The sequence below is a fragment of the Taurulus bubalis genome, assembly GCF_910589615.1.
Source record: "Taurulus bubalis genome assembly, chromosome: 11".
In the NCBI taxonomy this organism is placed as follows: Eukaryota; Metazoa; Chordata; class Actinopteri; order Perciformes; family Cottidae; genus Taurulus; species Taurulus bubalis.
Window position 1 is genome coordinate 17,376,879 of NC_136599.1, and position 110,327 is coordinate 17,487,205.

At 40.1% G+C, this 110,327-nt stretch overlaps 7 protein-coding genes across 8 annotated transcripts; 4 read left to right on the forward strand and 3 right to left on the reverse strand.

Annotated features, from left to right (window-relative positions):
- Positions 1-9,974: 9,974 nt before the first annotated feature.
- On the reverse strand, positions 9,975-18,573 carry edn3b (endothelin 3b). Of its 2 annotated transcripts, none has more exons than XM_079226352.1 (4): positions 18,267-18,573; positions 17,958-18,171; positions 13,366-13,524; positions 9,975-10,874 (listed from the first exon to the last, which is right to left on the reverse strand). In XM_079226352.1, exons 1-4 carry the CDS (start codon positions 18,334-18,336, stop codon positions 10,868-10,870), a joined length of 450 nt encoding a protein of 149 aa, XP_079082478.1. In that variant the 5' UTR covers positions 18,337-18,573; the 3' UTR covers positions 9,975-10,867. The 2 variants fall into 2 exon arrangements, with proteins under 2 accessions (XP_079082478.1, XP_079082477.1); XM_079226351.1 differs by lacking the exon at positions 9,975-10,874 and adding an exon at positions 11,664-12,865.
- A 6,932-nt stretch (positions 18,574-25,505) lies between these two features.
- Positions 25,506-28,806, forward strand: ttll9 (tubulin tyrosine ligase-like family, member 9; the record flags this gene model as incomplete). Its single annotated transcript, XM_079225824.1, has 14 exons — positions 25,506-25,520; positions 25,754-25,800; positions 25,885-25,977; positions 26,066-26,177; positions 26,301-26,486; positions 26,632-26,700; positions 26,775-26,865; positions 27,161-27,201; positions 27,298-27,385; positions 27,484-27,542; positions 27,685-27,881; positions 28,107-28,220; positions 28,359-28,483; positions 28,685-28,806. The coding sequence occupies 14 exons, from the start codon at positions 25,506-25,508 to the stop codon at positions 28,753-28,755; spliced, it is 1,308 nt and encodes a 435-aa protein (XP_079081950.1). The 3' UTR covers positions 28,756-28,806.
- Positions 28,807-33,374: 4,568 nt separating this feature from the next.
- On the forward strand, positions 33,375-35,388 carry ppp1r3da (protein phosphatase 1, regulatory subunit 3Da). Its single transcript, XM_079226006.1, has 2 exons — positions 33,375-33,490; positions 33,840-35,388. Exon 2 carries the CDS (start codon positions 33,868-33,870, stop codon positions 34,780-34,782), a length of 915 nt encoding a protein of 304 aa, XP_079082132.1. The 5' UTR covers positions 33,375-33,490; positions 33,840-33,867; the 3' UTR covers positions 34,783-35,388.
- A 2,253-nt stretch (positions 35,389-37,641) lies between these two features.
- On the forward strand, positions 37,642-58,970 carry sycp2 (synaptonemal complex protein 2; the record flags this gene model as incomplete). The annotated part of the gene is made up of 40 exons (XM_079225825.1): positions 37,642-37,665; positions 37,803-37,943; positions 38,028-38,171; positions 38,257-38,352; positions 38,456-38,480; positions 38,710-38,795; positions 38,894-38,988; positions 39,084-39,118; positions 39,189-39,331; positions 39,480-39,532; positions 40,317-40,362; positions 40,551-40,655; positions 40,767-40,827; positions 41,197-41,345; positions 41,512-41,583; positions 41,875-41,961; positions 42,670-42,778; positions 45,710-45,855; positions 45,937-46,005; positions 46,314-46,377; positions 46,841-47,280; positions 47,708-47,835; positions 48,525-48,579; positions 48,861-49,020; positions 49,149-49,213; positions 49,309-49,494; positions 50,006-50,155; positions 51,247-51,400; positions 51,940-52,247; positions 53,186-53,365; positions 53,629-53,680; positions 53,973-54,101; positions 54,556-54,720; positions 55,031-55,212; positions 55,420-55,514; positions 56,333-56,432; positions 56,923-56,981; positions 58,265-58,343; positions 58,674-58,730; positions 58,914-58,970. The coding sequence occupies 40 exons, from the start codon at positions 37,642-37,644 to the stop codon at positions 58,968-58,970; spliced, it is 4,551 nt and encodes a 1,516-aa protein (XP_079081951.1).
- A 998-nt stretch (positions 58,971-59,968) lies between these two features.
- On the reverse strand, positions 59,969-87,919 carry phactr3a (phosphatase and actin regulator 3a; the record flags this gene model as incomplete). Its single annotated transcript, XM_079226740.1, has 12 exons — positions 59,969-60,089; positions 60,543-60,619; positions 60,999-61,139; positions 61,278-61,339; positions 61,563-61,618; positions 65,773-65,926; positions 67,053-67,306; positions 67,677-67,905; positions 69,107-69,322; positions 69,804-69,971; positions 70,559-70,723; positions 87,817-87,919. The coding sequence occupies 12 exons, from the start codon at positions 87,917-87,919 to the stop codon at positions 60,074-60,076; spliced, it is 1,641 nt and encodes a 546-aa protein (XP_079082866.1). The 3' UTR covers positions 59,969-60,073.
- Positions 87,920-89,035: 1,116 nt separating this feature from the next.
- On the forward strand, positions 89,036-96,512 carry pigt (phosphatidylinositol glycan anchor biosynthesis, class T; the record flags this gene model as incomplete). Its single annotated transcript, XM_079226142.1, has 11 exons — positions 89,036-89,444; positions 89,827-90,004; positions 90,194-90,321; positions 90,727-90,827; positions 91,016-91,190; positions 91,334-91,431; positions 92,678-92,834; positions 93,455-93,655; positions 94,542-94,707; positions 94,854-94,937; positions 95,065-96,512. 11 exons carry the CDS (start codon positions 89,036-89,038, stop codon positions 95,312-95,314), a joined length of 1,947 nt encoding a protein of 648 aa, XP_079082268.1. The 3' UTR covers positions 95,315-96,512.
- Positions 96,513-96,627: 115 nt separating this feature from the next.
- On the reverse strand, positions 96,628-98,663 carry wfdc2 (WAP four-disulfide core domain 2). Its single transcript, XM_079226778.1, has 3 exons — positions 98,522-98,663; positions 97,855-97,992; positions 96,628-97,774 (listed from the first exon to the last, which is right to left on the reverse strand). The coding sequence occupies exons 1-3, from the start codon at positions 98,622-98,624 to the stop codon at positions 97,641-97,643; spliced, it is 375 nt and encodes a 124-aa protein (XP_079082904.1). The 5' UTR covers positions 98,625-98,663; the 3' UTR covers positions 96,628-97,640.
- Positions 98,664-110,327: the final 11,664 nt, after the last annotated feature.

The window sequence follows — 110,327 nt, forward strand, 5'->3', positions numbered from 1 at the left end:
TCATTAAAGCAAATCACTCTGTTAGAAATGTTTGATGTAATTCCATTATTGTATTACCTGGAACTCCCTGAACCACCTTTACCACAGCCTAGAAAACAGGTATTCAATAATTATTCCTGAAGGTGTTTAACACAACATGCATCCACAGAAAGAGGCTGTGCTCTTTGATGTGAGCAAGCAAAGAGGTGTAACAAAGCAGCACACACTATGGTTGCACCATTGTAACGCACATCAGGGAGGCTGGAAGTGGAGCAGGTGAAATAAAGGAAAATGAGACAGGAAGATGCATGGAGGGGCTGAGGTACGTATGGACAGATGGATGCATTTTAGATTTAATTTGCTCCCTCCCTGACTCTGCCTCCATAAGTTCAGAGTCTTGGAGTCACTGTGGCGTGGCTACAAAGGAGCCAGATACACAAGTACTGACAGTCTGTGTGAGTAGGATGAGGGTAAACAGAAGGATGCATTACTTCTAATTGCAACTTTTACAGTTAGACTTGTCTGGAGATGACAAAATAAAACTTGCTGAATGGTGCAGTTATCAACTTTTTTGATTGCTACTGTAGTGGGCGAGTTATTTGCTTCTGTTCCCAAAATGTGGGAGTATGCTTCAAAGTTTTGTCTTGCAGACTACTGTATCTGCTATAACTGCAAATTCTAATATGAAATACATTTTTTGTTTATAGTTTACACAATATATATTATTAACTCAAAGTGTGTATAATTTCGGGAAGAAATTGTCCAATATGTCGGACAGTGGCCATGTGGCACTTAGAGAAAATAATTCATAGAGATATACATCCTGCAATTACCCCATGTGACTGGAAGTTTTGAATTACATCTATTAATGTTGCGGATATTTCAAACCCATTGCAGAAAAGTGAATGTGATTTTTGTATTAACAGACATGTACCTACACCTGTTTCCTAATGACACCATTCATTATAAGAATATAAAGAAATATGATATTCTAGATAGGTCCGTTTGTCCCCCTTTCTTTTAATAATTCAGATAAATATGAAGTATACTTTCTAAGTACACTCCTCTAATTCTAGTTTCAGACCAATTCCAGTGTAATGGCACACTTTCTCGTACTGCAATGCAAAAGCTCAGCAGACCTTCGGGTTGCCGATGCGCCCACGCCTGCCCCCTCTGCCACACCCGCGACAACACACTCCGTCTTCAATTAGCTCATTATCTTGAGCATCAGCTGTTAGCCTATAGCTCCACATAGAGAAATCACAAGCCTTACACACACATGGCATGTCCAAGAATAGCGCTTCATAATACGTATAGTGGGCTTGATGTGGAAAGAAACAGGGCAGAGCCGGCGCTATGTGATCCGGTAGCCGATAAGAAAAGGTGCACCTGCTGACTCTTTCTGCCTTACTGGGCCTTGATATGCATGAAAAAAAAGGGATGCCCTGATTCAATGCAGCCTTTTAAACCAGCCTGCCGACCATATTGCTCAGATTAAAGCTCTGTGGCAACACTCCCCATCCATCCACGGCACTTGAGGCACAAAGCGGTGTCTTAGCAGAGCATGCGGAGCCCGGTTTGAGTCAAATCTTGTCACCGGCGCGAAGATGCTCCCTGTTCCTTTGCCCACAATGTCATTTCCTAACCGGCAAAATGCAGCATGCACCTGTTCCGCTGTCACAGTAGCAGGCGAACGCATAGAAGGCATGTTACCTGTCCTGTCAGGTCCGGCTGTCAAGCTGCAGTCCAGAATCGTGTCATTGAGATCGCAGGAAACTGAAAGACGGACGCCGCCACCGCCCCGGAGCGCCTTTCCTCTGCCACGGGAGCTGCACCCTTGCGAGGCTGGGACAGCAGACAGGCTCCAGCCGGCAGGGATGCTCACGGTCGGGAAGGGCTAGCAGGAGAATAGAGGGGCGTTTTCACCGTAAAGCGAGGGAACTCCTAACGTCGTGCGTGATATGTGAGGACCGCTCCGCTGGTGCCACGCAGTGCCTCTTGCCCCTTGCCTTACTGAGACTCGGGTCATCTTTTCCCACCGTAAAGCACCATGTTGAGGGCTTTTGTCATACCGCGTGCAAAAAAAAGAAGAAAAAGATGCTCTAATGCACAGAGAGGTATAGCCTTGTTTCACTGGCAGTTGAATAAGACATTGGGATGTATTTCAAACACAATTTGAGAACTTGAATAGGGTTTATTTAATACATAGTATGCCTTGAATTACTTTTCTGCATCAGTAGAAGCATATTGCATGTACATTTCATGTCTAGTTGTATATTAAATTGAAGTAGGCCTACCCCACCTCTTTAAAATGAAGGGGGTGGGGGTGGAAAGGCACCTGCTGAGTTCCTGCTCCAGAGCTTTTAGCAAAGCTAAATCTGCTGCCTATCTGTGTTAGAGCGCCCTCGGATGCCATTTATGCACCTGTCAGTTTCTAAAAGTCCAAATTTGATGTGCATTAGTCATTATTAATTGAAAACCAATGCTCTTGGCTAGCCATAAAAAAAACTCATGGAAAGTGTCTTTCGTCATAACTGAAAAAAATACATAATGTTAAAGGAATGTACTTGTTAGATCAGTATTTTTTTTTTAATAATAAATGTCTTTTATCTGGTTCCATTGTGTTGGGAAAGCTAGAAGCCATTCAGAAGCATGTATCTTTAACTCACAGCATTAAGTAAAAAAAAAACATTCATACTATTAACTGCATCATGAGCAGCATATTGGATGAAGGTTAAGTGATGTATTGCATCGTTGACTCATCTTTCTGCGCTGAACGCCCTTTTTGGCTTTCACGCACAAGTGTTCTGTTCAAATGCAAGTATGCATATACAGGAAAATCCATTCCAGTCACGCTCCAGTGAGTCTCCTTCAGTAGGAGATGCAAAAATGAGCAGCCAAATGACTTTATTGCCATGTGGGGAAGATTTTTGGAACTTAAACTAAACTAATAGGATATATCTATTGTCCCTGTAATAATTTAGGTTCATATTGAATAAACTGAATATATAGCCAGACACCCTTATTCAAATAAATTAGGATATCGATATTACATATTCTTGTTAACATAAGAAGCCAACGTCCAGTAGTTGTAAAGAGATTTCTCCACATGGTGGCGGTCAGACACCACCATCACAGGCATGAGGACAGTGCCTAATGTACCAGAGCCTGCACATGCTTCACCCTCACATTAGCTGCGGTCAGCAGGTGGTTACAGCACTTTTACTGTACCACCAGACATACATGGATCATGTTGGGATTTCATCACACTGAGTGCAGTATTTCTGCACACTGAGACCGAGCAATGCATGAATCTCTTTACTGCTTACATTATTTACACTGTCACACTGTTTGGTTGCACTTCCTTCAGGCAGACACAGAGATGAAATATTTATTTGAGAAAGATGCAAGTGGGACGAAGGGTAAAATCATGTCATTGACACGTCCCTGTACAGATGATTTATGTTTGCATTCTACACCGCTTGTTTGTTGCCACAAGAAAAACATCACATAGCCTCCAACAAAATGTTCCTTTCAAAAGAAGTATCAGACTTTTTGAGTAATTGAGAACATCTGTAAATTATTATATTTTTAGATTGATTGATAGATAGATTGTGGATGCAATCTTTCAATTAGTCATAGATCATGATTTACAGAGATGAGGCAACTTACACTTGCACCCCAATCATGCTGTCTATTATTTAGCCCTGAGATTTATAACTGCAGACATAGCTATGGTACTCATCATCATCGTATTCCTTTGACATCAGCTATTGGCTGAGGAGTTGGGACATATAGTTCCTACAATTTACTCTGATCTAGGATAGGCTGACCTTAGATTGCACCATTTGAAATGAATTGCAGTGTACTTTGAATCTTGATACGGGTCAATTCAGAAATCTAGTCAAAAGTCTTATTGATTTGATCTGGAATAATTTTGTATACTTTATTATTAATTTTGTTAAGTTTTCATCTTATTGTAATATATCTATATATGTTATCATTACAATTGCTATTGTATTGATCTACTGATAGTGGCTGGATATTAACGAGTGAAAAGGGGAATCTTCTAGGTTGTAATCAGCAGCTGTTTTGGTCTCACTACTCAAACCACTTTGACAGGCTCTGCTTAACAATGTCCTTGTTTGTGTTTGTGTAGTGTTTGTCTTCCTCAACAATATATTAATCTTATTATAAGAGGAAGCATATGCATCATGTGAAGTGTGTTTTTTTCCCAGAGGCCAATGTAGCTAAGAAGTGTGAATTCCACATTTCAGAGGTGACAAGCCTGGAGCTCAGTTAACGTCAGTTTTATTTATATTGCTCATTTTCAGAAATTACAAATTTGCCTCAAGTCGGTTTACTCTGTACAGTTGATCACACCCTGTCCTCAGACCTCAGATGAGGAAAACCTCTCAAAAAAAAAAAAAGAAGGGAAAAATGCAAGCTTCCCCAGGAAGATCAACTGGAGATGGATTTTATTGATACTACTACTCCTGTTGGTACTCCTTATCGGTTCAGTTCTTTATCAATACTCTTACTAAATAATAGTTTTAAACAAAACATATTATCAAAAAAAGATTTGAATATATTTATATTAATATATTATATTTATATTAATATAACTAAATATAGTTTCCAGAGCAGAAAAAAAGACATGTTTAAAACAGCAAACTCACTATACAAACTAAATAATATCTCGCTCTTACATCTTCATACTTAAATTGCCAAGGAAGGCCTTCCAACCTCCTACAAGCTGAGTAACACACACACACACACACACACACACACACACGCACACACACACACACACACACACACACACACACACACAGTCTTACATAACACAGGCCAAGACATGGTTGGTATAAAATACTTAATAGTTTATCTTTTGAAGTAACATTATATTAAATTGAAAGGATGTACATGTTTTTGTATTTGTTTGCCTGCCTCATGGAATCAAAGTACGTTGTCAAAGCTTTTCTTTTCCATCAACAGATTCATCAAGCTGGCAGTGTGCACAATGCTAAGATAAATATACACTGTTTGATCTTGCTAAGAGTGACAACCTGTTTTACTGGCGAGGCACAATCTTACAATGCTCTACAGATGGCCTGCTCATTTGTTTTTACTTGCATTAATTGCAGTGACTGACTGTTTTTTTGCTTTTTTTTCATTTTGAACATACAAGAAATAGTAGTTTTACAGACGTCCATCATGCTCCTGGGAGACCCTGCAAACCCTTTCTTGAGCTGGCTAATGAAGGGATACCCTAACAGTCGACATCTTACTAAAGAGCAAACGCATTTATATTACAGGCTGAGTTGTGTGTGCATGCCTGTGCTCTTGGAAGGCTTAAATGGAGATTGCAGTGTGTATTTAAGAAGATGGATGTCAGCATCTCAAGGGTCCCAGATGCAAAAATACAGACATTGTATGTATGCCCTTTTAGACAGGTACTGTGAACTGTGCACCAGCAGTTTCCATATGAAGAAAAGACCAAACAAAGTTCAGGCTTTCTCTCAATTTATCTTCACCTTAAGTGTGACGTCTAATTCACCCACAACAGACTTGGCTCTTTTGTTATTAGGTTGGAATTTAAATATTAATACTTATTGTTTTATGGTTGCTATAGCGTAATATGCTCCCCCATTAAGCACCAGAAATATATGTTGTTTGTCATAACATAGTAAAAAAAAAAAAGTAAGATGTATAAGACTTTTTGAGTAATTGAGAACATTTGTAAATTATAATATGTTTAGATTGATTAATAGATAGATTGTGGAGGCAATCTTTCAATTAGTCTTAGATTTACAGACATGGGGCAACTTCCACTCTCACGCCCCAATCATGCTGTCTATTATTTAGCCCTGAGATTTATAACTGGAGACATAGCACTCATCATCATCTTATTCCTTTGACATCAGCTATTGGCTGAGGAGTTGGAACATATTGTTCCGACAATTAACTCTGATCTAGGAAAGGCTGGCAGTGTATTTTGAAGCTTTATACTCTGGTTTTATGGATCAATTCAGAAATCTAAATCAAAAGTGTTATTGATTTGATCTGGAATTGTTTAATTTCAATTATTATTGCGTTATTACTTTATTATTTTTTTTTAATTTTGTGTACGTTTTTATCTTATTGTATTATATCTAGTTAATATAATTATAATCACATTTGCTATTGTATTGATCTATTGATAGCGGCTAGATATTAAAAAGTAAAAAAGTTATTGTTGAAGATTAAAAAATGTCTCAAACATTTTAAAGTGCCGGTAAACTCAAAATTACCAGCATGACATAAAGTATATCAGGAATTATTTCATCAACAGTTGCAAAACTTTACAGTATTACAGTTTCTAATTTTACAGTTAAAACACTATTTTTCGTAACTAAAAACACAGTACTTGGAAATTACTGTTGTTTATTTTACAGTTAGAATAGGTGTATTGTAAATAAATTGTCAATTGCCAGTTAATTACTGTGAATTTCACAGAGAGTTTTTTACTCTCAAGTTTGCTTGAATGCCAGATGGCCTTTGAGCACCCGTTTCTGAATGCATTCCTGAGGTGTTTGATTTTACGTGGGCATTGCTATGATTGACTGTAACTCCATTTTTCGGGAAATCACCCAGTTGCGATATATATCAGTTTTCGTTGTGCTGACTCTTCGGCAGAAATGAAAATCAGACACCATGTCACTGTGTGTGCTCTCCATCCACGAGAATCCTTTTTCGTTCTTATTCTTGTCGTTCTTCTTGTTGCCTGTTGCCTGTGGTCATATGTGGCCCAGACCACCTCCAAATGGGGTCTGAATTCATCCGGTCAGATGTGTCCTCAATGCATTTGCACCTGTACTTAGAGCTGTCCAGTTGTGAACTAATCATCCGAGATTTATGGTAATGTCAGGTATAAACAGGGTCTCTGATTCTGCCTGACCCATGGTTTGATGATCCTCTGCCTCGTCCTTCATTGGATTTATTTGCCTGATCTGACTGTCTACCTGGTTTTGACCATTGTCTGCTGTTTCTGCCTGAACTTTTATCGTATCTGCCTGTCCGTAATACATGCTTTTGGGTTTAAGATGATCTATTTTCTGTTGTTCTGAGCATGTAATTTCTTCAAAATTGTGAATTGTCCTGCTAAAGTGAAATGGAAAAAAGACACTTGTTTTCAGTACTGTCGGTGTTGGGCAGACAGCGCAAGACATGTGCTGGAGAAGTAGAGCTCTTAGAGGCAAACATTAATCAATCTCGAAGGCCAACAAATCAGTAATTCGTGGTATTAAATTCTTCACACATAATTGTGTGTGCTTGCAGCAGGTGTGGTGCTACAACATGCACTGATACACTTCTCAACTCCCTGTGGGCATCAACAAAGGCTGTGACAGACAAGCTTAAGAATGTAATCATCATCCAGAACAGCCTTATTTATACAAGTACAAACCTATTTACTGCAGCTAATAAATGTATTTTCACGTTAAGTTTTATTGATGCTCCTACTTCTGTCATGTTAAATTCAACACTTTACCATACTTCCACATACCACACATTATATTGTCCCCATTATATATGGAAACCAACATTCAAAATATATACGATAAATTCATGGTTTAACACGAAAGAAAACAGCTAATCTGATTGGTCATGGCTGCTTGGATGTGGTTTGATCAGAGTTGTTTGACAGTGACAGAAACAACCCTCCACAATCCTCAGGTTCATATTTAAATTAGCTAAATCCTGGTCCTGCCTGGAAGTATATGACATCACCTAACCATCCTAACCAAACCTCACCAGTGAGAAAAAAACTGAAAAAAAACATAAATCTTTCCCGTGAAATAGCCAAAACGGTTTAAACTGTTGCAGAACATTGTGTGATCATGTCGAATCCCATTGTTCATGGTAAGAAGATGTGTAATAAAGTAAGCTTGAGTTCACTGAGTGGGAACAACTCAAACATGAACACTCCTTACATTCCACACCTGAATGAACCAGTGTTCGCATGTTACTCCTTTCCTTGAGGTGAGATTGTCAGCTGCTTCACAATTCAAATGTTTTGGAAGACTTGGCACTGTATGATCTACCTTTGTGATGAGTCCTACAGCTCCATGCCTTGGGCCAGCAATCTCAAATATTCTGACACAAACCTCATCCTTAATGCAGCCAGGAAGTTTGTGCTTGAGCATGTACCTTGTTCTACAGATACTAAATTGCAAATGCCAGCTGCAGTGTGTGGTCAATTTGTTTCCAATTACAGGCCTTTAACTAGAAAGGTGCACTCAGTAGGGAGCAGATCTGCAACAACGACTGCTGCACAGTGTGATTGAAAGAATACAACCCACAATGTCTAACACCCTGTCGAGACCGAAGTGTTTCAGGCGTCTTTTTTACTTGCACAGCTCACACAACAGATGCGCTTTCATCTGCACTAAGCTGTGTTATCACTTGTGACCCGACAAGCCAAGGGCCGGTTAAGAGTAGTGAGTGAGGAGTCAGCAAGCAGTTAATGGGAGAATAAAACAGGCAACCAAGGGTATTTTGAGAAAGTGTGAGTCTCAGCAACCATGCAAAGTCCTTTAGCGTGCAGCCAATGCAGTGTGCTGCAGCAGAATGCAAGAGTAGCCATGGACAACACAGAGGTGCACACTCACTCCCTCACACATTGACAGGCAGACGGACAGACGGACAGACGGATACGAGCGACTGAGCGATTGCGTGAGCGACAGTGTGACTCTTCTGGCGGAGGTAATAATAATAACCTTTCCTCAATCATGCCTCTAATCTGCACCAGACCCCTAACCTTCATGGTGAGATCAAAATTAGTCCAGGTAGACACAGTACCCGGGGAGCCACGAGGAGAAAACAACATCTGTTGTGAAGTCTTCAAAACAAGCCTGCATTGCAGACTTCAGAACAGCTCTGAGGGTTGAGGGGGAATGTTCTTCAAATGCTGCATTAACAAAAAAAACTTTGTGATTTAAAAAGAGGCGCTCTGAATTTACATGAATCACAATTACAAAATATTTCATTAAATTGAATTAACATGAACAATCTTAAATTGATAGGAGGATTTTTGTTATGCTATAAATATGTTATTGTTGTTTAGAACATCTTAACATCTTAACAACACAGGTGTCAGTGTGTAGCACATAACGGCAGGAACATTCAAAATGTCATGCACAAAAATTACCTGTATGGTCCATGAGACCCCCAAAATGACTAAAAGGATGATACATTTCCTTGTTCTTTTGTTTCTGCTAAATTTAAGGAGTAAGGACCCTCGTCAGAGCTGCCCGATGCTGCGCTATGATTGGCCAGACCGCATTCAAGGTTGGTGCGTAGCTAAGGGTCATTAAATTATAAAATTTCAGGTTACAATTACAGGACCTGATTGGATGAAAGGTGTGATTGGATGTAGGTGTTTACATAATAGCTTACGTTTAATAGTAAGAGTTTAGTTTAAGTCACACAATGAACAATGTCATCTGTGGAGCTCCAGTGGTACCCACACCAGAACATTTTGATAGTTGAAAAGCAGGCTATATTTTGTTCAATGTATTAGGCCTCAACCTTGAAGTAGTTTACCATTGTGATTGCCAATACTTTTACAAAAAGATTGTCAGTCTTTCAAGGTCAGTCTAACTAGGAATTAATTAGTCTACTCCCTGAAGAGTGATACAATACAAGGTATCACTCAAATCATATCTTAAAATCCTTGACTCAAACGTGTTTTAATCATTCATATTGGCCCCAATCCAGTGGCCCAGTTAATCACAAATCACAGGGTGTAGGCCACTTGGGTTGTTTCGAGTTGTTTCGAGTTGTTTTCGAGACTTTTTAACATTACGTGAGTGTAATTTAATTTAGTAGTTTCAATGGATAACTTATGTATTCAGCCCAAAATGAGAAAGATACAAATATTGAAGGAAAATAGTGCATCATTTTGAATTTATAGCAAACGGTAATAACACCACAATATTGTTTCACATGCACATTATTTGAAAACGAAGCTCAAACGCACAAAACATACGAGACTTTAATGCATCTTTACATCCTAGAGACACAATGAGACAATGCCTTAGAGAATGGACAATTATAAATGCTACATATTTATACACCACCTCAAAAACAGAATACACACTGTTTTCCAAATATCAACATGATATTATTGCGTCTGGAAATGCTTATGTGCAAAGGTTGTCTTTTAATTGTCAGAAACCAACAAGGTTCACTGGAAGGCACAACATGTACTTTCTCTGCCTTCTCATTTAATGAACCAGAATACAAACAACAAACTGTAAGCCATGGTTGGGGCCCTGAACTATTGGAAATACTGAAATATTTCCCATGGTGAGCTTGGGAATGAGGGCTTCCTGTCTGAGCGATATTATTGGTGCCCACTGCAGAAGGTTCATGCTGAGGCTCCAGGGTAAGCTTATTTAGGCCAGACTCAGCGTGACATTCCAGGATGATAGGTGGTATTAGGGCCTCGAAGGGTCCGGTTGGTCTCACGTTCTATCTTATGAGGGAAACAGTGTTCGTATGGCAGAAATGCAGCTATTTAATGGGAAATATTTTCTCTAACTTACAACAAAATAATGAATGTATAAAAAACAACAACAATGACAAAAAAGTTAATTAGCATTACTATTATTTTGCAAATCCTGCTGTATCAAGTTCAATTATCAGTAATAACAAGATCATTTTTATAATTGTCTTGAGCAAACAAAATGCAAGTTTCTTAGTAACTATTTTTCTTTCTCCATATAACAAGAAAATGATGCTGTTACCTATCCTCTCGTTTCAGAAAACATAACTTCCTGCCTTTGTGTGTTTTCCCACCTGATTGAATCCGCCTGTGTTTATTCATCCACACCTACCCGGTGTATTAAACCCTGTGGGAAACAAAAGAACAATCTTAAATCAACAGCTGGGGAGGCACAGTAGTTTCTGTGCAATAACAATGCATTAACGTTAAATAACCTTCAAGGTTAAATAATGTTATTGAACCTTTGTATAGTTGCATGTACCTTAATTAAAATCAATGATTGAACGCACCACCTACCTACCTACGGTCAACACAGCCACAGGTGCATTCTGGATCTGACCAACATGATAAATACTAACATGTCCATAGTGAATCCCTTTAGCGGTAACTTCTGCGTACACTGAGGACATTGCACCATCAGTGAGGTGTGTGTGGACTTCTTTTTTGTTTGTCAATAATAACTGATGAGACTACAGAAGTTGATTAAGAAAAAAAATCTGACTGGCTGAGGCTGAGTGCTGGTTATGCTTTAGGAATGAACATTCTGGTTAATTCTAGTGCACTCACAGCGACAAAGGAAGGTGATTGAATGTTTATAATTGATAATCAGTGGTATGCTGAGGCTGCAAAGTGCCGTCTATAGTAATTCAATGTATTGTTGGTTTATTTATTGTTATTACTGAGGACATTTTTCCAGTGATGTATATTTTGGCATTACATTGCAATCTATTTTGTAGCTGAAAGATTATATTTAATTAAACAGTAGTAATCATAACCCCCATTTTGCATACAAGATTTAGAAAGAAAATATGTACATTTTATGTTTTGTTATAAATTAAACCACCCAACAGTATACACAAGTACATTTGAAACAATTAGTTGATTAATCCAAAACAATTATTAAAAAAAAGTAGGCTTTTACATTAATGCATGAGTAAAATGATTGAATGATATAATATATAATGATACAGACACTGAGACATTTTTCTGCATTGAGTACTTTTAGGTTTAATACTTTAAGTATATTTTCCTGATTATACTTACAGTTTTATACACCACTTTTTAGGGTTGGGCACAGCGTAATCAGATACACATACTTGCTAATAGAAACAATTCATCGCTGCTTTTGGTCTTTTCATTGGATTTGTTGACAATGAAAAAAGTGTATCGTCAGGTTACTCTTTAACATATAAGTAATCCACAGCTCCATGCAACGGTTTTAAGGATATGATGTCTGCATGTATTGTCATTACATTAGAACATGGAAGTTGTTGGACTAATGTGGGCAAGACACAACAATGGATGGCTCATTATAAAGTTCACTCCAGCTAAAGCTGTGATACAGAGTACCAGTGGTGAGGTAAAACAAAAACAAATACAGTATGACTTATAGTTTACTTCCAAAGAGCAGACATTTGATATTATTGCTGAAAGAGTGTTAAGACAAAATATGCCAACTGTCAGGGTGTGAATGCTTTCAGACTGTAATTAGTCTCATAAATCAAAGCTCAATAATATGCCCCACAGCACAAGTAAGCTTTCTCCTGTTCACATGTTTCGATATATGGCAAGATTTCGCAATATCATTCCTTGCTCCTACTTTACATGTCTCCTTGTGGCACCTTTTGTTTTCCAACATTATCATATAAATGCCTTTGTTGTCGCTTATAGGTTGATACAAGCTTACAACAAGCGTCGTCCTCAACACTGTCAGGTGTGAATACACAGGATTTGTCTGATCAAGTTTGACAGAAGAAAAGTCATTGGCTATTATTTCAGGATGGAAGTAATCCTCTTGCTGCTCTCGGGAGGAAAAAAAAGGGGATAGCCTCCAGGGATCTGTATTGAATTTGCTGAGGAGTGCTTGAAACCACACAGCCAGATGAAACTTGCTCCAAGAGTTGTGATACTGAGGAATGTCTACAGTGTTTAAACTCCAAAGTGTTTTCCATGAATGTGTACATGTGGAGGCAAGAGTTGCAATTGGAGAGGGAAGAGGGTGAAGAGGAGGGAAGGGTCCATTCCCAGAGAAGAAGAGCAGACGATGGAGAGTTATCAAACTGTCATCCAGGACCAGGGACTCTGTGGAGACTCCTGATTGGCACTGCCTGCAGGGGGCTTTAGAGAGAATATTTTACATTAAATCTGTAATATCCTAATAAAGGGCAAATTCTGTGCAGCTTCTTTTTTTTTTACTTTCCACATAATTAGCACAGCTAGCTCTGTCACTGCGACCAAAACACTCAACAAAGTCATGAGTGTTTGCTGTCCTGGCTCCTCAATGGTGGAATGAGCTCCCCATTGACTTCAGGACAGCAGAAAGTCTCTACATCTCTACATCTTCCGCCGCAAACTAAAAACACATATTTTCCAACTATACCTTGAATAAAGAAAGCACCACTTTAGTAGCACTTGAATGGTACTTGTAGCACTTTGTAGTCATGCTTTCTTGAAGAAATTGTATTTTTCTTGTTGTTCTCATGGTTAAATGCGCTTGTAAATCTAAAGCTGAATGAAATGTAATGTAATGCATGATATGATCATCTAAAAATAATGAGACTCAGAAGAATCCGATAAATGTGATGAATGTGATTTTTCACAGAAAGAATCAGACTGACCTTAGCAGGCAAAAGTTATGGCACTCAGGGTCGACATCAAGCACAGCACAGATGCAGCGCTGAGCCTTTGCCTCTTCACGGTCCGTTGCTTGTGCACTGACAGCACGTCTGATCCGCTGAGTTCCTCTGTAGCTTGACATTCCATAGGGCACCGTGCGTCTGAGAAGGTAAAACAGACAGAAGACGTGTTTTATGTCAAAGTCAAATGTGAGATAAATCACATTCTTGGGGACAAAGAAAAACAACCAATATTTAATATTGTTGGTTTTGGAGTGTGCCTAACATATCTTCTAGTTGCCCTCAAGCCAGCAGTCATATCGAGGCCTTCACAATATCGAGAGCGAGATCTAAACAGATCATGGTATGGCAGTTTCGGTTTCAATAAAAAAACATGCACATGATACATGCTTCTCAATCTCTTTTTTTAAAACATTAGCAAAAGATATTTCCCTGAACACCTTGCGCTTTGTATTAATTTATTGATGAAACCTTTTGCCAGTGAACTTTTTTTTTAGTTCAGTGATAATTTAAGTGAATATAACTTCTGTGTATCAAATACAAATTACTATGGTAAGTAATTACCATTAGCTGTATTCTGTTAATGCTGTTCAGTGTCTCTTAATCTCAATCACTGTTATTCCCAATCATCTGTTTTTTATAATCTGTGATGGATTTTGTGAACAAAAAAATACAAAGGAACAAAGAGGATGGAGAGTCTGCTACATCTGTGCATAGCTGAGAAAGGTCTGGCCCTGATCCATCAAGTCTGTTTTCAAGACATTTGAAATGAACTGCTTTCTCCCGTAGATATGCCAGATTATATCAGATTGCCTGCTGCCCCTATCTGATACCTGCCAATATAGCAAGTTAAAAGAAAACACTTTACATTGTAATGTAGAGTTTGGGTGACAGGAAGAGTCAGACAGGATATGTGCACACTGAGACTTGGAAGTTAAACCACAGTTGATACTCTGGAACTTTTGGGAGGCTTCCCTATTCATGCTGAGCTTTTTTATCTATACCTTGAAAGAGTCAGAGTCATTTTTTTAAGTATCTATTCCAGTGCCGCGCTGCGCAAAATGTAAGCAGACATATAGGAAAACACACCTATCGTCAGTCATTAAACAATGTCAATTTGTCCAAACTTGCTTAGCAGTAAAGTTTGCTGCCAACAACAGCTTCGGCACAAGAAGAAAGAGGAAGCAAGAATGCTTTCTTACTGTCTTGCCAAGGAGTGTGATATGCAGTTAGGCGGTAGCAAAACAAATTCCTTGAAACATGAATGCGTTGAAAATTATATTTTAAAGTATTGCTAATAATCTGTGTTGTGCTAGGCCACATGTTGAACACACTTTGTGTAAGCACATGTGTGAAAAATAATAATATAATATTTCCATGGTTCCTCATTAATTCACATGGTGAGAGGCAAGATGTAGTGGCATCTAGTGGTGAGGATGTAGATTGCCTACCAACTAAATACCCTCCACTCACCAGGATACAGTGGCCTTCAGGGATATTTTTAGGATTTTATTAATAATAGGATCTTCTCTTATTGATACTCAGCCCTTTTTTTGACCAAATATTAGCTTTTGACATTATATAAAATATAAAGCATATCATTATAATATATAATTTCTTCTCTTATTGATACTCGGCCCTTTTTATGACCAAATATTTGCTTTTGACATTGTATAAAATATAAAGCACATCATTATAATATATAATTTTAAACAATTTTAAAAGCAAATCATCTCAGAACAGGATTATATTTTATTTTTGTTTCTAGAGCAGCAACAGTAATTTTTACAATGAAGTAATTCATAAAATAAATCATAAATGTCAATAAGAGAAAAAAATTCCTGAGTGAAGTTGATAAAGAACGAAAAACATCATATCAGTCATTCCACCTGTCCTCTGTCCTCCTCCCTCTGATGTAAAACATGGCCTGCAGGTATACCGCTCACAGAGAAAGAGAGAGGGGTGGGGGGGTTTACAAGAACAAATAAGCTAAAAAGTTAGATTACAGACAAACAGCTTTTGCCTTAGCTTGTTTGTGAAAATTAGCTATTAGTCGAGCTAGCATACTGTGCTTGTGTAAACATACCAGCGGTGGACGAGAGATTCCAGACAGAGCAGATTAAAATAGGATTTCCTTCTGTTTATGTTAATGCTTGTTTAGCAGACATATTGATAACGTATTGGCTTTTTACTTGCAAATGTATTACACTTTAAGTAATGTGCGTAGTTGTCGTCAACTCTAGTAATCTTCACTTCACCTTCACTTCAGTGTTTCCCCCGACACCTCCGCGCTGACTTTGCATTGTCTGTGTGTGTGTGTGTGTGTGTGTGTGTGTGTGTGTGTGTGTGTGTGTGTGTGTGTGTGCATGTGTGTGTTTGTGTGTGTGTGTGTGTGTGTGCATGTGTGTGTTTGTGTGTGTGTGTGTGTGTGTGTGTGCATGTGTGTGTGTGTGTGCTTGGAGAAGCTCAGCCCCAACAAAGAGAGCAGAGGAGATGCATGTTACAATGTGACAGTAAATTACACAGAAACATCCAACAGTACTGATAAAAAGCTCCTGTTACGCCGAGGCTAATCAATACTTCGGTCTTTAAGAATTTAGTACCAGGGCTCGTTTAATTATGAGTTTCGGTACCCATCCCTATCCTTAACAGGAGCCGGTCCATGTAGATATAAATGGCTTTTCCAAAACCAACGAAAACACTACGATTCTTAGTTTTCAGGTCGTTATAAACTATGATAACAAAATTACAAGAAATAAAATCCCCCTTAATGTTGCACACTGTTCTTTTAAAACATGCAAATATTACCTAATAAAACCAACGAATGCATATGAACACTAAAAGATTAAAAGAAAGGAAGAGTGACAGTTATCGGCTCACTTTTCAATTGTTGGTTCAATTCTTCACAGAGATTGCAATTTGTATAGCCTTGGGGAGGGAATTCCACAGTTTTGGAGAACGATTTAAAGAAACGCTGAGGTGTCTCCTTTCTTTTTTCATTTAGGTTATTTAAGTTCAATGTTCCAGGATACAAGGTGAGAGCGATTATGATTTAGGGGAGATTATCACGTTTAAAAAGCTTGGGACTGTTCAAAATCTTTTTTTTATTATCCACAAAGGGGATCCCTGCTGCTACACTATCTTTCTGCCAGATGTGTAGCAAGCGAACATGGCTAAATTATACATCTCCAAAACAAGTGGCTGATTAAGGGCCTTGCAATCTTCACCAAGGCCCACGGTTCATAGTCACCAGGAGTGGAAAAGACCCGGGATTTCCAACTTCCACTCAGGTGGGGCTACTCCTCCTCCTTCCATCCCAGGGGACATATGGATGAAATCCGATCACCGCCAGCAGTGATGAAACTGGATAATTATCCAGAGCTGAGCATTAAGGAGAGGAGGGAAGCTGGGACCATGATGTCCATAAACAGAAGTTCCCAGGAGACCGATAGGTGTAGTGCTGTGACTGCACATTTGAAAACTCCATAATTAACTGCCCACATCTTTTTAGGGGCTGTTTCAAGGCTATGATATTGGTCTTCAGCTTGGAGTGAGCAGGTAGGTATAGTTCCTGCGCACATCGCCCCTCATAGATAACCATCCACCAACAGGCAATCTGAAGACTCACGGCTGCAGCTACACTTTTATATACCAATATTAAGTCATAGATATTCAGATTTGCCCTCCCAGAGGCTTACGGCCAGACATGGAGAAGGAGAGAGCTGATCAGTGCTCCATTTATTTGTAATGGTAAAAAGTTTGGACAGTATGGTGTCTTTCCACTGACTGTGTCTGTATGTCCCCCACGCTTATTGACACCATTGCTCCGTTCGGGACTCTCTACTCAAAGATGCTTCCCAGTGAAAAGCTTGGGGAAGTGGCTGGGAGCTGAGAGCTGCACTTTATCATAAGTGGTGAAGTTACAATTGCGTAGACAATAAGCCACACAATAGTGTGATTTATGCCTGATCAGAAGTGATATTAGTTACTCTAAGTTTTCCACATCCAATGAAGAACAGCACACAGCCGCTAGTCGAAACGTATTCTCACCCAGAGATCTGAGTCCCAAACTGGGACATGTGTGTCTGTCAGGCGGTCTGAATAAGGTAATGCACAGCAGATTATAGGGTGCCGCATTTTGTTTTGATCTATTGTTACTTCATTCTCATTCAGGAAAGATGCCTAAATGGAACTAATAAATATCACCATGAAACTACCCCAGTTTATTATTTCCCCTTAGTCACGTATTATTTGTATTACATGCTTTCTGAAATGTTATTTTTAAATATGAAAATGATGTATTACCAAATTAAATATGTGCTTTTCCAGAACAGAAATCTGAACAGTTGATATACAAATACATTTCCAACACGGCATACAGAAAAGCAAGAAATGGTGCAGAAAAATTCACCAAAATTGAAAAAATTAAATGTTTACCTCTTTTTGGCAGGCCCCTAATAGTGTCTAGTGTTCAAACGAAGCCTCCGCCCTTACTTCCGTAATAATAGCAAGGCCAGGTGGATTATTGGAGAAATAGGCAATAGATATATGTTATAGTATAAAGCATGTCTTACTCGGGAGTGTTGATCCAGATGATATCCAAGTGGCAGTAGTAGACGCACTCTTTATCCTTGTAAGAGTAGCAGGTACAGCGCTTCTGTCTGGACTTTGCCTCCGTTGCATCAGACAGTAAACCTGCGGACCTCCCGGAGACAAACGCCGCGCTGGAGTCTGGGAGACTCGCGGGGTTGACCTCGGATGTCACCGAGGCGTCGGAAGTCAAAACACCTTGTTTAAAGAAACACGTTAGAAATAAAGTTATAATCAAGTAAATAAATAAATAGCGGGGGAAGGTTACCTTGCCGACATAAAACGTAACCTACCTTGTAAGAGAATTAATGCAAGCATTTTGAAAAGCATGGTTCTCGCGAGGATGGATAGTGTCCTTGTCATGTCAGATATTCCCAAAATGAATCATAGCCCGATGAGCACTTGTCAAATTAATCTCCCACCAGCACCGAGGAGAACTCCATTTACTTTTGTGGAGATGTCCATGTGCAGCTAATCCCTCACGGTCCAGATGTTAAATAACGGATCAGAGGATGCTGGACGCAGTTCCTTTTATATGCATAGCTTCGTGTCATAAGTCACACCTGTAGCATGCACATTATAAAGTGAGAGCAAACTGCGGTTTTCTAAAAACGTCACCCAGCAAAAACAATGTTGTTATGGCGATATGTGGAGCAAAGAGAGCAACGATGCTCCTAAAAGTCACTTCGCAAACTAAAGCCCAAATCAAAGGTAAAAGGCTTAGGAGAGGCTTGGGTACACGCCCACGCCTGCATGCTGTTAGAGCAACTCTGCCAAATAAAGCAACTCTGCAGTGTGCGTGTGTGTGTGTGTGCGTGTGTGCGTGTGTGCGTGTGTGTGTGTGTGTGTGTGTGTGTGTGTGTGTGTGTGTGTGTGTGTGTGTGTGTGTGTGTGTGCACTGAGATGAACTATTCGCCACTTGAGTTTATGTTGATGCATAACATGTAAAATGATCCACTTATCTTTTTGACAGCTAATGGAGGCGATCATCCAGCAACACTTTAAGTAAGTAGTAAAGTAATCTGTCCTGTTTATGATGATGAATTTCCCGTATTGGTTGTTGTAGTTAATTTATAAAACAGAACCACACAAGTAAAAGCAGAGATGCAGTATAGTAATACTACTACTAAGAATGTTATTTACAGACAAAAGAGGTCACAAAGTGCTGCACAGTTAAAAAACACAGTAAAAGCACATTCAAAAATGGAGGAGTAAAAAAAGACAAAACAAATAGTGAAAATAAATAAATAAAAACAGATAACACAGATAAAAGGCAGGTCATATCAAGTATTTAAAACAAATGCCAGCGTAAACAGGTAGGTCTTGAGTTGTTTTTTAAAAGACATTACTGAATAAGCAAACCTTATTCACACACCTCACCAAATAATTACTCTTGACACTCAATTACAAGCCTAATAAATAAAAAACAACATGGTGTGAACATGATCCAATGGAGAGTAAAGGGTAAGTGTATGTCGCAGAACGTTTTTAAAACAATGCTGACATCCCTATTTATGATCAATATGCTACTGTTTCCAGGCCGAGAGGACTGATAGGGAGAGCTATAGGTTCATGTCAAGTGTTATAGTTTGAGGTGGTATACACTGTAGTGTGAGGGTCTAAAAGTTTTCTCTGTGACAAATAATACAATTAGACTGTACAGACATCTGTGTTTGCATGTATGTAACTGGAGTATGCGCTAATCTACATTTGCATTTTCAGACATTTTGGGCAGGGGGCCAGATCAGGGACAGACTCATGGGAGGGAATACACCTCTCTCTCTCTCTCTCTCTCTCTCTCTCTCTCTCTCTCTCTCTCTCTCTCTCTCTCTCTCTCTCTTCTCATAGGATCCCCACATGTAGTTATGATGTATGTGCGACATAGACGTCAAGCAGCCAGTGACTGAGGCATTTACAGTGTCATGAAAGGTAAGAGGGCAGCGATGAAATATTCGTCAAATACATTTGTATGTGAAACATACCTTAACTGGCTCAATCATGGAACTGGGAACTTTAGGGAATTTGAAGGAGATATTGTGTGCCTGTGTAACTGGAAAAAGGCCATCAGATAGTATGAGGGTGTACCCTAACCTCTCAGATCGCTCTTATGAAAACAAACTGTGAGCCTCTGACTCCGATTTCTTTTCTTGAGGCGATCATTACCATCAAACACCAGACTGCCATAAACAACTGGATCAGAGGATAAGAGAGGAAACCTGTTTTACTCTCATGCAACTGTACGATCCATAAAACTTTTAAATAATAATCTAAAGATGAACTAAGAGATGTAGAATTTCAAAGATAAAGTTTTCCTGCTGAGCTTGAGATTACGTACTCACACATGCACAGACACATACATTTAAACATAGAAAACACAAATGCATTTACATGAAGCAAATAGGTACACCTTTATGGGAAGATTGGGGCATTAGATGCTATGGCATGATGATCCAAAGCCCCCATACTGTTAACCCTCTCCCCCTCTGGGTATAAATGTCTTGGATTTGTACTTTGCTACTAAGGCTTAAACCTAAATCTGTCTGACTCATGATTGCCCTCTAGTTCTTTCCAGATTCCCTTAGGCTAGGGTTTGTGCCATACCCCAATTCTCTGGCTCCTTCCCCACACTGGGAATTCCAGATAAATGAAGACCACATTTTGTTTTATTTCCCCTGACCAGAGTTTGTGGAAACAGAATTATGTCAGAAAACATTTGACTGTATGTGGTTTAGCAGTTAATTGATGCTTGCATACTTTCAAGTTATCATTCTGGGGTATTTCTGTGAAGGATCTGGTCTGATGAATCTGAATTTGCTGTGTTTGTCACTTTATATATTGCATTATGCAACACTTTCAGCTACTTAAATTGTTTACCTCTTGTTCATCAGCAATGCCATTGTGGAAATCAATTCTGGACCCACCAAGTTTTCCCAACAGGAAACTCCTGGTATTTCCAAGATGGCTGTAATAGTTCTACAGAATCTTTGTTTTTGTTTTTTTACATCATATACCAACATATGTACTGTATGTCCACTTTCTGCCTGCCAACATCTGCTTATATAGAGTTGATTATAGGGCAGCAGGAAACCCATCACAATGGCTTATTTGGGAGAATGTAATACATCTCAGACAGATTCCAGCTGCCACTCTACTCACTCCTGTTTTTCTTGGCTTCCTCGTATGTTTTAGAAGAAAGCATTACCCCACGGAGTGCTGTGTAGCTACTGAAACAATATACAGGTGGCATTAACATCTCAGAGGCTGCAGATATGTGAGACTGTTGAAGTGAACACGAGGATCTGTGATGTAAAACGGTTCTTTACATCTGCTAAAGGTATGAAGATCAAACACAGAAAGAAAGTGGATTCAACTGTGATACAGAGTCACTGATACATGGAAACCTTTTTCAATATAGACAAAAGCCACACTGCTCTTTATTTCTGTCATAAGGATCAGACCGACATGTGTTACTCACCGTATCAGACAGATGAATCTCATCGGAGATAGTAATAAATAAGAGGACACCAGTGCACACAGACACCTAAATAAGCCCACCATAAGGGCAATCATGTCCTGACAGTTTGTCAATTACATTTGCACTCTAGCAGCATTGGTCAGGTATTATTTTAGCAATGATATGCAGGTCAGAGACAATTTTCCATGTCACAACAGTAGGTTTGACCTCATCTATGCTGCTTATCACCTCTTTCACCCTTTAACCTTAGTTGTCTTTGCTTACTTGACCTGAATCTATGACATACCAGATGTGTGTCCTCTGCACAAGAAGAGGGGCTGGAACAGAGGAGAGTCATGGGTAAAAACACCTCAGGTCGAGCTCAACTTTCCACCAAACAGAACATCTTAGGATTCTAGCTCTAACGTTGGCAAGATGCATCTCTTACGAGAACCAGCTGATGACCCTGGATACCAACGATTTGCTTTGTGGTCACTGTTGAGGAGCAAATGGTTTACCAGGACTGATGATTATCACTCCCTGGGAATCAAAATGATGATGATGATGATGATGATGATGATGATGATGATGATGATGATTATGATGATGATGATGATGATGATGATGATGATGATGATGATGATGATGATGATGATGAAAAAGTCCCACTGGCATTTGTATTATCAGTATTTTCAAACTCTGCCAGTCAAGGAGGGCTTTCCAAAGAAAATTACACTTTAACTAACAATATAAATTGGACAATTAAGTTGGAATTGAATTTAAATCCATAAGAAAATACAGGCTACATTGAAAGAGACAAACCCAAGGATTGCTCCTCTAAAACAATTTCCATTCCAAGATACAGGAGATGGAATTGTTTTTTCATGTTGCAAAAGGTCAAGAGTATATGTGGTTACCCCAAAATGATAAGCACATTAGGTTCAGCTACTGATATAAGTGATCTGAACTGATGACTGCCAAACCAAACCCCCATTGCACCGAAATGTAGCAAATCTGCCTCAAAATAAATGCTTGTTGAGAGGTTGATCCCTGATTGTCATCTATGGTTTAACTGATTGTTAAACCGAGTTTTGCTGTGGTTGAGTTGTGAAAGGCGTGGAGTGAATGCAATTCTCCAAGGACTTAACTTCTGTCTGACATAAAAAACACAAAGTACTCAACTTGGAATGGATATTGCTCTGCAGTATTGAAGTAAAGGGAAACTCCTGACATTGGAAGCAACATCAATTTTTGCAAGGATAATACACTAGTTCTACTATTTTGTGTTTGAAAACACGGGTATGATGTGGTTTGCTGAAATATATTTTTTTTTCAGGACAATTAAAAATATCTCTGAAAATAACTGTGAGCAGCTGAGAAATTCAAACTTTTGGTTTAGATTCTCAGACAGACTTTAAACACATGTCTTATGCCAAAGTTGATAATTTGATTGATTGGAACAATGATATTCTTGTTTATTACAACCAGCCGTCAATACATATGACATATATAGCTGATCTGGAGGAAATGGAAATATGTATTGTCACTTTTTTAGAGACTAAATTAACCCACAAATGCAACATTTCCTCTGCAGAAAGCACGATCAAAGGAAAGATGCCAGAGAATGATTTGTTTCTGAGGCCCAAGCAGATGATGTTGATGCAGTTTGAAAGAAACTGATGTCATCTTATCAAACTGCATAGCTGGGTATTAGCACTACCACATTTCACTTTTCTTGTCTGCTCTTTATCTTTGCCATCATTAGAAATATTAAACAAATTCCTATATGACAGCACTAGGAAAACAAAATCTGTTCTTCCAACCATATGTTATGTTTAGTACAAGCAAGCCGAGTTGTTCCAGGATCAACTAACTTCACAATAGTAATGTACATCACTTTCTACCCTCGCTCTGTCCCAGGTTCAGTAACGTATCTGTCCCTAAAGACCCCCAGGTTCCTGTCTCCCTGCTTCTAGACTGCTAAATATACATTCTCATGTTCCTAACGGTTCCCTTGGTTGCCATACATCTATATCCGTCATTAGTAAACCCTCCACTAATTGTTCTTTGACAGCTTCCTTTCTTTTACCACCTGGGTGGGATATTCTGTTTCCAATGCGCACAATTGAGATGGTGTCTCTACAAACAGGGAACTTTTCTTTGCCTGTGCTTTAAGGTTAGAAGGTTAGGGCTACCAAAAGGGCACATTTTGCGTTGGTGATTTGAAGAACAGATGACAACAGTAAAAACCTATATCAGATTATGGGTATGTCTATATGTTGATACATTTTAAGACACACTTACATTTTCCTTCCACAGTTGATTATTTGATTAGCGGTGGATGAATGAGAAAGAAAAAAGCCACAGCAACAGGATATGAAACAATAATTTTCCCATTTATTTAGCTTTGCATGGAATCTGACTCAAGGAAAAGACCCTTTGACGGAATGGACATCAAGGCATTTGAAGCAATAAATGTAAATGTTTTTATGAATTGGGTATATATTCAGCTGTTATGCTTCATGACGAAGAAAAAGGGAAGAATCCCTTACCCTGTACCCCAACCCTCCATGGCTTTATCCCATAAACAACAACCAAAGGACCCATGAGATATGTTTAAGCCAATTTGTTCGATGAAAGTATAATGCACGCAGAAAAAAAAACAGGAAGCATAAACAAATTAGATGCAATCCATTAGCCAATGGATGATAAGTGAGGAGCTGAGTATGCAGGGCAGTGTACTTTCGCAATGTCCTATGGAGGGTCCTTCTTAACCTTTAGAGATCAAAGGTCAAAACTCTCTTTCACTCCAGACTATTTTCTTTTATAATCTTCCTGTCGTGGTAAATTGCTGGATGCAGTGACAGGCCATTTGTCCTTCAGCCATGTTTTGTTATCTTAAATCATCAATCTTTCAATATTTTCAACATGAATCTATAAATGTTGATGTTCTCTCTTTATATTCATGTATTTTATTAAAATGAAATAGTTTAAGGGACAAATCCTAAACAATGTTACTATTTGTGTTGATTTGTCATGTAATACTTTTGGCTGGATGGATGGAGTTGGTAATCCACTGCATCTATGCATTTGCAAAGTTAAAACAAGTTTGGCTAATTTTGACCTGAACTCTATTTTGTAATCCATTCACATAACCCAACTAAACAATATATAGATGTGTCAATTGCTTTGCTTAAACACAGATTATCTTTTGCAGAAAGTAAAACATGTTAATAGAAAATAATTACACGTCAAGTGTACTGACAAAGGCTCTCAGTTAGACGAGGTTTTGGCGCCGCTAAGTGGTGATTTTAGAGTAGGGTTCAGATAAGATAAAATAAGATATTCCTTTATTAGTGCCCCAGTGGGGATATTGCAGGATTACAGCAGCAGACGGGTAAAGTGCACATAAGAGACACATCGTAAAACATTAAAAACAAGTAATATAAATAAACAGTAATAAAAACAGTAAAAAAATCCACAAATAGTATATATACTGACAGAATAATATGTATTTATATTGTACAGTTGGGGTGATTAAAGTGACCAAAATGATTGAAGTGTTGTTATTTTTGGTTGGGTTGAGTGATTTAACGGTTTTTATTGGTAGACTTGTGAATACAATGAAATCATCGTTTATAAATCATATTAACGAGAACCACATTAGACAAGCAAAAGAGAAATCAACCATATAGGCACGCACAATGCAAACTTCTGCTCTTGAAATGTATGTTTTTCTTTTCTTTTTTATATTACAGATTAATTTAATACTGTGAATACTGTGTATTACAAATAACCCGACAACGTGCCTCATCTTCAAGGGGGTTTAATAATGACTGTAATACGTCAAGGGACAGAATTGACAGAATCAACAATACTACGGAAAGAGCAACAGGACATCCCCGTTGTCGTTTGGTACGACGTGTTTCCATAGCATCAGTTATCAAACACTACGTTGACTCGGTAGCTAGCTATCTTAGCTTAATTGATAACTAGATTATATCTTATTACTTACGCATATTTTAATACTACGTTAGTTAATTATCATAGTTTCAAACATTTCATAGCGTGCGCTTTCATGTCAAAATACAAGGTAAAGAGAAAGCAGTGTGTGTCACGGTACGTTTTGTGGTCTTGTTGGCTTGGCCACGTTACCTACCCATAAGTTAACCTAATGAAGAGTAGTGGTTACATAAGACTAACCTATACATATATTTACCCGTTTGAATGAATTTGCAAGTAATTGGATACAGTTAAGGTAGTTGGGCTTTGGCCCTAAGCCAATTAAATAGGCTAAATCTTGGTTTGCTTCCTTCACTACTGCAGACTTATGGATACAAAGGTTCCTATGACTTTGGCAAAAGTGAGGAGCGGTAAGTGTTGTTCTCTAGAAGGTTTCAAATGATCAGCTATTGTCTAATACTGGTAACAGTTACTAAATCCTAATGTCTCCTCAGGGAGGGAAGGTGTTGTGTCCGTTACAAATGCGGCCAACTCAACACCATACAGGGCGTCCTACGCCAAAGACCAGGTTGGGTTGAAGTCAAAGAGTGAGTCCTGCTGTCTGTTCATCGTCAAATCAGCTTTTTTTTGGTCATATTTGTGGCTTGAATCTGGTATGTACTCTTTTCCTCACAGTGAAGGAGAATGGGACTTCCACTGGTGTGATGTGGGCTGGCTCAGGGAGAATTTTGATCATTCATATATGGAGGAACATGTCAGGATAAACCACTTTCGCAACCATTATGAGGTGAGGCAGCATTCATTTAGCATGCTTACAACTACACTGGAGATTGAACAGTAGTACACATAAATCATTCATGTCATCTGAAGTCACGTCGTCTTTTTCTGTGTTTCTGTTTTTATGTTACAGTTGACTCGCAAAAACCTCATGGTGAAAAACCTCAAAAGATACCGAAAATATCTCGAAAGGGATGTTGGCCGCATGGAGGCCTCGAAATGTGATTTCTTCCCCTGCACCTTTGCACTGCCCAGCGAATATCATCTCTTTGTTGAGGAATTCAAAAGAAGTCCTGGTAGCACCTGGATCATGAAGCCGGTAAGCTCAAGTAGACCATACATGTGATCCAATGCAATAAAAGGATATTTAATGTAGTGTTTGGATGACGTTAGAAGTTAAAATGAAGTTAGCACCACATAACATTTAAATTATGAAAATGAACCGGTCCGGTATGTTTATTTAGGTCGCAAAATCTCAAGGGAAAGGCATTTTCCTATTCAGGAAACTGAAAGACATCATGGATTGGAAAAAGGTAATGTGTATTTATTTCATCAAGAAATTAGGTGTCAATTAAATGACTCATCCAATAATATTGTGTTTACACAGGATGGCACCCGCTCGGAGGAACAGAAGGATGCAGCTCAAGTGGAAAGCTATGTGGCTCAACGCTACATCGAGAACCCCTACCTAATTAATGGTTGGCAAAATTTGCAATGTACACAGGAATTTGATTTAGTAATATAGCGTTGTAAAACCAAGGTTTAAAGAAAAAAGTTAAAGAAAGATAAATACAATAATTATATCTAGTTGATAATGAAACACTGCTATGTTAAACACACTATACTGAATGGAATTTAATTTAATAACCATCAAATGTTCTTACAGATGAGTAACAAAAACATAACATTGACAAATTGGAACAGGAGGATGACTGAGCAAATGTAATTAGATCTATAGCCATGCTTACTTTTTTTAACTTTTTGTCCCCACAGGCAAGAAATTTGATCTGAGGGTCTATGTACTGGTCACATCCGTATGTATTTGACCTTGTAAATTACAATGTTTACACACATTGTAAATATTGCGGCATTTGTGAATCAATCTGTGTGCATGTGTGTTTTTCTTTCAGTATGTTCCCTTGAAGGCCTGGCTATATCGAGATGGGTTTGGCCGCTTCTCAAGCACCCGCTTCTCCCTGAGCAGTATTGATGACAAGTGTATTCTTTTTTCCCCATCATAATTTTTTGTCTCATAAAATATTCATTCAAAGTTAGTTTTAAATAACCCGGTTATACTACTTAGCGCCTCTCATCAGATATGCACCTCACCAATGTGGCCGTTCAGAAAACAGCACCGGACTATGACCCTGAAAAGGTGTGTAATTCAACAACCACAGAATAAGTATAAGATCATTTTGCTGCATATTTTTGTCAGTTTATTTTGCTGAATCTTCTCTCCTTTAACCAGTTATTTCTCCACTTAATTTCTGCATCGTTTTTTATTAATCTCTAAATAGGGATGTAAGTGGCAGATGCAACAGCTTCGAAGATACCTGACTGCAAAGCATGGCAGAGAGACTGTAGAATCCCTTTTTGAAGAGATGGATAACATCTTTGTCCGCAGTCTACAGAGTGTACAAAAGGTCATCATCAATGACAAGCACTGCTTTGAGCTCTATGGGTATGACATTCTACTGGATCAGAACCTCAAACCGTAAGTCCTCACAAAATTCATCATCACCGACACAAATCCACTTGCAAACATGCACTAAGACAAGCATGCTCACAAAGAGGCACAGACCAGCAAATTTTTTTAAAACAATTTTGTAACAATCATTTGCTTGCTAACAATCTTTCTGTGCTCATGGATTGGCCTAATGCCGGCTCAAAAGACTAAGTAAATATCTGGTGAATGTCATCCCCCTCTGTCTTTTTGCAGGTGGTTAATTGAGGTGAACGCGTCCCCGTCACATACACCCAGTAGTCAAGAGGATTACGAGATGAAGTGCCGGCTGCTGGAAGACACTTTGAATGTTGTTGATATGGAGGGAAGGTAAAGATCGCTTTGTCATTGCGTGTTTGCCTTTTGTCATCAGGAGACCAGACATTTTATTATAGTCATCAGAATCTTTATTTGATAATCACCAATCAATACAAATTTTAATTAACTGTTTTTTATTCTTCTCATTAGGCTGGCTGGCAAGGAGAAAAGGGTGGGTGGCTATGATCTCATGTGGAACGATGGGCCTGTCTTTAGAGAGGACGTCAACCTCGAAACATTTGGCAGTTCGTGTTTCACTGCCAACACACACTTGGGTAACTTAACTGTGCTGCTAGTACAAACTTTTTGAGGCAACAATAATCAAAGTTTTTGGAGATTATTAAAAAAAATCTGATAAATGTGCATAAGTATATACAATTAAGACCATGGCATTTGATTGTGTGGAAAAACTGTTATTATGCTATTATTACATTAAAATAATAAAGCTGCAAACACACATCTGCTCTTTGTTGCAGGGTGCGTGAATGACAGGGAGAAACAGCTTCGTCGGCTTCTAAAACCATTTCCAGCACAGAAGAGGATGTAACACATGTATCATTTTTATGTCCCACCAAAATAGTACTTTGTATGTTTCTGGGAGAAGAGAGCTAAACACAAATAACTGAAAAAATATTAGTAATATTTCACACAAAATGAGCTTTCTGTGATGATCAAGCACTTGGGTTGAAATTTGAACATGCAAATGAATGAAAACTCAATTTTCTTAAAACTACAGCCTACTACCAAACCGTGTCATTCTTTCTGTCGCAGAGTTACGTTTGGGATCTTAGCAAAGCCTCAGAAACAAGAACAGTTCAACTGTTTATCACTGCTTCACATGTTACAAAGAATGGCCAGTGAATAAATATCCCTTGAGTGCAAAACATTTATTTTTATGCCTTACAAATACTTGCATTCAACATTGAGAAAATACATACCACAATCTTTCTGCGTGCATTGTCAACATAATGTACACATTTCTTAATATCGCCCCTCCTGTATGGCTTTAATACTTTACATGAGTTTAAGTAAAGCGGTGCAATCTCAATATATATCACATGTTTTACATTGATGTAGTGTTTCCATGAATCCGGTGCACATGGTAAATCACAACAAACAGATAAGACACTCTAATGTAAACACAGTGTTCTACAGACTTCAAGTACGCAGTGTGATATGGATGTGATATGTATAACATTACCATGTTACAGCATTACAGCGATGATGTGTTGAAATTCCATTGAATCACAGGGATGACCGATGCCGTAGACACAAAGTTACATCCAGCTTTTTGACTAAATATTTTTCTTTTTATGCATGACAATGTAAACAAAATAATGACAATGATGAATATAAGTCAACTACAACACTTTTCATAAATATAACTATGGTATATAAAATTTGGAAAAATATGCATTTACATTCGTAGCAAACATTACACCGTCTTCAATGATAGAAAGAGCTCAGCTCAATGCAAAATACAATATAATATAGACTTCAATTCAAGCTGTTCAAACATGAAAAGCCCTTGGAACCAAAAATGTTAAACTATTGCACAAATATGACCGAGACAAATTACATTACTGCAGTACACCACCACTCGTTGTGCCGCCTTTTCAGCCAAATATGCTTAAATTTAACATATACCTTAAAACATGAGGGGCCAAAGAAAATATAAAATGCAACATCAAGTAAAGAAAAAGCATTGAAAACAAATACAATCCAACATCACAAACTCCACTAGTAACGGCTCTGGTCGTAGTTGATGTCTTAAATGTAATGATCCGTGGTAAACGTCACTATGTGCTGAAAGCTGTCCAATGGGAGAGTAGATGCTTATTTATGCCTATTTTCTACATTAGTAGTATACTGAGAGTTGATTATGTGCAGTGCAGCAGAATTCAATTTACATAAAAGCTGTGTTTTTTCCTAGTAGTGCTTTGGATCATAATGAGCCTTCTGTCAAAACACAATCTAACATTATGATTGTATACTTACTGTGCATTTTGAATGAAATACAGTTTGTATAATTCTGTTCGATACATGTGTCATATTATGCTTTGCAATCATTGCTGTCTTATCTCTATTCTAGCTGCACAACTTCTTGTTAGTTTTGACCGATAGAAGGCTGTACATCACTGACTCATTCAGACTGTTGTACAACAGTTACAACATGTTAGTATTACAGATTACACAGAAAGCAAGCATAGCTTCAAGTTCCTGCTCCAAGTAACCACTAAGTATTTTTATAGGCGTTACTTTGCAACAAAGTGCACATTTTTTGTTTTGCCATTCTGCCTACTTATAGGCGACGCTTTGAAGAGAGACTGTGGCTCTTTAGCAGCTCTTTTCGTGGTCGTTTTGGAGGCCTGGCCTACGGCTTCTATCCTCTGCCAGTCCTTCTCTACTTTCTTGGAGGTGACGACTTCTCTCTTACTTGCAGCAAAAACACGTTTCTCTGCACCGGCCATTTTACTGCCACAAGGCTCTATTTTAATATTGGTCTCAGAGTTAGCTCGAACGCGACTTTTCCTGACCTGACCTCTACTGTTTGGGTTAGTTCCAGATTCCTGGGTTTGCTTACGGGCATTCCCTGAAGCCTGCATGTGTCTGAGATGACTTTTTCCAGCTGGGGGGCTAACTGGGGTCTGGGCTCCTGCTCCTCCGCCTCCTCCGCCTCCTCCTCCTCCGCCCTGTCCTCCACTTTGTCCTCCGCCTTGTCCTCCGGAGCTCCTACCTTCTGTTGAGGTTGCTCGGGTCTCGCTGCTGCTCCTCTTCGCTGGTGTTCCAGGCCTGGCTCTGCGCTCAAGCAGTGGGCTGAGCCTTGAGTGGCGCTGGTAGGCATAGGCGGAGCAGCTTCCATTGCACAATGGGTAGCGAATGTGACAGTGAGGGCAAACTGGAAAGCGGGAATGCGGTTGCTGGACTGCAGCAGGTGATGGGGGGTTATTGACAGGTGAAAATGGGAAGGCTCGCTGGCTGTGCCGCTGCCCTTTAGGGGAGTTGAGTCGGGATGGCGGAGCTGTGTGAGGCCTCGGTTGGTGAGCAGTGGTGGCAGCGGGGAAGCCCTGAGGCCTCGAACGGCTCCCGGGCAGACGGCTGCTCTCTGCTTGCACTGTTTGGATCTGGAGCCACTCCAGCTGCAGCAGCCTCTCCAGGTACTTCTCTAAGTTCCCTACAGGCTTGGGCCGGGGGGCACCACGGCCCTCCGTATGGAGAAACACTGCCAGCTGTCTCAGGCTCCAAGTGTTAAAGGGAGGGGGCAGAAAGTCTGGGTAACTGTAGCTCGGTTCACTCTCATCTTCGTCACCCTCAGCCCCATGAGGTCCAGGGAAGTCCGGGGGAAAGTCATTAGAGTTGATGACCTCGGCCCTGAGGTTGAGGTGAGGAGGGGTGCAAGGGGTACAGGGAGAGGGCAGTACAGGCAGCCTCTCAGAATCTGACAGATCACTGGCACTGTCAGTATCTTCATCCTTCTGGTTGTAGTGCCGCTGTAGTGCCTCTGGGGTGAGGACTGGGGAGTGTGTTAGAGGGTATGCTGGCAAGTGTCGTAGCCCTAATATTGGGGAGAGAGGCAGGGAGAGAGCTCGACGATTTTTTCCCATCCCCCCAGGTTTCTGGTGTAGCTCGTTGCTGCACTGTGATAGACGTTGATTTTCCAGTTGCTCCTCTTTCCTGTGCACGGATAAATGTTTGCGTACTTGAGGTCTCAAATCTCCTTCTTTAGGGCTGTAAAGAGACATACAAGTGTAAGGAAAAGCTATTAGTGATTTACTGTACTTGAAGCTAAGCATTCAGTAAGAATACAAACCCCCTCACCCACACATACCTGGAGAGTTTGCTTGTATTGCGTGTCGTGCCAGATTTGATCCTGCCACCTTTTGACTGTGCACCCTGCAAAACAATCATTTTTAGAAATTGTGTGATAATTTCAGTCTTGAATTGTATGATATGCATAGCCCACTCACTGCACATGGTGCAACACTGTTGTATCCTGTAAACAGACTATGATTGTTGACATGATCCATCTTTAATTTACCAGGATGCCATTCACTCACCTTTTGCACTGTTGTGACTGTGTCCTTATCCTGACCTGGTCCTGGGAGGCCATTTTTCATCTGGCCCACTGCTTTCTTCATCTTGTTACTTTTCTTTGAACTGTGAAAACATTATAGTGGTTTGTCAGACTCCCCTCTAAGCGATGGCTGAGTCATAACATAACATAACATAATGTATTTTGTCACATTCGCATCACTGTAAATGTAGGGCCCACCTGGTTACAGGTCCGTTGTTTTCAGTACATTTGACCCGAATCTTCTCTTTGGAGACGACGCGTTTCAGTGTCGTGGATGCTGTGCGCTCCTGCATGATGGGCCCCATGTTGCAGATCGCCAGACGGGATGTCGTTCTGTAGTCCAGCACAATAAAATGACACGGCAGCTAAAGGACCCGACCGACATCTCGGATCATGTGCTCCGTTCTGAGAACAAGGCTAAAAACACCCATTTTCTCAAAAGTGGTGCAATGCATCATGCGCAGATGTCCCGGTAGCGACAGTCGTTGTAGGATAAACTCGTCCCTCCGCTTGCCGTCGACTCGACTCGTGTAATTACAAGTCAGCGATTATTTTCCAATGAATTGCTGACAGCAGATGTGTCTCTTCTTCATCCTCCTCGCCATTAAAAATGCAAGACGGTAAAACAAGCGCATACGCTTTGTTTGGCTCTCCTTCCCAGTGAGATGGGTTTGTTTACCTGCTGCTTACTGGCTCGCCGTTAGTGTCGAAGTGGGCACCCCAGGTGCATCATGGGACTTGGAGTGAAGTCATACAAGTCGCTCTTCCAAACGAAATACGCAGTCGCTCTTTTGGTGATACTACTCACTGTAAATATTGGAGACGTTACGTGAATAAACGGCCGACACTGTGTTTGAGGAAACAGTTTAACACAATGCACACAAACGCAAACCCTAATCTTAAATTACTCAATCTCCCACTCGACGTCTGTGATGTTCTGGACTGTTTGAAGCTTCCGGTTAACTGACCGTAGGTTGGCCGATCTCCAGCGAGGGCATGCTACACGCACGTATGTGTGTTCGAGACTTATGAAGATGGTTTAACTTTGGGTAGCCAGTGGCAGATCAGGTTATGTGGTGGTGGCCAAAGCGGAGACTGCATGACGCACGGAAGCGCGGCACTCGAATGCATACTACTTTAAATGAAGGATTTAGTGTCGGCTACATCCTGCAGCTCAGATGCAACTAACGCCTTATATCTTTATATGGTGAGGTGACATCAACATCTAATTATATTGAAAGATATTAAACGTAGGTTGAGTAATGCATAACTGTACGCAGAGGGGAAAAGGGTCGTATGCATTTAGGCACGTACTCCCAGAGTACACGCCTACTCTCTTTCCTGCTGGGACGGTTTCTGTCTTGTCATATTTACAACAACAACATTGTTCTTGTTAGATGTGCAGCAGAGCATCATGCATTTTAGGTGAAAAAATAAGGGCACATTAATGTTACAACTGGGTCATTATGCTTTAGATAAAAATGACATTGTGTTTTGGGGATGAATGTGACATAAGAGGCCTGATACTAAACAATGCGTCACAACTTTCTTTACAGGTAAGCAGGACATCAGTTCTCACAGAACATGGACAAAGGGTGGTTTATTGGACGTGAGAGGATTCCCCCTCCAGAGGAGGAGCCGTCCAGCTCTTGCAGCAGTGTCTCGAGGTCTTGCATTACTATTAACCTGACTGAAATGCTTCAAGCTGACAAACCTGCAGTAAAGAAACCGATTCCAATCCGGCCCCCAAGCCCCCGAGTCTCTCTGCAGAGGGAACAAGAGCTCCATTGCAGTGTCTCATGTGAACCCAGGCCTAAACCCATCATCCGACAACGATCCCACTCTCTGCCTTCCACGACAGAGAAGAAGAAGCAATGCAGAAATGTTGGCGTACGCTTTATTGATTCTTTGGGGCTTGACCTGGAAGACATCAAGCTTTTCAAATCTGGAGACGATCCATTTGTACCACATCATGTTGCCTGCAGATTGTTGATGGGTGCAGAGTTGGCAGATGGAAGGCATCTGGAGATATCCTTGCCATACTTGAAGCCGGTTTTTGACCAACAACCTGGCGACCAGCACGGATTCCTGCATCGCCTTTATGAGCAGAAAGTGTGTCTTGAGAGAGTCTTGTGTTTTGAACTAGGTGTCATCGGAATCACCCAAGTCCTCAATATGGATTTTGAGAAAGAAGTCATAGCCCGCTATTCATTTACAGAGTGGAAGAGCTGCACAGAAACTAAGGCCTCTTGGGTGTCCACCATCACCAAGACCTGGGAAGGAGGAGAGGGCCAACTCAATTGTGATACATTTCGTTTCCACTTGCCTGTTCCTCCGTTCCTGCAGCCAGGAGCAGTGTTACAGTTTGCCATTCAATACAAAGTCGGTCGGGCTGAATACTGGGACAACAATTATGGAGAGAATTATAAGTTAGTTTGCCATAACTACAAGCTCACTGTGCCCAAAGAATGCGAGGATAGTATGGTGCACTTTATTTAGAATGCTGACTTAAGGTAGATGAAATATAGTTAGAGCACTTTATGATGGCTATCAGCAATACCTAAATATACATAACTGTATTGTGACATGTAATGTTCTTTGAATCAAGTTAGATTCAAGATAAACTGTCAACTCTGCACAGACTTAGTCAGAGTGAACAATAACACAAACCCTAATGCACTTCTACCGTACGCCAACTTTAAAGGCAGTGTTTGACTTTAATTATTATTATTTTTAAATGCACTTTCTAATTATATTTTCCTGGCACTTTAATGTGGGCGTTTTGAATGAATGTGACACCCAATGAGCGTTATATAAATATTCAGTCCAATTTAAATGAACACACATAAAATAAATAAAAATAAAATAGTTTTTGTACGATGCAAGATTTTGTCTGCAGAACCATTTTGCTCCTGGCTTTTATCAGACAGAATGATCAACTCGTCATACTTGGTGGAGTGGGCCGATTCAAAGGTCTGGACCTAGGCAAAAAAACTAACCCTATATTCAGAGTTTATTTTTGAGTCAAATGTTGTCAAACCAAATGCCATAACCATGCAATAGATACAATTTGAATGAATCAGAGATGTGTGTTTTGTTTAACAATAAAGCACAGTTCCAAATAATGTTACACTTGTTATTATTTGTTGTAGTGTAATTTATATTCCTGAATGCTGAAAAGATCCGCTGCTGGCTAGTTTTTTTTATTATCCTTTCTGAAAAACTGTTCAGAACACACTCTTTGTGACATAATTAATCAATTAATCAAATGTGTATTTCAGACTCAGGGTCCAGATAAGACGGAACATTACATTCAATAAAATTACATACAAAAGCACAATACAAGTACATAGGCCAAGCAATGCCTTACAAAGAGACAGATGTGGTACTAAACCTTGTGTTAATTAAAGCCAAGATGATTTCATTTTCATAATCATTAAGCCAGCAAATACATTTATAAATAATATCTCTTAAGACAGTTGGGAAAGTATTGGCTCCACAAACATTTCACTGGCATAAAATCTCGGTCTCTTTAGTAATTCACAGTAATATCTTATCTTATTATAAGCTACTTTAAGTATCTGTAAGCTGGCTTTTTTTTGTAGTTTGACCACAAGTATGTAGTGTAGTGTGGTGTACAATATGCTCTCATATCTTCACTCCATCTGTACACATACTAAACTTGCATGAGAGAGTGTTTGCTTGCGCATACATCCTACGACATTGTTTAGAAATATCATCATCATCAGTCATCTGATAAAATGACCAAAATATTTGAATTCATCACAGACACCACGATTATCAGACTATTTTGAAGCCAGGGAAGATGAGACATTTGTCCTCTTTGGTTCCACAGATCAAGATATAACTATTACTGGCATTGCATTTGATATCATGTTCCACGGCATAATCAGTACTGAACAGTGGACCTTTGGCCCATTTTACTTGAATAATCTGGTGGGCATACCACTAAAGCAGAATTCTTACAATGCATTTGGGGACACCTATTTGACTCAATTTAACAAACACATTTCTATGATTAACACGATCAAAAGCTTTGGAAGCATCAATAAAACACATAACAACTGATGAGTTTTGACCTCTATATTTGTTGACAATTTCCTTTAAGGCAAGTACAATTCAGAAGATCAGAACAGAATCAGCTTTATTGGCCATGTGTGTGTTCACATACATGGTATTTGACTTTGGTTAAACATTGCTCTCGTCGTACATATGTACATATTATATACAAATAAAGAAGAGAAATATAAAAAAGGCATTACAGACAACAGAGTAGAACACATAAACTAAGCATCAACATTAACACTTAACTAGTATGTACAATATACATATATATTGAATAATAGATATATATTTTTATATATAGATAGATATTTTGTATATGAGCTTTTAGCCTTAAGTCTTCAGCTAAATGGGATTAAACTGCTGCAATCAGTTGCTAAGAACACGCCCCAGGAGCTGTCAAAACTCATGGGAAATGTAGTTGTTAAGTACTCAATAAATAATATTATATATTTGTTAAAGTGAGGACTTGCTCTAACACTATCCCAAACGGGAGTAGATGTAGTAGCTTTGCCCTTTCTGCTGGTCATCAACTACTTGGTTAGGACTGGGTTCAAATAATAAACCCTTTCTGGCAGAAAGCACTGAAGGCAAACGTTTTTCCATGTCGTGCGCATGCGCAATGAAATAAAATACTTCGCGCGTTTCGAGCTGAGCCGTGTAAAATAGTTATCAAGTCATGTTTCTAGGCGACATTTGACATCGCGGTAAGTTATTTTCGAAGAATAAGAAAATCAACGATTTTAGTTATCTAGTGCCTGCTAAAGTTAGCTTTAAAAGAAGGACAGTTATCGTTACTTTTCCCGGAGCAAACCGTTAAGTGGTGAACCTGTCAGTTAGCCAGAGCTAACATTAGCTTATTTGAAACGTTGTGTCCACTGATACCGTAGTTAACATATAGCAACGTTAGCTAATGTAAGTTCACGTGACTTAACTAAATGGTTATGACAGATAAATGTGATACGGTTAGCTTGTCAACGGTTAGCTAAACATACAAAGTCATCTGTAACTAACTATCTGTCAGGCTGTCGGTCGGACTGTCTGTCGTACATTTCAACCCGCACATGGCCTTTGATACACTGCATAAATAACGTTAACGTTAGGTCAGCAAATAACTTTATTTAACCTTATAGTAGTATTGAGTTAATTCACGCGCAAGTGACGTTAGATGGCATGTTGTTTGACGTTACCTTTATAGTTTGTAATTTACCTTTTACAGCCTTGTTGAAGACGGCAGGAGCCAAGCGGCAGTAAAGCTGTTTCTCGAAAGGAGAAATGGCACCGAGGCACGACACTCAGGTGGGAATGCAAACCTGTAAAAAACTAAACAAAGAACAAGTTACCATTCCTGTCCCGTAACGTAGCGTTACTTAACTTACATATTGTATGTTGTAAAAGTGGTGAAAAGTTAACTGATGAACCCTTTTCATATGCAGTTGGAGAAAGTCATCGATGACGTGCTAAAGAGTGGGGATGTCCAAGCACTAGATGTATTCTTGCAAAGGAACATCTATGAAGGGACCCCCATAACATGTTCCGCAAAGTTTCTCCCCAAATTGGATACACTTGTTAGCAGGGTAAGATGTATACCAGTACACTCAATATGCCACATTGCTCTGTTGTGTGGGTTTAATTAAACCATATCTTTATTGTTTATTTAGAGTTTGGATAAAAAAGATTCCAAGTCAGCCAGTTTGGGTTTTGCTATCCTTTACAAGTATGGGAAACACCTGAAACTACCTGGTGGTGGTCAAGGGCTGTCAAGATTAATAGCTCAAGGCCTGCTGAAAAAGATAAGTATACATGTAATACACACGTGTGAGTACTGCGGAACATGTAAAATGGCTTAGTCAGTTGTTTATTAAACCTGGTTTTGTGCACATGGTACAGTGGTTTGGGAAATGCAAGCAACTGTGGATCGAGTTTGGCCCGCAATGGGATGAGACCTTGCTCAATCTGTCTGAGGAATTCTTTGATGCCTTAATGGTGAGCTGATGTCAAACAGTAAAACGCACCTTGTATAATATACCTATGGACCATTCACCTTAGTGTCCATATTATAAACATATTTCTTACCTCCTTCTTACAGGTGGTTCATGAAGCATGCAAAGAGGGTATGCTTGTACATTATCTTTTCCTTATTTGTCCTCAGTATGTGTTTCATCTTCAGTTAGCCCTTTTTAGGACCCAAGTATAGAGTATATGGAAACTTAAATTGCTGAATGTTTAAGAACTTCTTTAGTTATCCAACACAGTTATTGTGTGTGTGGAAATATATTCTAATAAGCATTTCATCATATTGAATGAGCCTCTTAGGACCACCTTATGTTTTTCTCTCTGCAGGAACATGCAAAACCACAGAGTCCTTCCTGTACCCCGTTGGTCAATTGGCAGTAGACCCCAGGATCTACATCCTGATCCAAAAAGAGGTTTGAAATGGTTTTGATAAATCCTTTTTTGGAATAGCTATACAAACTGTCAATCATGTCTTTGTTCATAAATTAATTTGCAAACCATGTCCGAACAGGCAATTCGTAAATTTAACTTAATTCTGGACAAGATCCCAATGGAGCTTAAGAAAGAGAGGAAGATTCTCACATCAAAGGAGGCTTCAGATATCATGTATGTCATGGTAGTTTCCTCATAGTAAGGATAATTATTATTCACTTTTGAACCACACACTCTTGAACTTTTGCTTGTTCACTACATTTCTTCAGGATGAAGTTGGCTGGTCAGATATTGAAGGGTGGTGGTAAGTATCTTTTTTGAATAGTTCCACCATACATGGACACAAAATGTACAACACACTTTTTCTGCGTCAGATTACGACTTGCAGACAGCCCTGATGGAGGCATTGTGCAGAATGGCCACTCCTGACCAGAGGAAGAAACTGGCAGATCGATGGTTCAGCATGGAGCATGTGGCCAGTGCCCTAGTCAAGATCAAAGATTCTGAGTTTGAGACGGTAAAGCATGCAATTTTATCAAAGTGCATCACTTTTGCCTTTCATTTGCATTTATATTATTTTGTACTACAATGGTATTGTATTGTAATAACACCACAACAGGAGCTTAACTACATATAATTTAATATAATATTTCAATATATTTCAGGATTGTCGCAAGTTTCTGAACTTGGTGAATGGGATGCAGGGAGACGGGAGAAGGTAAACAATAACCATAACACAGTGCCACCCAAGACATGGGCTGCAGTCGAATAGTCAAAAAAATTATGTACTAATGTCTTTTCCTAACCACTTTTCCTTGGTTTTGATTTTGATGGAACATGCCATGAGGTAACGGAAAGATGTGCAAGACAATTCATAAGGACAAAAACAACCGCAATGCTAACAGAATCCAACAGCACTTACACGATGCAATGGCAGATCTATTTTCTTTTTAAGCAACTTTATAACAATTAGAAAATGAGTAGATCAATACTATACCATTCAATTAAGGATAGTCCAAAATTAAATCACACACCCTAAGAAGGATGTTTTCAATTTACAATTGAAAGAGCGACTGCAGATGTTCTTGACAGCCAAATGGTGCGACCATTTAAATGTTGCTGCTGCAATGAAATGCATTATCGTCCTTTTGTAAAGGATGGCGCCGTGTTGCCTAGGAGATAAGAAGGCATCGAAGCACCTTTCCTTAGCATGAAGAGAATTAGTCTAGCTCTTATCATGGCTGCCACTTCGATCCTTCCAGGTCATTTTACTCAGTTAGGAACCTTGCTAAACAAAAAAGATGATTGCGACTGCAGCCATGGTCTGGGGAACGTGAGAGGCCTTTAGGGTTAGGACTATTTGAACTGTTGTCTCACACCCTTACATCTAGCTGTGCTTTGGTCATAGTGCTGCCTTTTTACCTGGTGATGTATCATGCTTTCATACTAAAACCTTTGTGTAATTCTGTGCACATAATCACTATGTCCTCTCTGCACTATAGAGTGTACTCCTATCCTTGTTTGGAGGTTTTTCTGGACAAGCATGAGGTCAGTATCAACAGGATTTATATGGTTAATTTAAAAAAGGTAACAAAAATAGATGTCTCAGTATGACAGCACATTCAAGGCAATGCTATAGCATTTATCAAGAACCCATTGTCTGTGTGGTACAATTAACTGTTTGTTAATAGTTTATAAGTGTATTTTCAGATGTTGGATTGTGGTTTTGTTGTTAGCTGCTGATGCCTGCTGATGAGAAGCTGGAAGAATTTTGGATTGACTTCAACCTTGGCAGCCACAGCATCTCCTTTTACTTCTCTTTCTCTGGTGGAGAAGCACAGGTACCTCACAATCATTTATTATAATTTAAGTCAAAGTGCAACATTTACATAATACACATAAAATGTAAATCTGTCAGATTTTTAACATGGAGTCCTTTCCTTTTCGTGTAGGAGGGCCAATGGGAAACAATATGTATCAATGAGAATGAAGTCCAAAGCTACACTGTTACAGGTAGTCAAAACAGAGACCACTGTATTTGTTGTTCTTCCTCTAGCTGCTAATGTTAACCTGTAGTAGTTGTAGTAATTAGTGGTAATCTTTTTTTTTTGGTCCTCAACAACAACATTCCAAAAGGAATTCACGTAATAAGGAATACATAAGTTAAATGAATGGAATACATACAGTATATTAGTGTGTTTGTGTATATATATATATATATATATATATATATATATATATGTGTGTGTATATGTAGTAAGTAAGCATGCATACAAAATTAACCAAGAGCACTAAACTTCAAGAAGATATCATCCTCTTTTTGATTCACGTCATGTGACTGGCCATGTCTTTTCAATATTTGTGTGTTTTTTTTATTTCCAGAGGAGGGCAAGAGGAAAGTCTTGCAGTTACTGTTGTCAGAGGTGATAGTTGTGGGTGAGATAGAAGGATCGAGTCTTTCCATCCACTTCAGCTCCTCCCTGGACATCCTGCAGGCTGCTTGTACTGTCTATGGACACTGCAAAAACAAAGTACGTCATGGCTTATTTACTCTATCCATAATGACCACAACATTTTCAAAAAAATACTTGTTTTTCCTGTAGCACCAAAATACACAACTATTACATGTTCTAGATACAATAATGATATTGAAAAGAACTTGGAACTTTTAATTTAACAAGCGTCTCTTCCTGTCAGGGCTTTGTGGGGAAGATGGGCAAATCGGTAGTAAAGACTACAGTTAGAATTATGACAGACAACATCTCCCAGGTAAAGAATTCTCTGTTCACACAATGTTCTCAATATTCAGCTATGATGTGATCAATGAATGTCATGACAAATGTCCAAATGTATTAAACGGAGAACGGTTGGGGCGGGTGCCTATTTGTGGATGGGACTGGCTAATTTTGAGATCAGCTTGGATCACATTGTCAGGATACAAGGTGTAAGTTATGTTCAGTAAATGGGATATTGCTACAGACAAAATCATTGTTTTGCTGGTAGAAACACATCAGCATGACAGCATTTGTGTGTTCATATTGCATACCGCTCTCCACGCAGGTTGTTCCAGAGAGTCAGATGTCCCTTGGTGAAAATGAGAAAGATACTGCACCCTACCAGCAACCTGCCCAGTCTGCAATTGTGCAGGTGAAACAGTTTTGTATCCTATATTTAATCTAGCTCATTTGTGGTTACAGTAGTAATGGATGCCAATTCATTAGTTAAAATATAAAAATGTTCTTCTTACTCAGAGTACAATAAATGGAAGACAAGACAGACCAATAGTTTAGTCCAGGTATTACTCTATTTAGTTTTAAGTTCTAAGTGATTTAATGTAACAATACATTATATAGCACCGCTATGTTTTATGCCTACAAATGATGGGATTGTTTCAGATAAAAGAAAATTAAGTAATTGTAAAGAAGGCTTTACATTAGTCATTAGTGGTGAATTGATGAATGTACTTTGCAACAACTCTTCCATTCTGTGTTATGGCTACATACAAAATAAGTTAGGATTTTAATATATCACTAAAAAAGTGCAATTTTGGTTGCAGTTGCAGCCTTTCAGACAATACAACGCCTTAACAACAAACAGTCAAGGCCACTAGGTGGCGCAAAGGACAAAGGAACCAGCAGTATCAGGTTTAAGCCTTTTGCTGGCCAATATTTTCCCAACCGAGGAATTGTTGACACTCGAGACATTGGACCCTATTCAATGTAGAATTTCAATATTTCCATTCTGCTGGTGATCTTCTGCTATTATTTTTGTTTAAAACCTTTTAGTTTGAGTTATTCTTTTAGTATTACATTTAAATTGACCATTGACACAGACACATTCTGATTTTCCATCCAGATGGAGACCTCAGCCAAGATGAGGTTGTCAGAGTCTACCACATTCATCAGCAACAGTGCAGGAGGAAGTATGCATGGCGCGAGTTCCCTCTCCGCTGTTATGTCCTCAGGTGGGTGTCCCCAGAAATTGTCCAGAATTGCTGTCACACCAATTGAAATTAGTGAAATAATATAAATTTCACTAAAAACAATTATAACAATTAAGCTTGTTTACGATGGAATCAATCATTTAATTAATCAATCAGTTTGTTTGTGCTGCATTTTATATTGTTTATTTACTTGTTCATACATATATATTTATATCTGCTGTTCTGCTTTATACTTGTATATACATGTACATTCCATATACGGTGGAACATCAAACTCCATCGTGTCTGGGTTCATAATATTATCCTCAGCGCCACGCGATTTCTTCGCCAGAGTTGGAAAACGCGGCAAAACGTGGCACCGCCCGGCGGAAAATTCGCTTTTTCGCAACCTACTGTGTCTGTGCATTGACTTTGCATGTAATCTACTTGTGCGTCAAATTCGCAACGCGTTTGGTGTGAACGCAGCATAAGGATACATCCTAATACAGGGGTCGGCAACCCGCGGCTCCGGAGCCGCATGCGGCTCTTTAGCCCGTCTGTTGCGGCTCCCAGAGGCTTTTAAAAAAGAAAAAAAAAAAGACGTTTTTATTTTATTCTTTTTTTTTTGCCCAGTGGAAACACTTTCAAAGGGAATTCCTCTTATCTTGGAGTTTTAGGTAATATTGGGTCACTAAAAATCTAAATAAATGTTTAAATATTTCTTTAACTAAAATGTGCGTCACATCCTGTCAGGTAGCTGTCAAGCCTCTTTCCCTGCAGGTGGCTACTCGTGATTCAGAGCCCCGCCCTCGCTAAACTATCAACGGATAAATAAATAAAAAAGAAAAGTCACGGAGGAAAGTGGAGCGTTTAATTCTGCGTGGACGTATTAATTTGCTTTCACTGCCAACGATGCTGCTGACCTGTCTGCTTGATATGTGGCGAGAAATTAGCAAACAACAAAACATTTAATGTTGAAAGACTCTTCCAGAACAATCATCTGCTGAAAGGTGTCAAGCTGCAGAAGAGCGATTCCTCAACTGCTGCAGTAAACTGAGCAAAGTAACTATACTTTCAGGAAGCTGATCAAGTCTCCAGACTCAACTACTGCTGCTGGTTCTGTGGCAGCTCATGAGACACTGAGGCGTCCGCTAGTAAAGACGAATCCGTCCTCTTCCGTTTGCGGAGCTCACGTAGCAAAAGATGCGTTTAAAATGTAAAACTCACGTGAAGACAGGGATCAAACCTGCTACCTTGTGATTACAGGGCGAACACTCTACCACAGGGGTGCCCACACTTTTTTGGCTCACGAGCTACTTTTAAAATGACCAAGTCAAAAAGATCTACCTACATTAATAATGCTTATATCTATATAAAGCATTATTAATGTATAAATATACAGAGTATACTTTATATTTACAATATTGGTGTACCTTGCATAACTGCATGAACCCTTATGACACAATACAATTTTGTAAATTTTTGGTCATTACATTTTGCTCTGATGACTTCACTGCATGGAACCAGGAGGGTTGCATAGTCCGGACAGTAGCTGCTGGTAGTCAGCGTCAGGCAGACCAAATGGTCATCAGTCATGGTGGAACGGTGTTTGGACTTAATCTTTTTCATGTGGGAAAAGGCTGACTCTAGGGCTGCAACTAACGATTATTTTCATAAATCTATCGACTATTTTTTCGATTAATCGACTAATCTAATGACTATTTCCCATAGCAAATTAAGAATAGTAACTCAAAATGTTGGAATTTGCAAACTGCAAGTGCCATTCAAAGTCCAAAAGTTTAAAAAAATTGTCCATCCTACCCGATAATTAAAGCGCAAGGGTTTAAAAGTAAATCAAAATGACTCATTACAGGCCCACGTCTTGCTGCTCCCTCCTTTAGGGGAACACACAATTTACACACATTTTAAATTGTAATTCAGAAACGTGAGCATATTGACATGCTCTTAGTTGGTTGTATTCTCCATGTTTAACAACATGGAGAAACTCCTGTATCTCCGGACAGAGCTCTATAAGCCATCTCACATCAGTGTTTCAGCAGGAAGTCAGAGTGGCTGCAGTCCTTCTCCAGATGCGCACAGAACATCCGTCTTTGAAGAGCTCTCGCTCGATTAGACGATCTTTGTTGCCACATCCGTGATCTCTTTCATGTTTAGCGTTGCAGCGCATAATGCTTGTTGGTGTATTATGCAGTGGTAATTAAGGAAGTTGGGGAAAACATCTCCCTGTACTTGGCAATACATCCATTCAAGCGGCCAACCATTGCGGGCGCAGCGTCCGTAGTGATTGACATTAATTTGCACACTGGGAGCTGGGTTTTGTCGCTAAAGTTTTTTTAAATTTTTTTTAATTATTATTATTTTTTAAATGGCATGCGATCTACCCGCACTACCTCCGCGATCGACTGGTAGATCGCGATCGACGTATTGGGCACCCCTGCTCTACCACATGAACCACATTTATAGACAGTATTCAAGGTTTGCATAGTTGTGCTTTTAATGGGCCTTAATGTAGCTGACACATGACTATTTTTTATCTCCTCTTCATAAGAGTTTTGATCGTTATAAAAAAAATAGCAATAGTAAAATAGCAATACAATGTCAAAAAATGTCCTTATTCTTGTTCTATAATTTCATAAATACGACAAACTATAGTTTTTTGTATATATATTATGACTATATATAAAACTCCAGAAGCTGTGATATCAAATAGCTTTTGCGGCTCCAGACACATTTTTTTGTGTGGAAAAAAGGGCAAAATGGCTCTTTGGATAGGAAAGGTTGCTGACCCCTGTCCTAATAAAATGGTTAGTTTACAATAAATCAAACTAAGATAATGTATTTATTCTCTCTTTCTTTGTCTTGTCCATGAAGATGAATTTAAGAAAGGTTTGCCAACTCTGATCTTATTATGCCTTTGTTCTTTTCTTCTTCTTTCTCTTTTTGACACTTCAGCCAAAGGCAAAGGGAAGCCATCTCTGGAGATGGTTCGTTCATGTGATGGGCAGGGGAAAGTTTACCTGGGAGCGCTAAGTACATCTGCTAAGACCTGCAGTAATAGCACACCTAACAGCACAATAGCACGTGGCACGACAGAGCAGGTTTGAAATATACTGAATACTGTATTTAAGCTCAGCAAGTCCAAAATGTGATTTTGATTATTTTCATGTTGTGTGTCTCAGAGTGCTACATCTGTACAGAGCATGGCTTCCAAACAGCCCAATAGGAATAAGGTTGGCAAATACAAAAAGGTATAATCACCGAATTGATATGTTTATGAATAAAGTTGAGCTAGTATCCGTTGTCTGATTTATCACAATCGCTCTGAACTGTATCCAGTGTACATGTATGCTGGGATTGAACTATAAACACAACAATATTGTGTTTAATCTTTTTAGTAATTACTATTAGTATTAACTATTAGGATTAAATCTGATGACTCCAGTCCCAGATAATGTTTGAGGCTGTTGGTCCCAACTTGCCCTCCAAATGTAATTTCTCTTCTATCCTTCTGGAGCAAAATATATCGTTGCATTTGTGTTCTCTACTTTTTCTACAGAACATACCATTGGCAGAAGCGGTAGATATGGTTCTATCTGGACACGGAGAAGAACAGTCTCTGGGTATTGTTATTGCTGTAGTGATTTTAGCTCAGCCAGTAACTATAGCTGCATTATTATTCTTCAGATAATCTTGATCTTTTTACTGACAGAGTCTAGTGCTGTGCCTGACACCCAACCCAGAACTGAGAGGAACATGTAAGCACTGTGAACAACCTCCATGCTGTGTGTAAATCTACTGCCATCGGAGTAGTTGTGTTTATACAGTATGTGTATGAGTGTATATCTTAACAATTCTTTTGTTCAAATTGCAGAACTTTGAACTGGAACAAAATGTCAGTTTCTGAAATGATAATGATGCCGACCCAGAAAATCAGTTCTCTGCCAAGACCTGGTAGGCAAAGAAGTCATGAAATAATTTAACTATCTCTAAGACGTCACCAAATGTTTTGCATATTATAAGCTCGGAACAAAAACTAGTGTCATCAAACTTTTATTTAGTTTTTAAACTATTCATTCTCTTTAGAGCCTCGTTCAAGTTTGGCACAACAGCAGGAGTGCCCGTCACCAGCAGAGAGATTGTCACTTCCAGGCTCAAGCTCAACCAACCAAAAGAAACTCCATACCGAACTCTTCCAGCGCCTGCAGAAGGTCCTTAGTGAGAAGAACCAATATCCTGCACCACAGGAGCCATTTGCCCCCCAGAGAAAAATGGCTGATCTCAGAGAGGACTCTAAAGACAGAAGCTCTGCGGTTCCGTGTGCTTCAGTGCTGTGTACTTCCAAAGAGCAGCAGACCCAGAGAAAGGCCCTTGCCAAAGGGAAGAGCAAACGCCTGATGTCACGAGAGGCAGATGCTGCTGTAATCAAGGATCAAGCCAAGACCTCCACAGCCAAGGCTGTGCAGAAGAGAATTCCACCTAATGTTGAGGTTGAAACCAATAATGGCCTATCAAACAAAGAGACGGTATGAATTCTGTAAGCTTTAAGCATCTTAAGGCCCAAACACACTGAGCAATAACGTACAAGTCTGATTTGACAGGCATCATTTTAAGCTTCTACGGTGCACTTTACAGCATCAGATTTACAATGTCAACACCACAGAAACAGCAGTGTTTAGGAAAAGGTCACTATTGAGGCAACGTTTTTGTATATTACAGATACCTGTAATCTTTTCACGTGAGCTAAATAATGACATGATAGGTACTGAGGCTGCTGGGTCCTCATTTGATGCTCTGAAATCAAAACAAGGTGTGATGCATATACGGTCCTCTAAAACAATACGTTTACTTCAAAAACGCACGTCAGACGCTTTCAGTGCTTTTGGGCCTTTGCAGTTGATTGTATGGCTTTATTGTTGTATATTGTGACTCATACCTACTGTCTCAATTCAGAGAGATGCAGAAGTTGCAGGCAGCATGGTGAAGCTCATCTCTAGTCATTATGAGATTAACACCCAATCCAAAGAAAAAAATACTGCAAAAAGTATCCCCAAGATCTGGATTCCTCCTCTTGTCAACAGGTACACATATTGATGATTGTAGGGCTACATTATGTTGTAGGAAATGAACAAATGTCCTTACTAACATGGTTGTCGGTTATTAACTGTGTTTTTGTAATAGGCCTATCTTTAATATGAGCTGGTTATCAACTGCTAAAGTAAGTGATCGTTACTTCATATATGGAGGGGTAATTTTGAGTTACTTTTCTCCTGCTTGATTAACTAAATATGAAACCTAATCTGCTATAGAAAGAATTACCAGAAGCTGTAAGCCTAATGAAATCAAACAGCAAAACCACAACTAACTCTACGAGGCAGAGGTACAATAATTCAGTTAAAACATTGGATATTTCAGCGTATTTTTGTTTGTCATTAATGCTTACATTTTTGTGTACAGAAATGATGTTTTTGAATTCAACATTGATGCACCATTGAGTGTTACGGTAAATATTATTAATGTTATTTATTGGATATTTTGACACCTGGTTATATTATACCTGAGTACTTGATATGTCACTGTAGTATTTTAAGTCTGTTTTATTGCTCTTTAGGGAAAGAACAAAACATTAGCTCACACTTCTGCCATATCAAGCAGGTAGGTCTGACAGTTGACAATGGCCTGTGGATGCAAGAAATGCAGCCTCTGAAACAGTAACCTTTTGTAAGAATCTTTAAAAAAAATGTTTTTATATTCCCTTTATTGTTTGCAGCCATGACTCACCAGCACTTCCCAGCACAACCAAGAAAGGACAACCTGTGGCAAAAGTATACATTCATTGCACTGTAGTGTATTATTATAGGTATTCAAACTTGAAACTAGTAGAAACACTGTGTGCGTATCTTTCTCTTGATTTTTGTAGTCATGCTTACTGCATGTGTGCTCGTGTAGTCTAGGAATACCCACTTTCCAAATGTTATCATATCTTACAGTCACTTTCGGGGAAATTATTATGCTGCAATGACAAATACATTGAAATACATAATCTGTTGGCCAATAAACCATCTTCCTCTATGTGTCTTCCACTACCTTGCCTTCTGTGTTACAGGCGAAGCGGTATGTGAAAAAGCATCTGTTTAGTGACACAGACTACAGTACGACAGATGTCAGCTGGCTGAAAGAATCAAGCAGGAAACCCAAACCTAAAGTTGCCAAATACTCCAGACAGGCGCCTGTCAAGCCACGAGCAATGTCACCCCATACTTCATGTAGGTCATTAAAGCCACACATTCATACTGCTCACAATCTGGAATTAATCTCATTAAGAATGAATGTGCATACAATTATTTAAAGACATCAATATTTTCATTAAAAAAGGGTATTTCTTTCAATATAGATGATTTCCCAGATCTTACCCCGGCCTCTCAAAAACCTGGAAAGGACAGTACCAAACTCAACAAGGTATGACCGTATTGTTTCTTTTTTCTTTTTTGGATGCTATTCTTAAAGTCTGATGCAATATTCCAGTCAGCCACAGTGTGTCATTGTTTAATCAGAAGAGGCCTGACGTGAAGGGGAGAGTGGAGCAGCCAAACAAGGCAGTGAAGCCAGCACCAGCACCCAATAGACCGCATGTTGCAAGAAGGAGGTCCAAGAGAACTACAGCCATCTCTACCAAGAGCTACAGGGAGCTAGAAACTGATGACAGCCTATCGGAGTCAGAGATACCTGCCATTCCCAAGGCAAAATATTTTAACTCTCGTTACTTTCTTATTTTTTAAGTATGATAATTGTTTATCCTCTTTTGAAAGACAAATAACATAACCATTTTTCTAATTGTGTAAGCAGATGCCTAAGAGTAGGTTTGTCTTGATCCAACAGACTTATCCTGATCACTTTCTTACACTGCTGAAAGTGGGAAAATGTCAAGCAAATTGATGTACTACTTCAGCAAGGATAATACTTTTTTACTAAATGTTCTCTTAAACAAGTGCATGGAAGGTATCACAGATACTCCCTCCCCCTCCTCTTTCTGCTGTTATTTATTTCCAGGCTGTTAAATCATTCAAAGTATCTGGGGGCACCTGTGCAAAATACTTTGCGCACTTTGTGCATAAGCAACAGTACTGCTGGGATTCACTGCATGTCATTGGGAGCACATGTCTTGCGCACATGTTCTATAGTGCTGTTGCAAATAGACTAAAATTATACTGTCTCTTGTCTGCATAATAATAGTACTCCTCCGCTAATCAGTTGGAGAATGCTGAGAGAACTCACGAGGCTGCTCGTGAGACAAAGAAAAAAACTGCCAGCAAACGACAACCCAAAAGCGCTATGATACCAGAGAGCAACCATCATAGCAACCAGTCAGAGTCCATGTTTGGGCAGCCGCCCACTTCCAAGGTAGAGCTCATTAAGGTTATACTGTATCTCATGTTTTTGTGATCAGGTGATTGTATTTTCTGCATGTCACAAAGCATCTGTACGCCTGAATATATGAAGGAATATATCCATACCGCCATGTGCTCACAATTTATTTGCTGTGACTTTGGTATTGATATTTATAATGTTACATCATTTTAATGAGAAACAAATCTAGTTTGTGGGCATGTTTAAGGTAGCATCTATCAAAAGATAACAAAAACTACTACAGCAGAGCTTACTTTGAACTCCCCAGGTTGATGCAGTTGTTCCCCAAGCTTCGGTGTTATTAGAGCTTCTGTTTTCAAAAATAGATCACACTAGCTGGAAAATAACAAGGGGTCGAAATCAAATTGTCTTTTGTCACAATGATGAAGAAAAGTTCAGCCACGGGCAACTTTTCTCAGCTGTAAAGCTTGTTGACAGTCTACTCATCAGTCTACCCTTACTGAGCTCTGTAGAATATGTAACTCATTTTGACGGCATGGCTGAATTGAAAACAATTCCTTATTGGTTTTGCCAAAAGTCATATTTTGTAGGCGAGCACGGGAAGACTGAGAAGTCCTGTTTAGAGGTTCTAGAGGTAAGGAGAAGAAAAAAACACATCCAGAGCAATCCGCAAATGCATGCAAAAGATCGGACAGCAACGAGTCAGATCTGAAAAAGCCAAGGTCGTTGGGTCTTTCCGCCTTACCTTTTCAAAAGTACTAAGTTGTGTGTCTAAGTTACTCAAACTCAAATAGAAAATAAAATAAAAATCCTCATTGTATTGGACAACTGATATACAATATGTAGTTTTAAAATAATGCATAACAAACCTGCTGGTCAGTGCAAATGTATTAATAGCTGGTAGAAATATTATAAACACCCCAAAAGCTCAGTAAAAAAGTATACATATTTAGATACAGAACACTGAATATTGTCAACACCAAAAAGTTAAACATTTCGAGAAACTTTTAGCAACGTTTTTGCTATAAAGCTGGGAAGGAGTCATGGTCTTGAATTTGAGCTTTTACATTAGGGTCCAAATTTGTCCTCATGCTTGTTGATAACAAAAACACTTTGCTTTTCAGAAGCAGAGGCCTGAGAATGTTCTTCCAGAAACTAGGAAGTTAAATAAGAAAAACGTCGTCCCTGCCCAAGAACAAGTGAACAGATTGAAGGATCCCCGGGCTGCCCGCCAGACCTTCTTCTCTCCGTCCCCTCCTTTGATCGAGAATATGAGATGTAAGACTGTGGAAAGCCAATCACCAACAATTACATAACAGTCGTTTCTTTTGACATCAGTCACTATCAGTGTCATAGTGGTTCATATTGTTTGAAACAATTGTGTAGCACGATTATGTTTGGTTTTCACTTAGTGTACTGATACTGCATGTTTATTTAATTAGCTCAAGATTAAATAAAAGCAAAGATAGATACATCAGATAGATACATATACAACATATTTTTCTTCACCTAATTGTTACACCTATTGTATGTAAAGCATTTACTTGGTATGTTAACTTTTTGCCTTGAGATATTTTTTTCTCGTCCAGTAAAAATGTAAAACATTTTGTATTTATCTACGTTTCTTTTACTTGATGCAATTTCACTCACTTTAAGGCAGAGAGTTTTGAAACTGTTACATAAATGACCCTATTGCTCTCTAAACTCTTAACTGTGAATTGATATTTAGAAAAGCATGTATATATTGACCTTCTATTCCCTGTCCAACTTCTGAGGGCAGCTGCCTGAACATCTGTGCTTATTTTGGACCCTCACAGCTGCTGAGAGGTCAGCCCCAACCTTGGGTTTGACCTGCTCCCCTCTCATCACCCCGCGGGGATCCCCACTCCCTGCCTCCCCCGACCCACTCTACGAGGACACCCCCTCACCTATCCTGCTGCTACCCAAACCTCGCTCAACAGTCAGCAGTAAAGGACGCTTTAGGTCCTCCTCTTTCTACAGTGCAGAAAAAAAGCGCAGCTCATCCAAGACTCGATCCAACCAGTCTGTACCCTCTCTCCCTTCACTGACCCCGATCAGTCAAAGCCCTGCACCTGCTGCTCTCTCTGGACCTCGTGCAGCAGAGGTAAAACAACACTTACTGTATCTGACACCTTATGTAGGTGCCATTGTCATATGTGGATTCTTTGTTAAAGGTTCCAATAACATTTTTAATGTAGCATAATACGACATGCTACCTTTTACCTCAAAAACATATACAGCAGTGTAGCCGAGAATATGTTGTAGTAGTCCGTGGTATTCATTATAATTCTTTTAGAGATAGTTATATATAGACCTCAGAATCTTCATCAGTTCTAATGACTGGTGTGGAGTTCACTGGTATTTTACATCTTCAAGTGATTCACACACCTTTACATTACATGGCAGTCATCGACGTCACGCAACAATCACATGAGAATAACTAGAGTGACGTGAATGGAGGTGTGAATTATTATGTGACTGTAGGCCTTAATAAATGGTTACGAAGAATTTAAGCAAGTAGATCCGTAACCGAAGCGTTGCTGGCTTAAATTCCCAGGCCAGTTGACAAAATGTGTGCAGAGAAAGTAAAGGAGTAACACTTCCTTCTGAAAACATTTTTGAAGTTTGAGATTCTCTCTTTCAACAGTTTGTTTACATTGAATTTCAAATTGCCAAACCCTTATTGCAAACGGTAAGAGGACTGGATATTGTAACCATGAAGTGGCCATTTGAGAGATTCAAATTTTCCAAGATAAATATGCAACGTAATTAAGTAGTAAACTTTGGAATTGCGCATGATGATCTGAATGATTAAAGTGGAATGATTGAATTGACCTATTTAACTCAAGGCAGAGCAGATAATAGTACTGCAGCACTTCATCTGTGCCCCTTAATGCATTGTTGGAAATGTTCTTCTCATTTAACTGGTTAATCTATTACTTACATGGTGATTAGTTAACCATTAAATGAGTGGCCATATTTATTTTGTCCATCATTTCCTCATCACTTTCTGTTCCTCTCCATTCCTTTATTTGTTTCCAGATGAATCCAATCAAGGAGCGTCTACGCTCGGCACCTCAATCTCCTTTTTCTCTGTCTGCTCGGCCCCTGTTGGCATCCACGCTTCTTGAGCTGGACAAGGCCTCCATTTCCTCTCCTCCTCAGTCTCCGTTCCCTGAAGACAACCATGGGAGCCATTACAGCTTCAGTAAAGTGTCTTCAGTATCTTGGGTTGCATCCACTCAGTCATCAGTACTCACTAGTAGAGTTAAGGACAGTCCCGCTGCTGCCCTTGCTGTGTCTCATAAAAAAGAGGTAGGGCTTTAACACACTTTATGTTTTATGATTGAATGATTATAATTGGATGGATAGAGGACAGATGGATGAGAGCACTGAAAGACCACTAATGATACAGTGAGTTATTGCTGTATCCGAGCTGTAGCCAATCAAACAAACAACTAATACATTACTGTCCATCCTGACAGGAAACACCATCTTCAGACCGAGATCGAAAGTCAGAACAGCTTCATTTCTCAGGTAAAAGGCCTTTTGTGGTTTGGTTGTTGACAGCTGTACAATGGATTTCCCACTTGCTATACAGTCTATCCTCAAAGCCAGGTTTCTTTTACACCAAAACAATGTTGGAATTCAGTAAAAAAAAAAAAAGTGACTGAATGTAAAAGTGTAATGTAATCTAATGAAATATTCTTTGTGAGTAGGAATTCTCTTAAATGATGCTCCACGGTTAAATCACTGATCAGCTTTAAAGGAACACCCCCATGTTAAGCGTATCTGGGTAATGTATTATAACTATTGGTTCTTGTTACAGGACCCAGTCGCAAGCGCAACGTCTCCTTTTCCAGTAGTTCTGAGGAAGATGAAAAGGAAAAGAGGAAGAAAAGCAAGTCAAGAGGACAGCGCTCTCCTCGGATGAAACCAAGGAAGTTGTTCAAGTCCTGTAAGACATATTACTTTACTGCTAATTAACAGTTAACTGCAAAGTAAATTAGCTGTCAACTCAGTATAGAATAGCATTTCCAATTATCCTGGTAGAATAATATCCATTAAGAAATCAGTGCCTCTTGCAGAGAAATACATACGTGAAACTGAAACATGTATATGCACTAATCCCATTAAGTGTTGTCACCATATTTTAAACAACACAAGGAATGTTTGCCATCATTTCATAAACCAACAATACTGTTTACATTGGTTTGATCTATTTTGTGTGAGCGCAGAAGGAATCTTAGTGGTACGTTACTTATTAACTCGTCATTTACATTTTACATGCTACGCAATTAACACAACAGAGAGTGTTAAGTACTAAAATATGTTTTTTTTATTTATTGATTTATCTCTAATATTGGCAATTACTCCTCCGTGAGACAATACACATCTCCTCAATGTTTCAGCATCTGGACCTCGTGGTCAAGTCAAGAACTGGGCAGAGCAAAGTAGTCTAGATGAAGAGGAAAGCGAGCCAAAGGATATGACTTTCAATGTTGAGAAGGAAAGAATAAAAAAAGGATATCAGAATATCAAGAAGAAGACTGTCAGAGACACAACTCATGGCACAGGTATCCATTTCGCCCGACTATACATCACATTTAGTGTCAGGTGATTTGGTCAAGGAACAGATCTTGTGATCAGTCACAATTAGAAATGTCAAAAAAGCACAAAGGATAAGTTGTCTTAGAATAATAATGTGGGATATACTTTTTATATATTAAATTATATATATAACTGTATACCAACAGCAATATATTTCTCATTTAGAATTTCCCAAACAATAAATGCAATCTTTTGTTTACAAACTGTACAACTTAAATAATACTTTTTGGGGAGATCTTTCTCTAACAGATCAGCGGGTCTTTCTGTCATCCTCAGTCGCTGAGGGTGAGGTGAGCCGTGTGATGTCTTCTTCCTACACGATGAGCTCCAGTCACTGGGAGGCTGACATGGAAGATGGAGACATAGATGTGGATGAGGATTTGGAGTTGCCAAAATTTGCTGTTAACCCGAGTAACCTGTGCAAGCAATTCAGCTCTGAATTGAAGAAAAAGTTCCAGGTTGGACACACACATACATTGATACACATGTAAATACAAAAGAGACATTCAGCATTATGTAGTTCCCCTTTTTCTTAAGAAATTTCAAAAGACATATTTTTGTCTTATTCTAACCTTTCTTGAGCACTTTGTAATCCTGAGCCACTTAAATGTTGTTTAAATAATGGCCTAGCTGAAACATTATCTATTAAATGTGTTTGAATTCAGAGCCGTCATAATATGGTGGAAGTTTACAACAAGCAGTCCTTGAAGACCGTCCAACAACATGTCTCCTGCCTCAACACAAAAGTTGCCAAATACAGGTCAGTTAGCGTGTCGTTAGTGTTGTAAAGCTAACATTTCCATCCACTGGTCATATTGGCTAATAGATTACAAAATGAATATGCACATTTTATGTTTCTTTTTACCATCAAGATATAGCCTAAAGGGAAACTATGGTAGTGTTTACCATGACCACATTTTCCCATGTTTGAGTTTGTTAACTCACCAACATTTTCTTAAATTGATCGAGTGTGGAGCGCTGTAGATGGCAGCCACTGGCGGAATTGCAAGGGGCCAGCTAACATCGTCATTTACGTGCATTAAAAGTCCTGGTTCATGCCACTGACATGCTCTGATTGTTATTAAATGTGTCTGACAACATTATGGAAAGAGTTTCGCTTAAGGATAAATCACTTTATGAAATCCTGCGAGGTGATGTGCTGCCGTAAGACAACGGTGGAAACGTGAGTGTCGGCCAGGCAATATTTGTTGTGTTTGAGTACAGAAGTGTAGCTTGGTGTTATCTAAAATCAATGTCATGGCTTAATATTTTGCTTAATTCGACAATGTGGATGAGGTCTTTGAATTTGATGGTTGCCCTTATTTATTTAAGCTAGAGTTTAGTAGGTGGTTGCCCACCAATGTGGTCCATAGAGAAAACGACTATACAGTCAAAAGGTATACCAAGTATTTATTTCCCAAAAGCGGTTCTAAGTTTACTTTGTTGGGACGTAAGTATTTGTTTGTTTTACAGGCTCAGAGTCTACATTGCTGTGCCTCCCTGCAATCTGAAAACCTTGTATTTTTTTTGTCTGCCTTATATTTTAGATTTCCACTTAATATTTCCTCCTCTGCACAGGGCTCAAAGGCTTAAACAGGTTCAGACGGTCCTCATGAAAGAGATCCACAATCTGGAGCAGGGTGACACTGTGCTCAAATGCATGGAGAAAGACCTGACTGTATGTAACTCAGTCTTTCTCACTCTCAAACACACACTCAGTCAGTCATGTCAGCTCCTCCTGGGTGCTGTATACTCATTATGCATTACGAGTATACAATACAATTTCAAATAATAGATTTACAGTAGGTATTTATCATTGAGTATAATCAAGGATGCATTAGTTTGTAATTGTACCTCAAAATTGTACTTAAGGTCATTATTTGAGCAGCCTAAATTTAATTTGTAACATTCCAACATTGCTAGAACAAGAGCATGCAATTTTGTTCTCAAAGTTCACCAGATTGGTGCATTTCACTTTAAAATGCACAGAATTTCCCCTGTTACCATCTAGAGAGTCAGAGGTCCGACCCCCAGAGTCACCAAAAATCCCATGGGGAACACTGTCCACATTTCTGTTTCTGTTAAATAAGGATGCCACTAAATATGATGCGTTCTTGGTGTTGATTTAACCAGTTCTTGATTAGTGTTTGGTCTCTGTTCTCTCACAGATGTACTGGAAAAAACAGGCCGTGGCTTTCCATTCCTACCAGGAGCAGGGAACCATCAGGTGAAATTTCTGCCTCTGTGTGTGTGTGTGTGTGTGTGTGTGTGTGTGTGTGTGTGTGTGTGTGTGTGTGTGTGTGTGTGTGTGTGTGTGTGTGTGTGTGTGGGCGTGTGTGAGAGAGAGAGAGTGTGTGTGTCTGTGTGTGTGTGTGTGTGTCTGGGCTGTGCGCGCGATGATGTGTATGGATGTGGGAGGGGTACATGCCCCCGATGATGATGCCCGTCCCTGTCCAGCACTGAAAGAGCCATATTATTATTTTGATGCCGGGATTCCTGCCACACTGATCAATGCCGTTACCACAGGCTTAAACCCAAAGACTATACTATGTAAAAGCTTGGAAAAGAAATTCTTCCTCAAACTTATCATTATACACATATTCTTTATATGACAAACAACGAAGATATACTTTCGTTTTAACCATGCTTTGAGTACGTGTCGCGTTTATTTCAAAATGCATACGCAAGTTCAGTGATATTTAGCTAGCTTTTCCCTACCGTTATCCAGCCAGGCCCTGCTGTCCTGACTGCAAAGGGCCATTTGGTACTTGTCTTAATATAGAGCATCCAGATTCAACAACATGCCTCTTTCCTTGCTTTAACTAGAAAGGTGAACTCAGTAAAGTGTAGATCACTGCTGTATTGTATGATAGTATGATAACAACCCACAACCGGCTTGAGATTAGAGGTGGTCACACACAAAGGTGCACACACACACACACACACACACACACACACACACACAAGCACACACAAGTAACGCACACACGACCGATCTGATGAGCTTCCCGTTGGAGACAATTAACACCATGATCCAATCAGTGTCCTGTCAAACATATTAGAGAGGCTGGTCAGAAAGTTTCAACATTATTTCTTAACTTGACAAGATCAAGACTAATACATTTTAAAAAGAGGTTTTGAGTTGAGTTTTGTAATTGTTCCAAATTAATTTCTCAATTAGTGCTGACAAGCACCTCAAAGAAGTGATGATGTAAAGTGGGTTAGCTGCTTTATTTGTGGCCACTTACACATGCCAAAAAAGTCCTTTAACAGACTTAGTTAGAAATGTGTTTGATTCTGAATCACTGATATCAAGTGGTAGTGCTCAGTAAATCAGAAATCATTTTCCACACCAAGTGCAATCCTTAGAAAATAGTGTATTTAATGTTTATCAGTAATTAACCCATATTATATTAACATTTTTCCTTTACCTTAAACTTTTGTGTTTTCTCACCTTTTTTGTGCCTCTCCCTCATTTGGTTGTGTGACTGTCGGTCGCCTTCCTTCCAGAAATGAGGCCTTGAAGAAAGCCCTCCAGACTAACGTGTGCCACAGTGTGGAATATGAGGAGAGAATATTCACATCCCAGGTGTGATGCTCACACCGAAACTTCACAGCTGACATCTAATATGTGCTTCATTGTGTTGCCCGAGTGTTAGCATATAATTTGTTGTGTAAACCCAAAGCTCAGGTGGTGTTGAACTGAAAATATTTGTTCACAGCTCATCAATTTCTTTTAATAGAGCGCGTTATCGCTCTGCCTATCAGCTTGTCTGTCTGAAGATTTTTCACTGAGTTGCATTAATAACATTTTGCTTATGTCATTGTCTCATGTGTCAACTCGTCCCGTTTGTCCCGACTGTGTCACCTTCTATGTCGCCACCCCTAAAACCCTGCTGCTTTGCCTGCTGTTTCTCAGATGTGCATGATACGAAATGACATGAAGTCAGTTCAGGACAGACTCCTCAGCGAGATGGTGAGTAGACACGACACAGGTGACCCTTCAGCATAGATTAGACCACACCAATTAGGCTGGCTTTCATTTTGTGTCCTTCACTCATTTGAGAGCCTGTAGAGAACATGCAGTCCTGAGAGAATTTATGACACGGATCATTTTAACGAGGCGTCTTTTCTGAATGTTTCTTTGTGCTTTTTATAGCAAGAGGGGGAGATCCAGAGTGTGAAGAGAGGCCTGCATGCTCTGTTTTTCCCCTGATGGTGCCATGTTTTGAGCTGAACAAAGTCCTGCCAAAGATCACTACATTATAAACAAGGTTGTGTATTTCACCACATGATGTACACTGCACTGTGTACTTCAGCCGTGCCGGTTTCATTTCTAAGTGTTTGCCTGAAGTACTGATTGTTCCAGGTTCTGCTTCCATTGTACCTGGATATGTTTGGTTTATTCTGACCTGGATGTGTTGTTGCTCTTTGTTTAGTTTTTACGAGAAATGTCATGTTAATCTGATATCTATTGTTTGATCAAATCTATGTATCACTTTTTTTTTGTGTTCTTTGAAAGTAAGTACAGGTAATAAGCTGTTCGGCTCTGTGACATTTTTAATACAAATTCCTGATTTATTCATGTAGATTAGTAAAGTATCGAACATTGCCGATGAATTAAACAATGAAACTGTTAAATCTATCAATTGTTTTTAAATAGGTCTTCAACCTGATTCTTAATTGAAAATAAAACTGTTTACAAAAGAGATAAGCCATTCTTAAAAAAGACCTTGTATTTTGAAGACAAGTAGTGCTTACAAAGGTATTCTCTTTTCAGTGAAGACATTGACGTCCTGTTCAGATTGACATACTGTATGTACAGTTAATATCAAAATTCATCCCCAACACCACCTCCCATAGACGGCACAGTCTTTACACAGTCCAAGTGACACATTATTCATCAGTTAAGAAAAGGTGAAGCTGGTCACATGCACAACTTCTTCCAACGACACCGCCTTGCCAAAGGAATCCATGAAATAGTACAAAAAAAACAACACTGACTGAATGACATAATTGGTTTTTTTTCCCGCCGCTCTCATGCGGAGAGTCAGAGGCGCCACCAGAGTCCTCTTCCACCAGCCAGCTTCCATGTGGCGACATTCAGTAGTCTCCAGGACACACTGCCGCAAACATATCCATCAGCTTCTCTCTCACACCCGTGGCCTCATACAGACAATATGATAGTCAAGGGTGCTGGAAGAATGTCCAAGACGCGCTGAAGACGAATAGGCCCCAGGCTCTTTGAACTGTCTGCCGCTGCTCAGCTCAAGAAAATGTCAAAGCTCAGCATTTCTTCACAGAAGAAACTCCGTGCTTTCATGGCCGGTGGAACCTGGAGAGACAAACATGCAGAGAAACCACTTGTAAGGGTAGAATCACAAACGTGAGAGCAGAGAGCGCCTTTGTCATCACACACGGCAATTACTGCTGCTATAATCAGTTTTGTGTTGCTATTTTTAGCACAGTGCTGAGGGGCTGTACACATCCTCACATCCAGTCCTCCCGCTGGGTCACGGTTACAACTCACAACAAGGATCACTGCTTTCCAAATGAGCTAAGCCAAGGACACCGTGGCATTTTATCATTTCTCTCTGCTTGGCAGTCAGTACGAGCTCTCCAGAGGACAACCTCCCCGGCCCCCGTCTACAAGCAGCCCCATCCATCTTTAGCTTCTTTGTGCTCTCTGGATGAGCAAGGAGGGCTATTTTTAGACCGATGCAGCCCAGAATAGAGCACGCATGCATTACCAAACGCATACTACGAGCAGCGATACGCACGTACTGACCTCGTAAGGTGTTTGCTTGAGGCATGCACTTCCATCTCGGTGCTTTTGAACTCGTTGAGCTCTTTTCGGATTGCAGCCTGTGGGGAAGAGAAAACAAAAAACAAACATTAGTGTGTTCCTGAGTACATCCTGAGCCATCGGGGTTCTGTAACCTCTGGATGGCAAAGTGACAGCAGGAGGAGGAAGAGGAAATATAATCAGCCTAAAAAAAATTAAAGAGATCAGGGTTTTTGTGAGATAAGCTGATAACAGCTACAAGCCACGCAAATAGTCCCGATGAGTTTAAAAGTCGAAGAATTTGGGGTCTTTTTTTAATCCGTTTGTCCAGAATGGTGGACTTGCTTTGGTGGTAAGTCCAAGTGATCAGTGTCGGGGTCATACGGGTCGACACAAATGGCTGTTATGTCTTTACTGTCCAACATGTCTTGTCTCTCTGTGTTCCACCTAAATACACACCTTGTCTGCTGCCGAGAGCCGAGTCCAGGGCTTGTCTGCTCTCCTGTCGTAGTCCTGAGCTTTGGCCACCTCCACATAATCACTGAAGCGGATCAGAATCTTTCTGTCTCGTAGCTCGTCTACTGTGGGCCGCTGGTTGAGCTGGAACACGAGAGATTGAACAAACATTTATGGTTGACTGCTATGAAAGTCTCCATGTGCTTCATGCAAAACCGTGCTCATTTGGTTGAAAACAAATGTCTTAAAATACATGGAGAATACACAATCACAATGTTTTACCTTTCTGTTTAGCCGCTGTTTGATCTCCCTCCTCTCCTCTTGCTCTGTCTGGTCGTTCCTCTCTGGAAAAAGGGGAGGGGAATAATAATAATAATAAATATATATACTCAGTTGCTACAAACAAGGTTCACTCGCGAGTTATTTTGCTTCCTGAATAATATACTACACTGTGCAATCTGTCTTATCATTAATGCATCATGTTTCCCTGGTGGCCCCATCAGGATTTGTTTCATATTTATTTGAAATAGTAAATACTCGTATTTGTGTGGAAGTGTCTGAACTTACGTTTCAGTATGTTCCGACTCTCCAGCTCCTCCACATTCGGTCTCTGGCTCAGTCTCCTGCGGAGAAACACCAAAACCACGTTTTGAACCATTTTGCCTGGAGCCGCCCCGTCCCCGTCCTCCCTAAACCGGCTGTAGTTTCTTCACGGTGCGCGTCCTCGAGAGGAATCCCCTATGTCTCCATCTCGCATCCAAACCGCGGCTGTGGTGCTTCGGCAGAGGCGCGCCCCACATCTGGAATAGTCGGAGAAGCGCAATCCTCTCGTTTGAGAATCTCCCGACCCTAAATTATTGTTTCGATGTCAAGACGCTGGATCTGCAGGTGCAGCGGCCGTGTTTGTTGAGTCCTAAACCCCGCCGCAGCGCTGCTCTGCTCTCCCTCAGCCGACCTGCGCTTTTGAGCCGAGTCGTGATGGGCTGCCTGGGCGCGACTACTCTAGTTTCCCCGGTTACTGCATGCATAATTTTTAGGAGGCGGAGCCTGACGGGCTCCCACTCGCGGCATCCCCAACCTCGTTGTGGTGCACACTGGGCTACTGGCACACTCGTTTTACTCTTGTTGCACTTAATTACATTTTTAGTCACGTAAAAGACTGCTTCTTCTTTTTTTAAGGAAGTAAAATGAACCCAGAGTAAAAATACTTGATAGATAAGAATCACTGTCACCAATTCAAACCTCTCCTTTGCTCTCATGTTCAGATCACACCCACAGTATATAGTAAATTCATTTCAAGCTGTCACGTTCCCTCACCATCAAAGCACCCGAAAGGTCTCCAAAATCCAATGTGTCCCCAGAGTCCCCTGTGTGTGTGTGAACTATTCATACTTTGCATAAATAATAAATGTGAGCTGCACAACAGGGCTCGGCCCCAGACAGCATGCAGCACACCTCCAGAGGTGGAAAGGACAGAGAGGGCAGAATGCCGCCACGCAGCAGGGACTCTCTTTATGCCCTCACCCGAGAAAACACCGGGCACTTTATAGTTCTGTCCTGGGAAAGATCAAAGTTAGGTCACATTGACCGAGACCTGGACACCCACGAAGCAAACGTGTGTGGACCATGTGTACCTGTCTACATGGGCACGGGATAGTCATGTAAATCATTTTAGTCATCTAAACCCTGTTAATACTATTTAAGTGGGACTTAAGCAGATGCTAGCATCAATACAGAAAGAGGCACCAGGACTAAACCGTATTATGCGATTAGGTTTGTTGTCCACATCCCAGCATTGGCAGAGGAGAGAAAGCTGGCTGCAGACACAAGCTCACACTTGTAGATCTCTTTACAGTAATGAGTGCAAGCAATTAGGTTGGTGTTAATTAACATGCGTGACTAGACATCCTGTAATAGTAAAAGGAATAATGCAATAGTTTCCCGCCTTTCTTCTGAGAAATAAGATGAAATATGGAACATAAACACAAAGAAGAGTCGAGAACAATTTTAGTGTTTATATGTGGAAGCTTGATCCATTTCTTCCCGTTTGCCTTCGATCCTCCTCCTCTGTGAGGTTCCCTTTCTTATCAAAGTACCTTTTGATCAAATCAGTTCTACAATACAATCCTAAAATCTCATCAGGTGGGGAGCAGTCCAACACAATGACTCTTCTGTGGCTCTTTGATAAACAAACGGAGAGACAAAGTCTTCCCAGAGCACTTAGCGGTATTACATTTCAAGCAGATGAAACAGAAAATCACTCCCAAAGCCCCAGCGACCACGGACGTCCACTGTATTATTGACCTGGCCGCCGAGTTGCTTAGCAACAACACATGGTATCCTTGAGACAATAGCATCTTCCTGCAGAAATTCTCACTTCTCCCTAGCAACACACTGATGGGGCTCTCACTACTGCACACAGAGATGTGTGCGCTTGGCAGAGAGAGTCTGTGGCTATTTTTAGCAACGGACCGTTTTCCTTGCCAGTGAGCTGAATATATATCAGAGATTGCTGTCAATAGACACTATTTTGGTCACAAATTTAGATGTTCTTTTTTTGTGAGCCCAATTAATCACACAAGCGTATTACTCTGCTGCGCCCAGGTGACAGAAGATGTGTCTCACCCACATAATCTTGAAAGGTATCCCCAGAATACCACGATGACGCACGAACGCCCGTTGGCACGAGGGTTTCCATTTCCCACTCGGGATGTTCACCAACAAAATGAGTCGGAATAGAAAGTCTAACCATGTCAGCCAAGGGAGGAATGAGAAATCTAAACAAAGGAATAAAAAAGCAAGGAGTGGGTGGCAGAGGCTTTCAGTCTGTTCTTTTATTTCAGCTGCCAACTGTGCGAGGAGATCAAATTGTCCGTTCCCAGCTTCCTTCCTTTTAGTACAGTAGCTAATCCCACCCCCTCTTATTATTGCTGCCGATATAACTCCCCAACAACACATTTGTGGAGAGAAGGGAGGGCATGGGGAGATGCATTATTGAACAGGAGCTAAGATTAGAAACAGCGGAGTGCGGCTGCAGCACAAGAGTCTCTATAGATAGAAAGGTCATCTATCACTGACACAATGGACAGACAAGGTGTCATTATCCACAACACGTCCTGATGGCATTTTCTGCTTGATCGGCAGCGAATGTAACAGTAGGTTTGCCTTGTGAGCTGCAGATAGGAAAGGAAGAAGAGCAGATTGAATCTGGGTGGGAGTCACCAGAGAAATCCACAGTAGTGTGTGATGGATTGTTTTGTCATTTAGTAAGAATGCCCAGGGGAAATCAGCTTTTTTCCTCCTCTTTAGCATTTTGAGCTATATTTAGCCAGGATTTCCTTCCAAAATGGTGCATTATGCTCTCAACGCATGCATATACTGTCCTGCAGGGTGAAAAGGCATCTTCTTGCTTATGCTCTGCACCGGAGGGGAAGTATTCACATATACGTTATTTAGAGCCTCTGGATTTACAGATACTATCTTCAGACAAATAAGCAAACTTAAACAGCAGCCATAATATATATATTTTTTAATTCAGCAATGTCAGCATGAAGCAATCAAATATGCTTTGAGAATCCACGTAAAACTCTGGGTTTCAGATCAATTGAATCGGACGCTTTATGTAACAAGCAGCTTCTCTCGCTGCTGTGCGACAAGTGGAACCTCCTCGTCTTCAAAACACAGACCCGGCTGGCTCTTATGCAAGCTACAATCTGGCCTCATCCTCACCTTTTATATAAGCGGTTTGCTTATTAAACACCTATATATATCACACATGACAACACAATATGTATTTTCGCTGAATCTAAGAATAGATCGGGAAAGGCAGTATTCTTAGTTGTCACACAGACATCTTGGATCTGCGAGTTCTATTGCACAGCGGGTTATGTAACGCGGTGGTGTGCCTCTGTTGGATAAACTGGTGTTAAAGAAGTTGGGCTTTGTGACACGTTCACAAACAAGAACGCTGCTGTTGGTCTTTGCACATTAGGTTGTATTATAAAAGCCAGTTGTTCTATAAATGTTCTAGCAGGGGAGCACAGATACAAACATCCGCGGTACGTCTTGCACAGGTTTCCTGGAAGCAGCATCTCTGTTCTCGTTGCACCGCAGCATCACATGTTGTTACTTCTGAAAGCATCCAGAAGTTGACTTGACACGGGTAGATTTGTTTTGCAAAAGGAGTTCTGGGACTTCAGTCCATTTGGACTGGTTTAAATAGACACACTATTTACATAACATTACGTTTCATTTAGCTGACGCTTTTATCTAAAGCGACTTACAATTTCTTCTATACACCGTCGACACAGGAACGTGGGAGCAATTCAGGGTTAAGTGTCTTGCTCAAGGACACATCGACTTAGACTAGCGGCGCCGGGGCTCGAACCATCGATACACTGATTAAAAGACGGGCATGCTAACCACTGAACCACAGTCACCCGTTTCCCCACATTGGGAATCTTCTCAGTTTAGTTTAATGCTATTCTGGAATACAATACAAGGACTGAGTAAACAGTCTCCTCTAAGCAGGAGCAGATTACACAGCATCAATCAAAACAATCGGATAATCCGTTCAGATCACATTTTCTAGCTCACCTCACCTGTTGGGTATTATGTAACTGAAGCAATTAAGCAAACAGGTTTACTATGCAAAAAGCATCTACCCGATCTATCATGCGTTTGCATTGTTGTAACATTCATTCAATAACTAACTGCAGAGTAGTATGCAGCAGGGATATTTAAGCAAGGAGAAAGTGAAATTCATTTAATTTCTTACTTGGCAAGTTTCATCTCAATCTGCTGGCGAATTTCCTGGCGCTCCTGGTCACTCCTGACTGGGAAGATATTCCTGTCTTCCAGCTCCTGCTTGCTGGGCCGGTTTCGTAGTTTGACAGACAGCAACTCCTTCCTTAGCCTGCGAGGAAGTGTACCTGCAACCATGCATAGAAGCATTAACACACAGGACACTAACTGCGTATCTCTTTGTAATAATCGCAGTGTTTATTTACAATCATGTATCTTAACAATTTAGAAAAAAATTCTGTAAATGAATTAAGCCTACCAATCCTTCACCCCAAATATCCACCAAGTGATTGTTATTCATGTATTTTCTGCGTTTTTTTGCTCTGTACTGCAGCAAATTTAATTTAAAGTCAAAAAATGAATAACTCGTAGCCCCTTTAATATGTAACTGCCATGGCTAGATTACCAACTTCCCTGGCCAAGCAAGTACAAATTTGTTTGGGGATATTTAAGCACAATATCAGCTGAAATAATAAGGACATTGGGGCATTGTGGGGGGTGTAACCTATGTTACTCAATTTGATTGTATCAATGTTTCAAAAATATGCATTAAATGAGTCTGTTAGCCTCTTTATAAAGTTGTTTGGTGAACTTGTAAGCATTAGTTGCCTATTCACACCCCCAGCAGCCACAGAGCAACATAAGCATTCAGTTGGAGTTGTGTATCTGACCACCTGTGGTTGCGTAGCTGATCTATCAGAGCTTTTTGTGGTGAAATCTGTGGTTGGAAACAACACAGATGGTAGTGGTGAGAAATTAACCAAAACAATGAGCTGAAAGATGCTAAAATATTCTGCATAGATGAAGGGAACGCTGAGTCAGGTGATAATTCTGCATGGGTTTTTCACTATGAGCGACCCCTTTCATATTACACATCATCTAGTATGCACCCATTGTTGACATAGAAACCTTGATTAGTGCAGCTTTAAATTGCGCAACATTTTTGTTTTCATGAATTCCACAAAATGATTGACACGACAGCAAGCCAGGCAGAATCCAGATGTGAGTACTGAGTACTAGGTTGGTCTCATGACAAGACAGTCAGATAAGGGCGGGGCTATGTTTCCATCACTTCTCTCCCAGAGCAGTGATCACATTCAAATTTGAGTAAGTGTCAACAGTTTAACCACAGTCATTGTTTTAATTTTAAATCCAATAGCTACGGTACTGAGACAACACATACAAAAAAAATTGTGAATATGCAAATGCTTAGAGGCAGCATTGTAAATCATACTTTTAAGCTCTTCAACCCACCAGAGATGACGGAATCGTTCCATTCTTCTAAGTCGGTGGGGAGGCCTGAGGTGTTGGAGAAGCACTGGTCCAGCCGCATGTTCTCCTTATTCTCCTCCGCCTCCTTCTTGGGCCAGTTGGACCCTCCGCCTCCCACACAGCCGCCGCCCCCAAACGACGGTGTGTGTTGGTTCTCAGAGCTGCAGGAGCGAGAGAGACGTCCGTCTGAAAACCACAGCCTTGGAAGTGAGGCCTGCTCACACCCTTCATGGACTCTGAGGGACAAGGAAGAAGGGAAAATGTCGGCTCAATGCTGTAGGCAGTGGGAGGTTAACATCTGATAACATCAATTTAAATGTAGAGTATGTTTAAGGTGTCATTCAGAAGGTAAATCTTATGAATGGTTGTATTGTCTGAAATTTGTGAGAAAACTTCATTATAACACCACCAGTATGCATGGAACATGTTGCAGAATGATTTAAAACTCATAGAACTGATACCACTTACTGCTTTTAAATCTAAAATTAAATAAATAGAGGCAGGTTCCCAAAAATGTAAATGTTTCTTAAATTAACTTGGTTACGTCACTGTCTCTTAGCTTTTAGTTTCTTTTAACTGACTGAACAAAGCAACATAGTCACTCACCTCTCTTGTCTGTTCTTGGAAGCGAAAGCTCTCTGCAGTTCCTCCATAATGCAGCTAGGGGGCATTGGAGGATGCATCATATTGCCTATTTGTGGGGACCCTGAGGTGTTGGCGAGGAGCCCTCGTAGCGGCAGGGTCATTGAAGCCATGCTTTCTGTGGCCCTGGGTGGAGGCTCCTTGGGGAGGTAGGAGTTGGGCAGGTGAGTAGGGAGCGACACAGGGCCTGAATCTGAAAGGGAGCAGATAAACAGTGGAGGTAACAGAATCTCTCATTTTTTCTCTTCATTACCTTATCCTTATGTGTGTCTGCAGGATCATGGGGGCTATAGTTTATCTTATTGATAGTTAGCTTACGTTTATGAAGCACATTTACATCTCTATTTAGAATTTAGACTCCCCAATACACTTGACTTGCACATCTGCTTCATATGAGAGGGGTTTTGAACATCATGACAGGGAAACAACATTTTCTTGCAAATTACGTTGCTGACCTGCCATCTGCAGCATATCTAAAGTGTGTTCCCTAAATGGCTCGTCGGTATGTACACAGAAGTCTCCATTAACCTGAGTCACTTTAACTTTGGCTTTCAAACGAGGTATCGATGCCAAATTTAGGATTTGTCAAACTACCCAATTAGTAACGTGTCGAGCCACCCTGACCCGACAGAGCAGCTTCAATGACTCATCAACTGTCAATGTTTCCGAGGGAACGTTTGTCTTGCAGCCGGGTATGACATAGAGCCCACACACAGACTCAGGGACAACAAACGTAATAAGATACGTGAATATATCAAGTGGCAACAAGAAAGCTAGAGTATGCTTTACATCTCAGTCTCAACAAGCCTCTGGAACTCGACCTGGAGGGATAATACCCCGTCTTCCAAAAGATATTCCCTCATTTAGATTTTCAACAGTGGGGAAAATGAGCAAAGAACATTTATTTCAGTACTGTGCTTCAGCACATTTGTAAATTGTTATGAGATGCTATGGTTTAGTTGGTTCTAGTGCCTGTCGAGCAAACAGGACATTCTGGGTTCAAATCACAGCCGGTCATTCACTGTTATCTCCCAAAGTGTTTCCATACAGCATATTAATTAGGATTAGACATTTAGTTCTGAACCTTTTTGACTTGTGATCTCTTATAATGATACAGTGTCTAGTTAAGTCTCCTTGTCATAGTTCAGTTGTTAGCAGTGAATTCTCCTCCAAACTACTCAGAGGGTTTCATGTTAACAACCGTTTGAGGCCCAAGGATTATCAGATATTTCACACAAAAAAATAAACACAGATTTGAGCAAAGTCCAAAGAATTAATACAGATTTGAGTAGCAGAATTACATGTAATCCTCGTTCCTCACCCATTGATCATCTCACGACCTCCCAGATTCCTCTTATATACAAATGACCTATTCTTAACCTCGTTGCACTCACCATCTCCAGTACTCAGCTGGGGCAGAAGTTTGGGAGGTACTTGTGGTGGGGACGTTTTAGGAGGAATCTCTTCCTCCGGTCTTTCTTCCGTCTGCTCGCCCACGTCCTGCAGCCCTTCAGGTAAATCCCCGACAGGGTGGAGCTCCTCTCTTCCCTCCTCCTCCGGTGTTAGTGCATTCTCCTCCACCCGTTCACAGTCCTGAAGAGGGGCAGCTACTGGAGTGTGTTAATGAAAGCAATTATAATTTAGCTGAAATGGATTTTGAGTTAATATTTTTGCCACGCTGCATGGGTTTTACTGATATATGACATATCGTAGAACTCTTATGGCAGATGAGATTGAAGGAAAAGAACGTCACTGAGTTGTCTTTGCTGCCCTCTAAAGGTACACACACAAATGTCTCAGTTTCAAGCAATAGCTCTGTGGATTACATAAAAAATAAAAAATAAAAACACAATTAATTAAGACCTTAACTTGATGATGCATACACAAAGCTAATAATTATATTATATTATAGCATCAACAACTTTAGTAAAACAGCAGTAATTCAGATTGGTTTCATAGCGATCTCATGCTCTCATATTGATCTACTGTAAAGTGGAGCAAAAGACACCCAGACCGTTTTTCTTTTTCTTTTTGCAGCTCTATAATGTAAATTGATGAGTTGAGTCTAAGTACAGTGAGGGATTGTACTACCTGGAGGTGGAAGCTCCTCCTCAGGACCAAGGTATTCCACACTGCTGCCGGCGAGGTTTGAGCTCAAGGATCCCCCAAATCCTCCAAGCAGGACTGCACCCTCTGAGCAGCAGCCCTGGGTGGGGGAGCTCGGGCTGTGGCATAGAAGATTGCTGGATAATGCTACATCTGTGAGGACAAGAGGGGAGACGTATGTCATGATGTCTGTGTTGACGATAAACAAAACTAGATGACATTCATATGAATTATTTCCAGTAAAAATAAATATGGCTGGTATTGATGATGTGATGATGTACCTCCTGTTGCTCAATCTTTTCTATTTCTGTCTTTTCCGACAGCTATATAGATGTATATGTACAGTATATGCATACTGTATATGTATATATGTGTGTATATATATATATATATATATATATATATATATATATATATATATATATATATACTGATATTCCTTTAGGAATGTATATAATTTGGAGTATTAGCCCATGAAAAGGCCTCTGACTTGGCCAACTGTTACGGTTTCCCTAAATGACGTTCACCTTCTTTATGTCACCTTGATTATGGCACTCTCAATTACAGCAAGAGCATCACATTTAACCATGTGTTCAGCAAATGCTAGAATATCTGTGTGTGCGTGTGTGTGTGTATGTGTGTGTGTGTGTGTGTGTGTGTGTATGTGAATGAGTGAGTGAACCTGAACCTATCCAGCCACCCTATGCCATCACTTCACCAATAACCCACCAGCACTGTACCTGTGGAACTCTGCTTGAGCTTCTCATTTTTCTTTTTCCTCCACTTCCAGGGCTTGAAGATGCGCCCCAGGGTGGCAAGCTTGCTATTACGTCGGATGGGTGGAGTGTGGACCCCTGTCACCAGGCAACCGGGCCTCAGCACCCTCTGCTGGTCCATCAGCTCTACTGCAGTGACAGAGGAGTTGGAAAAGAAGCCCAGAGAAGAGTGAGATGAAAGAGGGGTAAGGAGTGGGAGTGGGTTTGTAGAGGAGGGGGATCAAAAGCAGGGAAAGAAAGCAAAGAGAGAACCAAGGGGGAAGGGAGTATGGAGGCAGGGAGGAAAAAACAAAATCCTCAACCGTGCAAAAGTAGGTAAGAGGAGAGAGCGAGAGAGAGGGAGAGGGGGAGAGAAACCAGAGCACAATTAGTTTGCTCACCTTACTGAATAAACCATGATGGACTCCAAGTGCTGTGAACAGATTGAATTAGAAAGACTAATGTGATCAAGGCACACTCCCTAACAGTTGCTACTTCCCTTGCGGATCCCCTCCCTCCGAGCCATACGTCACATATCAAAATAAATATCTCTCACATTCCAAATTTGGAGGCAACATGCAGGCAGCCTCATTACACTACAAAAGATGCATTTCCCCCGAGACCAACAGGTTTGCCATGCAGCCTCTCTGCTTTCCCAGATACTGCATTAGACTCGGCTGCCTGGTAAAACCGGGCTGATTGTGTTATTGTGTGAATTCATTTTTTTCTATTATAACGCTCCTCTGCTCGGTGTATATTTTCTCTGTCCTAGCTCTCACAGGACACTTGTTCTCAGGAGGAGTAAATGTCTCTATAACATGTTGTATATTGACACAAAACAAATCACGAGTTGCATGCAGCCGAATCTTTATAATTTCATCCCTCAAAGCCATTATGTCTAAAGGTTGACTGAACCACATGTGGTCATTTTCATGTTATGTTTTGCATGCATACAATACTTTATATACAACCTAGCCCCCACAAAGTGATTGATGGTCTTCCAGAGGTCGACGTAAAATGATACACAGCAACTTAAAAGCATATAGGAGGCAATAACCAAACATAAAAAAATAAGTGAGCTGATTTTGGGGGTTAAAGGGTTAACAATGAAAATGATAGACGGAAAACAAAAAAAACAAGAAAATTTTAAATAACTAAAACAAACCTACATCGATGTAAGATTCAACAGATTTAGTTTTAAATAAGATCAGATCTGTGACGAGTGCGCTCCATGACATTAATGTATCTATAATATAGATGAGCTGTCCCCATACCAGCGCAGAGAACCATTTTTCTCTCTATAAAGGAATATTTTTTCTATGAATGGTGGCTGTGACTCATATCTTAAAGTGTGGGTCTACATATCATGTGAGAACATTGCTACTGGGCCAGATTCACAAAGAGTGCCAAAAAGAGAAAAAGTACAATACATTCCATGTATTTAAGAGCTACATGCGTCAGTGTGACACACATTCTGCGATATCTGCCTTCAGGAGGTTGATATCTTTGTTCAAATATTCAGCTGAGGAGTAGGCAAGGATTTGTGATGGGGGAGGTTGGGGGAGGAAAGGATTGGGGAGGGGGGTGCCGACTGGCTCAGGGTGTGATGTGGAGTACATTGATGGAGGAAGGAGGATGCAGTTGACTTTTTTTCATGTTTTTTGTACAGCCCCTTGCTTCTGCCCTGAAGCACATAGGGAGGGAATAGAAAGAGGGTGGTGGTGATGATGCTTGGGGGAGGAGAGAAGAGGAGAAGAGAAACAAGGAGACAAGAGGAGACAAGAGTAGAAGCAATAATGAAAAGGAAAGGAGAGAAGAAACAGGAGATGAAAGAAAGGGAAAGCTGGTGGCTAAAGGGGAAGGAAGTGAGATAGGAGATCAAAGAAAGAAGAGAAGAGGAAAGAAAGGACAGTGGCAAGAGGAAAAAAGGGAGGGAGAAACTAGCAGATGAAAGGAAAGGAAAGGGAAAGTATTGTCAGTAAACAGACGAAGTAAAGGAGGGTAGATGAGATGAAAGGAGGTAATTTCCAGTTTAACATTTGACCCTTAAAGTTCCTTGAAACCGGTCAGTTGACTATGCCCACCCCTCTCGCCGTGTCATCATCACTGCTGTCACACATGCAGCGTGGCAGACGTGGCGCCGCGCGCTGAATCCAGGTCAAGCTTGAAGGAAGCGCACCCAGTCGGGCAGAGAAAAAAAAAAAGCTTAAGAGAAGGAGAGGGGGAGCAGGAGGGGTAGAGGCGTTGTGTCTGTGTGAGAGGGAGAGAGTGTGTGTGGAGAGAGAGAAGAGAAGAGAAGGGGAGAGGAGGTGGGATCAGGCCCGCTGCTGTTGCCATGGCGACCACATCCACATCCAGATGCTGCCGCAGCAGTGGGAGCCAGCGGGAGGAGCGAGTCAGCCTGTAGCTTAGAGGAGAGGAGGAGCGCAGAGCAGCCCCTTTACACAAACACTGCCTGCCACATCTAAAGCCAGTGGCAGCACCCAGTGCATTGTGGGTTTAGGGTGAAGCCACATGGAGGACGAGATCTGTCTGCGTTTTTCAATAAGGGAAGGAGATGGGAGGGGGGGAGGAGGAGAGAAAGGGGATTCCAGGGAGAAGCGGTGATAAGGAGGGATGGGAGGGGGCTGTTGCTATACGGAAGAGCTTGCAGGAGAGTCTGAGCTCGTCCAATCAGGGAGCAGCTATTTATAATGCATATCAAGTAACTCTTCATTTTCATAGAAGGGCTGGTTGCTCAAAGAAAATGATAGGAGCGCAGGAATTAGCTGAAAAAACATACAGGCACATGGAGATTTCTTTTTTTTATCCGCTGGATGAGGATGTATTAAAATGTGTGTCAGATAAGCATGAATGAACTACATGTACCATGTGGCGATTATATGCTATTCTAATTAATATGCTAATGCAACTAGGATTTAATAAATCCAAGTGTCACACTGACGTAAAGACCAACAGCCGTTTGTTGTATGCCCATAGTCTGAAGACACTGTAACTCCAATCGGGTGGTAGCCTCATGCCTTTACACAAGTTACTCGATTAAATTCCTGATTAATAACCTTAATTCATGAAAGAGCACATGGTTGCAGGAAAATACTGTACACACTTTGAATGCTGCTCCCTATAGTGCCTTAGTGCAGTGTGAGCTCCAAAATGATTTAAGAGTGGAATGAAGAAGGCAATATGATAATGTGACTTGGCAAGAAAACTACATCAGAGTGTGTTAGTGTGCCACCAGGGACCACACCCTACTTAACCAGCTTGTCAGCACATTCAGTCGCATACGATCTCTCCCATCATCATTCCCGAAGACCAAGGTGAATATGTTCTGTTAACATTAGGTCTTAACTAAAAAATAAAGGAAACTTTAAAAGAATAATGCCAAACGCCCAATTGTCTTGCTCTTTTGCGACCATGGCAGTCAACAAGTTAAAGGATGAGTGAAGACCAATGTTCCCTCTAATTTTTTTCAGCACTGAGCAATTTTTTTTTTTCTGAGCGCGCATTTCAGCACTGTGAGCAATTCGCAACCACGCGACCTGCCGAAAATGACCACAAGCCTGCGTTAGCCATAGGGGATTCAAAGAGATGACAGTAAATGCATCAATATGTGTACAATGTTGATATTTATTCAATATCCTTTATAATGGCTGGACTTTGGGAACATTTTAATGATGGTGTTTTACCAGTCAGTTTAGTAGGATCTTTGTTGAACTTCAATAAGGGGAGGTTATGACTGGTTTACTGGTTATGACTGATAATGATAAATATAAAAAAATAAAAGTATCAAAGGTGTTTAGTCATTTCTCAGCAGGTACAACATTTAAGTGGAACTTCATTGAAAGAAAAATGCTAATGCAGTGCTTAACAATAATTATAGGCCTATTAAATTGACATGGTGTCATTTTTCCTAAAGGTAGCCCGCGCGCAGCATAGAGGGAACACTGGTGAGGACTGAATACAACAGATATTGAAAGGGATTCACTCTGAGGGATAGGGCATGGCGTAGCCTTGCTCTGTGAAATACCTGACACACCAATGTAATGAGTGGGTTTGTGTTTTTACAGCTCTTTCTGTAGTATTAAAAGACACATCAGAATAAAACAGCATTCAAGTATTAATCTATTGGTTTACTGGGACACAAACTGTAGAGTTGATTGAACATTGAACATTCAAGTGTGATCACATTTTATGAAAGCAGGTATTTCAAACACAATCAGGACTCTGATCCCTGGAATAGCAATGCTGAAAAGGCCTTGGAGGCTTGTCAAGTGAGTCAGAAAATACTATCTTACTACTATTACTATTACATAATATACAATAATATATTACAGCTTAAGACAAGAACAGTCTGGTCTGGTGTCTGGTGTCTTGCACAGTTAAGTTTAACTTTGGTGACTTGATCAGTTCATTCTTGTTTCATTTTTGTAGTCATTCAAGTGGCCTGGCTCAAACGATGGCGAAGTCAGCCTGTCTGTCAGCTTGTCTGTCTCTGTCTGTCTGTCTGTCTGTCTGTCTGTCTGTCTGTCTGTCTGTCTGTCTGTCTGTCTGTCTGTCGGCAGTCCTTCATGGTCACCTCAGAATGAACTGTAATAACTTTGGTGATTCCTTTACTTTTACTCCTCTTTTCTATGCTGTACCTGCTGCAGGTGAACCAAACCTGTGGCTAATAACAAATAACACATTTCACCGTGCAGCCTTTCCTGCTAAACACTGTGCCTGTGGTCTTATCATAGCTGTAAACAACGGGCTGACCCTTCATCCCACCGGTTCTGCATAGCCCAATGTGCCCCAATTCCTCACTGAAGCCACCCTGGTCCCTCCACAGTGTGCCCTTGAACAGACCAACTCCTTACCCGCTGCCACGGCAGCTAACCTCCTCACTTTACCCCCTGGCTTTACAACTGTGCGGCCATCTGTCTGTAGCCCCGCTGCCGCGGGGGTCCGGGCACAGTTAGGGCACAGCGAACAACTCCCAGGGAAAGAGTGAAGAATAGAAGAGAAACGAGTATGAATGAGAGACAAAAGCTGAGATCAAGAATGGTCGTGCTCAAGTGTTGAGTTATTCATTAATGGAGAAGCAAGGAGAATAATGAACACCTTCGCAAAAAGACTCTCTTCCACTCAATATGGATATTAATACCATCTGAAAGCCTTGTCTCAAAAAGCTTTCTGCATATCCAATCATCAATATTCATCCCATCGAACTACGAATCAACGATACATAAATAATACATTACTAATGAATGTGGTTTTCAGTACAGTTTTACCATTATATAATGGGCTATAACCACCACTGATAATGATTGATGAAGGTCATATTGTGCCTTATGTGCACATAATAATCTCCTTCATTAGAAGGGGAAATAATCAAAACAATCTGTGTACCATTCTAACCCTAATAAATACATGCGGGTATAAACAAACCAAGCTAGCTGTGCTCCTCAGGTAAATGTGTTGAAATGACTCATCCATGTCTTTTGCGTACTCTCACTTGTTTAGGAATAAAACCCATTTCTGGAAAAGCAGGGTGTCACGGTGTTAGGCTACATGAGTCTGCAAATGTCAAGCCTCCAAGTGATTACAGCTCAAAACTCCAGCATGAGGGCTACTGGCATCAAGAGAGTGAAATGATGTCAGTGAAGCCAGCAACCAATAGGAAATGCCCGGGGCCCTTTTTTTTTTTTTTTTTTTTTACCATATGTTAGTGTTAAGAATGAGGACTAGTGGGTGGCTTTGTGTGTAAGCCGTTGCTGCAGCATCAACAAGGAGAACTAAGAATTTAGTTCATTCTCAGTTTCTGATGAAAGCCGTTTTTTCAGGTTTCACTCATTTCACTCAGTTTTCATGAAATATGGTGGACGGATGGATGTTGGGATGCGTACGAACTGGTTAGATAATGGTGGTAATCACCAGAAGGTTCAAAGAAAAGGCTGTTCAAACTGAATTAGCCTCATCAGTTATAGGAGAGTTCATATTATTAGTATATGTGAAACGTTATTCAAAGCTAGTCTAGTCTAATTGTTTTAGAAGCATTTTATGTTATATTTGATTAAATTCTATTTACATCACAACAGCAATCAAAAAATCCAAGGCTCTGACAACATTAGCAACATAAATTTCCTATCTGGTGCCTTTCCCAGTACTGTAATAAGCACGTTAAATCATTTTAAAAAAAAGTCTTCCACAAGCTGCAAGCTTGACAGCTGTGAGTACTAACTATAGCCATATTATTTGTTTACGTTTGTGACAATGCCAGACATTTTCTTACATGTGAATGAGACATGAGCGAGGCCTTCCCAGCGCTCTCAAATGGACTTTTTTTAAGGGGCACTAATTTTACAAATCAAAATTATTTTTCTGGTCATGAGAATACAGTAGTACTCTTCAGCCTGTGTATTATCAAGTTTTCTGTGGCTCTGGCGGAGCTTTGTCAAGTCTGGGTTCAGCTTGGAGACTTCAAACTTTTCATCCGCAACATGGCTATTTGAATGCACTCATACGAGAGACTAATAGCCAGAATGTCTCAAGATGTTCCCTCGCTACTCCGCACTGTCAAGAAATAATGAATGTAATTTAAAAACTTTTAAAACTATGATGCGACTTAATAAAAGCCAGTTTTGCTTATACAGAACTACTCAAAATGTGGATGACTTACACACATGACACATTTACACGCGGACACGCCTCTGCATTTCAACCCAAAAAAGACAAGCTATCTTTGACCAACTGTGAAAGCCTCGCTGTAGCCATCACCACCCAGTGGGCCGAAAATGTTCCTGCTAAAAGTGCTTTTCCTGTCACCCACACAATAGGACGAGCCTCAGAAAATGGCATTCCAACCTGCTCACCCAACAACAAACCCCAGAAGAAGAAAGAGGACCTAAATGAGTACAGTAAGACTTCCAGTTCTTAGCTAAGTTTTGGCCTTGTTCCCATTACAAGAAATCTCATCCTGCTCCATCAAAAAGCTCCAATCAGGTAATGGAAGTCTTGGTTCACCCTTCATACCTTGGGCTGTTCCTGTCTATCACATTAATCTAAAAAAACTGCAAGATTCCCATTGACTCATTCAGCTCATTTTATATCTTCAAATGTCCTGCTTCCAAAAGATGAACCTTCTCACAGAGATGTTGTAATTGTAAAGTTACACTTGTACACCCTGATGACAAAACAGCAGTGGGCAGTCTAGTGTTTTGAAGGGCTTTTCCAACAACAAAAATACTACGCTTTAATCCTGCAACAGGATATGTAAACTCAGATGAGTTAACCGTGGGTCTTCAAGGGGGCGTGGGCGATCTGTGTGACTATGAGTGTGTATAAATGTCTTTGTGTGTGCTCTTGATAGCTTCGTTCCACTGGGCACCCACCGCTCTGCAGGGAGGTGAGCACACCACGGTCTCCAGGCAGGAAACACAATGAGCGATGAGCAGAGGGAACAGTACAAATCTCTACTGTTAGCACTGTAATCTCCAACCAAGTTCCCACAACAAGGACGCCATTCACATTTGGATTCCCTCAAGTGTGCGACTACCAGATAGCGGTTTGGGACTGCTAAAAACAACTTGATGTATCAGCCCAAGCAGTGTCTGGAGCGAGAAACAGTGAACCACAATGTACAGTGGTGTCTGCAAAACTGCTACTCCTCATGGGGGAACATAAAGTGTTTTTTGTCCAAAAAGCTGTATTTCAGCCATATGCTGGACCTCAAATAAAACATGAACAGAGGCCAACAGCAAATTTTGTGACGCCAGACCGCTAACCGCCCACTTACCTCATTTGTCATGGACAAACAGATATACTTAAATGGGCCAGGCATTACATGCATGATCGTATTTGTCATTAAACCATGTAATAACCATGTCTATAGTCATCTCATGCATATCATGGAAGACATGGGGTCAAACAAACACGCTGCATGCTACTTCTATAGAGAGATCATAGGAAATGTGATGTGTGTGCAATACACATTATATTACAATAGTTATGACTGTTGTTACAATTATTACCTTTCTAATTAAAGACATGTTTCTGCTCCCACGTTGATTTTAGGCTTAATTTCTTAAGTAAAGTATTGCTTTTATGCATCACACCTGCAAGTAGATCTATAATCTTTGTCTCTCGCCTGAAATGATGTCAACAGAATCTTTTTTTGTTGCTGTTTTGAACATTTGTTTTGGTTAAAAGCAAAATATAATATGTTGTGAGAGATGTCTGGTACTGATGGCAGGCAGGAAACTGTCCACAAAGGATTTTGCTCAGATAAACAAAGACATTCACTTGTGTGACCACACAAGCTTCCCTGCAGTCGCCTCACACAAAAGAGAGGCTGCTGTGGTGAAAGAAAAACACGCTATCTGGTTATCGAACAGATTTGGGCCACATGTTGAATCCGTGTTGATGGAGAAGTTGCTAGAAGCCCCTCACTCATCAATAATGACCCAAAACTCTGTACTACAGACTTGGCCACAGTTCTAATAGCAGTTTTAATGGGATTGGATTTGAGCTTTTGGCTTACATGAATGTATGGGATGATTGAATTAAATGGAATTTGTGCCTGGATCTGCACAATGTGCTTTCCTCATTAATGTGTCATCGGCGAGAAAAAAAATGCTAGGTCTCATTCCCAGCAGATCAAGAGCCAGATGAGTTATCAGCACACAGAACACAGCTCTGCTCGGTTCAGCAGCCTGCTGCAAAGCAATGGTGTTGTCCATGGTGCTGAAGCTCACTCTGCTATTATACCAGAACAACTTAAGTCCAGCATCACTCCCTATTAGCAACCTAAAGCAATATATTTCCATTTCGTCAAATTTCCAATCCTTTAACGTTATTGCCCTCAAAAATGTCACACTTAATACATAATGGCATACTGTCGGGGAAATAGAAGGCTGTGTCTGCAATTGTCACCTCTCAATATCCACCATAGTGGAGCTGGAGCTTATTTTTTATTTTGTATTAATCTGCTCATTATTTTCCTTGACTTATCAATTAACTGTTCTTCCGACAATTCAATGCTTCACCTTTTGAGAAATGTAAAATATTACAGTTATGTGGCAAAACAACAAGCACACGAAATGATTAATGCCCAAAACCTCAAACTTTTGTAAGTCAAAATGGCTGTAAATGTTGTGGAATTGTGGTCGATGCTATACACTTTAAAAATACATTTTAAAAATATAGAGTAAACTACTGAGTGTTGTTATTATGTAGGGAATATTGAATGAGTGAACAGCCGAGTGATTTTGAACACAGCCAAAAACTCTCTAACCCTCCACTCACTTTCCGCCCAGCTTATCTCTTTACCTCACACACAGCCAGTCCAACAACACAATGAAAAGCTTCGATTCATTTCCTTTTTATGACTGTATTACTTCTAGTACAGCTATCCGATCTGGCTAAGTATTTAATTTACCATCTCCTGAGAGGCCCTGGAGGAGATGTTCAATAACACTGGAGTGTAAGTGCCTATCAAACAGTCACTCTAAAGAAGGCCTCACACCATTTTCTCTCATCTAAAGTATTTCAGCCTTTCAGTCTGCCACATCATACCTCCCCTACTTTAGAAGCTTTACCTGCCTCTGGTTTTTCTTCTTCCTTTCTCACTCTGTCCTTCATTTATGCCTCCTTCCTGCCTGTCTCCTATGTTTTTCCATCCCAGACAGGAGTGTTTATCGGTGATGGGGCTCAGGACTCCCCTCTGTCCTCTTCATCTATCTTTGACTGAATCTGGCAGGTTTGTCAGGAGAGAGGGACACAGCGGCTATGAGCAGGTGTGAGAATACAATACATTGATGTATGTGTGTGTCAGAGAGAGAGAGAGAGAGAGAGAGAGAAAGAGAGAGAGAGAGAGAGAAAGAGAGAGAGAGAGAGACTTACTGACTATGAGCAAGAAGATTAAATGCTTTTCTTTATTGCTATACAGCCTTACTTGAAGCGGCTATAATCATAATTTTTATGTAGATGATAATTCAATACTTGACAGAAGAGTTGTATAAAATGATAAACCCACAGAAAATTACCACCTGATTCTGCTGTCCACCTCAGCTGGAACTTCATAGCATCTTTCAGTTCATCGTTTCTGTTTTATGGCTTGCAATTTCTACTATTTTGGTTCACTCTCACCACTCTCATAGTTTTGTTTTTGGCAGTCCCTTTTCAGCAAAAAACTCTTAAAACCCTGTACGCCCAGTACTAAACAGCAGACAGACATAGTTGGCGACTAGCCAGTGAACGTAGTGGAGCATTTGGATATTTTCTCAGGAGTTGGTAGAGACCAAACTCCTATTTGTCCCCAAGCAGCTTTTAGGTTTGCAAGAGGTACAACATAATCATACATATACATATAATATGTGTAAATGAATTGTACGTAATAATTTATATTAATCATAAATTAGATACTTTCTACATTCAGGAGAGAAGAAACCTGTTCAATGCAAGTAAGTAAAGTAAGTAATTCATCAGACTACTAGCTGGGAATTTAATATCTTTGGGTTTCAGGCAAAAACAAATACATTAGAAAATATATCAAATACCAAATACCAAATAATAATTATGCTTGTCCATAGGTGTAATTTTCTGACAAAACAATTTTGGATTTCAGAGCTTTACTGAACGCACTAACAACTGATCTTAATAAATTCAACCAAATGTTCCCCATAATGACTCATCCATCTAAAGCAAGCATTTTAAAGTATCTGCAAGTTGATATTCATATGTGTATTGCTATTAATGGCTGCCTGTACAGAAAGTATGATAGTGTAGAAATGCAAAACAAAAAGGTGAGTCAATGGGAAGAAATCACAATGGAGAAAATCATCAGATTTAGGTAAAAATGATTTTGTATTCTTGGTGTAATTATATCAAATATGATCCATGGAAAACTGTCCAGTACTGGAGCTCATGCAGAGGCAAATGAGACCCACACAGCTACTGCCTCTTGGTTAATGGTCTCCTGGAGACTATCCATCATCTCACCCTGGCCAGTTAACAATAAGGTACATTTCTTGGCTTTTTTTCAATGAAGGCCTCTCGTTTCCTGCTCCTCCACCTCCTCTGCCTCACTAATTCAGTCCCCTGTCCTTTTCTTCTCCTTAAGAAAAATGTCTCCACTTTTTTACAGACTCAATACCGAGAGGAGTTTCCTCTCTTTGCTCTTTACCCTTCTCAGCATAGTGCATACAACTTCCTGAACTCCATTTAGCCTCAGCATGTAAAGGCTAAATAGCTCCATTTCTTACTGCTTTTACGCTGGTTTCTCTGACAGGTGTTGAGGGCTGCTTGGGTCTTCATCCTCTGTTCTCCAAGGGATGTCTGTTCAACTGCCTGACTGTCTCACTCTAGCATATTCCGGCTGTGATTTTGCGATTGTTTTCATTGCATGAGTCTGCACAGACCTGCCAGTTCTCCTGCAGATCAATGCACGCTTGAATGCACACGCCCCAAAAAATCAGGCAGACATGCAGGTGTTGTGCACGCAAACAACAGGAGCAGCCACACACATGGCTCCGACGCTGTCAAATGCCTAATCTGCTCCCACATCCACAGGGAGCAGGCATGATGTAGAGCTTTTGTTGTTGTCGTCATTTTTGTGCTCCATTTTCATGGGCGACTGAAAGACAGTGAAGCAGAGCTCAACAAAACGTCCAGATGCGGCTTATTACCATTCACTACTCAGCGGTCGTGGACCCACAATGTGACAGTACGGTTGGTACAACGTGCAGACATGTTGCAGGCGGAGAGGAGAAAGGAAGATGAACACAAAAGCAAATTTCCTGACTATAGTGTTTGTTAATTTTCTGTTATATATATATCCTTGCAAATTAAATAGCTTTTGGTTTTTGACAGTTGATTGGACAAGACAGTTGAAACTTATATAAGATGAAATTGGGATGGTTATTGTGATGAATTTTCCACAAATCTCCGACATTTTGCGATGCATTTTCTGTTCTGGTAATATCTCTAATAATTAGGCCATTGTGGGCAGTGTTGCAAAGCAGTCTGCTTAATATTCATCAATGTGATGAAGTGCCCCGATTGTCAAGTTCTAACACGTGATACGCCAAAACAAAGACAGTCCCAACTTGTTATTTTGACTGTTTAAACAATTTTCTAAATTGAATTGCCAGAAAACTAACATAGTATCAATAATAATCAAACAGCTTTAACTCGTCTTGGCATTATTGATTAACCAATAATTGAACTGGAGGGATGAACACCATTCCTCCAACAGATACTTGTTAATGCATCGATCTAAAAGATCTGGTGACTATGAAGGCAACAACATATGATTCATATGTTTTAATTAAACCATTAAGCCTGATATGGAAGTAGGATTATTGTACCATTTATTCAGATTAGTATATATATATATATATATATATATATATATATATATATATATATATATATATATATATATATATATATATATATACATATATATATATATGTATATATATATATATATATGTGACTATTACGGTATAAAATAACATACAATGTTCTGGAATATTTCATTCATATCGCCCATCCTTATACAAAGACAGCAAACTATAAAATGACTGAATGAGTCAGTGATTGTAGTTGTGGACTGGCGGATATGTATCACTATCCTAAAGTGCAAGCTCTAAAACACACAGTTCTTTGATCCCACAGTCTCAGCTCCATTAATAAATAATAAACAGGCAACATTTCATGTTAGTGAAAGCCTATATTTTGTACCAGGAAGCTCTCAGGCTCTCGATGGCAGAGTGTTTGTCTCGTTGGCCTCTGTGAGGACCTCTATAGCATCATGGAGGAGAGAAATGAATAGCTCTCCAGTGGCTACTCCTAACAGGTGGCCTTGACTGACTCAGTCCCTTTAGGCTGACCATGACCAATGAGTCGTGACGCTGGCATGAATTACAGCCCTGCGACTGGAAATAGGAAGTGACAACTTTATGCGGCTGGGCTTCATGTGGGTGCAGGTGGTTCTTCTGAAGACCAAATCTTACTACAGAGCATCCTGATACTGTAAGCTTGTGTGTGTCGGTCATCTCTATGTGGGCATTGTTTTAATGTGTTCTTCTTGATGGCAGCTAAAGAACAATTAAAAATGTATTATTTTAACATTATTTTACTTTTGTCTAGAAAATGTCATGATATAATAATGAATGCCCATATACACTTTCCAGAGTCCACATTGATGTTTTCATGTGTCTTGTTTTGTCCATTCAACAGTTCAGAACCCAAAGATATTCAGTTTACAGTGATTTAAGATAGAGAGCAGATCCAAACATTACAGCCGTTGGAAGCAGTGAATTTTTGCCGATTTTGCTTGAAAGATTACTCAGTTGATTAATTATCAAAAACTAATCAATTAATCGACTAATTGTTTCAGCTAAAGTGATAAAGGCTTCAGTCAGTAAAATCTGTATTTGTCCTGTACACAACCAGTTTATAGCCAAACTAATTCTGCAAAAAGACACACATATTACTGTAACTTGAGTTCACTGTATTTGAAGGATCACTTTAAATATTAAGTCTCCCTTTATACACCTGTCATGCCGGAAAATACTTGGCATTTCTTGGTTTACATCATTAAAATGTGGCGAGGTGTATTTTTGCTTAGTAATACTGATAATCTGGCCAAACATAGACAGCATGAGGTCTTACTGAGATATTGACAGACTTTAACTGTTATAGAAGAATTCTTTGGTGGAATTTCTGGTGGAATTTCTGGTGTCTGATTCTCACTTTCTTCCAACTTTTCTTAGACTGAAACATGTCTCACCTCTTAGTCACTGTTGCTCTCGCTGTTGTTTTATTCTCTTAACACATGTGATCTACAGCTGAATGCAACATGTTCCCACCCTGCTTCTAGACTAGAAGAGGTTGAATACATGTATATTCAGAAAGACTATAAATGAGAATATATATATTTTTTTTTACATCAAGCATGCTCTGCGAGAAACACCAAATACATAAGTAAGAACTTGAAAATGAGCATAATACGTGCCCTTTTTTTGTACACATTCCTAATCCCATTTTGCACCATTATTACTTCTTCATTTTAGCCTTACATTATATAAGACGCGCTGCCTCAAAATATTTCATCAAGGCCTGAGCATAGGGGAGGTTTTATGTGCAAGGCATTGCTCTGGTTTGGGGTGAGTCATCGTCACAGCTCAATATGAGCTTTCACAGGGTTTGATGCATCTCCTTGTTCAGTAGGGGGACTCCACTTATACCTGCAATCCTCAGAGATCCTTCTGATGTCAGATCTGAGAGGATTATCCAGGTATCAGTCAGACCGGTGAAGGAGGATGAGACCTCAACAATAGCTCAGTGGACACTTTAGTAAGAGACACTGTCCTATAACCCAGTGGTTCTCAAATGGGGGTATGTGTACCCCTGGCGGCACGCGAAGGCACTCCAGGGGGTATGTGAGATATGTACAAAATATATTTAAAATAAGCATCCATTAAAAAAATCCTTTAAAAATAGTTATTTCGTCAATATTCAATAACATATAAATGTAAGTTCATAAACTGAATGTAATATATTATACAGTGCTGTGCATTACATCTTTGCTTCAACCAAAAATGATTAAAGCTGGTTAGGGGGTACTTGGTTGAAAGAATATTTCACAGGTAGAAGAAGAAAAAAAAACTTGCCTTGAGCAGGATAACAACTTCTTCAGTTTGAAATATAGAGACACGCTATTTTATGGTCCCACTTCTCAAAGAGGACTTGGAATATTTGGGGGTTTTGGACTGTTTGTCAGATAAAACAAGTAATATGAAGACATCCACTCTGGCTCTGGGAAATTGTGATGTGGATTTCTACTCTGTTGTGACATTTACTAAGCTAAAATATGAATCGTATAAGCCAAAAAGCATAAACTGGTGAACTGATAATTAAAGGAATCAGTTGTATCTGTATCTGCACGGTAATTGTGTTTTTTTGTACTGCATAATTGATATGCTCATTCTACTCTCTCCTGATATATCATATGTAACTCTTTCCAAACGTCCTGCTAAATCCTTCCTCACCAGGGCTTCTTCTGTGCAGAGAATCCCATATTTACAGTACAGAGGTTATTTAGAGGAATGAAGCCACAGCGACAGCCCATAGTTGACACACTTCCTGTCCACAAAGCTTCAAGGTGTCCTCTCCACACCATTAACTTGGTCGACACTGCAATGAGTAAGTAGAGGTTTGAGTGAAAGTGACATTTTATTAGCAGTAGATTGTAAAGGGTCCTTGTCTGAACAAACAAACTAAACAAGCCTTATACTGCTGCTCCTGTTACCGGACCTAAATAACTGTGAAATGTAAATCAGATGCTTAAAGAGGAGGACTCCATTCAGTTTCCACAAGACAAACCCCCTGAATAAAAGATTATTGGAACAATCATCGAAAACATTATCGAGCCAGAACACTTTGAAGTGTAATTCCACACACTTAACAAGAAGCAAGATCAGATTGTTGGACAGTTTGAAGACTCGTCTTGCTGTATCATTACTGCACTTTGATTCAAGAGAAAACATGCTAGGATTCTGTGTGATGGGCAACTGTGACTGCTGTCTCTATTGACTCGTCTCCCTAGTGTTGAGTAAGTGGATGAATACAGTGTCAGCCTCTGCAGCTGCAAGGGCCACTGTGTTGAGGGGGGAAAGGGCAGTCTTTGCCAAAGTAATCCTTTGGCAAAGACTGGTGTCCCAGCCGCATGCACAGTAATGATCCACATAGAGATGGGGTGGGCAATGTTGTGTACTTTGGGTCACCAGACACTAACATTGTCCTTGCAGTGTATTGACAACTGTATTCACATCTTTGACAGTAATGCAGTTGTGCATATCCCAGTGCAAGAAGCTGATATCCAGTGTTCCCTATTAGCTCTCATCACTAGCAATGGCTGATCTGTCAGGCTGCTATGTTGTTTATTCAGGTGTCTCAAAGACCCAGTGTGACATTATCACATCCACCTATGTGTGAATTACATTGTCCATAGGGGGTTGAATTCAGCAAGGGTCCATTAATATGTGCTATGGGCAGTTGATGATTGCAGGTGTGATTTGAGGGATGTGCAAAACATGGGCCTCATTAGTGAACAGTTGAAAGGTGTATGACGTTGTTTTTTTCTGAATCATTCTGTCAAGCATTCTTCATGTGTGTAAAATTCATCATGCGTGGGAGTAAAGGCGATGACTCTTTCTAAGCCCACACATCATGACCATAAATAGCCTCATTTATGTAAAAAAAAATAATAATAATAATTTAAAAGAATTTACAGAAAACACAAGAGCCACATGAAGTCTATTGGCAGGAGTTCATCAGAGAGACATGACTGCTCCCTGGTGTTCTCCTCTTATTAATGAAAGATCAATTAATTATTCCTTATACAGAGGGATGACTAACAGACCATGGAGAGATAGGCATGGGCTCCATGTTGAAAAGCACACCTGCAGGATGCATGCATTGGTGAATTGGTAACGTGTGCGTGCACGGCTGTGCAGAATTGGACATATTTCCAACCGGTGCCTTCATCACGTGGACGGCCGGCCATTGATCACAACAGTGATAATTTCAGTGTGGGGAAAAGGGAAGGGGTGAGGGTGACAGAGCTGTCAATACGCAGGGTGAGACCTAGAGGCTTGTAATAGAAATGAATAAAAAGAGATGTTCATGTGCCTTTTGAAAATGCAACACACCAAAACCTAACGCCAAAAAAATAAAATACATGTGTCTCCGGAATAACGAAGCTTTAATGGTGGCTTGGATACGATAACAAATACGTTCAGCCTAGCATCATGGAAAACACATGCATGCGGATTTTGAGATGAATGAGCGCGCTCCATAGGGTGGTCGGCATCGTGCAGAAGGCAACATACTGTAATGTTGCACGCGTTATTAAACGGCCGACATGCTGATTCCTAAATAGGACTTGCAGCCATGACAGCCCGACGGGCTACAGGCGTCTTTGTAACGCGCAAATCTGGAGGGGCATGCAGCCATTCATAGACGCTGATATGGCACATTAATTTTCAATTTGCAGCTCCACGATTCGGTGTTACAGACCGTATTTTACGTCCAAGGTTGGAAGCATATGCGCTAATTATCCCTGGCGATGTCCCACTGGGCAAGCAATGATGTCTTTTTGGAAACCGCTGCATCGCCAAAGAAGCGGAAACATGAAGAAAAAAAAACACTTGCATATAAAGCAAATAAATATCCAGACAATGACGCGTCTATCTTACCTGTGCCATGAGCCAAATCGATGCCCGGTTCGGTAAGTATGTTCGGGTCACTTTGAGATCTGCCTCGATGCAGACAGCCGTCTAGTCCATCCGATGTAGCCATAGGGAGACAGCACAGGAATCCTGAATAAAATATTGAAAACCCAACCAGAGGCAGGCAAGGTCAGGAGGAAAGCAGCGAGTGAGTGTAGATTTAATTCGCTCTGACAACAGCCGCTTTGAGCATCTACCAGGGAGCCATGGCTGAGCAGAAATTCAGTGTGTTGGTGTGTGTGTGCGTGTGTGTGTGTGTGTGTGTGTGTGTGTGTGTGTGTGTGTGTGTGTGTGTGTGTGTGTGTGTGTGTGTGTGTGTGTGTGTCTGGGCTGTGCGCGCGATGATGTGTATGGATGTGGGAGGGGTACATGCCCCCGATGATGATGCCCGTCCCTGTCCAGCAACAAGACAAAATATCCAAAACATCTAGTAGCATGCTGCACACATTGATTCATTTTTGGAGCTTATATAATGAATATGTATATGTGTTTTATGATGACAATCTATGAGCGGCAGATCAACCTTTTACCCCACCCCCCAACACAACCAACCCGCGTTGTTCATTTAGGATTTTTGGGTATTTGAGCAGCCGAGGTAACGGTATACAATTCCAGATAATTGAAAGGTCATACTCGAGAATATGTCATTGCCTGTAATTGGTTAGTTAGTTTGAATGCACAAATTGACATATGATACTGGTCTACTGGTGATGTGTATTTTCTGTGCTCTCTGGCATTATAATTATTTGTTGTAATTTTCATATCGGTTTAACATGTTCCTCCATGTCTCTACAAAGCATAAAGGAAGAATGCAATCAGTGTATTAATTTGTATAATACAACATAATACAATTTCATAATACACATTCATCACATAAAAATGCAACAAGTACGTTGTTCTAAGCACAATGTACATACAAAAAACAATGTAATTCAATAATATTATTGTATTTCCCACCTAAAAAAATACTTCCAAAATGTACTACAATATCACTGTTAAGAATATTTGCTTAAAATAAAACAGATAAAGCTTCAACATCAGTATTTACTCCTATATTATCATACAATAAGCGATATTTTTGCCTAAAACAAAGAATGTGGCACATGAGTACATATGGAAGCAGCCCATTGGTTGGTTCCACGGATGACGTGTTAATGCGGAAGTGAATCCCCACTGTAGGAGAAAGATGGCAGCCCACAGGTGCAGCCGCTCGGCTCTGCTGCTCATTCTTTGCAGTTTGTGGGTGTTTACTGTCGCAGACAGTGAAACAACGACACTAACTGGTGACCATCATGCCAGGACGGTCGATAATCCACAAACAGTCAAAGAAACAGCGGAAGGAGCGGCCGAGCAGCACGCGGTGGAGGAGGAGAGGCGGTGGGCGCCGACTGAGGTTGAAGAGGCGACTCCGGATGAGGCGGCAGCCGACAAACAGGACACTTCTGCTCCTGAAACCGTGGTCCACCCCTCGGTTCCGCAGCCCAAAGACGACTTCCAGGAGGAACTGGTCATCAGACCGCTTCACTCCGGAGACATTTATGCCAGCTTCCAGTTCCGTACCCTGTGGGAGACTGACTTCATGAGAGGAAACAAAGGTGAGCCCACGTCGTCTGTTGTCGGTTAATGAGCACATTACTCATTTTAGGTCTGAAATGGACGTGTTTTTTTACATCTGGAAATATCCATATCCTCCATTTAAAGGATAATGATTAATTCCGTGTAAATATGGAGGTTGTGACATAGTCGTGAAGCGTTTGACGTTCAATATCCAGGTTTCTACGTGGGTTTTTAATGCACCTGATGAGGACAGTGAAAAGATTAGCATACCTCCTAAAACGGCATGTTTTCCCTCCTCTTTTTGACTTATCTAGAATATCTAGTCCCCCTTTTTTGTGTCCCGTCATTGATGAGAAAGAAGTGCTAGTCGCCCTGCTCACCGTAATCTTAAATTCCATAATGGTATCTTATGTTTCTCAGTGTCCCACTATCGGCTCTTCCCAAAGTCTCTGGGTCAGGTCATCTCCAAGTTCTCAGTGCGAGAGCTGCACATCTCCTTCACGCAGGGCTACTGGAGGACCATGCAGTGGGGGCAGCCCTTTCTTCCGTCCCCTCCTGGGGCTGAACTGTGGGTCTGGTTCCAGGACTCTGTGACAGAGTAAGTGTGGCCCACTTGGTGGCTGTAAGGCATCAGAGGTGAAATGCATATCCTGTATATGTGGATTTATAAGAGAGAAGTTCATCCTACAACAAGCAAGCATTTTTTTTCTCAAATCCTTGTATGTGCTTTCGCAGTCATTTCAACCTTTCTGTGCCATTTTTCTTCCCTTTTTTTTTTTTTTTTTAGTGTTGATGGCACGTGGAAGGAGCTGACGAATGTTTTGTCTGGGATCTTCTGCGCTTCACTTAACTTCATCGACTCCACCAACACTGTTCAGCCCAGTGCGTCTTTCAAACCGCTGGGAATAGGCAACGGTACAGAGAGCCTTCTTTATCTCCCCTTTGCTTTCTGTCAAGCTTTCTAGCGATGAGCCTGAATTTCACCTAATGCTGTGATTGGACACCTTACAGCAGTGGTTATTTTATTTTCTTTTAACATTAAGATTAATGTTAATTATAACACCACATCAAAATTTAAATATCCAACGGCTCTCTTTCCATCCACAACTTAAAAAAAAAAGAACTCTCATAATCAGGACTTTGTAATTACATATGAGAGGACTGTAAAATAACTCTGCCATTGTTGTGAAAGCGTACACATCTGAGTTAAAAACATCAACTCTACCAACAATCCAGCAATTTAATATAAATTATTATATAAATTCTGTCCAAGATGCATTACTTATCGCCTGATTTTGTTTTTTTGTGTTGATCTTGAAGTGACGGACCACCGCTTCCTTCGCTATGCCACCCTCCCACGAGAGATTGTTTGCACTGAGAATTTGACACCCTGGAAGAAACTCTTGCCATGTGGGTCCAAGGTGAGTGTGTTTGTCTGTCTCTTTTATTTCTGTCTTTCTGAAGTAAACACCAATGCCATGTGTGCTCCTTTGTATGATGCACATACGGACATCCAGGATCTGGAACACCTCATACGAGGCAGAAATTCTTAGGATCGTATTTTCAGACTTGCATTCACTTTCTTCTTCTGTTCCTTTGTGTCTTGTAGGCGGGTCTCGCTGTCCTGTTGAAGTCGGAGAAACTCTTCCACAGCAGTTTTCATTCCCAGGCAGTGCACATCAGACCCGTGTGTCAGGACTGGCAGTGCAAAACTACCTCCTGGGAGCTGAGACAGACGCTGAATGTGGTCTTTGACCTGCACACCCCTGGACAGGGCAAACTGGGTGAGCAAAAGCACATTAAGCACATTCTTTCTGCACTATCCCACATATAAGTGTAGAGTTCCTGAGGTATGTTGTGTTTGGTAGAAGAATAACAAAATGATGACACCCGGGCCTTAGTTGACTTCCGCTGTTTGTGCCCTCAGAGTGGTCTCTTTTTAAGATGTTCTCTCGGACCCTGACGGAAGCTTGTCCGCTGGCCTCCTCTAGTAAAATCTACATCGACATCACAGACGACCCTCAGGTTTGACTCCCACTTAATATGCTATCATCCACTCTAAATTATAATGAATATTTCCCTCAATAGCTTTACTGAACTGTCAAAGCGGTACAAAGGAAGGGACATTTAAAGGGTCCCTTTGGAGTAGCGCTATGGAGCTGTTTATTTTAGGGCTGCAACAACGAATCGATAAAATCGATAAAAATCGCGCGATTATTACGCCGGGCAATAAGTCACGGAGAAGAAAAAAAAAGAGCGGAGCAGAGCAACTGGCCGGCCAGCGTTTCTGAGATTGGAGTGAGACGCGAGAAAAGCTGAGGTTGTGATGTTCTCAAAAATAGAAGATCTTTGACGAGTCGAGTCTTGCCCAATCAGCGTCTTCATGTTCCTCAAACTTGTTTTTAATGGAAGCTACTAGTCAGCTTGCGTTAGCTAACGTGTTTGGGTTGTGTATTGTCGTTAAAGTTACTTTATGTTCCGTTACAGTTCAGTCTTGCTTGTAAAAAAACGTAACGTGATGAAACATGCCGTCACCCCCCGGTCTGGTTCAGTTCACGCTGTCACTCGTTAACGTTAAACCGGGACACTGGATCTGGCTGCAGGTTTTTTTTATTTTTTTTACTCAAAGTAGAATGAAGCAAATCACGTCGCTGGGCTTAACCAACAACGTGACGTCGTGTTCATAAGAGACCCAGAATGAAAGAGTTTAAGGAAGAGGATGCTCTGTATGGAGCAGTACAGCTTCCCTCTGTCCCAGTATTTCATACATATTGATAAAGCAGGGTATGTAAATGCAGCCTCTGGAGGGATCAATTACAGTAAAAAGGGCTCACATTTGGCAGATGTAAAGTATACATGTGTATGTTTTTAGTGTTAGTCCATTTCATTGTTTTAATTAACAGCTCAGGGATGTTCAAGGAGCAACCTGTTTGTGTACTTTCTGAAGATGTTTTGCAGTGTCACTTCTGTTTTTGAATAAAGGGTTGGAAATGAACGCCTTTTTGATAAAAACATTTTTTTATCCGATTAATCGAAAAAATAATCAACCGATTAATCGATTATTAAAATAATCGTTAGTTGCAGCCCTAGTTTATTTATGAGCTGGCCAATATATGCTGCAATGCGCCAACAAAGCTAGCAAGTAAACATAGAAACAGGATTTGAATTTAAAATCGACTTTGCAAATGTTTAATGAGGAAGGAAACAATTTGCCAGAGATCAAAGATAAGTATGAGAAGTGCAATGCTAGACATTTTGTGTGATTTTGCAGGGAGAACAGTTTGAGGTGAGCCCAGCCACTCACTTGCTGAGCCAGGCAATGGTGCTGGGGGACAGACGAACCTTCTCCGTCTACGATTTGACCCAACAAATCACCTTTGGTACTGTGCGCTCCCTTAACCTGCTGATCCGCTGGAAATCCAGTGAGGGTGAGTGACGGAGCATGACACACAGCTTTGTGTAAGAGGCTGGACATACAGTAGCATAATTATTCACTGCAACAAGCAGTACCGGTACTATAAAGGAGTTAATACAATACTTTAACTGCATCTGTTTGTCATATCTCTTGGTTACATCTTGTAAGAACTATTCTCAATGTTCACTTTGTTTGTATTGCAATTACCATTTTATCGGCTTCATGTTTTTGGACAAAGCCCCAACAAGCAAGCAGCTGAAGTGACGAGATTTAAACTTGTGACTGTTTCCAAGAACAACATTTTAAAGCCAAAAAAGAAAATAAGAAAATGCTACTTATCTCCGAGATTGTTGCGTTTGGTTCTGAAGGAACATTGTTCCTCTGTGAGTTTGTCAAACATGAGGGGAACTTGTTTATTAACATGTTTGTGACAATGTTAAAGTCAACCAGCGAAACAGACTGGAGTCTTGATTTTCAAATGAAATGAAGTCATAAATCAAATGCTCCAACTCTGCTAATTTTCAAATTTAAACATCAGTACAATGTTTTTGTTGTAATATTTCTTGTCTCTGCTGCAAAGTTTCCGGCATGGTCGACCATTACATTTCCTGGTCTCATAATTCCCGCCTGCAGGAGACATGCTGCGTCCCCTGCTCCACGCTGAGCGCTATGTGGCTGGTTATGGGCTGCAGACGGGAGAGATTCACACGCTGATGTACAACAACCACCCCTACAGGTCTTTCCCTGTGCTGCTGCTGGACTCTGTGCCTTGGTACCTCCGTCTCTACATCCACACCCTCACTGTCACCAGCAAGGGAAAGGACAACAAGCCCAGTGAGTCACTTTAGAAAGCTGAGAGAGATCTGTGTGCGCACACAATTGCAATCGGATTCTGATTGTAATTAACAATTCCAAATGCTGGAACGGTTTGTCTTTAATCGATAAATGAATGAAAGCCACTCACAACCTTTTATCATTTTGAGATTATAGAAATCAATATGTATTTTATGAAGAGCATACTGATGAGACAGTGTAAATGTATTTTAGTTAACCACCCAAAACGTTAGTTTTAGATACTACATTCACTGTACATACACAGAATAATGATATGCACAACAACTCTCAATTCTCCTATAAAATATGTTCACACCAAATGCTCAAATATCTTACACTCACAACGAGTTAGTTTGCGTCGCTGTGACAATAAACAACATAAGCGTGGCTATTTATTTGAACAATGCCATCAATAATCCCATGATCAGTGATAATCTTATTATTTTGGTAATTTGTTCGCAAATTCTTCTGTAAACACAAGAAGCTTGAATTTCAGCATTGATAATTGTGTGCAAAGTGGAGCTGTTGTTGAAGTATAGAAAAACGGTTGGCATTTTTAGGAAAGAAAACTAATGTACTACTACTAATTTAATGGTTTGACATTCCATAGTGTTTGCAATTGTTTTTCCCTAAAAATATGAACGTTACACAGAAAAGTCAAATTATTGCATTAGCTACATACTGTAAGTTCTTGGTTTCCTTAAAGGAAACATTGTTTCATGCAGGTGTGTCTTTTCACCAGGAGGAGAACTTTGACATGAAAACTGCAGCGGAAAAATTAATATTATTTTTTTATATATATATAATATTGATGGAGTATGCTACAAAGGGTTGTGGGTAAACATTAGAATAGTGTGTCAATGGTCACTTTTTCTTTCTCCACCAGGCTACATCCACTACCAGCCGTCTAAGGACCGCGTGAGGCCCCACCTGCTGGAGATGCTGGTGCAGCTTCCTCCTAACTCGGTCACTGAGGTCACAGTGCAGTTTGAAAGGGCTCTGCTCAAGTGGACTGAATACACACCTGATCCCAATCACGGCTTCTATGTCGGGTGCGCAGCATGTAGAGTTGTTCTCAAAACCAAAGAAGCAGCACAGATGTTGCTTCTCCTGTCCCCTCACAAATTGTAGATGTCTGATTTTGAACTGTGTCAGAGGGGATGGTTTGTATTTATTGTTCTGTTTCTGCAACATTCAGGTCTTCAGTAATCAGCTCTCTGGTACCAAGCATTGTCGCCATGGATACAAACAGCACCCGGGAACAGCCTCTTTTCAGCAGCTTGTAAGTATATAGTTTTTTTTTGTTTTTTGAGGAAAATGCCTGTTGTTGCTACTCATTCATGTGTTGTTTGAGTTCCTGTAGAGAAACGCATTAAAATCGAATGATCAGATGTTGTATCTCCTTCTAGTTTTCCCTGTAAAGAGGAGTCCAGCTACTTTATGCGCATCTATACGGAGCCTCTGCTGGTCAACCTGCCAACCCCAGACTTCAGCATGCCTTACAATGTCATCTGCCTGACCTGCACTGTGGTGGCTGTGGGCTACGGCTCCCTCTACAACCTACTGACCCGGAGCTTCCAGATAGAAGAGCCCAGCCCGGGATTGGCCAAGCGGATAGCCAACATCATTCGCAGGATGAGGGGCGTGCCGCCACTCTGAGACCGAGACACCAACTGGCTCTACTTTTAGAGAGGAAGTTTTCCTTCTGGTGAAACCACTGGCCAACATGTGATATTCAGGGAAGAACTGAGTCAAGCACTGGTTTGAATGTTTTTTTAACGGTCAAAGGTTTTTTTGTCAAATGGGAGAAGACAAATCATTATTTTGAACATAAATGTATTCAGGGTAATTTCCTGCTTACTAAGGGCAAGACGAAAACAGACATTTCTCTACTTGGAGGGGAAGCAAGAGCTTTGTTATTGTTTTATAAGCAACCAAAGCTGTGCAGTTTGCTGCTATAGTAAAACGGTGTTTTGGTTTTTCGTTTTTATGGGGATGTGTGAAGCCATAACTCCATTACATCATAATGTAGCCACAATGTCTCAGACATTTTGTTCCTGTGTGCTAAAATTATGTTTCTACAAATATGAGACCAATGGCCTTACACAACATTACGAAGCCTCGGCGCTCAGATAGAAGAAGCCTTTTGTTCTCGTACTGCGTTCCTGACCTGTTGATTGCTATTTTCTTTCTGGGAAAAGATTAAATAAAGTCAGTTACTCAGTCTGAATGTCATATTTCCTTGAACCGTATGACACCCAAAAAAACGTTCTTTTGTCAGACTGAAATTTAACACCGCATCAAAGTCTCACTATATGTCCTCTCTATTTAATAGTTCTCATTCATTTGTTTTACCTGACAGGTTTTATAGTAATATATGACAAAAGAAGAAATGGCCACAAAAAACACTAAAGGTACCGAAACCATATTTTTTTTAAATTTGTTTTGAGGAGTAGCATTATTTGTCCTCTAGGAAATGCACAGCCCTCTTACCAAACATTTATTTTGCACTTGCTGGTTGTTGGATGCATGCTTGAATGTTAAATACGATTGTCTGCAGATCTCTTCATAAGTAGTTTGTTGGGTTTTATAACTAATTCACTCATCCGTTCAATGCGGGTGCACAGTGTTTTATAGCGAATAGAAGTCTGTCATTGTGGACATTATTTTACTCGACCATTAAATACTATCATGCATTGTATGTTAAGCTTTTAAACTTTTTTTGTGTTTGTCTGCCCAGAAGTTCATTGTGCGTCACTTGCTGGTTAAAAGTGTGCAGAATGTGAATGTTTGAAGCGTTACTGTGTGTGTATGTGTCATAACTCGTGTTCTTTTTCAAATAAACTCCAACATCTTTCCGTCATTTTATTCAAATCTCTCGCTGTGTAAGAGGGTACATGCTCTAAACTGCACAAGAGCGGTATTACTTCCCACTGAGTGCCCACATTTTTGTGAAAACAAACTTGGCCCCATTTCTGGCAGACTCGGAGAAAACAAACACAGACGTCTCTGTGTTTGGCCAGTCAGCGAATCTCACCCCTGCACGTCTAGCAACAGAGTGGAACAAAAACAAAAGAAAAAGCAGCTTTCCACATATTTGTTCATACCGTGTCAGCTGCGGACTGTGTTAACTCATCGTGCAAGATATATTTATATATATAATCTCAGGCTGTGTATGTGTATAACTAGAGTATAACTTGAGATAATAGGATGCACATCTTCAATGATAAAGTGGCCTGTCACAGCTCTCAATGACATAGGCTTCACTGTATTTAGCCCTTATGTTTGGGATTGGCTAAATGAGTATACAAAAATACATTTGAGCTGCATTTGAAGTTGTGGTGCAACAGTGTTGAAATCTTTGAGCAACAGCTGTTCTTGGCCACCTCTTGAAATAGTCTTGTTTTCTGCCAGTAAACATTTTCCATTCTTGGCAAATTTCATCACTTGCTTTTTCAGCCAAGCTCTCATCTAAAAAAGCCCATAAAAGCGACCTTTAAAATTCAAGTTTTATAAACAGCAAGGTGATAAGACATTTCTAGCTTCTGGAAACATGTTTATTGGTTGAAATACAAATTGCTCCATATAAGCAAATAATATATAAGCAAAGTACATTTTCATCCATTTAGAATATAGAAGATACAATATCAATACTGAGCAAAATGTTATTGGCATCAAAGTAAGATCAATCAAGTTGTAAACTAATCAAGAAAAACACAAAGCCTTTTAAAGAGAATGGTACACTACCAATTATTTCCCTCCTGCAGGTTATTCTATAGGTGTTTCGATAGTCTAACACTATTTGATTTTTGTACGTACTTTAAGTACAGGCACATCAAATTTCAACAATTTAATTTCTCACTCAAAGAATCCAACTTTGTGCAAACCAGTGCTCAAATATTGTACCTAAGTGTGCTACCATGGAGTTGTAAAAAAAAGTGAAAATGATACATTTCTGTTGCAGCCAAGTCGCTGTGCGGTCCAATCAGCAGGGCTCACTGCAGGCATGGCCACAGGATGTCTTGCAGCACTTCTGCTCCTCTGGACACTGCCCGTCATGATAGCAGAACTCGGCACACATGCGGGTTCCCTGGGGAAGGGCGCAGCGGCCCGGCTTCACTGACAAGACAAAGACAAATGATTGGATCAAACAAACACCATACTTGAAGAGTGTTTTGCCACTGTTCCTAATATCTAACCTGTGTATGGTGCCATGCACTCATGCCCACATCCATTGTGGCAGCACTTCTCATCTTTGGGGCAGTCACTGTCCTTGATGCAAAATTCAGCACACATTCCGAAGCCCCAGAGCCTGCGAGGACACACTCCTGACTTGGCTGAAGGGAAAAGAGAAATGAATGCATGCAAAGAGAGCTTAAACAGAAATCTAAAATACTGTACATGCTTTGATTCCCATGTCAGTTCAGTCACTGAGAAGACTCAAACAAAGATTTAACTGCTGCCCACTTGAGCAAAAGTTAAACATTGTGGCTCGTACTGAAAGCAGGAGGAACACAGACAGCTCTACAGTCAAAGACACAGCATTTGTGGTCAGCAGGACAGTCTGTATAACACACACACACACACACACACACACACACACACACACACACACACACACACACACACACACACACACACACACACACACACACACACACACACACAGAAGAATCACTGAGAGAAAGAGGCAGTGAAGCAGAAGAGGAGATGGAATCGGAGGGGACAGATCAGCTGAAGAACATGCATGAAGGTGTCTAGTTACCTAACATGGTTGTGCAATAAAACACACAAACACATATGCACTGTCTTGTTCAGAAGTAAACAATGAATTTGCAGATTATTCAATAAACAAAACAAACGTACCTGTTAAATCACCATCCTTTTCTGCAGCAAAAGCTATGTCAGAGTGCACAAATGCACTGAGTGCTAGAATCAGTGCACAGACTGTCGCCCAGTGTTGCTCCATGTTAACTTCCTTCTCACAACGTTCTCCTGTTTGAACAGATATCCTCGCACACAACCTGCAGGCTGAGCGTCCCAGCCACAGAACGCGGGGTCCTTGTGCCTGTAGAGTTACATTCCTATCTCTGCCCTTAGTGGTCCAGCTTTTTGATGAGATTTGACAGCAGACACCCTTTGCCCAATCAGCGACTTCAAGTCAACTTTTTTCAGAATCAGAATCAGAATCAAAACCACGTATTGCCAAGTATGTTTACACATACGAGGAATTTGTCCTGGCGGGAGGTGCATACATTTAACAATGAACATTTTAACAATAAATATAAAACAGAGTGCAACAAAAGGGAGCAAGAATATTTACAAATGGGTGTACTGAATATTTACAGTTGGACTTAATGACGCAGTGTGTTTTACATTTTCTTTTTAGAGCTGATGTGCATGTCATAGTTAGTATTTTGGAAAGTTATCTTTTTTTGTCAAATAACAATCTGTTCTTTTGCCTTTAAAAAACAAAAAACTGAAGAAAAGAAATATTAAGAATTTTTGTGTCATAGAATAGTCTCTGTATGAATTAAACGCTGCACACATTACATTTCATTTAGCTGACACTTTTATCCAAAGTGACTTACAATAAGTGCATTCAACCATGAGTACAAACTCAGAACAACAAGAATCAAGAAAGTACTATTTCTTCAATAAAGTTAAACTACAAAGTGCTCTAAGTAAAGGCCATTTAAGTGCTACTACCGTGCTACTGCAGTGCTACTTTCTTTATTCAAGGTATAGTCGAAAAAGATGTGTTTTTAGTCTGCGGCAGAAGATGTAGAGACTTTCTGCTCTCCTGATGTCAATGGGGAGCTCATTACACCATTTGTTGAGTGTTTAGCTCGCAGTGACATTATTACATAAAGTTTGACTAAAGCCCCATTTCAAGGGTTGAGGAGACAATGCAGGTTTAATATAACAGGATTACAACACTCTTATTCTTGAGCACAATGGTAGATTAGGTTGAAAATGTAATGAATACATTATTGGCTATAGTTGGCATGTATCTGAACTTCAAGTTAGACTAATAAGTTAGACTAACAATCAAATATAGTAATGAATCTGACAAAGCATTGAGTGCTCTCAGTCTGACCCTCTGTCGCCATCTACTGGCATAATCAGGAGTTACATGAAAGCTGTTAAACAGCAGTTTGTTTAGTTATGTTCTCACTGACACTTACAAAAACCCACTAGTAGTGTCTTAGTAATGTTCTTTTTATGAGGCACCATAAATAGCAAAGACACTCAACTCACATTGTATCTGCATCACACTGTGGACTACTCATCGTGAAGGTTAATGTGCAATAACCTATCTAAGCTCTTCCCACGTGTATTTAAAATATGTTAGCCATTATGAAGAGAGGGACATGATTACACACTTATAAAATGAGCTATTTGGGCTGAAATACAAATGAAAGGGAACAGACCGTTTCATTCAAAAACGTAGTTATTGTTCATGGGACCTCGTCCGTTTCTTGCTCTCTCCTCCTCCTCCTCTCTCATTACTTTTCCCTAATGGGGGGCTGGATCCGATCCCAGCTGACATTGGGAGAGGGCAGGTACACCTTGCACAGGTCGCCAGGCTACCTACCGCAGGGCCATGTGTTTTGTCCAATGTCTTTCTTTCTTGGAAGTGAAGTTGTGGTCCAACATTGTTGAAATCTTCAAGAAACAGAAGTTCTTGGCCACCTCTTGAAATAGTCTTGTTTTCTGTCAGTAAGCATTTTCCATTCTTGTCATATTTCATCACTTGTTTTTTCAGCCAAGCTCTCACCTAAAAAGCCCATAAAAGCGACCTTTAAAATTCAAGCTTTATAAACAGCAAAGTGATAAGACATTTCTAGCTTCTGGAAACGTGTTTATTAAGTTGAAATGCAAATTGATCCATACAACCAAATGATATATAAGTAAAGTACATTTTCATTCATTTAGAATATACTAGAAAATACAATATTAATACCTCCAGAACCAAAATGTTATTGGCATCAAAGTAAGATCAATGAAGTTGTAAACTAATCAAGAAAAACACAAAGCCTTTTAGAGAGAATGGTACACTACCAATTATGTCCCTCCTGCAGGTTATTCTATAGGTGTTTCTATAGTCGAACACTATTTGATTTTTGTACGTACTTTAAGGCACATAAAATGGCATCTTAACAACAATTTACTTTCTCCCCCAAATAATCTAACTTTGTGCAAACCAGTTCTCAAATATTGCACGAAAGTGTGCTACCATGGAGTTGAAAATTGTAAAAAGTGAACATGATACATTTCTGTTGCAGCTAAGTCATCACGGGATCCATGCAGGAACTGCCACATGTCCTGCAGCACTTTTCGTCTCCTGGACACTCCGAATCATGATAGCATTGAAAGCCACATGTGGTGGGTCCGTTGATAATGGGGCAGCGACCCACCTTCTCAAACATGTCTAAAAAGAAGAAGGAGATCTGATCAAACAAACACCATGCTTGAGGATTATTTTGCCACTGTTCATCATATCTAACCTGCTGCTGATGGTGCCTTGCACTGATGTCCTCCACATGCATTGCGGCAGCACTTATCATCTCCGAGGCAGTCATAGTCAGTGGCGCAAAGTTCCACACACAGTCCAAATTGCAACAGCGGGAGAGGACACACTCCTGTCTTGGCTGAAGGGAGAAGAGAAATTAATACATACAAAGAGAAAGAGGCAGTGAAGCAGTAGAGGAGATCGGATCAGAGGGGACAGACCAGCTGGAGAACATGCATGAAGGTGTCTAGTTGCCAAACATTGTTGTGGAATAAAACACACAAACATGCACTTTTTTTTCAGATGTAAACAATGAACTTGCAGATTATTCATTAAACAAAACAAACGTACTTGGAAAGACACCACGGGTTCTTGCAGCAAAAGCTATGTCATAGTGCACAAATGCACTGAGTGCTAGAATCAGTACACAAACTGTCGCCCAGTGTTGCGCCATGTTAACTTCCTTCTCACAAGAACGTTCTCCTGTTTGGTTCTTGTGCCTGTGGAGCTACACTCCTATCTCTGAACTTTATATATATGCGGCGGGCTGGAACCGATCCAGCTGACTTTGGGAGAGGGCAGGGTACACCCTGGACAGGTCGTCAGGTGATCGCAGGGCCGTGTGTTTTGTCCCATGTCTTTCTCTTATTCTTTCTGTAATGTTTATCTTTTCTTGTTTTATTACCTGCACGACTGCAGAAAACATTCCCTGTATTCTTGTTTGCCTCTGTATACCAGCATCTGTAAATGGAATTTGCTTTTTTTTTACCCTGTCTATATAAAACCAATCTTCTGATTCAGATGTGGTGGTGGTGCCAAAGCACTCAATTTACTGTGCTGTGTCATGGTGTACCAGCTGAAAGCACAATATGTCATCACAACATTTGTGGGTCAAGCCCACATGGTAAATCTAGGAAACAGATTAAATATTAGTGAGAGTAAGCCTACTTGAAGTGTATGAAACGAAAAGGCTTTGTATGTTTTTAAAGTGATTTTGAAGGTGTTTAGTTGATGATGGCCTAATTTTGCAGAGACAAAGTTGCTGGTGTGCTTGTGTCAACAGGAGGGCAGGCTAACGGAGCCATTCTGAAACATGGTTCATACTTCCTATAGTGCAGCCGTTGTGATGTGCCACACTCTGCATAGCCTGAACTTTAGTTAAAACTCTGGGAATACATGTTGAATGTATGATGATATGTATTTTAATATTCTCACTCTATTAATTGTTTGTGCACACATTGTAAAGCGTCAATATTGTATAACCTTGTATATTTAACTTATATTATTATTATTATTTAACTTAACTTACTTATTTCTGCTTTTAGGTTTGTTTTGTAACATCTGCCTCTCGGGACTATACAGATGGAAAATAGCCTCTTGGCAAACTCTACCGCATTTACAGAAATGTTTTTATTAATGTGCACAAACAATTAAGAAACTTCACTGGCCGATTGTCAAGTATTGGTACGCGGGCTCAACTCGGGCTGGTCGTGATTGGCACATGAATTTCACATTGAAATGTTGGAATTAAGTATGGTGTCTTTATGGTTTATGCTTATTGTGAGCATTATTGAACATAGGCATTACCAAAAAGGTTACATATACCTTCATTAATCATTGATGTAATGTACCACTCCAGCCAGCACAGGGCACCCATATCAAACACACCCACATAGTAATATATAATTGGTATAACATTGGCATAATGGGCTGTGTGGTGTGATGTCTTTAAGTTGTATTGTAAGTTTTCTTTTGACTGAATATTTTGTTCATATAGCATCATATCATCTACATTCTTCTTTATCTATATTGTCTATTGATACAAGTGTTCAACAAAGTGCAGTGCCGTTTATATCCTCTGGGTGGGTGTCTCCACTTTAAGATCTCATCAGCCTTCTCCTGTGTTTTAATCTTCCACCAATCTCTAGGCTACATTATCACTGAAGTCAAATATGGTATATAATGAAATATGATTACAGCTGAACAGAAGTCACTTAACAATATAAACGGTTCAGTATCACTTGTATTGTATGTATGATTAAGTTAAAATTATAACATTTAAAAAAATAATATTTTTTCACAGTCTCTCAGATGTTGCAATGTAGTGTAACTATGTAAATGTATTCTGTCTAGCTTTGATTTGATTGACAGGTATCCCCTAAACCCTGAAACAGGGAGTATCCAGAGGGTTATTATATACAGGGTGCAGTGAGCAGCAGTAATTTTACTCCCAGGAGTGGAGAGGCCATGCAATTTACATGTTCAACTGCAATACTTGAAGCAAGTGCAGTAGCCAATGGGATCTTAGCTGCTAGCTTTTCAAGATTAAATATTGGTTGTTATTCTCATTTACTTACACATTTCATATATATATATATATATATATATATATATATATATATATATATATATATATATATATATGTATATATGTGTATTTTCCTCTTGTCCTTGGCAATTCAATCATGGAATAATATGGCTGGAAACCTTTCCTCTATGTATTCATGTAACAAGGCTTGGCTAGTTGTTATTGCATGTCCTTGAAATGATGTAGATGCTATCAGTTTCACTGCGGGCTGTGATGCTGAACATGTGGATGAGGAGGAGAAAAAAGATGGTTCTGTTTGACTGTAGGTGAAAGTTGGAGCAGATATGGTGAGACTGGACTTGTGGGAAATCTACCCTTTTTATGGCCTCCTGGTGCCTCTTTCTATTGTCACCAAAGGCGGAAGATGGCGATGAACAATAGCAAATTGATTTGCTTCCATAATGGAAGCAAGGAAAGGGACATATGGCTGACAAGAGGTAAAATGAAGATGTGTCAGCAAGTATAATAGTTGTCTGCAATTTTTCCAATATGACGGACTCTCTTAAATTCAAAATCTACCTACACACTCTGCCTTGTGTGGCACATTAAAGACAGCAAATATTGAAGCAAATTATTCGTTTGAGTGTGTGATCAAATGGCTGCAAATATTTTAGATATGTTAAATGTATGCAAAACATCAATTGGATAAAGTGTTATGAAAACATAGTTTGTGTAGGTTTCCTGTGCAGTTAGAACAGAAATATTTTTTGCCAAAGTCATCTGACAAACTTGATAAATGTATTATGGGCATAATTCCCCACCTCGTGCTCATATTGTTTCCAGACTGACCCAAAACAAGTCTCAACGCCACCCCTTGACCTCAAGGCACCTCCCCCTGAGCACCCAGTCAATCATGTATTACATTGTGCATTAACCTGTCATTGACCTCTGTATGCTAAACCCGATTGCCATATTATCTACATCGTAATGTTCTACTCTTAGTTGTCTTCCCAGGACTGAATCAGATGTTGTGTTCCACTTTACCCTCAGGCATAAAAACAATGTCTCAAATGATTGCTAGAGGGTGAGAGGGAAGCCTGGGTCGGCCTGCTGAACCTGCTGCCACCGCGACCCGACCCCGGATAAGCGGCTGATAATGGATGGATGGATGGGTGAGAGGTGTGGGTGTGTCATCTAAATCACCAACATTTTGATCTAAGGTAGAAGCTGCATTAGTAAAGAGGGGAGACAAATATAGTTTTCTTCTGCTGAGAAGAGAGTTTCAGATTGGGGTGTAAAACAGAGTCCTTTCTTTTTCTCCAAAAGAAATGACTAATATTAAAAAAATGGAGCCCGAAAAGCCCCATCTGACACTTGACTCTTGTAATGTCTCTAATTATCACTTAACTGGCTTGAGAAATTATTACTTTTGTTATTACGACCAATACGCTTGACTCATGCCGCCACAAATGTGTCTATTTATCCCCCTAATACCCACAATAATGATAATACCGTGAAAATGTTTTGAAGTCAAAATAATGCTAATGACTCTAATGATGAAGCATGCTAAGAAATCCCTCCCCGTCATCCCATTGTCTCCCGTGGCGGAGGAGCTGGCCCCCACGGCCTCATGGGAAATCTGTAATGTATTCAGCCAGGCCTTGGGAGTAAAATGAAAACAAATGTGGTGTAATAAAGGAGAGAAGATGAAGCGATTCTGTGATGATGCTCTCCACCAGCCTTATAAATCAAAATAAAAGTGGAGCAGGTCATATGTGCCTCCGCCCTCACTGGAAATACATGCACAGACACACACACCAAATGTGTGTGTGTATGTATATATATATATATATATATATATATATATATATATATATATATATATATATATATATATATATATATATATATATATATAAAACAATAAATAAAACATGTATAATGAATGAATGATTGCTTCATCTCGGCCAGCCATTGCTTTTTGTATATTTACATCAGTCATTTTTTCCTTTTGGCAGAATGCAAAACAAGTGTGTTTCCTTTTGTCTCTACAAGAGCAGTTTTGATAACATTTGTAATTTATACCTTGGACTTAAACTTTGTACATACTAGTATCCTGACTTTCAAAAATTGTCTGTTTCAGAGAAAAACATGTTGACGTCTTTTTTACTTTCCAAATCCTAAAAAATGAAGTAATGTCGTCCTGTGATGCATAATCACAGTTGCATGTCTATGGTAAATAACAAGGTAAATCAAGGGCTTTTTTGTGTGTGCTTTTAGATGCCTGAAGAGGTCAAACAATCTATCCATTCACAAGAAAAGAACATCAGAAAAAAATAAATGTAACTTTGTGGACGTTAAAGTATTTTCTTTCCTGCCCTTTTAATCATCTCATGATTTATCTGGCGAGTCTCTTTGGTTGTCTCCGACCCCAGTTTGCAAACCCGTTACTGTAATTAAAACACGACTGAAGCTGATGGCAGGTGCAGTACTGTCGTCCACCTGTAGGGGCCGCTGTGGTGTCAGTTTACTTGCTGTATGAAGCCGATGGTCCCAAACAGAGAGGCTGGAGGCTTGATGATGATGCAGGCAGTGGCAGCACTCATTATACAAAAAAAAAATCCCCCAAAAATTAAAATGGAAAGAAAATCTCACAAACAGCTGGTTATCTTGGCCCAGTTTTGAAGCAAGCAACTGAAGACTCAGAAATGTATTGACGGGGAAATGGGGTTGATTTAAAAACTGTCGCCCTCATTGACCCGTGGTGTGTTTGTTTTAAGGTCAATAACAAGAGGTGAGTTTTTTTTCCCCATACTTATGCATTGTGAAGAACACTAGAATCTTCTTCAGTCCCAGCGAAACTTTGAAGATGGATTTGAGACTTTCTCTGACAAGGTGGCTGCTTATTACACAGATAAAGAATAGTAAACAGAGAGTACAATAAATAATTGATGCCTAATAAGTTGAGGGAGAGCGCGCCAGGGCTCCTTTTTTATTTTCGGGCCAAGAATAGAGAAAGCCTCCCGAGTTGTTTATTTCCTCCTTTCGTTCTTTCTTTTCATGTCCTTCTCATTTTACGAGCCATGAGTCAACACAGCACACGTAAATGATATTTTGACACAGAGAGCTATGAATAATGCATTTGAATTTACTTTTATGCTGGAGTTAGACCCCTCTCAGCACCCTTTCGCTCCCTCCCCATCTCTCCTTATTCTCCTCTTGGTTCCCCCCTTTCTCCCCACCCCTCAGTCCCTACCCCCTTTTCCTCTTTACCCCACCACCCTTACCTCACCCTCCTCCTTTCCTTCCTCTTCCTTATTTCACTATTCATCCTCATCAGGGGCTCAACTTCATTTCTCCTTCTGTGCCCCTCCCTCCTTTTCTCCTCTGCCTCCTGCCCTCTCCTCCTCCTACACCTCCATCAGACTGCAGAGAGGAAGCGGTACATGAGACTCCAGCTTTCAGAACTGAAGATCTACTGTACGAGTGTTTATTATCCGGGTCTCACTCAGGTGGCTGCTCACTGGCACATTTTTATAATCATATAAGATTTAATGGGACAGACACAGACGAGATATTTTTGCAAAAAAGAGAAGGAAAATTAGGTGACAAAAAGGGAATGTGAATGAAGACAAGATGTTGAGAGTGACGTTTTATTTTTTAAAGTAAATACACCATTTAAAAACAAGGGAAGCCTTTACATATACCACCACGTAATGAAGGCCTCTTAGGTCAGCGAGGCCCTGATGAAGCAAACGGCGCGTATTGATTCGCTGTCTAAATTAATCATTAATAACGTGATCTGTTCCGATAAAGTCATCAGCAGCCGGCACACTGCATGATCAGCAGCAATCATTCTTCTCTGCCATGTTGCTGATGTGTGGCCCAGGGCCCACAAACCACAAGCCAGACACAGCTGTGTTTCTAAAGTAAATTAAAAACATTTATTCTGCTGCTTAATAGCTTGCTTGTAGTCATGACAAACGGAGGAAGTGAAGACGGAAAACAAAGTTCAGGGTTCTCTGACCATCTGGATGTCATAATTTTTATACTGTTTGAACTCCTCCACCTCCACGTCATTAGTATGTTCATCATCTTCGGGCCAATGTTTTGTAAAGATACATGTTTGGTTGTTTGTGTTCTAGAAGGTCCTCAGAAGATATTTAAATACCTTTTTTATTTTTTTTTATGTATCACTCTCTGGAGGTTTTCTACAGCCAAACATTTAGTTATCGTTCCACTGATGGTATTGACCTGCCACCACCCGTCGTTTTGTTTTGGCTCTTTTTCTGTGTTAATCTACGAGACAAGATTGTGTCTTTGTAGTTTTATTTCCCTCCCCACTCCTCCAAGTACCTGCAGTAATGTTTTTTGTCTTCTTTTTCTTTCTGTTTTGGCAGGATGTTCACCAAGTCCCGGGACACTTGCCTAATGTCATTGATGGATAGTTTATTTTCGCACCGTAAAAATGAAAATCCTCAAAGCTATCCATCACCACTATGCATTGCCATACTGTACACGGCTGGAAAAATACTACAACAGCGATAATTTATGTAGGCTACAGACATAACGGGGCCCAACTGTGGGAAACACCAAAATAATGTGTCACAGCAATCAGCATATAACGTTATATTAGGCTATAACTACTCAAACATAGTATGATTCTGGATTCAGGACAACTGTTTGTAATTCCGGACTGTCACCAATTTCGCTATCCCTCATAAACGCTTCATTTAATATAAACAATGCTTTCATTGGCACAGTAACCATATTCACTTTTCATCATCTGTCACTGTATTTTGTACTTTTGTCATTTTCTGGTTAAACAATATTGCATCTTTGCTGTTTTCTGTTTGCTTTTAACTTTAAACAGTACTATCATCTTGGCCAGGATTCAGATCTCTGTCAACATCAACACTTACTGCAAAAAAGAAAAAACTCCCAGAAGCAGATAAAACCGTATCATACAGGGGGTCTGTGGCTGCATCTACATCAATGTGGAAGTCCTACATAAAAAAGTTTGGGAACCCCTGATCCAGACCGTAATCCAGAAGGCGATAGCTGTCGCTGGCTGTGGCCTGTAATCTACTTACTTTATTCTTGTGAGAAATACAGTTCTCAGCCCTCTGGTGTGAAATCCCTCTGCTGAGAAGTGGCTTCTATGGAAGCAGGGGTGAATAATCTGCATCATCCTCATCGTCCACAGAGTGGTTCTTCATTCATAATTTACAACCACCCCCATTACATCTGATGAAAGCCACTGACCTGAAAATACGGAGGGAATGAGCTTCCTCAAGTATGGCGTTAACTTTGTCTCCGTCCACCCCGTTCATGTTGCCAGCAAACATCAATATGAGTCCAATGTCAGCACTGGGATCTGATGTCGTTTCTGTTCGTCCACATGTGAATATGACACCCACCAGGTTTCTACACGGATATCTTATGTTCAAAAGGAGCACTGCAACATCACCTTAAATATAATATATAACATGTAAGTGTATATTTAAGGGATCTGTGGAGTGTAATTGGATGGTTTACGGCAAGATGAACAATATTTAACTCTGAGATGTGATCAAATGTTTTAATAATCCAGCAAATGTAAACTAAAGACCACATGCCGTGCTGTTTTATTGGTGAGAGAACATCAAAGACTGCTTTCCATTCAAAGAGTGTTTTTTTTTTTATGTCAGCAAGCATCATACAGTACAGTATGCATGTGTCCATGCAGTATTGGAGAGTCAAATGTATTAAATGCATTTCTCTGAGGCTTTGACCATGCTGTGACCCAGAAACTTGCATTTTCCCAGTGGTATATGAAAAGTGCACTATGCAGTTATACTTATTTAAATTGTGGTGTGTGTGTGTGTGTGTGTGTGTGTGTGTGTGTGTGTGTGTGTGTGTGTGTGTGTGTGTGTGTGTGTGTGTGTGTGTGTAAGACTGAGCACACATTAATGGTATTCCTTGTGGCCATACATTGTCCTGAGCTTACACCTTTTTTACTAGACGTCCTTTTGTTCTACTGATTTGATTGTGATGAACAATGGAAAAAGCTTAGCCCACAATAACAAGTAAACAGTAAATTAGTGCATCATCCTCTTCCAAAAATGCACTGTCTTCTATCGAAAACGCTCTATTTAAATGATTTAAAACTTCAAAGGATTTTTTTTAGCTAAGATCTGCTAAAATAATGTTATATAAGCAGGTTTTCAACCAACACAACTTTGGTGCTCACCCTTTTCTTTCTTGTAAAACATGACCAGTTTTCACATTAAATATATAGGCTGTTTAATCGCAGCTAAATGCATTAGTCACCGTGTTGCCCCGAGGCAAGGACTGTTTTCACAGCGCATCATTTGCTGTGATATCTAAAGCTACCATATCCCTTTATGCTAGTTTCACCAAGTGTAGTTATTTTTCTTCTTCTTGTCAGACTTTCTAGTTTCTCCTACAAAGTTATTCATATCAAGCTTTTTAGAGATAAGCCAGTGTCTGAGCACAGTTTAAGAATTTACATCCCCGGAAAGATAGAGTTAAAAAGTTGGAAAAAAAAAGCAAGCTCCAACCTTGTCAACACTGTACACATCCTGTATCAGACTAGACATTAGTTTATATTGAGAACCTCAGTGTGACTTCAACATGACTCATCTAGGATTATGAGTATGATTCTACCTCAATACAACAAGAGCCCCAGCTTTACCACATACCTACAGACAGGGACCCTTTTCACAGACTGAAGACACCACCTCAGCATGCCCACGTCTGTCGAATGCACTAAAAGTGGAACGATGGCTTTTTCTGTTATGCAGCCCAAATGTTGAACAGATGTGACGAGATCAACTTTAAACTGA

Excerpts from the sequence above, each read along its gene's own strand:
- edn3b (XM_079226351.1), bottom strand. The coding sequence starts at position 18,336 with ATGACAAGGACACTATCCATCCTCGCGAGAACCATGCTTTTCAAAATG. Across the intron at positions 18,172-18,266 it reads TGCATTAATTCTCTTACAAG|GTGTTTTGACTTCCGACGCC; the intron begins GTAGGTTACGTT and ends TCTTTAAACAAG. Across the intron at positions 13,525-17,957 it reads ATCTGGATCAACACTCCCGA|ACGCACGGTGCCCTATGGAA; the intron begins GTAAGACATGCT and ends TTACCTTCTCAG.
- wfdc2 (XM_079226778.1), bottom strand. The coding sequence starts at position 98,624 with ATGGAGCAACACTGGGCGACAGTCTGTGCACTGATTCTAGCACTCAGT. Across the intron at positions 97,993-98,521 it reads AAAGGATGGTGATTTAACAG|CCAAGTCAGGAGTGTGTCCT; the intron begins GTACGTTTGTTT and ends TTTTCCCTTCAG. Across the intron at positions 97,775-97,854 it reads GTGCATGGCACCATACACAG|TGAAGCCGGGCCGCTGCGCC; the intron begins GTTAGATATTAG and ends TTGTCTTGTCAG.
- ppp1r3da (XM_079226006.1), top strand. The coding sequence starts at position 33,868 with ATGGACAAAGGGTGGTTTATTGGACGTGAGAGGATTCCCCCTCCAGAG.